This window comes from Chiloscyllium plagiosum, unplaced genomic scaffold (assembly GCF_037043375.1).
Source record: "Chiloscyllium plagiosum isolate Xiang-an unplaced genomic scaffold, Cpla_swu_hap1 HiC_scaffold_31, whole genome shotgun sequence".
Taxonomy (NCBI): domain Eukaryota; kingdom Metazoa; phylum Chordata; class Chondrichthyes; order Orectolobiformes; family Hemiscylliidae; genus Chiloscyllium; species Chiloscyllium plagiosum.
The window spans coordinates 71,107,463-71,251,641 of NW_028270169.1; the positions used below are offsets into that span (position 1 = coordinate 71,107,463).

The window sequence follows — 144,179 nt, forward strand, 5'->3', positions numbered from 1 at the left end:
GCCTGACCCTCACTGCGTCCCACACACCGTCCCCAGCCTGACCCTCACTGCGTCCCACACACCGTCCCCAGACTGACCCTCACTGCATCCCACACACCGTCCACAGCCTGACCCTCACTGCGTCCCACACACCGTCCCCAGCCTGACCCTCACTGCGTGCCACACACCGTCCCCAGCCTGACCCTCACTGCGTCTCACACACCGTCCCCAGCCTGACCCTCACTGCGTCCCACACACCGTCCCCAGCCTGACCCTCACTGCGTCCCACACACAGTCCCCAGCCTGACCCTCACTCCGTCCCACACACCGTCCCCAGCCTGACCCTCACTCCGTACCACACACCGCCCCCAGCCTGACCCTCACTGCGTCCCACAAACCGCCCCCAGCCTGACCCTCACTCCGTCCCACACACCGACCCCAGCCTGACCCTCACTCCGTTCCACACACCGTCCCCAGCCTGACCCTCACTCCGTCCCACACACTGTCCCCAGCCTGACCCTCACTGCGTCCCACACACCGCCCCCAGCTTGACCCTCACCGCGCCCCACACACCGCCCCAAGCCTGACCCTCACTCCGTCCCACACACCGTCCCCAGCCTGACCCTCACTCCGTCCCACACACCGACCTCAGCCTGACCCTCACTCCGTCCCACACACCGTCCTCAGCCTGACCCTCACTGCCTCCCACACACCGTCCCCAGGTGACCCTCACTGTGTCCCACACACCGCCCCAGCCTGACCCTTACTGCGTCCCACACACCGTCCCCAGCCTGACCCTCACTGCCTCCCACACACCGTCCCCAGCCTGACCCTCACTGCGTCCCACACACCATCCTCAGCCTGACCCTCACTGCCTCCCACACACCGTCCCCAGCCTGACCCTCACTGTGTCCCACACACCGCCCCCGCCTGACCCTTACTGCGTCTCACACACCGTCCCCAGCCTGACCCTCACTGCCTCCCACACAACGTCCCCAGCCTGACCCTCACTGCGTCCCACACACCGTCCTCAGCCTGACCCTCACTGCCTCCCAAACACCGTCCCCAGCCTGACCCTCACTGTGTCCCACACAACGCCCCCAGCCTGACCCTTACTGCGTCCCACACACCGTCCCCAGCCTGACCCTCACTGCCTCCCACACACCGTCCCCAGCCTGACCCTCACTGCGTCCCACACACCGTCCCCAGCCTGACCCTCACTGCGTCCCACACACCGTCCCCAGCCTGACCCTCACTGCGTCCCACATACCGTCCCCAGACTGACCCTCACTGCATCCCACACACCGTCCACAGCCTGACCCTCACTGCGTCCCACACACCGTCCCCAGCCTGACCCTCACTCCGTCCCACACTCCGCCCCCAGCCTGACCCTCACTGTGTCCCACAAACCGTCCCCAGCCTGACCTTCACTGCGTCCCACACACCGTCCCCAGCCTGACCCTCACTGCGTCCCACACACAGTCCCCAGCCTGACCCTCACTCCGTCCCACACACCGTCCCCAGCCTGACCCTCACTCCGTCCCACACACCGCCCCCAGCCTGACCCTCACTCCGTCCCACACTCCGCCCCCAGCCTGACCCTCACTGTGTCCCACACACCGTCCCCAGCCTGACCCTCACTCCGTCCCACACACCGTCCCCAGCGTGACCTTCACTCCGTCCCACACACCGACCCCAGCCTGACGCTCACTGCGTCCCACACAACGTCCCCAGCCTGACCCTCACTCCGTCCAACACACCGTCCCCAGCCTGACCCTCACTGTGTCGCACACACCGCCCCCAGCCTGACCCTTACTGCGTCCCACACACCGTCCCCAGCCTGACCCTCACTGCCTCCCACACACCGTCCCCAGCCTGACCCTCACTGCGTCCCACACACCGTCCCCAGCCTGACCCTCACTGCGTCCCACACACCGTCCCCAGCCTGACCCTCACTGCGTCCCACACACCGTCCCCAGACTGACCCTCACTGCTTCCCACACACCGTCCACAGCCTGACCCTCACTGCGTCCCACACACCGCCCCCAGCCTGACCCTCACTGCGTCCCACACACCGTCCCCAGCCTGACCCTCACTGCGTCCCACACACCGTCCCCAGCCTGACCCTCACTGCGTCCCACACACCATCCCCAGCCTGACCCTCACTGCGTCCCACACACAGTCCCCAGCCTGACCCTCACTCCGTCCTACACACCGTCCCCAGCCTGACCCTCACTCCGTCCCACACACCGCCCCCAGCCTGACCCTCACTGCGTCCCACAAACCGCCCCCAGCCTGACCCTCACTCCGTCCCACACACCGCCCCCAGCCTGACCCTCACTCCGTTCCACACACCGTCCCCAGCCTGACCCTCACTCCGTCCCACACACCGTCTCCAGCCTGACCCTCACTGCGTCCCACACACCGCCCCCAGCTTGACCCTCACCGCGCCCCACACACCGCCCCAAGCCTGACCCTCACTCCGTCCCACACACCGTCCCCAGCCTGACCCTCACTCCGTCCCACACACCGACCCCAGCCTGACCCTCACTCCGTCCCACACACCGTCCTCAGCCTGACCCTCACTGCCTCCCACACACCGTCCCCAGGTGACCCTCACTGTGTCCCACACACCGCCCCCAGCCTGACCCTTACTGTGTCCCACACACCGTCCCCAGCCTGACCCTCACTGCGTCCCACACACCGTCCTCAGCCTGACCCTCACTGCCTCCCACACACCGTCCCCAGCCTGATCCTCACTGTGTCCCACACACCGCCCCCAGCCTGACCCTTACTGCGTCCCACACACCGTCCCCAGCCTGAACCTCACTGCGTCCCACACAACATCCCCAGCCTGACCCTCACTGCGTCCCACAAACCGCCCTCAGCCTGACCCTCACTCCGTCCCACACACCGCCCCCAGCCTGACCCTCACTCCGTTCCACACACCGTCCCCAGCCTGACTCTCACTCCGTCCCACACACCGTCCCCAGCCTGACCCTCACTGCGTCCCACACACCGCCCCCAGCTTGACCCTCACAGCGCCCCACACACCGCCCCAAGCCTGACCCTCACTCCGTCCCACACACCGTCCCCAGCCTGACCCTCACTCCGTCCCACACACCGACCCCAGCCTGACCCTCACTCCGTCCCACACACCGTCCTCAGCCTGACCCTCACTGCCTCCCACACACCGTCCCCAGGTGACCCTCACTGTGTCCCACACACCGCCCCCAGCCTGACCCTTACTGTGTCCCACACACCGTCCCCAGCCTGACCCTCACTGCGTCCCACACACCGTCCTCAGCCTGACCCTCACTGCCTCCCACACACCGTCCCCAGCCTGACCCTCACTGTGTCCCACACACCGCCCCCAGCCTGACCCTTACTGCGTCCCACACACCGTCCCCAGCCTGACCCTCACTGCCTCCCACACACCGTCCCCAGCCTGACCCTCACTGCGTCCCACACACCGTCCCCAGCCTGACCCTCACTGCGTCCCACACACCGTCCCCAGCCTGACCCTCACTGCGTCCCACATACCGTCCCCAGACTGACCCTCACTGCATCCCACACACCGTCCACAGCCTGACCCTCACTGCGTCCCACACACCGTCCCCAGCCTGACCCTCACTGCGTCCCACACACCGTCCCCAGCCTGACCCTCACTGCGTCCCACACACCGTCCCCAGCCTGACGCTCACTGCGTCCCACACACCGTCCTCAGCCTGACCCTCACTGCGTCCCACACACAGTCCCCAGCCTGACCCTCACTCCGTCCCACACACCGTCCCCAGCCTGACCCTCACTCCGTCCCACACACCGCCCCCAGCCTGACCCTCACTGCGTCCCACAAACCGCCCCCAGCCTGACCCTCACTCCGTCCCACACACCGCCCCCAGCCTGACCCTCACTCCGTTCCACACACCGTCCCCAGCCTGACCCTCACTCCATCCCACACACCGTCCCCAGCCTGACCCTCACTGCGTCCCACACACCGCCCCCAGCTTGACCCTCACCGCGCCCCACACACCGCCCCAAGCCTGACCCTTACTCCGTCCCACACACCGTCCCCAGCCTGACCCTCACTCCGTCCCACACACCGACCCCAGCCTGACCCTCACTCCGTCCCACACACCGTCCTCAGCCTGACCCTCACTGCCTCCCACACACCGTCCCCAGGTGACCCTCACTGTGTCCCACACACCGCCCCCAGCCTGACCCTCACTGCGTCCCACACACCGTCACCAGCCTGACCCTCACTGTGTCCCACACACCGCCCCCAGCCTGACCCTCACTCCGTCCCACACACCGCCCCCAGCCTGACCCTCACTCCGTCCCACACACCGTCCCCAGCCTGACCCTCACTGCCTCCCACACACCGTCCCCAGGCTGACCCTCACTGCGTCCCACACACCGTCACCAGCCTGACCCTCACTGCGTCCCACACACCGTCCCCAGCCTGACCCTCACTGCGACCCACACACCGCCCCCAGCCTGACCCTCACTCCGTCCCACACACCGTCCCCAGCCTGACCCTCACTCTGTCCAACACACCGACCCCAGCCTGACCCTCACTGCCTTCCACACACCGTCCCCAGCCTGACCCTCACCGCGTCCCACACACCGACCCCAGCCTGACCCTCACTGCGTCCCACACACCGTCACCAGCCTGACCCTCACTGCGTCCCACACACCGTCCCCAGCCTGACCCTCACTGTGCCCCACACACCGTCCCCAGCCTGACCCTCACTGCCTCCCACACACCGTCCCCAGCCTGACCCTCACTGCCTCCCACACACCGCCCCCAGCCTGACCCTCACTCCGTCCCACACGCCGCCCCAGCCTGACCCTCACTCCGTCCCACACACCGTCCCCAGCCTGACCCTCACTCCGTCCCACACGCCGTCCCCAGCCTGACCCTCACTCCGTCCCACACACCGTCCCCAGCCTGACCCTCACTCCGTCCCACACACCGTCTCCAACCTGACCCTCACTTCCTCCCTCACACCGTCCCCAGCCTGACCCTCACAACGTCCCACACACCGTCCCCAGCCTGACCCTCACTGCGTCCCACACAACACCCCCAGCCTGACCCTCACTGCATCCCACACACCGTCCCCAGCCTGACCCTCACTCCGTCCCACACACCGCCCCCAGCCTGACCCTCACTCCGTCCCACACACCGTCCCGAGCCTGACCCTCACTCCGTCCCACACACCGAACCCAGCCTGACCCTCACTGCCTTCCACACACCGTCCCCAGCCTGACCCTCACTGCGTCCCACACACTGTCCCCAGCCTGACCCTCACTGTGTCCCACACACCGTCCCCAGCCTGACACACACTCCGTCCCACACACCGTCCCCAGCCTGACCCTCACTCCGTCCCACACACCGTCCCCAGCCTGACCCTCACTCCGTCCCACACACCGTCCCCAGCCTGACCCTCACTGTGTCCCACACACCGCCCCCAGCCTGACCCTCACTGCGTCCCACACACCGTCACCAGCCTGACCCTCACTGTGTCCCACACACCGCCCCCAGCCTGACCCTCACTCCGTCCCACACACCGTCCCCAGCCTGACCCTCACTGCCTCCCACACACCGTCCCCAGGCTGACCCTCACTGCGTCCCACACACCGTCACCAGCCTGACCCTCACTGCGTCCCACACACCGTCCCCAGCCTGACCCTCACTGCGACCCACACACCGCCCCCAGCCTGACCCTCACTCCGTCCCACACACCGTCCCCAGCCTGACCCTCACTCTGTCCAACACACCGACCCCAGCCTGACCCTCACTGCCTTCCACACACCGTCCCCAGCCTGACCCTCACCGCGTCCCACACACCGACCCCAGCCTGACCCTCACTGCGTCCCACACACCGTCCCCAGCCTGACCCTCACCGCGTCCCACACACCGTCCCCAGCCTGACCCTCACTGCCTCCCACACACCGTCCCCAGCCTGACCCTCACTGCCTCCCACACACCGCCCCCAGCCTGACCCTCACTCCGTCCCACACACCGCCCCAGCCTGACCCTCACTCCGTTCCACACACCGTCCCCAGCCTGACCCTCACTCCGTCCCACACGCCGTCCCCAGCCTGACCCTCACTCCGTCCCACACACCGTCCCCAGCCTGACCCTCACTCCGTCCCACACACCGTCCCCAACCTGACCCTCACTTCCTCCCTCACACCGTCCCCAGCCTGACCCTCACTCCGTCCCACACACCGTCCCCAGCCTGACCCTCACTGCGTCCCACACAACACCCCCAGCCTGACCCTCACTGCATCCCACACACCGTCCCCAGCCTGACCCTCACTGCGTCCCACACACCGCCCCCAGCCTGACCCTCACTCCGTCCCACACACCGTCCCGAGCCTGACCCTCACTCCGTCCCACACACCGAACCCAGCCTGACCCTCACTGCCTTCCACACACCGTCCCCAGCCTGACCCTCACTGCGTCCCACACACTGTCCCCAGCCTGACCCTCACTGTGTCCCACACACCGTCCCCAGCCTGACACTCACTCCGTCCCACACACCGTCCCCAGCCTGACCCTCACTCCGTCCCACACACCGTCCCCAGCCTGACCCTCACTCCGTCCCACACACCGTCCCCAGCCTGACCCTCACTGTGTCCCACACACCGCCCCCAGCCTGACCCTCACTCCGTCCCACACTCCGCCCCCAGCCTGACCCTCACTGTGTCCCACACACCGTCCCCAGCCTGACCCTCACTCCGTCCCACACACCGTCCCCAGCGTGACCTTCACTCCGTCCCACACACCGTCCCCAGCCTGACCCTCACTCCGTCCCACACACCGTCCCCAGCCTGCTCCTCACTCTGTCCCACACACCGTCCCCAGCTTAACCCTCACTTCGTCCCACACACCGTCCCCAGCCTGACCCTCACTGCATCCCACACACCGTCCCCAGCCTGACCCTCACTGCGTCCCACACACCGTCCCCAGGCTGACCCTCACTGCGTCCCACACACTGTCCCCAGCCTGACCCTCACTGCGTCCCACACACCGTCCCCAGCCTGACCCTCACTGCGTCCCACACACCGTCCCCAGCCTGACCCTCACTGCGTCCCACACACCGTCCCCAGCCTGACCCTCACTGCGTCCCACACACCGTCCCCAGCCTGACCCTCACTGCGTCCCACACATAGTCCCCAGCCTGACCCTCACTCCGTCCCACACACCGTCCCCAGCCTGACCCTCACTCCGTCCCACACACCGTTCCCAGCCTGACCCTCACTCCGTCCCACACACCGCCCCCAGCCTGACCCTCACTGCGTCCCACAAACCGCCCCCAGCCTGACCCTCACTCCGTCCCACACACCGCCCCCAGCCAGACCCTCACTCCGTCCCACACACCGTCCTCAGCCTGACCCTCACTCCGTCTCACATACCGCCCCCAGCTTGACCCTCACCGCGTCCCACACACCGCCCCCAGCCTGACCCTCACTCCGTCCCACACACCGTCCCCAGCCTGACCCTCACTCCGTCCCACACACCGACCCCAGCCTGACCCTCACTCCGTCCCACACACCGTCCTCAGCCTGACCCTCACTGCCTCCCACACACCGTCCCCAGCCTGACCCTCACTCCGTCCCACACACCGTCCTCAGCCTGACCCTCACTGCCTCCCACACACCGTCCCCAGCCTGACCCTCACTGTGTCCCACACACCGCCCCCAGCCTGACCCTCACTGCGTCCCACACACCGTCCCCAGCCTGACCCTCACTGTGTCCCACACACCCCCCCCCAGCCTGACCCTCACTCCGTCCCACACACCGTCCCCAGGCTGACCCTCACTGCCTCCCACACACCGTCCCCAGGCTGACCCTCACTGCGTCCCACACACCGTCACCAGCCTGACCCTCACTGCGTCCCACACACCGTCCCCAGCCTGACCCTCACTGCGACCCACACACCGCCCCCAGCCTGACCCTCACTCCGTCCCACACACCGTCCCCAGCCTGACCCTCACTCCGTCCCACACGCCGTCCCCAGCCTGACCCTCACTCCGTCCCCCACACCGTCCCCAGCCTGACCCTCACTCCGTCCCACACACCGTCCCCAACCTGACCCTCACTTCCTCCCTCACACCGTCCCCAGCCTGACCCTCACTCCGTCCCACACACCGTCCCCAGCCTGACCCTCACTCCGTCCCACACACCGTCACCAGCCTGACCCTCACTGCGTCCCACACAACACCCCCAGCCTGACCCTCACTGCGTCCCACACACCATCCCCAGCCTGACCCTCACTGCGTCCCACACAACACCCCCAGCCTGACCCTCAGGACACATTGAAGGTGTGGGGAGAACTATTGAGAGAATGGGATGATTGAAAGGAGAACTTTTATGCAGTAAATGGGATTGAGCTGGAACACAATGTGAATATCCGGGTCCTGATGAATTGTGTAAGAGTTTGGCGTTACAGTTACTGAGATTACCATCTGAATGTCCACCTGTAGTATCCTCTAATACAAGTTTATAAAATCCATCACTGTCAGTTCAGGTTAGAAACTCACACCATCCTGTTTACTGCAGGCCCCCCCCCCAACAGCAGCAGGGAGATTGAAGGAAGCATAGGTCGGCAGATTTTGGTTAAGAGTGAATGTCATAGGGTTGTTGTAATGGGTGACTTTAACTTTCTCAATATAGTCTGGAACCTGTTTCGAGCAGATGGTTTTGTAAGGTGTGTTCAGGAGGGTTTCCTAACTCAGCACATTGAAGCGGCCGACGAGGGGAGAGGCCATTTTGATTTTGGTGCTCGGCAATGAGCTGGGGCAGGTGTCAGATCTTGTGGTGGGAGAGCATTTTGGTGATAGTGACCACAACTGCCTCACATTCTATATAGCCATGGAGAAGGAGAGAAGCAGGCACAATGGGAGGACATTTAATTGGGGAAAAGGAAACTATGATGCTATCAGACGTGAGTTGGGAACCATGGACTGGGAGCAATTATTCCATGGAAAGGCCACGACAGACATGTGGAGACGGTTTAAAGAACAGTTGTTGCGAGTGATGCATAAATATGTCCCTCTGAGACAGGCAAGAAGGGGCAAGATAAAGGAATCTTGGATGACGAGAGCGGAGGAGCTTCTTTTCGAAAGAAAGAAGGCAGCTTACGTAAGGTGGAGGAAGGAAGGGTCTTGGTCAGCTCTAGAGGATTACAGGCAGGCGAGGAAGGAGCTCAAAAATGGCCTGAGGAGAGCCAGGAGGGGGCAGGAAAAAGGCTTGACAGGAAGGATTAGGGAGAATCCAAAGACATTTTACACGGATGTGAGGAGTAAGACAATGATCAAAGAAAGAGTAGGTCTGCTCAGGGATAGCATAGGGAACTTGTGTGTAGAGTCTGAGGAGGCAGGGGAACCCCCTAAATGAGTTTTTTGCTTCTGTCGTTACTAAAGAAAAGGACCTTGTCGTGAATGAAACCATTGAGGAGCAGGTAAGCATGCTGGAACAGATAGAGATTGAGGAAGCTGATGTGCTGAACATTTTGACAAACATTAAGATTGACAAGTCGCCAGGGCCAGACCAGATTTGTCCTCAGCTGCTTTGGGAAGTGAGAAATGTGATTGCTTCGCTGCTTGCGAAGATCCTTACATCCTCGCTCTCCACTGGAGTCGTACCTGAGGACTGGAGGGAGGCAAATATAATTCCTCTCTTCAAGAAAGGAAATAGGGAAATCCCCGGCAATTACAGACCAGACACTCTCACGTCTGTCGTCTGTAAGGTGTTAGAAAGGATTCTAAGGGACAGGATTTATGAGCATCTGGAAGAGCATGGCTTGATTTAATGCAATCAATACGGCTTTGTGAGGGGCAGGTCATGCCTCACAAACCTTACTGAGTTCTTTGAGGATGTTACTAGGCAAGTTGATGAGGGTCGAGCTGTGGATGTGGTGTATATGGACTTCAGCAAGGCAATTGATAAGGTTCCCCATGGTAGGTTCATTCAGAAGGTCAGGAGGAATGGGATACCGGGAAACTTAGCTGTCTGGATACAGAATTGGCTGGCCAACAGAAGACAGCGAGTGGTAGTAGAAGGAAAATATTCTGCCTGGAAGTCAGTGGTGAGTGGTGTTCCACAGGGCTCTGTCCTTGGGCCTCTACTGTTTGTAATTTTTATTAATGACTTGGATGAGGGGATTGAAGGAGGGGTCAGCAAATTTGCAGACAACACAAAGGTTGGAGTGTCGTTGACAGTGTGGAGGGCTGTTGTTGGCTGCAGCGGGACATTGACAGGATGCAGCGATGGGCTGAGAGGTGGCAGATGGAGTTCAACCTGGATAAATGGAGGTGATGCATTTTGGAAGGTCAAATTTGAAATCTGAGTACAGGATTAAAGACAGGATTCTTGGCAGTGTGACGGAACAGAGGGATTTTGGTGTGCAGGTACATAGATCCCTTAAAATGGCTACCCAAGTGGACAGGGTTGTTAAGAAAGCATATGGTGTTTTGGCTTTCATTAACAGGAGGATTGTGTTTAAGAGCCGTGAGATCTTGATACAGCTCTATAAAACCTTGGTTAGAACGCACTTGGAATACTGTGTCCAGTTCTAGTCGCTCTATTATAGGAAAGATTTGGATGCTTTGGAGAGGATTCAGAGGAGGTTTACCAGCATGCTGCCTGGACTGGAGGGCTTATCTAACAAAGAGAGCTTGACTGAGCTCGGACTTTTTTCAGTGGAAAAAAGAAGGAAGACAGGGGACCTAATTGAGGTATACAAGATAATGAGAGGCATAGATAGAGTTGATAGCCAGACACTTTTTTCCCAGGGCAGAAATTGCTAACACGAGAGGTCATAGTTTTAAGCTGTTTGGAGGAAAGTATAGAGGGGATGTCAGAGGCGGGTTCTTTACACAGAGTTGGGAAAGCATGGAATGCGTTGCCAGCAGCAGTTGTGGAAGCGAGGTCATTGGGGATATTTAAGTGACTGCTGGACATGCATATGGTCATAGAAATTTGAGGGTTCATACTTTAGGTTTCCCTTACATGAGGATCGATGGTCGGCACAGCATCAAGGGCTGAAGGGCCTGTTCTGTGCTGTACTGTTCGATGTCCTATGATCTATGTTCTATGAAGTGTATCTGTACCTTTCGACCATCTGCACCCTGTACTGACAGATAGTGCTCCCTCAATACCTTAGAAACCATCCCCTCAGTATGTTTATCCCCAAAGCACCTCGACAGAACATTCATGCCCTCAACACCTCCGAAAGCAAACCTGTTGCCCCCTTGGACCATGTTCATCCCCAAACCTGTTCTCACTGTGATGACCCACTGCCACCCCTAAGATTGGAGCCCAGGTCCCAGAACATCATTTGGGTCTCTGGATTGATCATACAATCCCTAAGATGTGGAAGCAGGTCATTCGGCCTATCAGGTTCACACTGACCCTCGGCAGAGCATCCCACCCTACCCCCTCTATCCCCGGATCCCTTCATTTCCTCTGGCTAACCCACCCAGCCTGCACATCTTTGGACAGTGGGTGGGAACTGGAGCACCCGGAGGCTGACACGGAGAGAATGTGCCAACTCCACACAGACAGTCGCCCGAGGCTGGAATCGAACCCGGGTGGGGTGAGGCAACACTGAGCCCCCTGTGACCATCCCACCATCTCCTCCCCGTTGATGACCGTTTGATGTCTGTTCCCGGGGAGTATCGAACTTGTCTAGCGTTTATTTAAGAAAGACTAGGGACAAGGGCAATGCCTCCACAAGCTCAAGATGCTTGGTCCCCCTCGAAAAAATATTTATATCAATTTCAAAAAGATACTTTATTCACAAAAAACTTTACGTACAAACATAGTCACTAAAGTTCGGTTCTGTACAGTCTTTACAAGAAGTCTTTGCAATGACATATATCCTCCCCTTGGCTGATTAACTGAAATGTTAGGTCTGAGCTGTTTCTTCTGAATTAACATCACAAAGTTACATTGAGAAGGATCTTTGTGAAGCGCCTGTGTTCAGTATCTGTTCTCCCATGTACCCCGCCCTCCGAATACAATACCTTACACAGCCTTAAACCTGTTTGTCAACTTTCAGCAGAAGCAGCCTCAGGGCATTGAACACAGACTGAATGACTCAGTGACGCTTGGATCAGGTCAAATTCTCAATCAGATTTTCTGCTCAATATTCAGCAGAATTCACCAGGTAGCAACGGTGAAGAGAGAGAGGAACAATTCGCATTTCAAGTGACCCTTCCTCAAAACGGACTGTTCTGATGGAACCTTCCCGCAGAAATCACTGGATTGAAAGGTGAACTCTCTCTCTGTCTCTTTCTCCCTCTCCCTTCAGAGATGCTGCCGGACATGCTAAGTTTCTTCAGCAATCTCTGTATTGATGGTTCAGGTCTCCAGCGCGTCCGTACAGATTGATTTTAGTGTTGAATTCTCAAGCTTGCTCTATTAAAGAGATTGAATCCCTCTGCTACAAAGGGGGGTCAGTTACCACAGCTAACAGGTTCGTGATGCCAACATTGTTGGCTCAATCTCTATCATGTCTGAAATTACCATGAAGCCCGCAGCTTCTCAACATCGCCCCTCACCTGAGGTGTGTGAACCACCAGGCCTCTCTCTCTGACAAGACAGCAGCTCTCGGGTCCACCTGGTCCATACTAACTTCCCAACTTTAAAAGGGCACTCAAGTAAGAGAGCTCTTTACGTGGTTCAGGTCAAAATCCTGGAGCTCTCTCCCTAACATCACTGTGGGACACCCAAGGACTGCAGCAGGAGAGTACAGCTCACCCCACCTTCCAGGCAACTATTAGAGGGTGTGGGAATCACATACAAGCCACATGTGAAAATAAGTTTTATAACAGGGTCACGGTGGATGGTCACTAACTCTGTTTCTTTCCCTGTGTTGACATCAGCGTAATGAAGGAGCTCAGGGTGGGTTGAAAATGACAATGATAGTCTTTCGCAAGTTGGTGTTTATTAGAGTTTGTATCGACAGTATGAATGTTTGAGCACTTATTCAAGGGCATGCAGGTAGCTGCCAGAGGAAGTGATGGGGGCTGGTACAATTGTAACATTTAAAAGGCATCAGGATGAGTGTGTGAATAGAAAGGGTTTAGAGGGGTATCAGCCAAGTGCTAGCTAATGGAATGAAATGCGATGAGAATATCTGGTTGGTATGGACGAGTTGGACAGAAGGGGCTGTTTCCAAGCTGTGCATCTCTGTGACTCTGTGCCTCTGAATAGGCTATTACAGAGAGTTTCAGACAGGGTTTGGTTTGTGTGTCTCTCTCAGGCTTCCTCAGAATCTGCAGACCCAATGTCTCCAAATTTCCACAAGACTCGATGAAATAGAAAAAAAGAGAGTCAATACTGAGGGAGTGCTGCACTGTCAGAGGGTCAATACTGAGGGAGTGCTGCACTGTCAAAGGGACAGTACTGAGGGAGTGCTGCACTGTCAGAGGGTCAGTACTGAGGGAGTGCTGCACTGTCAGAGGGTCAGTACTGAGGGAGTGCTGCACTGTCAGAGGGTCAGTACTGAGGGAGTGCTGCACTGTCAGAGGGTCAGTACTGAGGGAGTGCTGCACTGTCAGATGGTCAGTACTGAGGGAGTGCTGCACTGTCAGAGGGTCAGTACTGAGGGCGTGCTGCACTGTCAGAGGGTCAGTACTGAGGGCGTGCTGCACTGTCAGAGGGTCAGTACTGAGGGAGTGCTGCACTGTCAGAGGGTCAGTACTGAGGGAGTGCTGCACTGTCAGAGGGTCAGTACTGAGGGAGTGCTGGACTGTCAGAGGGTCAGTACTGAGGGCGTGCTGCACTGTCAGATGGTCAGTACTGAGGGAGTGCTGCACAGTCAGAGGGTCAGTACTGAGGGAGTGCTGCACTGTCAGAGGGTCAGTACTGAGGGAGTGCTGCACTGTCAGAGGATCAACACTGAGGGAGTGCTGCACTGTCGGAGGGTCAGTACTGAGGGAGTGCTGTATTGTCAGAGGGTCAGTACGGAGGGAGTACTGCACTGTCAGAGGATCAACACTGAGGGAGTGCTGCACTGTCGGAGGGTCAGTACTGAGGGAGTGCTGCACTGTCAGAGGGTCAGTACTGAGGGAGTGCTGCACTGTCAGAGGATCAACACTGAGGGAGTGCTGCACTGTCGGAGGGTCAGTACTGAGGGAGTGCTGCACTGTCAGAGGGTCAGTACTGAGGGAGTGCTGCACTGTCAGAGGGTCAGTACTGAGGGAGTGCTGCACTGTCAGAGGGTCAGTACTGAGGGAGTGCTGCACTGTCAGAGGGTCAGTACTGAGGGAGTGCTGCACTGTCAGAGGGTCAGTACTGAGGGAGTGCTGCACTGTCAGAGGATCAACACTGAGGGAGTGCTGCACTGTCGGAGGGTCAGTACTGAGGGAGTGCTGCACTGTCAGAGGGTCAGTACTGAGGGAGTGCTGCACTGTCAGAGGATCAACACTGAGGGAGTGCTGCACTGTCGGAGGGTCAGTACTGAGGGAGTGCTGTATTGTCAGAGGGTCAGTACGGAGGGAGTCCTGCACTGTCAGAGGATCAACACTGAGGGAGTGCTGCACTGTCGGAGGGTCAGTACTGAGGGAGTGCTGCACTGTCAGATGGTCAGTACTGAGGGAGTGCTGCACTGTCAGAGGGTCAGTACTGAGGGAGTGCTGCACTGTCAGAGGGTCAGTACTGAGGGAGTGCTGCACTGTCGGAGGATCAGTACTGAGGGAGTGCTGCACTGTCAGAGGGTCAGTACTGAGGGAGTGCTGCACTGTCAGAGGGTTAGTACTGAGGGAGTGTCACACTGTCAGAGGGTCAGTACTGAGGGAGTGCTGCACTGTCAGAGGGTCAGTGCTGAGGGAATCCTGCACTGTCAGAGGGTCAGTACTGAGGGAGTGCTGCACAGTCAGAGGGTCAGTACTGAGGGAGTGCAGCACTGTCAGAGGGTTAGTACTGAGGGAGTGTCACACTGTCAGAGGGTCAGTACTGAGGGAATGCTGTACTGTCAGAGGGTCAGTACTGAGGGAATGCTGCACTGTCAGAGGGTCAGTACTGAGGGAGTGTCACACTGTCAGAGGGTCAGTCATGAGGGAATGCTGCACTGTCAGAGGGTCAGTACTGAGGGAATGCTGCACTGTCAGAGGGTTAGTACTGAGGGAGTGTCACACTGTCAGAGGGTCAGTACTGAGGGAGTGCTGCACTGTCAGAGGGTCAGTACTGAGGGAATGCTGCACTGTCAGAGGGTCAGTACTGAGGGAGTGCTCCATTGTCAGAGGGTCAGAACTGAGGGAGTGCTGCACTGTCAGAGGGTCAGTGCTGAGGGAATCCTGCACTGTCAGAGGGTCAGGACTCACGGATTGCTGCACTGTCAGAGGGTCAGTACTGAGGGAGTGCTGCACTGTCAGAGGGTCAGAACTGAGGGAGTGCTGCACTGTCAAATGTTCAGTACTGAGGGAGTGCTGCACTGTCAGAGGGTCAGTACTGAGGGAGTGCTGCACTGTCGGAGGGTCAGTACTGAGGGAGTGCTGCACTGTCAGAGGGTCAGAACTGAGGGAGTGCTGCACTGTCAGAGGATTAGTACTGAGGGAGTGCTGCACTGTCAGAGGGAGTGCTGCACTGTCAGAGGGTCAGTACTGAGGGAGTGCTGCACTGTCAGAGGGTCAGTACTGAGGGAGTGCTGCACTGTCAGAGGGTCAGTCATGAGGGAATGCTGCACTGTCAGAGGGTCAGTACTGAGGGAGTGCTGCACTATCAGAGGGTCAGTGCTGAGGGCATCCTGCACTGTCAGAGGGTCAGTACTGAGGGAGTGCTGCAAAGTCAGAGGGTCAGTACTGAGGGAGTGCAGCACTCTCAGAGGGTCAGTACTCACGGATTGCTGCACTATCAGAGGGTCAGTACTGAGGGAGTGCTGCACTGTCAGAGGGTTAGTATTGAGGGAGTGTCACACTGTCAGAGGGTCAGTACTGAGGGAGTGCTGTACTGTCAGAGGGTCAGTACTGAGGGAGTGCTGCACTGTCCGAGGGTCAGTACTAAGGGAGTGCTGCACTGTCAGAGGGTCAGTACTGAGGGAGTGCTGCATTGTCAGAGGGTCAGTACGGAGGGAGTGCTGCACTGTCAGAGGGTCAGTACGGAGGGAGTGCTGCAGTGTCAGAGGGTCAGAACTGAGGGAGTGCTGCACTGTCAGAGGGTTAGTACTGAGGGAGTGCTGCACTGTCAGAGGGAGTGCTGCACTGTCAGAGGGTCAGTACTGAGGGAGTGCTGCACTGTCAGAGGGTCAGAACTGAGGGAGTGCTGCACTGTCAAAGGGTCAGTACTGAGGGAGTGCTGCACTGTCAGAGGGTCAGTACTGAGGGAGTGCTGCACTGTCGGAGGGTCAGTACTGAGGGAGTGCTGCACTGTCAGAGGGTCAGAACTGAGGGAGTGCTGCACTGTCAGAGGATTAGTACTGAGGGAGTGCTGCACTGTCAGAGGGAGTGCTGCACTGTCAGATGGTCAGTACTGAGGGAGTGCTGCACAGTCAGAGGGTCAGTACTGAGGGAGTGCTGCACTGTCAGAGGTTCAGTACTGACGGAATGCTGCACTGTCAGAGGTTCATTACTGAGGGAGTGCTGCACTGTCAGAGGGTCAGTACTGAGGGAGTGCTGCACTGTCAGAGGGTCAGTACTGAGGGAGTGCTGCACTGTCAGAGGGTCAGTACTGAGGGAATACTGGACTGTCAGAGGGTCAGTACTGAGGGCGTGCTGCACTGTCAGATGGTCAGTACTGAGGGAGTGCTGCACTGTCAGAGGGTCAGTACTGAGGAAGTGCTGCACTGTCAGAGGATCAACACTGAGGGAGTGCTGCACTGTCGGAGGGTCAGTACTGAGGGAGTGCTGCATTGTCAGAGGGTCAGTACGGAGGGAGTGCTGCACTGTCAGAGGATCAACACTGAGGGAGTGCTGCACTGTCGGAGGGTCAGTACTGAGGGAGTGCTGCACTGTCAGAGGGTCAGTACTGAGGGAGTGCTGCACTGTCAGAGGATCAACACTGAGGGAGTGCTGCACTGTCGGAGGGTCAGTACTGAGGGAGTGCTGCACTGTCAGAGGGTCAGTACTGAGGGAGTGCTGCACTGTCAGAGGGTCAACACTGAGGGAGTGCTGCACTGTCGGAGGATCAGTACTGAGGGAGTGCTTCACTGTCAGAGGGTTAGTACTGAGGGAGTGCTGCACTGTCAGAGGGTCAGAACTGAGGGAGTGCTGCACTGTCAGAGCATTAGTACTGAGGGAGTGCTGCACTGTCAGAGGGAGTGCTGCACTGTCAGAGGGTCAGTACTGAGGGAGTGCTGTACTGTCAGAGGGTCAGTACTGAGGGAGTGCTGCACTGTCAGAGGGTCAGTACTGAGGGAGTGCTGCATTGTCAGAGGGTCAGTACGGAGGGAGTGCTGCACTGTCAGAGGGTCAGTACGGAGGGAGTGCTGCAGTGTCAGAGGGTCAGTACTGAGGGAGTGCTGCACTGTCAGAGGGTCAGAACTGAGGGAGTGCTGCACTGTCAAAGGGTCAGTACTGAGGGAGTGCTGCACTGTCAGAGGGTCAGTACTGAGGGAGTGCTGCACTGTCGGAGGGTCAGTACTGAGGGAGTGCTGCACTGTCAGAGGGTCAGAACTGAGGGAGTGCTGCACTGTCAGAGGATTAGTACTGAGGGAGTGCTGCACTGTCAGAGGGAGTGCTGCACTGTCAGATGGTCAGTACTGAGGGAGTGCTGCACAGTCAGAGGGTCAGTACTGAGGGAGTGCTGCACTGTCAGAGGTTCAGTACTGACGGAATGCTGCACTGTCAGAGGTTCATTACTGAGGGAGTGCTGCACTGTCAGAGGGTCAGTACTGAGGGAGTGCTGCACTGTCAGAGGGTCAGTACTGAGGGAGTGCTGCACTGTCAGAGGGTCAGTACTGAGGGAATACTGGACTGTCAGAGGGTCAGTACTGAGGGCGTGCTGCACTGTCAGATGGTCAGTACTGAGGGAGTGCTGCACTGTCAGAGGGTCAGTACTGAGGAAGTGCTGCACTGTCAGAGGATCAACACTGAGGGAGTGCTGCACTGTCGGAGGGTCAGTACTGAGGGAGTGCTGCATTGTCAGAGGGTCAGTACGGAGGGAGTGCTGCACTGTCAGAGGATCAACACTGAGGGAGTGCTGCACTGTCGGAGGGTCAGTACTGAGGGAGTGCTGCACTGTCAGAGGGTCAGTACTGAGGGAGTGCTGCACTGTCAGAGGATCAACACTGAGGGAGTGCTGCACTGTCGGAGGGTCAGTACTGAGGGAGTGCTGCACTGTCAGAGGGTCAGTACTGAGGGAGTGCTGCACTGTCAGAGGGTCAACACTGAGGGAGTGCTGCACTGTCGGAGGATCAGTACTGAGGGAGTGCTTCACTGTCAGAGGGTTAGTACTGAGGGAGTGCTGCACTGTCAGAGGGTCAGAACTGAGGGAGTGCTGCACTGTCAGAGCATTAGTACTGAGGGAGTGCTGCACTGTCAGAGGGAGTGCTGCACTGTCAGAGGGTCAGTACTGAGGGAGTGCTGTACTGTCAGAGGGTCAGTACTGAGGGAGTGCTGCACTGTCAGAGGGTCAGTACTGAGGGAGTGCTGCATTGTCAGAGGGTCAGTACGGAGGGAGTGCTGCACTGTCAGAGGGTCAGTACGGAGGGAGTGCTGCAGTGTCAGAGGGTCAGAACTGAGGGAGAGCTGCACTGTCAGAGGGTTAGTATTGAGGGAGTGCTGCACTGTCAGAGGGAGTGCTGCACTGTCAGAGGGTCAGTACTGAGGGAGTGCTGCACTGTCAGAGGGTCAGAACTGAGGGAGTGCTGCACTGTCAAAGGGTCAGTACTGAGGGAGTGCTGCACTGTCAGAGGGTCAGAACTGAGGGAGTGCTGCACTGTCAAAGGGTCAGTACTGAGGGAGTGCTGCACTGTCAGAGGGTCAGTACTGAGGGAGTGCTGCACTGTCGGAGGGTCAGTACTGAGGGAGTGCTGCACTGTCAGAGGGTCAGAACTGAGGGAGTGCTGCACAGTCAGAGGGTCAGTACGGAGGGAGTGCTGCACTGTCAGAGGGTCAGTACTGAGGGAATGCTGCACTGTCAGAGGGTCAGTACTGAGGGAGCGCTGCACTATCAGAGGATCAGTCTGGGGGATACCTGCATTGTAAGAGAGTCAGTACTGAGTGCCACTCTATCAGATGAACTGAATGGCCTAATTTATGCTCCGATGTCTTGTTGTCTGAGAAGTACATGTGGAATTGTTCAGTCCATTTCTGCCTCTGCTTCCTACAGACCCTGCTCAGTAATGATTCCCACGTCCAGGTTCCAGAGACTGTGTTCTAACAGACCGTCTTCATTTGGTTACCACCCTCTTTTCCCAGGGATCAAGTTTTCGTTTCACGTGACTGACCTGCCAGCTCAAAGGGATATTTTCATGCTGCAGGGCTGAGGTTTATTCCTCAGCTTCTGTGTGCTCATCTGTTTTAAAAAAATTCTCAAGGTCAGGTTCGTAGGAGAGTAGTCTGACACAGAACAAACGACCAAGAGGCGAGTCTGCTAGAATATGGGCATTTTATTCCCCGCAGCGTCGCCACAACCAACGGGTCTGGCTTATACTCACTCTACATGTTACCGGAACTGGGAGCCGTCAGTTCTCGTAGAGCGGTTGCCAACAACCCACGCTCGGCGGTTAAACGTAACCCCGGAGCAGACTCCCGGGTCTGGCTTATACTCACTCTACATGTTACCGGAACTGGGAGCCGTCAGTTCTCGTAGAGCGGTTGCCAACAACCCACGCTCGGCGGTTAAACGTAACCCCGGAGCAGACTCACCGAACTGGAGACTTTTCCAGCTGATATACTCTTTTCCAGATATAAACATTCATGTGAACAGCAGAGCAAGGCTAAAAAACACATTCCATTCTGGTTACATACAGATAAGAAGATTCACACGGGGAGGTGTGTAATAAGATTCACACGGGACTAAGCAACACCTCCATTCCGGTTAGATTCACACATGTATTGGGACATAATTTTTAACCGTTTCACCACATCATCCCAAATGAATCTCACTGCCCCACACTCAGCACAGTCGTGTGTTCCTTATTTCTGAGCTTCCCAATGCTATTCCACATCCAGAATGACATCCCACACTCCTCCAAATCGTATTGCAGGCTATTTGCCTGGGAGCGAGGAGTGCTAAGAGAGGAAATAAAAATCTGACAGGACTTTACAGTGACATTAAGGGTGAATTGATAATGAGAGAAAGAGTTGGTTGTGGAACACAGTGAGAATGTGTGCATGGACCCAGAGGCTACAGTGAATGGATGCATTGTGTCAATGCTCATTGGGACAGGGTTGGTATGAAATCGTGGAGATGCTCTGCGATACAATTAAATGTATTAGCATATATATAGAGAGAGATGGTTCTGAGTGGTCTGGCCTTCTGAAAAACCAGTAAATCTCCAAAGACAGTGGAAATGTATCTCGGTTTACCGAATGAGGTGATGGAGGAAGTAGCAGGGACACTTGCAAACATTTTCAAATCCCCTCTGGCCACAGGAGAGGTGCCGTCGGACTGACCATGTGGTCCTGTTATTCAAGAAGGAACGTGGGATTTACCAGGCAGCCATAGGCCAGTCAGGCTAATATCGTGGGTGGGACGTCTGTTGGAAGCAATTTTGGGAGATAGAATTAATCAGCATTTACAGAGACTGGAGTTCATGATGAACAGTCAGAATGGTTGTGTTAAGGGGAGCTCAGGTCTGACCAATGGGAGTGCACTTTTTAAGGAGGTGACCAGCTGTGTAAATAAGGGCAATGCTTTCCTGTCGTCTGCTTGGAGGTCAGTAAGGCTTTTATCAGGATCCATACTGGAAACTGATAGTGAACATAAAAACTCAAGATCCAAGGAATTTGGCGCAGAATGCTGAGTGGCAGGAAGCAGAGAGTGATGGTCCAGTTAGAAATCTCTGTCTGTTCATGACTCACTGCTGGGGTCTTGCTGATGTGGTTGTTAGAAAAGATTTAGATTTGAATGGTGGATGGTTAATCATTGGGTTCATGAATGATATGAAGATTGGTGGGGTGATAAATACTGAGGAGGATAGCCTTAGGTTACAGAAGGATGGAGATAGCCTTGTCAGATGGTCCGATCAGTGACAACGGGTGAGGTGCCTGAAGGCTGGAGGGTGATTAATGATGGACCATTATTGAAGGAAGGCTGCAAGGAACAGCCATTGAACTATGGAGCTGTGAGCCTGGTGGCAGTGGTGGGTAAGCTGTTGGAGGGCATTCTGAGAGACAACTTACATGCATTTGGAAAAGCAAGAATTGATTAGGGATGGTCAGCTGGGCTTTGTTTGTGGAAATAATGTGTCCAACTTGATAGAGCTTTTGAAGGGATGACCAAGGAGACAGATGAGAAAGTTTCACATGGGAGATTGCTTAGTAAAAGGTTAGATGAGATAGCATCCAAGGAGAGAGGACAGCACGGTGCCTCAGTGGTTTGATTCTAACTCCCGGTGACTGTCTGTGTGGAGTTTACACATTCTCTCTGTATCTGTGCGGGTTCCCTCAGGGTGATCCAGTTCCCTCCCACTGCCCAAAGCTGCCATGGGAAATGCTGCATTACAGGGATAGAGTAGAGGATGTGTGTCTGGGTGGGATGCTGTACAGACAGTCAGTGTGGAGCCAATGGACGGAATGGCTTGCTTCTACACTGTAGGAATTCTAAACTTAATCCAGAGAGACAAGTCATGTTCTGGGGACATGAGGAATTGAGGGAGCATTATCTGAGGTACTGAGGGAGCACTTTCTGAGGTATTGAGGGAGCACTTTCTGACGTACTGAGGAAGCACTAGCTGAGGTTCTGCATGAGTACTATCTGAGGTACTGAGGGAGCAATTTCTGAGGTACTGAGGGAGCACTATCTGAGGTACGAAGGGAGCACTTTCTGAGGTACTGAGTGAGCACTTTCTGAGGTACTGAGGGAAAACTATCTGAGGTACTGAGGGAGAACTATCTGAGGTACTGAGGGAGCACTTGCTGAGGTATTGAGGGAGCACTTTTTGAGGTAATGCGGGAGCACTTTCAGAGGTATTGAGGGAGCACTATCCGAGGCATTGAGGGAGAAATATCTGAGGTATTGAGGGAGCAATTTGAGAGGCATTGAGGGAGCACTATCTGAGTTATTGAGGGAGAACTATCTGGGGTATTTAGGGAGCACTTTCGGAGGTATTAATAGAGCACTATCTGAGGTATTGATGGAGCACTTTCGGAGGTATTGAGGGAGCACTTTCAGAGGTATTGAGGGAGAACTATCTGACGCATTGAGGGAGCACTTTCTGAGGTATTGAGGTGAACACTTTCTGAGATATTGAGGGAGAACTATCTGAGGTTTTGAGAGAGCACTTTCTGAGGTACTGAGGAAGCACTTTCTGAGGTACTGAGGGAGCACTATCTGAGGTACTGAGGGACCATTTTTCTGAAGTATTGAGGGAACACTTTCTGCGGTACTGAGGGAGAACTATCTTAGGTACTGAGGAAGCACTTTCTGAGGTACTGAGGGAGTACTATCTGAGGAACTGAGGAAGAAAAATCTTAGGTACTGAGTGAGCACTTTCTGAGGTATTGAGGAAGCACTTTCTGAGGTATTGAGGGAGCACTTTGTGAGGTACTGAGGGAGAAGTATCTGAGGTACTGATGGAAAACTATCTGAGGTACTGAGGTAGCACTATCTGCGGTATTGAGGGAGCACTATCTGAGGCATTGAGGGAGCACTATCTGAGGTACAATGGGAGCACTTTCTGAGGTACTGAGGGAGCACTTTCTGAGGTACTGAGGGAGCACTTTTTGAGGTATTGAGGGAGCACTATCTGAGGCACTGATGGAGTACTTTCTGAGGTATTGAGGAAGAACATTCTGAGGTATTGAGGGAGCACTTTGTGAGGTACTGAGGGAGAAGTATCTGAGGTACTGATGGAAAACTATCTGAGGTACTGAGGTAGCACTATCTGCGGTATTGAGGGCGCACTGAGGCATTGAGGAAGCACTATCTGAGGTACTAAGGGAGCACTTTCTGAGGTACTGAGGGAGAACTATCTGAGGTACTGTGGGACCACTTTCTGAAGTATTCAGGGAGCACTTTCTGAGGTATTGAGGAAGCACTTTCTGAGGTACTGAGGGAGCACTATCTGAGGTATTGAGGAAGCACTTTCTGAGTATTGAGGGAGTACTTTCTGAGGTATTGAGAGAGCACTTTCTGAGGTATTGATGAAGCACTTTCTGAGGTATTGAGGAAGCACTCTCTGAGGTAATGAGGGAGAAGGATCTGAGGTATTGATGGAGCACATTCTGATGTATTGAGGAAGCACATTCTGAGGTACTGAGGGAGAAGTATTTGAGAAACTGAGGGGGAACAATCTGAGGTACTGAGGGACCACTTTCTGAGGTATTGAGGGAGCACTTTCTGACGTACTGAGGAAGCACTATCTGAGGTACTGAGGTAGTACTATCTGAGGTACTGTGGGAGCACTATCTGAGGTATTGAGAAAGCACTTTCAGAGGTATTAAGGGAGAACTATCTGAGGAATTGACGAGCACTTTCTGAGGTATTGAGGGAGCATTATCTGAGGTATTGAGGGAGCACTTTCTGAGGTACTGAGGGATCACCTTCTGAGGTATTGAGGAAGCACTTTCTGAGGTATTCAGGGAACACAATCTGATGTATAGAGGAAGCACTTTATGAGGTAATGAGGGAGCACTTTCTGAGGTATTGTGGGAGCACTATCTGAGGTATTGAAGGATCACTTTCTGAGGTATTGATGGAGCAATTTCTGAGGTATTGAGGGAGCACTATCTGAGGTACTGAGGGTGTACTTTCTGAGGTATTGAGGAAGCACTTTCTGAGGTATTGAGGAAACACTTTCTGAGGTATTCAGGGAACACAATCTGATGTATAGAGGAAGCACTTTATGAGGTAATGAGGGACCACTTTCTGAGGTATTGTGGGAGCACTATCTGAGGTATTGAGGGATCACTTTCTGAGGTATTGAGGGAGCACTTGCAGAGGTATTGAGGGAGAACTATCTGACGTATTGAGGGAGCACTTTCTGAGGTATTGAGGGAGCACTTTCTGGGGTATTGAGGGAGAACTATCTGTGGCTTTGAGGGAGCACTTTCTGAGGTACTGAGGAAGCACTATCTGAGGTACTGAGGGAGAACTATCTGAGGTACTGAGGGACCATTTTTCTGAAGTATTGAGGGAACACTTTCTGAGGTACTGAGGGAGAATTCTCTTAGGTCCTGAGGGAGCAATTTCTGAGGTACTGAGCGAGTACTATCTGAGGAACTGATGAAGAACTACCTGAGGTACTGAGTGAGCACTTTCTTAGGTATTGAGGGAGCACTACCTGAGGTACTGAGGGAGAATTATCTGAGGTACTGATGGAGCACATTCTGAGGTATTGAGGAAGCACTTTCTGAGGTATTAAGGGAGCACTTTCTGAGGTACTGAGGGAGCACTTTCTGAGGTATTGAGGGAACACAATCTGATGTATTGAGGACGCACTTTATGAGGTATTGAGGGTGCACTTTCTGAGGTATTAAGGGAGCACTATCTGAGGTATTGAGGAAGGACGTTCTGAGGTATTGAGGGAGCACTTTGTGAGGTACTGAGGGAGAAGTATCTGAGGTACTGATGGAAAACTATCTGAGGTACTGAGGTAGCACTATCTGCGGTATTGAGGGAGCACTATCTGAGGTTCTGAGGGAGCACTTTCTGAGGTACTGAGGGAGAACTATCTGAGGTACTGTGGGACCATTTTCTGAAGTATTGAGGGAGTACTTTCTGAGGTATTGAGGAAGCCCTTTCTGAGGTACTGAGGGAGCACTATCTGAGGTATTGAGGAAGCACTTTCTGAGTATTGAGGGAGTACTTTCTGAGGTATTTAGAGAGCACTTTCTGAGGTACTGAGTGAGAACTATTTGAGGTACTGAGGGAGAACTATCTGAGGTACTGAGGGAGCACTTTCTGAGGTATTAAGGGAGCAATATCTGAGGCATTGAGGGAGCAATATCTGAGGTACTGAGGGAGCAGTTTCTGAGGTATTGAGGGAGCACTTTCTGACCTACTGAGGAAGCACTAGCTGAGGTTCTGAGAGAGTACTATCTGAGGTACTGAGGGATCACTTTCTGAGGTATTGAGGGAGCACTTTCTGAGGTACTGCGAGAGCACTATCTGAGGCATTGAGGGAGAATTATCTGAGGTATTGAGGAAGCACTTTCAGAGGTATTGAGGGAGAATTATCTGAGGTACTGAGGGAGCACTATCTGAGGTATTGAGGCAGAACTGTCTGAGGTATTGAGGAGCACTATCTGAGGTAATGAGATAGAACTATCTGAGTTATTGAGCGAGCACCTTCAGAGGTTTTGAGGGAGAATTATCTGAGGTATTGAAGGAGAGCTTTCTTAGGTATTGAGGGAGCCCTCTCTGAGGTATTGATGGAGCACTTTCTGAGGTATTCAGGTAGCACTTTCTGAGGTACTGAGGGGACACTTTCAGAGGTATTGAGGGAGCACTATCTGACGTAGTGAGGAAGCACTATCAGAGGTACTGAGGGAGAACTATCTGAGGTATTGATGGAGCAATTTCTGAGGTATTGAGGGAGCACTATCTGAGGTCCTGAGGGAGTACTTTCTGAGGTATTCAGGGAGCACTTTCAGAGGTATTGAGGGTAAACTAACTGACGCATTGAGGGAGCACTTTCTGAGGTATTGAGGTGAACACTTTCTGAGATATTGAGGGAGAACTATCTGAGCTTTTGAGGGAGCACTTTCTGATGTACTGAGGAAGCACTATCTGAGGTACTGAGGGAGCACTATCTGAGGTACTGAGGGAGAACTATCTGAGGTACTGAGGGACCATTTTTCTGAAGTATTGAGGGAACACTTTCTGAGGTACTGAGGGAGAACTATCTTAGGTACTGAGGAAGCACTTTCTGAGGTACTGAGGGAGTACTATCTGAGGAACTGAGGAAGAAATATCTTAGGTACTGAGTGAGCTCTTTCTGAGGTATTGAGGAAGCACTTTCTGAGGTATTGAGGGAGCACTTTGTGAGGTACTGAGGGAGAAGTATCTGAGGTACTGATGGAAAACTATCTGAGGTACTGAGGTAGCACTATCTGAGGCATTGAGGGAGCACTATCTGAGGTACTAAGGGAGCACTTTCTGAGGTACTGAGGGAGCACTTTCTGAGGTACTGAGGGAGAATTATCTGGGGTACTGAGGGAGCACTTTTTGAGGTATTGAGGGAGCACTATCTGAGGCACTGATGGAGCACATTCTGAGGTATTGAGGAAGCACTTTCTGAGGTATTAAGGGAGCACTATCTGAGGTACTAAGGGAGCACTTTCTGAGGTACTGAGGGAGCACTATCTGAGGTACTGTGGGACCACTTTCTGAAGTATTCAGGGAGCACTTTCTGAGGTATTGAGGAAGCACTTTCTGAGGTACTGAGGGAGCACTATCTGAGGTATTGAGGAAGCACTTTCTGAGTATTGAGGGAGTACTTTCTGAGGTATTGAGAGAGCACTTTCTGAGGTATTGGTGAAGCACTTTCTGAGGTATTGAGGAAGCACTCTCTGAGGTAATGAGGGAGAACGATCTGAGGTATTGATGGAGCACATTCTGATGTATTGAGGGAGCACATTCTGAGGTACTGAGGGAGAAGTATTTGAGAAACTGAGGGAGAACTATCTGAGGTACTGAGGGACCACTTTCTGAGGTATTGAGGGAGCACTTTCTGACGTACTGAGGAAGCACTATCTGAGGTACTGAGGTAGTACTATCTGAGGTACTGTGGGAGCACTATCTGAGGTATTGAGAAAGCACTTTCAGAGGTATTAAGGGAGAACTATCTGAGGAATTGAGCGAGCACTTTCTGAGGTATTGAGGGAGCATTATCTGAGGTATTGAGGGAGCACTTTCTGAGGTACTGAGGGATCACCTTCTGAGGTATTGAGGTAGCACTTTCTGAGGTATTTAGGAAGCACTTTCTGAGGTATTCAGGAAGCACTTTCTGAGGTATTGATGGAGCAATGTCTGAGGTAATGAGGGAGCACTATCTGAGGTACTGAGGGAGTACTTTCTGAGGTACTGAGGGAGCACTTTCTGAGGTATTGATGGAGCAATTTCTGAGGTATTGAGGGAGAACTATCTGAGGTACTGAGGAAGCACACTCAGATGTATTGATGGTTTAATTTCTGAGGTATTGATGGAGCACTTTCTGAGGTAGTGGGGTAGCACTATCTGAGGTAATGAGGGAGCACTCTCTGAGGTATTGAGGAAGCACTTTCTGAGGTATTCAGGGAACACAATCTGATGTATAGAGGAAGCACTTTATGAGGTAATGAGGGAGCACTTTCTGAGGAATTGTGGGAGCACTATCTGAGGTATTGAGGGATCACTTTTTGAGGTATTGAGGGAGTACTTTCTGAGGTATTTAGAGAGCACTTTCTGAGGTACTGAGTGAGAACTATTTGAGGTACTGAGGGAGAACTATCTGAGGTACTGAGGGAGCACTTTCTGAGGTATTAAGGGAGCAATATCTGAGGCATTGAGGGAGCAATATCTGAGGTACTGAGGGAGCAGTTTCTGAGGTATTGAGGGAGCACTTTCTGACCTACTGAGGAAGCACTAGCTGAGGTTCTGAGAGAGTACTATCTGAGGTACTGAGGGATCACTTTCTGAGGTATTGAGGGAGCACTTTCTGAGGTACTGCGAGAGCACTATCTGAGGCATTGAGGGAGAATTATCTGAGGTATTGAGGAAGCACTTTCAGAGGTATTGAGGGAGAATTATCTGAGGTACTGAGGGAGCACTATCTGAGGTATTGAGGCAGAACTGTCTGAGGTATTGAGGAGCACTATCTGAGGTAATGAGATAGAACTATCTGAGTTATTGAGCGAGCACCTTCAGAGGTTTTGAGGGAGAATTATCTGAGGTATTGAAGGAGAGCTTTCTTAGGTATTGAGGGAGCCCTCTCTGAGGTATTGATGGAGCACTTTCTGAGGTATTCAGGTAGCACTTTCTGAGGTACTGAGGGGACACTTTCAGAGGTATTGAGGGAGCACTATCTGACGTAGTGAGGAAGCACTATCAGAGGTACTGAGGGAGAACTATCTGAGGTATTGATGGAGCAATTTCTGAGGTATTGAGGGAGCACTATCTGAGGTCCTGAGGGAGTACTTTCTGAGGTATTCAGGGAGCACTTTCAGAGGTATTGAGGGTAAACTAACTGACGCATTGAGGGAGCACTTTCTGAGGTATTGAGGTGAACACTTTCTGAGATATTGAGGGAGAACTATCTGAGCTTTTGAGGGAGCACTTTCTGATGTACTGAGGAAGCACTATCTGAGGTACTGAGGGAGCACTATCTGAGGTACTGAGGGAGAACTATCTGAGGTACTGAGGGACCATTTTTCTGAAGTATTGAGGGAACACTTTCTGAGGTACTGAGGGAGAACTATCTTAGGTACTGAGGAAGCACTTTCTGAGGTACTGAGGGAGTACTATCTGAGGAACTGAGGAAGAAATATCTTAGGTACTGAGTGAGCTCTTTCTGAGGTATTGAGGAAGCACTTTCTGAGGTATTGAGGGAGCACTTTGTGAGGTACTGAGGGAGAAGTATCTGAGGTACTGATGGAAAACTATCTGAGGTACTGAGGTAGCACTATCTGAGGCATTGAGGGAGCACTATCTGAGGTACTAAGGGAGCACTTTCTGAGGTACTGAGGGAGCACTTTCTGAGGTACTGAGGGAGAATTATCTGGGGTACTGAGGGAGCACTTTTTGAGGTATTGAGGGAGCACTATCTGAGGCACTGATGGAGCACATTCTGAGGTATTGAGGAAGCACTTTCTGAGGTATTAAGGGAGCACTATCTGAGGTACTAAGGGAGCACTTTCTGAGGTACTGAGGGAGCACTATCTGAGGTACTGTGGGACCACTTTCTGAAGTATTCAGGGAGCACTTTCTGAGGTATTGAGGAAGCACTTTCTGAGGTACTGAGGGAGCACTATCTGAGGTATTGAGGAAGCACTTTCTGAGTATTGAGGGAGTACTTTCTGAGGTATTGAGAGAGCACTTTCTGAGGTATTGGTGAAGCACTTTCTGAGGTATTGAGGAAGCACTCTCTGAGGTAATGAGGGAGAACGATCTGAGGTATTGATGGAGCACATTCTGATGTATTGAGGGAGCACATTCTGAGGTACTGAGGGAGAAGTATTTGAGAAACTGAGGGAGAACTATCTGAGGTACTGAGGGACCACTTTCTGAGGTATTGAGGGAGCACTTTCTGACGTACTGAGGAAGCACTATCTGAGGTACTGAGGTAGTACTATCTGAGGTACTGTGGGAGCACTATCTGAGGTATTGAGAAAGCACTTTCAGAGGTATTAAGGGAGAACTATCTGAGGAATTGAGCGAGCACTTTCTGAGGTATTGAGGGAGCATTATCTGAGGTATTGAGGGAGCACTTTCTGAGGTACTGAGGGATCACCTTCTGAGGTATTGAGGTAGCACTTTCTGAGGTATTTAGGAAGCACTTTCTGAGGTATTCAGGAAGCACTTTCTGAGGTATTGATGGAGCAATGTCTGAGGTAATGAGGGAGCACTATCTGAGGTACTGAGGGAGTACTTTCTGAGGTACTGAGGGAGCACTTTCTGAGGTATTGATGGAGCAATTTCTGAGGTATTGAGGGAGAACTATCTGAGGTACTGAGGAAGCACACTCAGATGTATTGATGGTTTAATTTCTGAGGTATTGATGGAGCACTTTCTGAGGTAGTGGGGTAGCACTATCTGAGGTAATGAGGGAGCACTCTCTGAGGTATTGAGGAAGCACTTTCTGAGGTATTCAGGGAACACAATCTGATGTATAGAGGAAGCACTTTATGAGGTAATGAGGGAGCACTTTCTGAGGAATTGTGGGAGCACTATCTGAGGTATTGAGGGATCACTTTTTGAGGTATTGAGGGAGCACTTGCAGAGATATTGAGGGAGAACTATCTGACGTATTGAGGGAGCACTTTCTGAGGTATTGAGGGAGCACTTTCTGGGGTATTGAGGGAGAACTATCTGAGGTTTTGAGGGAGCACTTTCTGAGGTACTGAGGAAGCGCTATCTGATGTACTGAGGGAGAGCTATCTGAGGTACTGAGGGACCATTTTTCTGAAGTATTGAGGGAACACTTGCTGAGGTACTGAGGGAGAACTATCTTAGGTCCAGAGGGAGCACTTTCTGAGGTACTGAGGGAGTACTATCTGAGGAACTGATGAAGAACTACCTGAGGTACTGAGTGAGCACTTTCTTAGGTATTGAGGGAGCACTACCTGAGGTACTGAGGGAGAATTATCTGAGGTACTGATGGAGCACATTCTGAGGTATTGAGGAAGCACTTTCTGAGGTATTAAGGGAGCACTTTCTGAGGTACTGAGGGAGCACTTTCTGAGGTATTGAGGGAACACAATCTGATGCATTGAGGATGCACTTTATGAGGTATTGAGGGTGCACTTTCTGAGGTATTAAGGGAGCACTATCTGAGGTATTGAGGAAGGACGTTCGGAGGTATTGAGGGAGCACTTTGTGAGGTACTGAGGGAAAAGTATCTGAGGTACTGATGGAAAACTATCTGAGGTACTGAGGTAGCACTATCTGCGGTATTTAGGGAGCACTATCTGAGGCATTGAGGGAGCACTATCTGAGGTACTGAGGGAGCAGTTTCTGAGGTATTGAGGGAGCACTTTCTGACGTACTGAGGAAGCACTATCTGAGGTACTGAGGTAGTACTATCTGGGGTACTGTGGGAGCACTATCTGAGGTATTGAGAAAGCACTTTCAGAGGTATTAAGGGAGAACTATCTGAGGTATTGAGGGAGCACTTTCTGAGGTACTGAGGGATCACCTTCTGAGGTATTGAGGTAGCACTTTCTGAGGTATTTAGGAAGCACTTTCTGAGGTATTGAGGAAGTAATTTCTGAGGTATTGAGGGAGCACCATCTGAGGTACTGAGGGAGTACTTTCTGAGGTATTGAGGAAGCACTTTCTGAGGTACTGAGGGAGCACTTTCTGAGGTATTGAGGGAGCACTATTTGAGTGACTGAGGGAGCAAGTTCTGAGGTATTGAGGGAGAACTATCTGAGGTACTGTGGAAGCACACTCTGAGGTATTGATGGTGCAATTTCTGAGGTATTGATGGAGCACTTTCTGAGGTAGTGGGGTAGCACTATCTGAGGTAATGAGGGAGCACTCTCTGAGGTATTGAGGAAGCACTTTCTGAGGTATTCAGGGAACACAATCTGATGTATAGAGGAAGCACTTTATGAGGTAATGAGGGAGCACTTTCTGAGGAATTGTGGGAGCACTATCTGAGGTATGAGGGATCACTTTCTGAGGTATTGAGGGAGCACTTGCAGAGGTATTGAGGGAGAACTATCTGAGGTTTTGAGGGAGCACTTTCTGAGGTACTGAGGAAGCACTATCTGAGGTACTGAGGGAGCACTATCTGAGGTACTGAGGGAGAACTATCTGAGGTACTGAGGGACCATTTTTCTGAAGTATTGAGGGAACACTTTCTGAGGTATTGAGGGAGCACTTTGTGAGGTACTGAGGGAGAAGTATCTGAGGTACTGATGGAAAACTATCTGAGGTACTGAGGTAGCACTATCTGCGGTATTGAGGGAGCACTATCTGAGGCATTGAGGGAGCACTATCTGAGGTATTGAGGGAGCACTATCTGAGGTACTGAGGGAGTACTTTCTGAGGTATTGAGGAAGCACTTTCTGAGGTACTGAGGGAGCACTTTCTGAGGTATTGAGGGAGCACTATTTGAGTGACTGAGGGAGCAAGTTCTGAGGTATTGAGGGAGAACTATCTGAGGTACTGTGGAAGCACACTCTGAGGTATTGATGGTGCAATTTCTGAGGTATTGATGGAGCACTTTCTGAGGTAGTGGGGTAGCACTATCTGAGGTAATGAGGGATCACTTTCTGAGGTATTGAGGGAGCACTTGCAGAGGTATTGAGGGAGAACTATCTGAGGTTTTGAGGGAGCACTTTCTGAGGTACTGAGGAAGCACTATCTGAGGTACTGAGGGAGCACTATCTGAGGTACTGAGGGAGAACTATCTGAGGTACTGAGGGACCATTTTTCTGAAGTATTGAGGGAACACTTTCTGAGGTATTGAGGGAGCACGTTGTGAGGTACTGAGGGAGAAGTATCTGAGGTACTGATGGAAAACTATCTGAGGTACTGAGGTAGCACTATCTGCGGTATTGAGGGAGCACTATCTGAGGCATTGAGGGAGCACTATCTGAGGTATTGAGGGAGCACTATCTGAGGTACTGAGGGAGTACTTTCTGAGGTATTGAGGAAGCACTTTCTGAGGTACTGAGGGAGCACTTTCTGAGGTATTGAGGGAGCACTATTTGAGTGACTGAGGGAGCAAGTTCTGAGGTATTGAGGGAGAACTATCTGAGGTACTGTGGAAGCACACTCTGAGGTATTGATGGTGCAATTTCTGAGGTATTGATGGAGCACTTTCTGAGGTAGTGGGGTAGCACTATCTGAGGTAATGAGGGAGCACTCTCTGAGGTATTGAGGAAGCACTTTCTGAGGTATTCAGGGAACACAATCTGATGTATAGAGGAAGCACTTTATGAGGTAATGAGGGAGCACTTTCTGAGGAATTGTGGGAGCACTATCTGAGGTATGAGGGATCACTTTCTGAGGTATTGAGGGAGCACTTGCAGAGGTATTGAGGGAGAACTATCTGACGTATTGAGGAAGCACTTTCTGAGGTATTGAGGGAGCACTTTCTGGGGTATTGAGGGAGAACTATCTGAGGTTTTGAGGGAGCACTTTCTGAGGTACTGAGGAAGCACTATCTGAGGTACTGAGGGAGAACTATCTGAGGTACTGAGGGACCATTTTTCTGAAGTATTGAGGGAACACTTTCTGAGGTACTGAGGGAGAATTCTCTTAGATTCTGAGGGAGCAATTTCTGAGGTACTGAGCGAGTACTATCTGAGGAACTGATGAAGAACTACCTGAGGTACTGAGTGAGCAATTTCTTAGGTATTGAGGGAGCACTACCTGAGGTACTGAGGGAGAATTATCTGAGGTACTGATGGAGCACATTCTGAGGTATTGAGGAAGCACTTTCTGAGGTATTAAGCGAGCACTTTCTGAGGTACTGAGGGAGCACTTTCTGAGGTATTGAGGGAACACAATCTGATGTATTGAGGACGCACTTTATGAGGTATTGAGGAAGCACTCTCTGAGGTAATGTGGGAGAACGATCTGAGGTATTGATGGAGCACATTCTGATGTATTGAGGGAGCACATTCTGAGGTACTGAGGGAGAAGTATTTGAGAAACTGAGGGAGAAATATCTGTGGTACTGAGGGACCACTTTCTGAGGTATTGAGGGAGCACTTTCTGACGTACTGAGGAAGCACCATCTGAGGTACTGAGGTAGTACTATCTGAGGTACTGAGGGAGAACTATCTGAGGTACTGAGGGACCATTTTTCTGAAGTATTGAGGGAACACTTTCTGAGGTACTGAGGGAGAACTATCTTAGGTACTGAGGAAGCACTTTCTGAGGTACTGAGGGAGTACTATCTGAGGAACTGAGGAAGAAATATCTGAGGTACTGAGTGAGCACTTTCTGAGGTATTGAGGAAGCACTTTCTGAGGTATTGAGGGAGCACTTTGTGAGGTACTGAGGGAGAAGTATCTGAGGTACTGATGGAAAACTATCTGAGGTACTGAGGTAGCACTATCTGCAGTATTGAGGGAGCACTATCTGAGGCATTGAGGGAGCACTATCTGAGGTACTAAGGGAGCACTTTCTGAGGTACTGAGGGAGCAGTTTCTGAGGTACTGAGGGAGAATTATCTGAGGTACTGAGGGAGCACATTCTGAGGTATTGAGGAAACACTTTCTGAAGTATTAAGGGAGCACTTTCTGAGGTACTGAGGGAGCACTTTCTGAGGTACTGAGGAAGGACATTCTGAGTATTGAGGGAGTACTTTCTGAGGTATTGAGAGAGCACTTTCTGAGGTATTGATGAAGCACTTTCTGAGGTATTGAGGAAGCACTCTCTGAGGTAATGAGGGAGAACGATCTGAGGTATTGATGGAGCACATTCTGATGTATTGAGGGAGCACATTCTGAGGTACTGAGGGAGAAGTATTTGAGAAACTGAGGGAGAAATATCTGTGGTACTGAAGAACCACTTTCTGAGGTATTGAGGGAGCACTTTCTGACGTACTGAGGAAGCACTATCTGAGGTACTGACGTAGTACTATCTGAGGTACTGTGGGAGCACTATCTGAGGTATTGAGAAAGCACGTTCAGAGGTATTAAGGGAGAACTATCTGAGGAATTGAGCGAGCACTTTCTGAGGTATTGAGGGAGCATTATCTGAGGTATTGAGGGAGCACTTTCTGAGGTACTGAGGGATCACCTTCTGAGGTATTGAGGTAGCACTTTCTGAGGTATTTAGGAAGCACTTTCTGAGGTATTGAGGAAGCACTTTCTGAGGTACTGAGGGAGCACTTTCTGAGGTATTGAGGGAGTACTATTTGAGTGACTGAGGGAGCAAGTTCTGAGGTATTGAGGAAGCACACTCTGAGGTATTGATGGTGCAATTTCTGAGGTATTCAGGGAACACAATCTGATGTATAGAGGAAGCACTTTATGAGGTAATGAGGGAGCACTTTCTGAGGTATTGTGGGAGCACTATCTGAGGTATTGAGGGATCACTTTCTGAGGCATTGAGGGAGCACTTGCAGAGGTATTGAGGGAGAACTATCTGAGGTTTTGAGGGAGCACTTTCTGAGGTACTGAGGAAGCACTATCTGAGGTACTGAGGGAGAACTATCTGAGGTACTGAGGGACCATTTTTCTGAAGTATTGAGGGAACACTTTCTGAGGTACTGAGGGAGAACTTTCTTAGGTCCTGAGGGAGCACTTTCTGAGGTACTGAGGGTGTACTATCTGAGGAACTGATGAAGAACTACCTGAGGTACTGAGTGAGCACTTTCTTAGGTATTGAGGGAGCACTACCTGAGGTACTGAGGGAGAATTATCTGAGGTACTGATGGGGCACATTCTGAGGTATTGAGGAAGCACTTTCTGAGGTATTAAGGGAGCACTTTCTGAGGTACTGAGGGAGCACTTTCTGAGGTATTGAGGGAACACAATCTGATGTATTGAGGACGCACTTTATGAGGTATTGAGGGTGCACTTTCTGAGGTATTAAGGGAGCACTATCTGAGGTACTGAGGGAGAACTATCTGATGTACTGTGGGACCACTTTCTGAAGTATTGAGGGAGTACTTTCTGAGGTATTGAGGAAGCCCTTTCTGAGGTACTGAGGGAGCACTATCTGAGGTATTGAGGAAGCACTTTCTGAGTATTGAGGGAGTACTTTCTGAGGTATTTAGAGAGCATTTCTGAGGTACTGAGTGAGAACTATTTGAGGTACTGTGGAAGAACTATCTGAGGTACTGAGGGAGCACATTCTGAGGTATTAAGGGAGCAAATCTGAGGCATTGAGGGAGCAATATCTGAGGTACTGAGGGAGCAGTTTCTGAGGAATTGAGGGAGCACTTTCTGACGTACTGAGGAAGCACGAGCTGAGGTTCTGAGAGAGTACTATCTGAGGTACTGAGGGATCACTTTCTGAGGTATTGAGGGATCACTTTCTGAGGTATTGAGGGAGCACTTTCTGAGGTACTGCGAGAGCACTATCTGAGGCATTGAGGGAGAATTATCTGTGGTATTCAGGGAGCACTTTCAGAGGTATTGAGGGAGAATTATCTGAGGTACTGAGGGAGCACTATCTGAGGTATTGAGGCAGAACTATCTGAGGTATTGAGGAGCACTATCTGAGGTATTGAGATAGAACTATTTGAGTTATTGAGCGAGCACTTTCAGAGGTTTTGAGGGAGAGTTATCTGAGGTATTGAAGGAGAGCTATCTTAGGTATTGAGGGAGCCCTCTCTGAGGTATTGATGGAGCACTTTCTGAGGTATTCAGGTAGCACTTTCTGAGGTACTGAGGGGACACTTTCAGAGGTATTGAGGGAGCACTATCTGAAGTACTGAGGAAGCACTATCAGAGGTACTGAGGGAGAACTGTCTGAGGTATTGATGGAGCACTTTCTGAGGTATTGAGGGAGCACTATCTGAGATCCTGAGGGAGCACTTTCTGAGGTGTTGAGGAAGCACTTTGTGAGGTATTGAGAGAACACATTCTGAGGTACTGAGGGAGCACTTTCTGATGTATTGAGGGAGCACTTTCTGAGGTATTGAGGTAGCACTTCATGAGGTACTGAGGGAGCACTTTCTGAGGTATTGAGAGAGCACTTTCTGAGGTACTGAGGGAACAGGTTCTGAGGTATTGAGGAAGCACTCTCTGAGGTACTGAGGGAGCACTTTCTGAGGTATTGAGGGAGAACTATCTGAGGTACTGAGGGAACAAGTTCTGAGGTATTGAGGAAGCACTCTCTGAGGTACTGAGGGAGCACCTTCTGAGGTATTGAGGGAGCACTTTCTGAGGTACTGAGGGAACAGGTTCTGAGGTATTGAGGAAGCACTGTCTGAAGTACTGAGGGAGCACTTTCTCAGGTATTGAGGGAGAACTATCTGAGGTACTGAGGGAACAAGTTCTGAGGTATTGATGAAGCACTCTCTGAGGTACTGAGGGAGAGCTATCTGAGGTACTGAGGGAGGACTATCTGAGGTACTGAGGGAGCACTTTCTGAGGTATTGAGGGAGCACTATCTGAGGCATTGAGGGAGCAATATCTGAGGTACTGAGGGAGCACTTTCTGAGGTATTTAGAGAGCACTTTCTGAGGTACTGAGTGAGAACTATTTGAGGTACTGAGGGAGAACTATCTGAGGTACTGAGGGAGCACTTTCTGAGGTATTAAGGGAGCACTATCTGAGGCATTGAGGGTGCAATATCTGAGGTACTGAGGGAGCAGTTTCTGAGGTATTGAGGGAGCACTTTCTGACGTACTGAGGAAGCAGTAGCTGAGGTTCTGAGTGAGTACTATCTGAGGTACTGAGGGATCACTTTCTGAGGTATTGTGGGAGCACTTTCTGAGGTACTGCGAGAGCACTATCTGAGGTATTGAGGGAGAACTATCTGAGGTATTGTGGGGGCACTATCTGAGGCATTGAGGGAGAATTATCTGAGGTTTTGAGGGAGCACTTTCAGATGTATTGAGGGAGAACTATCTGAGTTATTGAGCGAGCACTTTCAGAGGTTTTGAGGAAGAACTATCTGAGGTATTGAAGGAGAGCTATCTTAGGTATTGAGGGAGCCCTCTCTGAGGTATTGATGGAGCACTTTCTGAGGTATTCAGGTAGCACTTTCTGAGGTAGTGATGGAACACTCTCTGAGGTATTGAGGGAGCACTTTCGTGGTATTGAGGGAGAACTACCTGAGGTATTGAGGGAGCACCTTCTGAGATACTGAGGAAGCACTATCTGAGGTACTGAGGGACCACTTTCTGAAGTATTGAGGGAGCACTTTCTGAGGTATTGTGGGACCACTATCTGAGGTATTGCGGAAGCACATTCTGACGTATTGAGGGAGCACATTCTGAGGTATTGAGGGAGCACTATCTGAGGTACTGAGGGAGCATTTTCTGAGGTATTGAGGGAGCCCTATCTGAGGTACTGAGGGAGCAAGTTCTGAGGTATTGAGGAAGCACACTCTGAGGTACTGAGGGAGCACTTTCTGACGTATTGATGGAGCACGTTCTGAGGTATTGAGGGAACACTATCTGAGGTACTGAGGTAGCACATTCTGAGGTATTGAGGGAGCACTTTCTGAGGTATTGAGGGAGCACTATCTGAGTTACTGAGGGTGCACTTTCTGAGATATTGAGGGAGCACTTTCTGAGGTATTGAAGGTGCACTTTCTGAGGTATTAAGGGAGCACTTTCTGAGGTATTTAGGGAGAACTATCTGAGGTACTGAGGTAGAAATACCTGAGGTACTGAGAGAGCACTTTCTGAGGTATTAAGGGAGCACTATCTGAGGCATTGAGGGAGCAATATCTGAGGTACTGAGGGAGCACTTTCTGAGGTATTTAGAGAGCACCTTCTGAGGTACTGAGTGAGAACTATCTGAGGTACTGAGGGATAGTATCTGAGGTACTGAGGGAGCAGTTTCTGAGGTATTGAGGGAGCACTTTCTGACGTACTGAGGAAGCACTAGCTGAGGTTCTGAGTGAGTACTATCTGAGGTACTGATGGAGCACTCTCTGAGGTACTGAGGGAGCACTTTCTGAGATATTAAGGGAGCACTGTCTGAGGTATTGAGAGAGCACTTTCTGAGCTTTTTAAAGGAGCACTGTCTGAGGTACTGAGCGAACACTTTCTGAGGTACTGAGGAAGCATTATCAGAGGAACTGATGGAGAACTATCTGAGGTACTGAGGGATCACTTTCTGAGGTATTGAGGGAGCACTTTCTGAGGTACTGCGAGAGCACTACCTGAGGTATTGAGGGAGAATTATCTGAGGTATTGATGGAGCACTTTCTGAGGTATTGAGGAAGCACTTTCTGAGCTATTGAGTAAGCACTTTCTGAGGTACTGAGGGAGCAAGTTCTGAGGTATTGAGGAAGCACTTTCTGAGGTACTGAGGGAGCAAGTTCTGAGGTATTGAGGAAGCACACTCTGAGGTACTGAGGGAGAACTATCTGAGGTATTGATGGAGCAATTTCTGAGTTATTGAGGGAGCACTAGCTGAGGTACTGAGGGAGCACTTTCTGAGCTATTGTGGAAGCACTGTCTGAGGTATTGAGGGAACACAATCTGATGTATTGAGGAAGCACTTTATGACGTCTTGAGGGAGCACTTACTGAGGTATTGAGGGAGCACTATCTGAGGTACTGAGGGTGCACTTTCCGAGGTGTTGAGGAAGCACTTTCTGAGGTACTGAGGAGCACTTTCTGAGGTATTGAGGGAACACTTTCTGAGGTACTGCGGGAGCACTTTCAGAGGTATTGAGGGAGAACTATCTGAGGTATTAAGGGAGCACTATCTGAGGCATTGAGGGAGCAATATCTGAGGTACTGAGGGAGCACTTTCTGAGGTATTTAGGGAGCACTTTCTGAGGTACTGAGTGAGAACTATCTGAGGTACTGAGGGATAGTCTCTGAGGTACTGAGGGAGCAGTTTCTGAGGTATTGAGGGAGCATTTTCTGACGTACTGAGGAAGCACTAGCTGAGGTTCTGCGTGAGTACTATCTGAGGTACTGATGGAGCACTCTCTGAGGTACTGAGGGAGCACTTTCTGAGATATTAAGGGAGCACTGTCTGAGGTATTGAGAGAGCACTTTCTGAGCTTTTTAAAGGAGCACTGTCTGAGGTTCTGAGCGAACACTTTCTGAGGTACTGAGGAAGCATTATCAGAGGAACTGATGGAGAACTATCTGAGGTACTGAGGGATCACTTTCTGAGGTATTCAGGGAGCACTTTCTGAGGTACTGCGAGAGCACTATCTGAGGTATTGGGGAGAATTATCTGAGGTATTGATGGAGCACTTTCTGAGGTATTCAGGGAGCACTTTCTGAGGTATTGTGGAAGCACATTCTGAGGTATTGAGGGAGTACAATCTGAGGTATTGAGGAAGCACTTTCTGAGGTACTGAGGAAGCACTATCTGTGGTATTGAGGGAGCACCTTCTGAGGTACTGAGGAAGCACTTTCTGAGGTACTGAGGGAGCAAGTTCTGAGGTATTGAGGAAGCACACTCTGAGGTACTGAGGGAGAACTATCTGAGGTATTGATGGAGCAATTTCTGAGTTATTGAGGGAGCACTAGCTGAGGTACTGAGGGAGCACTTTCTGAGCTATTGTGGAAGCACTGTCTGAGGTATTGAGGGAACACAATCTGATGTATTGAGGAAGCACTTTATGAGGTCTTGAGGAAGCACTTACTGAGGTATTGAGGGAGCACTATCTGAGGTACTGAGGGTGCACTTTCCGAGGTGTTGAGGAAGCACTTTCTGAGGTATTGAGGGAGCACTTTCTGAGGTATTAAGGGAGCACTATCTGAGGCATTGAGGGAGCAATGTCTGAGGTACTGAGGGAGCACTTTCTGAGGTACTGAGCGAGAACTATCTGAGGTTCTGAGGGAGTACTATCTGAGGTATTGAGGGAGAACTATCTGAGGTATTGATCGAGCACTTTCAGAGGTTTTGAGGGAGAACTATCTGAGGTATTGAAGGAGAACTATCTTAGGTATTGAGGGAGCCCTCTCTGTAGTATTGATGGAGCACTTTCTGAGGTATTGTGGTCGCACTTTCTGAGGTACTGAGGGGACACTTTCTGAGGTATTGAGGGAGCACTATCTGACGTACTGAGGAAGCACTATCAGAGGTACTGATGGAGAACTATCTGAGGTATTGGTGGAGCACTTTCTGAGATATTGAGGGAGCACTTTCGAGGTCTTGAGGGAGAACTACCTGAGGTATTGAGGGAGCAATTTCTGAGGTACTGAGGAAGCACTATCTGATGTATTGAGGGGGCACCTTCTAAGGTACTGCGGAAGCACGATCTGAGGTACTGGAGTAGCACATTTTGAGGTACTTAGGGAGAACTATCTGAGGTACTGAGGGACCACTTTATGAAGTATTGAGGGAGCACTTTCTGAGGTATTGAGGGACCACTATCTGAAGTATTGCGGAAGCATCTTCTGACGTATTGAGGTAGCACTTTCTGAGGTACTGAGGGAGCACTTTCTGAGGTATTCAGGGAGCACTTTCTGAGGTATTGTGGAAGCACTTTCTGAGGTATTGAGGGAGTACCATCTGAGGTATTGAGGAAGCACTTTCTGAGGTACTGAGGAAGCACTATCTGTGGTATTGAGGGAGCACTATCTGAGATATTGAGGAAGCACTTTCTGAGTTATTGAGGAAGCTCTTTCTGAGGTACTGAGGGAGCACTTTCTGAGGAATTGAGGGAGCACTATCTGAGGTACTAAGGGAGGAAGTTCTGAAGTATTGAGGAAGCACACTCTGAGGTACTGAGGGAGAACTATCTGAGGTATTGATGGAGCACTTTCTGAGGTATTGAGGGAGCACTATCTGAGGTACTGAGGGAGCACTTTCTGAGGTATTGAGGAAGCACTTTGTGAGGTATTGAGGGAACACAATCTGATGTATTGAGGAAGCACTTTATGAGGTATTGAGGGAGCACTTTCTGAGGAATTGAGGGAGCACAATCTGAGGTACTGAGGGAGCACTATCTGAGGTACTGAGGGAGCACTTTCTGAGGTATTGAGGGAGCACTTTCTGAGGTACTGAGGGAGCACTTTCTGAGGTATTGAGGAGCACATTCTGAGGTACTGAGGGAGCACTTTCTGAGGTATTGAGGGAGCCCTATCTGAGGTACTGAGGGAGCAAGTTCTGAGGTATTGAGGAAGCACACTCTGAGGTACTGAGGGAGCACTTTCTGAGGTATTGAGGAAGCACTCACTGAGGGACTGATGGAGCACTTTCTGAGGTACTGAGGGAACAAGTTCTGAGGTATTGAGGAAGCACTCTCTGAAGTACTGAGGGAGCACTTTCTGAGGTATTGAGGGAGAACTATCTGAGGTACTGAGGGAACAATTTCTGAGGTATTGAGGAAGCACTCTCTGAGGTACTGAGGGAGCACTTTCTGAGGTATTGAGGGAGGACTATCTGAGGTACTGAGGCAACAATTTCCGAGGTATTGAGGAAGCACTCTCTGAGGTACTGAGGGAGCACTTTCTGAGGTATTGAGGGAGCACCTTCTGAGGTACTGAGGGAACAAGTTCTGAGGTATTGAGGTAGCACTCTCTGAGGTACTGAGGGAGAACTATCTGATGTACTAAGGGAGGACTATCTGAGGTACTGAGGGAGCACTTTCTGAGGTATTAATGGACCACTATCTGAGGCATTGTGGTAGCAATATCTGAGGTACTGAGGGAGCACTTTCTGAGGTATTTAGAGAGCACTTTCTGAGGTACTGAGTGAGAACTATTTGAGGTACTGACGGAGAATTATCTGAGGTACTGAGGGAGCACTTTCTGAGGTATTAAGGGAGCAATATCTGAGGCATTGAGGGATCAATATCTGAGGTACTAAGGGAGCAGTTTCTGAGGTATTGAGGGAGCACTTTCTGACGTACTGAGGAAGCACTAGCTGAGGTTCTGAGAGAGTACTATCTGAGGTGCTGAGGGATCACTTTCTGAGGTATTGAGAGAGCACTTTCTGAGGTACTGAGGGAACAGGTTCTGAGGTATTGAGGAAGCACTCTCTGAGGTACTGAGGGAGCACTTTCTGAGGTATTGAGGGAGAACTATCTGAGGTACTGAGGGAACAAGTTCTGAGGTATTGAGGAAGCACTCTCTGAGGTACTGAGGGAGCACTTTCTGAGGTATTGAGGGAGCACTTTCTGAGGTACTGAGGGAACAGGTTCTGAGGTATTGAGGAAGCACTGTCTGAAGTACTGAGGGAGCACTTTCTCAGGTATTGAGGGAGAACTATCTGAGGTACTGAGGGAACAAGTTCTGAGGTATTGATGAAGCACTCTCTGAGGTACTGAGGGAGAGCTATCTGAGGTACTGAGGGAGGACTATCTGAGGTACTGAGGGAGCACTTTCTGAGGTATTGAGGGAGCACTATCTGAGGCATTGAGGGAGCAATATCTGAGGTACTGAGGGAGCACTTTCTGAGGTATTTAGAGAGCACTTTCTGAGGTACTGAGTGAGAACTATTTGAGGTACTGAGGGAGAACTATCTGAGGTACTGAGGGAGCACTTTCTGAGGTATTAAGGGAGCACTATCTGAGGCATTGAGGGTGCAATATCTGAGGTACTGAGGGAGCAGTTTCTGAGGTATTGAGGGAGCACTTTCTGACGTACTGAGGAAGCAGTAGCTGAGGTTCTGAGTGAGTACTATCTGAGGTACTGAGGGATCACTTTCTGAGGTATTGTGGGAGCACTTTCTGAGGTACTGCGAGAGCACTATCTGAGGTATTGAGGGAGAACTATCTGAGGTATTGTGGGGGCACTATCTGAGGCATTGAGGGAGAATTATCTGAGGTTTTGAGGGAGCACTTTCAGATGTATTGAGGGAGAACTATCTGAGTTATTGAGCGAGCACTTTCAGAGGTTTTGAGGAAGAACTATCTGAGGTATTGAAGGAGAGCTATCTTAGGTATTGAGGGAGCCCTCTCTGAGGTATTGATGGAGCACTTTCTGAGGTATTCAGGTAGCACTTTCTGAGGTAGTGATGGAACACTCTCTGAGGTATTGAGGGAGCACTTTCGTGGTATTGAGGGAGAACTACCTGAGGTATTGAGGGAGCACCTTCTGAGATACTGAGGAAGCACTATCTGAGGTACTGAGGGACCACTTTCTGAAGTATTGAGGGAGCACTTTCTGAGGTATTGTGGGACCACTATCTGAGGTATTGCGGAAGCACATTCTGACGTATTGAGGGAGCACATTCTGAGGTATTGAGGGAGCACTATCTGAGGTACTGAGGGAGCATTTTCTGAGGTATTGAGGGAGCCCTATCTGAGGTACTGAGGGAGCAAGTTCTGAGGTATTGAGGAAGCACACTCTGAGGTACTGAGGGAGCACTTTCTGACGTATTGATGGAGCACGTTCTGAGGTATTGAGGGAACACTATCTGAGGTACTGAGGTAGCACATTCTGAGGTATTGAGGGAGCACTTTCTGAGGTATTGAGGGAGCACTATCTGAGTTACTGAGGGTGCACTTTCTGAGATATTGAGGGAGCACTTTCTGAGGTATTGAAGGTGCACTTTCTGAGGTATTAAGGGAGCACTTTCTGAGGTATTTAGGGAGAACTATCTGAGGTACTGAGGTAGAAATACCTGAGGTACTGAGAGAGCACTTTCTGAGGTATTAAGGGAGCACTATCTGAGGCATTGAGGGAGCAATATCTGAGGTACTGAGGGAGCACTTTCTGAGGTATTTAGAGAGCACCTTCTGAGGTACTGAGTGAGAACTATCTGAGGTACTGAGGGATAGTATCTGAGGTACTGAGGGAGCAGTTTCTGAGGTATTGAGGGAGCACTTTCTGACGTACTGAGGAAGCACTAGCTGAGGTTCTGAGTGAGTACTATCTGAGGTACTGATGGAGCACTCTCTGAGGTACTGAGGGAGCACTTTCTGAGATATTAAGGGAGCACTGTCTGAGGTATTGAGAGAGCACTTTCTGAGCTTTTTAAAGGAGCACTGTCTGAGGTACTGAGCGAACACTTTCTGAGGTACTGAGGAAGCATTATCAGAGGAACTGATGGAGAACTATCTGAGGTACTGAGGGATCACTTTCTGAGGTATTGAGGGAGCACTTTCTGAGGTACTGCGAGAGCACTACCTGAGGTATTGAGGGAGAATTATCTGAGGTATTGATGGAGCACTTTCTGAGGTATTGAGGAAGCACTTTCTGAGCTATTGAGTAAGCACTTTCTGAGGTACTGAGGGAGCAAGTTCTGAGGTATTGAGGAAGCACTTTCTGAGGTACTGAGGGAGCAAGTTCTGAGGTATTGAGGAAGCACACTCTGAGGTACTGAGGGAGAACTATCTGAGGTATTGATGGAGCAATTTCTGAGTTATTGAGGGAGCACTAGCTGAGGTACTGAGGGAGCACTTTCTGAGCTATTGTGGAAGCACTGTCTGAGGTATTGAGGGAACACAATCTGATGTATTGAGGAAGCACTTTATGACGTCTTGAGGGAGCACTTACTGAGGTATTGAGGGAGCACTATCTGAGGTACTGAGGGTGCACTTTCTGAGGTATTGAGGGAGCACTTTCTGAGGTACTGAGGGAGCACTTTCTGAGGTATTGAGGAGCACATTCTGAGGTACTGAGGGAGCACTTTCTGAGGTATTGAGGGAGCCCTATCTGAGGTACTGAGGGAGCAAGTTCTGAGGTATTGAGGAAGCACACTCTGAGGTACTGAGGGAGCACTTTCTGAGGTATTGAGGAAGCACTCACTGAGGGACTGATGGAGCACTTTCTGAGGTACTGAGGGAACAAGTTCTGAGGTATTGAGGAAGCACTCTCTGAAGTACTGAGGGAGCACTTTCTGAGGTATTGAGGGAGAACTATCTGAGGTACTGAGGGAACAATTTCTGAGGTATTGAGGAAGCACTCTCTGAGGTACTGAGGGAGCACTTTCTGAGGTATTGAGGGAGGACTATCTGAGGTACTGAGGCAACAATTTCCGAGGTATTGAGGAAGCACTCTCTGAGGTACTGAGGGAGCACTTTCTGAGGTATTGAGGGAGCACCTTCTGAGGTACTGAGGGAACAAGTTCTGAGGTATTGAGGTAGCACTCTCTGAGGTACTGAGGGAGAACTATCTGATGTACTAAGGGAGGACTATCTGAGGTACTGAGGGAGCACTTTCTGAGGTATTAATGGACCACTATCTGAGGCATTGTGGTAGCAATATCTGAGGTACTGAGGGAGCACTTTCTGAGGTATTTAGAGAGCACTTTCTGAGGTACTGAGTGAGAACTATTTGAGGTACTGACGGAGAATTATCTGAGGTACTGAGGGAGCACTTTCTGAGGTATTAAGGGAGCAATATCTGAGGCATTGAGGGATCAATATCTGAGGTACTAAGGGAGCAGTTTCTGAGGTATTGAGGGAGCACTTTCTGACGTACTGAGGAAGCACTAGCTGAGGTTCTGAGAGAGTACTATCTGAGGTGCTGAGGGATCACTTTCTGAGGTATTGAGAGAGCACTTTCTGAGGTACTGAGGGAACAGGTTCTGAGGTATTGAGGAAGCACTCTCTGAGGTACTGAGGGAGCACTTTCTGAGGTATTGAGGGAGAACTATCTGAGGTACTGAGGGAACAAGTTCTGAGGTATTGAGGAAGCACTCTCTGAGGTACTGAGGGAGCACTTTCTGAGGTATTGAGGGAGCACTTTCTGAGGTACTGAGGGAACAGGTTCTGAGGTATTGAGGAAGCACTGTCTGAAGTACTGAGGGAGCACTTTCTCAGGTATTGAGGGAGAACTATCTGAGGTACTGAGGGAACAAGTTCTGAGGTATTGATGAAGCACTCTCTGAGGTACTGAGGGAGAGCTATCTGAGGTACTGAGGGAGGACTATCTGAGGTACTGAGGGAGCACTTTCTGAGGTATTGAGGGAGCACTATCTGAGGCATTGAGGGAGCAATATCTGAGGTACTGAGGGAGCACTTTCTGAGGTATTTAGAGAGCACTTTCTGAGGTACTGAGTGAGAACTATTTGAGGTACTGAGGGAGAACTATCTGAGGTACTGAGGGAGCACTTTCTGAGGTATTAAGGGAGCACTATCTGAGGCATTGAGGGTGCAATATCTGAGGTACTGAGGGAGCAGTTTCTGAGGTATTGAGGGAGCACTTTCTGACGTACTGAGGAAGCAGTAGCTGAGGTTCTGAGTGAGTACTATCTGAGGTACTGAGGGATCACTTTCTGAGGTATTGTGGGAGCACTTTCTGAGGTACTGCGAGAGCACTATCTGAGGTATTGAGGGAGAACTATCTGAGGTATTGTGGGGGCACTATCTGAGGCATTGAGGGAGAATTATCTGAGGTTTTGAGGGAGCACTTTCAGATGTATTGAGGGAGAACTATCTGAGTTATTGAGCGAGCACTTTCAGAGGTTTTGAGGAAGAACTATCTGAGGTATTGAAGGAGAGCTATCTTAGGTATTGAGGGAGCCCTCTCTGAGGTATTGATGGAGCACTTTCTGAGGTATTCAGGTAGCACTTTCTGAGGTAGTGATGGAACACTCTCTGAGGTATTGAGGGAGCACTTTCGTGGTATTGAGGGAGAACTACCTGAGGTATTGAGGGAGCACCTTCTGAGATACTGAGGAAGCACTATCTGAGGTACTGAGGGACCACTTTCTGAAGTATTGAGGGAGCACTTTCTGAGGTATTGTGGGACCACTATCTGAGGTATTGCGGAAGCACATTCTGACGTATTGAGGGAGCACATTCTGAGGTATTGAGGGAGCACTATCTGAGGTACTGAGGGAGCATTTTCTGAGGTATTGAGGGAGCCCTATCTGAGGTACTGAGGGAGCAAGTTCTGAGGTATTGAGGAAGCACACTCTGAGGTACTGAGGGAGCACTTTCTGACGTATTGATGGAGCACGTTCTGAGGTATTGAGGGAACACTATCTGAGGTACTGAGGTAGCACATTCTGAGGTATTGAGGGAGCACTTTCTGAGGTATTGAGGGAGCACTATCTGAGTTACTGAGGGTGCACTTTCTGAGATATTGAGGGAGCACTTTCTGAGGTATTGAAGGTGCACTTTCTGAGGTATTAAGGGAGCACTTTCTGAGGTATTTAGGGAGAACTATCTGAGGTACTGAGGTAGAAATACCTGAGGTACTGAGAGAGCACTTTCTGAGGTATTAAGGGAGCACTATCTGAGGCATTGAGGGAGCAATATCTGAGGTACTGAGGGAGCACTTTCTGAGGTATTTAGAGAGCACCTTCTGAGGTACTGAGTGAGAACTATCTGAGGTACTGAGGGATAGTATCTGAGGTACTGAGGGAGCAGTTTCTGAGGTATTGAGGGAGCACTTTCTGACGTACTGAGGAAGCACTAGCTGAGGTTCTGAGTGAGTACTATCTGAGGTACTGATGGAGCACTCTCTGAGGTACTGAGGGAGCACTTTCTGAGATATTAAGGGAGCACTGTCTGAGGTATTGAGAGAGCACTTTCTGAGCTTTTTAAAGGAGCACTGTCTGAGGTACTGAGCGAACACTTTCTGAGGTACTGAGGAAGCATTATCAGAGGAACTGATGGAGAACTATCTGAGGTACTGAGGGATCACTTTCTGAGGTATTGAGGGAGCACTTTCTGAGGTACTGCGAGAGCACTACCTGAGGTATTGAGGGAGAATTATCTGAGGTATTGATGGAGCACTTTCTGAGGTATTGAGGAAGCACTTTCTGAGCTATTGAGTAAGCACTTTCTGAGGTACTGAGGGAGCAAGTTCTGAGGTATTGAGGAAGCACTTTCTGAGGTACTGAGGGAGCAAGTTCTGAGGTATTGAGGAAGCACACTCTGAGGTACTGAGGGAGAACTATCTGAGGTATTGATGGAGCAATTTCTGAGTTATTGAGGGAGCACTAGCTGAGGTACTGAGGGAGCACTTTCTGAGCTATTGTGGAAGCACTGTCTGAGGTATTGAGGGAACACAATCTGATGTATTGAGGAAGCACTTTATGACGTCTTGAGGGAGCACTTACTGAGGTATTGAGGGAGCACTATCTGAGGTACTGAGGGTGCACTTTCCGAGGTGTTGAGGAAGCACTTTCTGAGGTACTGAGGAGCACTTTCTGAGGTATTGAGGGAACACTTTCTGAGGTACTGCGGGAGCACTTTCAGAGGTATTGAGGGAGAACTATCTGAGGTATTAAGGGAGCACTATCTGAGGCATTGAGGGAGCAATATCTGAGGTACTGAGGGAGCACTTTCTGAGGTATTTAGGGAGCACTTTCTGAGGTACTGAGTGAGAACTATCTGAGGTACTGAGGGATAGTATCTGAGGTACTGAGGGAGCAGTTTCTGAGGTATTGAGGGAGCATTTTCTGACGTACTGAGGAAGCACTAGCTGAGGTTCTGCGTGAGTACTATCTGAGGTACTGATGGAGCACTCTCTGAGGTACTGAGGGAGCACTTTCTGAGATATTAAGGGAGCACTGTCTGAGGTATTGAGAGAGCACTTTCTGAGCTTTTTAAAGGAGCACTGTCTGAGGTTCTGAGCGAACACTTTCTGAGGTACTGAGGAAGCATTATCAGAGGAACTGATGGAGAACTATCTGAGGTACTGAGGGATCACTTTCTGAGGTATTCAGGGAGCACTTTCTGAGGTACTGCGAGAGCACTATCTGAGGTATTGAGGGAGAATTATCTGAGGTATTGATGGAGCACTTTCTGAGGTATTCAGGGAGCACTTTCTGAGGTATTGTGGAAGCACATTCTGAGGTATTGAGGGAGTACAATCTGAGGTATTGAGGAAGCACTTTCTGAGGTACTGAGGAAGCACTATCTGTGGTATTGAGGGAGCACCTTCTGAGGTACTGAGGAAGCACTTTCTGAGGTACTGAGGGAGCAAGTTCTGAGGTATTGAGGAAGCACACTCTGAGGTACTGAGGGAGAACTATCTGAGGTATTGATGGAGCAATTTCTGAGTTATTGAGGGAGCACTAGCTGAGGTACTGAGGGAGCACTTTCTGAGCTATTGTGGAAGCACTGTCTGAGGTATTGAGGGAACACAATCTGATGTATTGAGGAAGCACTTTATGAGGTCTTGAGGAAGCACTTACTGAGGTATTGAGGGAGCACTATCTGAGGTACTGAGGGTGCACTTTCCGAGGTGTTGAGGAAGCACTTTCTGAGGTATTGAGGGAGCACTTTCTGAGGTATTAAGGGAGCACTATCTGAGGCATTGAGGGAGCAATGTCTGAGGTACTGAGGGAGCACTTTCTGAGGTACTGAGCGAGAACTATCTGAGGTTCTGAGGGAGTACTATCTGAGGTATTGAGGGAGCACTATCTGAGGTATTGAGGGAGCACTATCTGAGGTATTGAGGGAGAACTATCTGAGGTATTGATCGAGCACTTTCAGAGGTTTTGAGGGAGAACTATCTGAGGTATTGAAGGAGAACTATCTTAGGTATTGAGGGAGCCCTCTCTGTGGTATTGATGGAGCACTTTCTGAGGTATTGTGGTCGCACTTTCTGAGGTACTGAGGGGACACTTTCTGAGGTATTGAGGGAGCACTATCTGACGTACTGAGGAAGCACTATCAGAGGTACTGATGGAGAACTATCTGAGGTATTGGTGGAGCACTTTCTGAGATATTGAGGGAGCACTTTCGAGGTCTTGAGGGAGAACTACCTGAGGTATTGAGGGAGCAATTTCTGAGGTACTGAGGAAGCACTATCTGATGTATTGAGGGGGTACCTTCTAAGGTACTGCGGAAGCACGATCTGAGGTACTGGAGTAGCACATTTTGAGGTACTTAGGGAGAACTATCTGAGGTACTGAGGGACCACTTTATGAAGTATTGAGGGAGCACTTTCTGAGGTATTGAGGGACCACTATCTGAAGTATTGCGGAAGCATCTTCTGACGTATTGAGGTAGCACTTTCTGAGGTACTGAGGGAGCACTTTCTGAGGTATTCAGGGAGCACTTTCTGAGGTATTGTGGAAGCACTTTCTGAGGTATTGAGGGAGTACCATCTGAGGTATTGAGGAAGCACTTTCTGAGGTACTGAGGAAGCACTATCTGTGGTATTGAGGGAGCACTATCTGAGATATTGAGGAAGCACTTTCTGAGTTATTGAGGAAGCTCTTTCTGAGGTACTGAGGGAGCACTTTCTGAGGAATTGAGGGAGCACTATCTGAGGTACTAAGGGAGGAAGTTCTGAAGTATTGAGGAAGCACACTCTGAGGTACTGAGGGAGAACTATCTGAGGTATTGATGGAGCACTTTCTGAGGTATTGAGGGAGCACTATCTGAGGTACTGAGGGAGCACTTTCTGAGGTATTGAGGAAGCACTTTGTGAGGTATTGAGGGAACACAATCTGATGTATTGAGGAAGCACTTTATGAGGTATTGAGGGAGCACTTTCTGAGGAATTGAGGGAGCACAATCTGAGGTACTGAGGGAGCACTATCTGAGGTACTGAGGGAGCACTTTCTGAGGTATTGAGGGAGCACTTTCTGAGGTACTGAGGGAGCACTTTCTGAGGTATTGAGGAGCACATTCTGAGGTACTGAGGGAGCACTTTCTGAGGTATTGAGGGAGCCCTATCTGAGGTACTGAGGGAGCAAGTTCTGAGGTATTGAGGAAGCACACTCTGAGGTACTGAGGGAGCACTTTCTGAGGTATTGAGGAAGCACTCTCTGAGGGACTGATGGAGCACTTTCTGAGGTACTGAGGGAACAAGTTCTGAGGTATTGAGGAAGCACTCTCTGAAGTACTGAGGGAGCACTTTCTGAGGTATTGAGGGAGAACTATCTGAGGTACTGAGGGAACAATTTCTGAGGTATTGAGGAAGCACTCTCTGAGGTACTGAGGGAGCACTTTCTGAGGTATTGAGGGAGGACTATCTGAGGTACTGAGGCAACAATTTCCGAGGTATTGAGGAAGCACTCTCTGAGGTACTGAGGGAGCACTTTCTGAGGTATTGAGGGAGCACCTTCTGAGGTACTGAGGGAACAAGTTCTGAGGTATTGAGGAAGCACTCTCTGAGGTACTGAGGGAGAACTATCTGATGTACTAAGGGAGGACTATCTGAGGTACTGAGGGAGCACTTTCTGAGGTATTAATGGACCACTATCTGAGGCATTGTGGTAGCAATATCTGAGGTACTGAGGGAGCACTTTCTGAGGTATTTAGAGAGCACTTTCTGAGGTACTGAGTGAGAACTATTTGAGGTACTGACGGAGAATTATCTGAGGTACTGAGGGAGCACTTTCTGAGGTATTAAGGGAGCAATATCTGAGGCATTGAGGGATCAATATCTGAGGTACTAAGGGAGCAGTTTCTGAGGTATTGAGGGAGCACTTTCTGACGTACTGAGGAAGCACTAGCTGAGGTTCTGAGAGAGTACTATCTGAGGTGCTGAGGGATCACTTTCTGAGGTATTGAGGGAGCACTTTCTGAGGTACTGCGAGAGTACTATCTGAGGTATTGAGGGAGAACTATCTGAGGTATTGTGGGAGCACTATCTGAGGCATTGAGGGAGAATTATCTGAGGTATTGAGGGAGCACTTTCAGAGGTATTGAGGGAGAATTATCTGAGGTACTGAGGGAGCACTATCTGAGGTATTGAGGCAGAACTATCTGAGGTATTGAGGAGCACTATCTGAGGTATTGAGATAGAACTATCTGAGTTATTGAGCGAGCACTTTCAGAGGTTTTGAGGGAGAATTATCTGAGGTATTGAAGGAGAGCTATCTTAGGTATTGAGGGAGCCCTCTCTGAGGTATTGATGGAGCACCTTCTGAGGTATTCAGGTAGCACTTTCTGAGGTACTGAGGGGACACTTTCCGAGGTATTGAGGGTGCACTATCTGACGTACTGAGGAAGCACTATCAGAGGTACTGAGGGAGAACTATCTGAGGTATTGATGGAGCACTTTCTGAGGTATTGAGGGAGCACTATCTGATGTATTGAGGGGGTACCTTCTGAGGTACTGCGGGAGCACGATCTGAGGTACTGGGGGAGCAAATTTTGAGGTACTTCGGGAGAACTATCTGAGGTACTGAGGGACCACTTTATGAAGTATTGCGGAAGCACCTTCTGACGTACTGAGGGAGCACTTTCTGAGGTATTGAGGGAGCACTTTCTGAGGTACTGAGGGAACAGGTTCTGAGGTATTGAGGAAGCACTGTCTGAAGTACTGAGGGAGCACTTTCTGAGGTATTGAGGGAGCACTTTCTGAGGTACTGAGGGAACAGGTTCTGAGGTATTGAGGAAGCACTGTCTGAGGTACGGAGGGAGCACTTTCTGAGGTATTGAGGGAGCACTTTCTGAGATACTGAGGGAACAGGTTCTGAAGTATTCAGGGAGCACTTTCTGAGGTATTGTGGAAGCACTTTCTGAGGTATTGAGGGAGTACAATCTGAGGTATTGAGGAAGCACTTTCTGAGGTACTGAGGAATTGAGGGAGCACCTTCTGAGGTACTGAGGAAGCACTTTCTGAGGTATTGAGGAAGCACTTTCTGAGGTATTGAGGGAGCACTATCTGAGATATTGAGGAAGCACTTTCTGAGTTATTGAGGAAGCTCTTTCTGAGGTATTGAGGGAGCACTTTCTGAGGAATTGAGGGAGCACTATCTGAGGTACTAAGGGAGGAAGTTCTGAAGTATTGAGGAAGCACACTCTGTGGTACTGAGGGAGAACTATCTGAGGTATTGATGGAGCACTTTCTGAGGTATTGAGGGAGCACTATCTGAGGTACTGAGGGAGCACTTTCTGAGGTATTGAGGAAGCACTTTGTGAGGTATTGAGGGAACACAATCTGATGTATTGAGGAAGCATTTTATGAGGTATTGAGGGAGCACTTTCTGAGGAATTGAGGGAGCACTATCTGAGGTACTGAGGGAGCACTATCTGAGGTACTGAGGGAGCACGTTCTGAGGTATTGAGGGAGCACTTTCTGAGGTACTGAGGGATCACTTTCTGAGGTATTGAGGAGCACATTCTGAGGTACTGAGGGAGCACTTTCTGAGGTATTCAGGGAGCCCTATCTGAGGTCCTGAGGGAGCAAGTACTGAGGTATTGAGGAAGCACACTCTGAGGTACTGAGGGAGCACTTTCTGAGGTATTGAGGAAGCACTCTCTGAGGTACTGAGGGAGCACTTTCTGAGGTACTGAGGGAACAAGTTCTGAGGTATTGAGGAAGAACTCTTTGAAGTACTGAGGGAGCACTTTCTGAGGTATTGAGGGAGAACTATCTGAGGTACTGAGGGAACAAGTTCTGAGATATTGAGGAAGCACTCTCTGAGGTACTGAGGGAGAACTATCTGAGGTATTGATGGAGCACTTTCTGAGGTATTGAGGAAGCACTTTCTGAGCTATTGAGGAAGCACTTTCTGAGGTACTGAGGGAACAAGTTCTGAGGTATTGAGGAAGCACTCTCTGAGGTACTGAGGGAGCACTTTCTGAGTTATTGAGGGAGCACTTTCTGAGGTACTGAGGGAACAGGTTCTGAGGTACTGAGGGAGCACTTTCTGAGGTACTGAGGGAGCACTTTCTGAGGTATTGAGAGAGCACTTTCTGAGGTACTGAGGGAACAGGTTCTGAGGTATTGAGGAAGCACTCTCTGAGGTACTGAGGGAGCACTTTCTGAGGTATTGAGGGAGAACTATCTGAGGTACTGAGGGAACAAGTTCTGAGGTATTGAGGAAGCACTCTCTGAGGTCCTGAGGGAGCACTTTCTGAGGTATTGAGGGAGAACTATCTGAGGTACTGACGGAACAAGTTCTGAGGTATTGAGGGAGCACTATCTGAGGCATTGAGGTAGCAATATTTGAGGTACTGAGGGAGCACTTTCTGAGGTCTTTAGAGAGCACTTTGAGGTACTGAGGGAGAACTATCTGAGGTACTGAGGGAGCACTTTCTGAGGTATTATGGGAGCAATATCTGAGGCATTGAGGGAGCAATATCTGAGGTACTGAGGGAGCAGTTTCTGAGGTATTGAGGGAGCACTTTCTGACGTACTGAGGAAGCACTAGCTGAGGTTCTGAGAGAGTACTATCTGAGGTACTGAGGGATCACTTTCTGAGGTATTGAGGGAGCACTTTCTGAGGTACTGCGAGAGCACTATCTGAGGTATTGAGGGAGAACTATCTGAGGTATTAAGGGAGCAATATCTGAGGCATTGAGGGAGCAATATCTGAGGTACTGAGCGAGCAGTTTCTGAGGTATTGAGGGAGCACTTTCTGACGTACTGAGGAAGCACTAGCTCAGGTTCTGAGAGAGTACTATCTGAGGTACTGAGGGATCACTTTCTGAGGTACTGAGGGGACACTTTCTGAGGTATTGAGGGAGCACTATCTGACGTACTGAGGAAGCACTATCAGAGGTACTGAGGGAGAACTATCTGAGGTATTGATGGAGCACTTTCTGAGGTATTGAGTGAGCACTTCATGAGGTAATGATGGAACAATCTCTGAGGTATTGAGGGAGCACTTTCTGAGGTACTGCGAGAGTACTATCTGAGGTATTGAGGGAGAACTATTTGAGGTATTGTGGGAGCACTATCTGAGGCATTGAGGGAGAATTATCTGAGGTATTGAGGGAGCACTTTCAGAGGTATTGAGGGAGAATTATCTGAGGTACTGAGGGAGCACTATCTGAGGTATTGAGGCAGAACTATCTGAGGTATTGAGGAGCACTATCTGAGGTATTGAGATAGAACTATCTGAGTTATTGAGCGAGCACTTTCAGAGGTTTTGAGGGAGATTTATCTGAAGTATTGAAGGAGAGCTATCTTAGGTATTGAGGGAGCCCTCTCTGAGGTATTGATGGAGCACTTTCTGAGGTATTCAGGTAGCACTTTCTGAGGTATTGAGAGAGCACTTTCTGAGGTACTGAGGGAACAGGTTCTGAGGTATTGAGGAAGCACTCTCTGAGGTACTGAGGGAGCACTTTCTGAGGTATTGAGGGAGAACTATCTGAGGTACTGAGGGAACACGTTCTGTGGTATTGAGGAAGCACTCTCTGAGGTACTGAGGGAGAACTATCTGATGTACTAAGGGAGGACTATCTGAGGTACTGAGGGAGCACTTTCTGAGGTATTAATGGACCACTATCTGAGGCATTGTGGTAGCAATATCTGAGGTACTGAGGGAGCACTTTCTGAGGTATTTAGAGAGCACTTTCTGAGGTACTGAGTGAGAACTATTTGAGGTACTGAGGGAGAACTATCTGAGGTACTGAGGGAGCACTTTCTGAGGTATTAAGGGTGCAATATCTGAGGCATTGAGGGAGCAATATCTGAGGTACTGAGGGAGCAGTTTCTGAGGTATTGAGGGAGCACTTTCTGACGTACTGAGGAAGCACTAGCTGAGGTTCTGAGAGAGTACAATCTGACGTACTGAGGGATCACTTTCTGAGGTATTGAGGGAGCACTTTCTGAGGTACTGCGAGAGTACTATCTGAGGTATTGAGGGAGAACTATTTGAGGTATTGTGGGAGCACTATCTGAGGCATTGAGGGAGAATTATCTGAGGTATTGAGGGAGCACTTTCAGAGGTATTGAGGGAGAATTATCTGAGGTACTGAGGGAGCACTATCTGAGGTATTGAGGCAGAACTATCTGAGGTATTGAGGAGCACTATCTGAGGTATTGAGATAGAACTATCTGAGTTATTGAGAGAGCACTTTCAGAGGTTTTGAGGGAGATTTATCTGAAGTATTGAAGGAGAGCTATCTTAGGTATTGAGGGAGCCCTCTCTGAGGTATTGATGGAGCACTTTCTGAGGTATTCAGGTAGCACTTTCTGAGGTACTGAGGGAGCACTTTCTGAGGTATTGAGGAAGCACTTTGTGAGGTATTGAGGGAACACAATCTGAGGTACTGAGGGAGCACTTTCTGAGGTACTGAGGGAGCACTTTCTGAGGTATTGAGAGAGCACTTTCTGAGGTACTGAGGGAACAGGTTCTGAGGTATTGAGGAAGCACTCTCTGAGGTACTGAGGGAGCACTTTCTGAGGTATTGAGGGAGAACTATCTGAGGTACTGAGGGAACAAGTTCTGAGGTATTGAGGAAGCACTCTCTGATGTACTGAGGGAGCACTTTCTGAGGTATTGAGGGAGTACTTTCTGAGATACTGAGGGAACAGGTTCTGAGGTATTGAGGAAGCACTGTCTGAGGTACTGAGGGAGCACTTTCTGAGGTATTCAGGTAGCACTTTCTGAGGTACTGAGGGAGCACTTTCTGAGGTATTGAGGAAGCACTTTGTGAGGTATTGAGGGAACACAATCTGAGGTACTGAGGGAGCACTTTCTGAGGTACTGAGGGAGCACTTTCTGAGGTATTGAGAGAGCACTTTCTGAGGTACTGAGGGAACAGGTTCTGAGGTATTGAGGAAGCACTCTCTGAGGTACTGAGGGAGCACTTTCTGAGGTATTGAGGGAGAACTATCTGAGGTACTGAGGGAACAAGTTCTGAGGTATTGAGGAAGCACTCTCTGATGTACTGAGGGAGCACTTTCTGAGGTATTGAGGGAGTACTTTCTGAGATACTGAGGGAACAGGTTCTGAGGTATTGAGGAAGCACTGTCTGAGGTACTGAGGGAGCACTTTCTGAGGTATTGAGGGAGCACTTTCTGAGATACTGAGGGAACAGGTTCTGAGGTATTGAGGAAGCACTGTCTGAGGTCCTGAGCGAGCACTTTCTGAGGTATTGAGGGAGAACTATCTGAGGTACTGAGGGAACAAGTTCTGAGGTATTGAGGAAGCACTCTCTGAGGTCCTGAGGGAGCACTTTCTGAGGTATTGAGGGAGAACTATCTGAGGTACTGACGGAACAAGTTCTGAGGTATTGAGGGAGCACTATCTGAGGCATTGAGGTAGCAATATCTGAGGTACTGAGGGAGCACTTTCTGAGGTCTTTAGAGAGCACTTTGAGGTACTGAGTGAGAACTATTTGAGGTACTGAGGGAGAACTATCTGAGGTACTGAGGGAGCACTTTCTGAGGTATTATGGGAGCAATATCTTAGGCATTGAGGGAGCAATATCTGAGGTACTGAGGGAGCAGTTTCTGAGGTATTGAGGGAGCACTTTCTGACGTACTGAGGAAGCACTAGCTGAGGTTCTGAGAGAGTACTATCTGAGGTACTGAGGGATCACTTTCTGAGGTACTGAGGGGACACTTTCTGAGGTATTGAGGGAGCACTATCTGACGTACTGAGGAAGCACTATCAGAGGTACTGAGGGAGAACTATCTGAGGTATTGATGGAGCACTTTCTGAGGTATTGAGTGAGCACTTCATGAGGTAATGATGGAACAATCTCTGAGGTATTGAGGGAGCACTTTCTGAGGTACTGCGAGAGTACTATCTGAGGTATTGAGGGAGAACTATTTGAGGTATTGTGGGAGCACTATCTGAGGCATTGAGGGAGAATTATCTGAGGTATTGAGGGAGCACTTTCAGAGGTATTGAGGGAGAATTATCTGAGGTACTGAGGGAGCACTATCTGAGGTATTGAGGCAGAACTATCTGAGGTATTGAGGAGCACTATCTGAGGTATTGAGATAGAACTATCTGGGTTATTGAGCGAGCACTTTCAGAGGTTTTGAGGGAGATTTATCTGAAGTATTGAAGGAGAGCTATCTTAGGTATTGAGGGAGCCCTCTCTGAGATATTGATGGAGCACTTTCTGAGGTATTCAGGTAGCACTTTCTGAGGTACTGAGGGAGCACTTTCTGAGGTATTGAGGAAGCACTTTGTGAGGTATTGAGGGAACACAATCTGAGGTACTGAGGGAGCACTTTCTGAGGTACTGCGAGAGCACTATCTGAGGTATTGAGGGAGAACTATCTGAGGTATTAAGGGAGCAATATCTGAGGCATTGAGGGAGCAATATCTGAGGTACTGAGCGAGCAGTTTCTGAGGTATTGAGGGAGCACTTTCTGACGTACTGAGGAAGCACTAGCTCAGGTTCTGAGAGAGTACTATCTGAGGTACTGAGGGATCACTTTCTCAGGTACTGAGGGGACACTTTCTGAGGTATTGAGGGAGCACTATCTGATGTACTGAGGAAGCACTATCAGAGGTACTGAGGGAGAACTATCTGAGGTATTGATGGAGCACTTTCTGAGGTATTGAGTGAGCACTTCATGAGGTAATGATGGAACAATCTCTGAGGTATTGAGGGAGCACTTTCTGAGGTACTGCGAGAGTACTATCTGAGGTATTGAGGGAGAACTATTTGAGGTATTGTGGGAGCACTATCTGAGGCATTGAGGGAGAATTATCTGAGGTATTGAGGGAGCACTTTCAGAGGTATTGAGGGAGAATTATCTGAGGTACTGAGGGAGCACTATCTGAGGTATTGAGGCAGAACTATCTGAGGTATTGAGGAGCACTATCTGAGGTATTGAGATAGAACTATCTGAGTTATTGAGCGAGCACTTTCAGAGGTTTTGAGGGAGATTTATCTGAAGTATTGAAGGAGAGCTATCTTAGGTATTGAGGGAGCCCTCTCTGAGATATTGATGGAGCACTTTCTGAGGTATTCAGGTAGCACTTTCTGAGGTATTGAGAGAGCACTTTCTGAGGTACTGAGGGAACAGGTTCTGAGGTATTGAGGAAGCACTCTCTGAGGTACTGAGGGAGCACTTTCTGAGGTATTGAGGGAGAACTATCTGAGGTACTGAGGGAACACGTTCTGTGGTATTGAGGAAGCACTCTCTGAGGTACTGAGGGAGAACTATCTGATGTACTAAGGGAGGACTATCTGAGGTACTGAGGGAGCACTTTCTGAGGTATTAATGGACCACTATCTGAGGCATTGTGGTAGCAATATCTGAGGTACTGAGGGAGCACTTTCTGAGGTACTGAGGGAGCACTTTCTGAGGTATTGAGAGAGCACTTTCTGAGGTACTGAGGGAACAGGTTCTGAGGTATTGAGGAAGCACTCTCTGAGGTACTGAGGGAGCACTTTCTGAGGTATTGAGGGAGAACTATCTGAGGTACTGAGGGAACAAGTTCTGAGGTATTGAGGAAGCACTCTCTGATGTACTGAGGGAGCACTTTCAAAGGTATTGAGGGAGTACTTTCTGAGATACTGAGGGAACAGGTTCTGAGGTATTGAGGAAGCACTGTCTGAGGTACTGAGGGAGCACTTTCTGAGGTATTCAGGTAGCACTTTCTGAAGTACTGAGGGAGCACTTTCTGAGGTATTGAGGAAGCACTTTGTGAGGTATTGAGGGAACACAATCTGAGGTACTGAGGGAGCACTTTCTGAGGTACTGAGGGAGCACTTTCTGAGGTATTGAGAGAGCACTTTCTGAGGTACTGAGGGAACAGGTTCTGAGGTATTGAGGAAGCACTCTCTGAGGTACTGAGGGAGCACTTTCTGAGGTATTGAGGGAGAACTATCTGAGGTACTGAGGGAACAAGTTCTGAGGTATTGAGGAAGCACTCTCTGATGTACTGAGGGAGCACTTTCTGAGGTATTGAGGGAGTACTTTCTGAGATACTGAGGGAACAGGTTCTGAGGTATTGAGGAAGCACTGTCTGAGGTACTGAGGGAGCACTTTCTGAGGTATTGAGGGAGCACTTTCTGAGATACTGAGGGAACAGGTTCTGAGGTATTGAGGAAGCACTGTCTGAGGTCCTGAGCGAGCACTTTCTGAGGTATTGAGGGAGAACTATCTGAGGTACTGAGGGAACAAGTTCTGAGGTATTGAGGAAGCACTCTCTGAGGTCCTGAGGGAGCACTTTCTGAGGTATTGAGGGAGAACTATCTGAGGTACTGACGGAACAATTTCTGAGGTATTGAGGGAGCACTATCTGAGGCATTGAGGTAGCAATATCTGAGGTACTGAGGGAGCACTTTCTGAGGTCTTTAGAGAGCACTTTGAGGTACTGAGTGAGAACTATTTGAGGTACTGAGGGAGAACTATCTGAGGTACTGAGGGAGCACTTTCTGAGGTATTATGGGAGCAATATCTTAGGCATTGAGGGAGCAATATCTGAGGTACTGAGGGAGCAGTTTCTGAGGTATTGAGGGAGCACTTTCTGACGTACTGAGGAAGCACTAGCTGAGGTTCTGAGAGAGTACTATCTGAGGTACTGAGGGATCACTTTCTGAGGTACTGAGGGGACACTTTCTGAGGTATTGAGGGAGCACTATCTGACGTACTGAGGAAGCACTATCAGAGGTACTGAGGGAGAACTATCTGAGGTATTGATGGAGCACTTTCTGAGGTATTGAGTGAGCACTTCATGAGGTAATGATGGAACAATCTCTGAGGTATTGAGGGAGCACTTTCTGAGGTACTGCGAGAGTACTATCTGAGGTATTGAGGGAGAACTATTTGAGGTATTGTGGGAGCACTATCTGAGGCATTGAGGGAGAATTATCTGAGGTATTGAGGGAGCACTTTCAGAGGTATTGAGGGAGAATTATCTGAGGTACTGAGGGAGCACTATCTGAGGTATTGAGGCAGAACTATCTGAGGTATTGAGGAGCACTATCTGAGGTATTGAGATAGAACTATCTGAGTTATTGAGCGAGCACTTTCAGAGGTTTTGAGGGAGATTTATCTGAAGTATTGAAGGAGAGCTATCTTAGGTATTGAGGGAGCCCTCTCTGAGATATTGATGGAGCACTTTCTGAGGTATTCAGGTAGCACTTTCTGAGGTATTGAGAGAGCACTTTCTGAGGTACTGAGGGAACAGGTTCTGAGGTATTGAGGAAGCACTCTCTGAGGTACTGAGGGAGCACTTTCTGAGGTATTGAGGGAGAACTATCTGAGGTACTGAGGGAACACGTTCTGTGGTATTGAGGAAGCACTCTCTGAGGTACTGAGGGAGAACTATCTGATGTACTAAGGGAGGACTATCTGAGGTACTGAGGGAGCACTTTCTGAGGTATTAATGGACCACTATCTGAGGCATTGTGGTAGCAATATCTGAGGTACTGAGGGAGCACTTTCTGAGGTATTTAGAGAGCACTTTCTGAGGTACTGAGTGAGAACTATTTGAGGTACTGAGGGAGAACTATCTGAGGTACTGAGGGAGCACTTTCTGAGGTATTAAGGGAGCAATATCTGAGGCATTGAGGGAGCAATATCTGAGGTACTGAGGGAGCAGTTTCTGAGGTATTGAGGGAGCACTTTCTGACGTACTGAGGAAGCACTAGCTGAGGTTCTGAGAGAGTACAATCTGACGTACTGAGGGATCACTTTCTGAGGTATTGAGGGAGCACTTTCTGAGGTACTGCGAGAGTACTATCTGAGGTATTGAGGGAGAACTATTTGAGGTATTGTGGGAGCACTATCTGAGGCATTGAGGGAGAATTATCTGAGGTATTGAGGGAGCACTTTCAGAGGTATTGAGGGAGAATTATCTGAGGTACTGAGGGAGCACTATCTGAGGTATTGAGGCAGAACTATCTGAGTTATTGAGCGAGCACTTTCAGAGGTTTTGAGGGAGATTTATCTGAAGTATTGAAGGAGAGCTATCTTAGGTATTGAGGGAGCCCTCTCTGAGGTATTGACGGAGCACTTTCTGAGGTATTCAGGTAGCACTTTCTGAGGTACTGAGGGAGCACTTTCTGAGGTATTGAGGAAGCACTTTGTGAGGTATTGAGGGAACACAATCTGAGGTACTGAGGGAGCACTTTCTGAGGTACTGAGGGAGCACTTTCTGAGGTATTGAGAGAGCACTTTCTGAGGTACTGAGGGAACAGGTTCTGAGGTATTGAGGAAGCACTCTCTGAGGTACTGAGGGAGCACTTTCTGAGGTATTGAGGGAGAACTATCTGAGGTACTGAGGGAACAAGTTCTGAGGTATTGAGGAAGCACTCTCTGATGTACTGAGGGAGCACTTTCTGAGGTATTGAGGGAGTACTTTCTGAGATACTGAGGGAACAGGTTCTGAGGTATTGAGGAAGCACTGTCTGAGGTACTGAGGGAGCACTTTCTGAGGTATTGAAGGAGCACTTTCTGAGATACTGAGGGAACAGGTTCTGAGGTATTGAGGAAGCACTGTCTGAGGTACTGAGGGAGCACTTTCTGAGGTATTGAGGGAGAACTATCTGAGGTACTGAGGGAACAAGTTCTGAGGTATTGAGGAAGCACTCTCTGAGGTCCTGAGGGAGCACTTTCTGAGGTATTGAGGGAGAACTATCTGAGGTACTGACGGAACAAGTTCTGAGGTATTGAGGGAGCACTATCTGAGGCATTGAGGTAGCAATATCTGAGGTACTGAGGGAGCACTTTCTGAGGTCTTTAGAGAGCACTTTGAGGTACTGAGTGAGAACTATTTGAGGTACTGAGGGAGAACTATCTGAGGTACTGAGGGAGCACTTTCTGAGGTATTATGGGAGCAATATCTTAGGCATTGAGGGAGCAATATCTGAGGTACTGAGGGAGCAGTTTCTGAGGTATTGAGGGAGCACTTTCTGACGTACTGAGGAAGCACTAGCTGAGGTTCTGAGAGAGTACTATCTGAGGTACTGAGGGATCACTTTCTGAGGTACTGAGGGGACACTTTCTGAGGTATTGAGGGAGCACTATATACGTACTGAGGAAGCACTATCAGAGGTACTGAGGGAGAACTATCTGAGGTATTGATGGAGCACTTTCTGAGGTATTGAGTGAGCACTTCATGAGGTAATGATGGAACAATCTCTGAGGTATTGAGGGAGCACTTTCTGAGGTACTGCGAGAGTACTATCTGAGGTATTGAGGGAGAACTATTTGAGATATTGTGGGAGCACTATCTGAGGCATTGAGGGAGAATTATCTGAGGTATTGAGGGAGCACTTTCAGAGGTATTGAGGGAGAATTATCTGAGGTACTGAGGGAGCACTATCTGAGGTATTGAGGCAGAACTATCTGAGGTATTGAGGAGCACTATCTGAGGTATTGAGATAGAACTATCTGAGTTATTGAGCGAGCACTTTCAGAGGTTTTGAGGGAGATTTATCTGAAGTATTGAAGGAGAGCTATCTTAGGTATTGAGGGAGCCCTCTCTGAGATATTGATGGAGCACTTTCTGAGGTATTCAGGTAGCACTTTCTGAGGTATTGAGAGAGCACTTTCTGAGGTACTGAGGGAACAGGTTCTGAGGTATTGAGGAAGCACTCTCTGAGGTACTGAGAAGCACTTTCTGAGGTATTGAGGGAGAACTATCTGAGGTACTGAGGGAACACGTTCTGTGGTATTGAGGAAGCACTCTCTGAGGTACTGAGGGAGAACTATCTGATGTACTAAGGGAGGACTATCTGAGGTACTGAGGGAGCACTTTCTGAGGTATTAATGGACCACTATCTGAGGCATTGTGGTAGCAATATCTGAGGTACTGAGGGAGCACTTTCTGAGGTATTTAGAGAGCACTTTCTGAGGTACTGAGTGAGAACTATTTGAGGTACTGAGGGAGAACTATCTGAGGTACTGAGGGAGCACTTTCTGAGGTATTAAGGGAGCAATATCTGAGGCATTGAGGGAGCAATATCTGAGGTACTGAGGGAGCAGTTTCTGAGGTATTGAGGGAGCACTTTCTGACGTACTGAGGAAGCACTAGCTGAGGTTCTGAGAGAGTACAATCTGACGTACTGAGGGATCACTTTCTGAGGTATTGAGGGAGCACTTTCTGAGGTACTGCGAGAGCACTATCTGAGGTATTGAGGGAGAACTATTTGAGGTATTGTGGGAGCACTATCTGAGGCATTGAGGGAGAATTATCTGAGGTATTGAGGGAGCACTTTCAGAGGTATTGAGGGAGAATTATCTGAGGTACTGAGGGAGCACTATCTGAGGTATTGAGGCAGAACTATCTGAGGTATTGAGGAGCACTATCTGAGGTATTGAGATAGAACTATCTGAGTTATTGAGCGAGCACTTTCAGAGGTTTTGAGGGAGATTTATCTGAAGTATTGAAGGAGAGCTATCTTAGGTATTGAGGGAGCCCTCTCTGAGGTATTGATGGAGCACTTTCTGAGGTATTCAGGTAGCACTTTCTGAGGTACTGAGGGAGCACTTTCTGAGGTATTGAGGAAGCACTTTGTGAGGTATTGAGGGAACACAATCTGAGGTACTGAGGGAGCACTTTCTGAGGTACTGAGGGAGCACTTTCTGAGGTATTGAGAGAGCACTTTCTGAGGTACTGAGGGAACAGGTTCTGAGGTATTGAGGAAGCACTCTCTGAGGTACTGAGGGAGCACTTTCAGAGGTATTGAGGGAGAATTATCTGAGGTACTGAGGGAGCACTATCTGAGGTATTGAGGCAGAACTATCTGAGTTATTGAGCGAGCACTTTCAGAGGTTTTTAGGGAGATTTATCTGAAGTATTGAAGGAGAGCTATCTTAGGTATTGAGGGAGCCCTCTCTGAGGTATTGATGGAGCACTTTCTGAGGTATTCAGGTAGCACTTTCTGAGGTACTGAGGGAGCACTTTCTGAGGTATTGAGGAAGCACTTTGTGAGGTATTGAGGGAACACAATCTGAGGTACTGAGGGAGCACTTTCTGAGGTACTGAGGGAGCACTTTCTGAGGTATTGAGAGAGCACTTTCTGAGGTACTGAGGGAACAGGTTCTGAGGTATTGAGGAAGCACTCTCTGAGGTACTGAGGGAGCACTTTCTGAGGTATTGAGGGAGAACTATCTGAGGTACTGAGGGAACAAGTTCTGAGGTATTGAGGAAGCACTCTCTGATGTACTGAGGGAGCACTTTCTGAGGTATTGAGGGAGTACTTTCTGAGATACTGAGGGAACAGGTTCTGAGGTATTGAGGAAGCACTGTCTGAGGTACTGAGGGAGCACTTTCTGAGGTATTGAAGGAGCACTTTCTGATACTGAGGGAACAGGTTCTGAGGTATTGAGGAAGCACTGTCTGAGGTACTGAGGGAGCACTTTCTGAGGTATTGAGGGAGAACTATCTGAGGTACTGAGGGAACAAGTTCTGAGGTATTGAGGAAGCACTCTCTGAGGTCCTGAGGGAGCACTTTCTGAGGTATTGAGGGAGAACTATCTGAGGTACTGACGGAACAAGTTCTGAGGTATTGAGGGAGCACTATCTGAGGCATTGAGGTAGCAATATCTGAGGTACTGAGGGAGCACTTTCTGAGGTCTTTAGAGAGCACTTTGAGGTACTGAGTGAGAACTATTTGAGGTACTGAGGGAGAACTATCTGAGGTACTGAGGGAGCACTTTCTGAGGTATTATGGGAGCAATATCTTAGGCATTGAGGGAGCAATATCTGAGGTACTGAGGGAGCAGTTTCTGAGGTATTGAGGGAGCACTTTCTGACGTACTGAGGAAGCACTAGCTGAGGTTCTGAGAGAGTACTATCTGAGGTACTGAGGGATCACTTTCTGAGGTACTGAGGGGACACTTTCTGAGGTATTGAGGGAGCACTATCTGACGTACTGAGGAAGCACTATCAGAGGTACTGAGGGAGAACTATCTGAGGTATTGATGGAGCACTTTCTGAGGTATTGAGTGAGCACTTCATGAGGTAATGATGGAACAATCTCTGAGGTATTGAGGGAGCACTTTCTGAGGTACTGCGAGAGTACTATCTGAGGTATTGAGGGAGAACTATTTGAGATATTGTGGGAGCACTATCTGAGGCATTGAGGGAGAATTATCTGAGGTATTGAGGGAGCACTTTCAGAGGTATTGAGGGAGAATTATCTGAGGTACTGAGGGAGCACTATCTGAGGTATTGAGGCAGAACTATCTGAGGTATTGAGGAGCACTATCTGAGGTATTGAGATAGAACTATCTGAGTTATTGAGCGAGCACTTTCAGAGGTTTTGAGGGAGATTTATCTGAAGTATTGAAGGAGAGCTATCTTAGGTATTGAGGGAGCCCTCTCTGAGATATTGATGGAGCACTTTCTGAGGTATTCAGGTAGCACTTTCTGAGGTATTGAGAGAGCACTTTCTGAGGTACTGAGGGAACAGGTTCTGAGGTATTGAGGAAGCACTCTCTGAGGTACTGAGGGAGCACTTTCTGAGGTATTGAGGGAGAACTATCTGAGGTACTGAGGGAACACGTTCTGTGGTATTGAGGAAGCACTCTCTGAGGTACTGAGGGAGAACTATCTGATGTACTAAGGGAGGACTATCTGAGGTACTGAGGGAGCACTTTCTGAGGTATTAATGGACCACTATCTGAGGCATTGTGGTAGCAATATCTGAGGTACTGAGGGAGCACTTTCTGAGGTATTTAGAGAGCACTTTCTGAGGTACTGAGTGAGAACTATTTGAGGTACTGAGGGAGAACTATCTGAGGTACTGAGGGAGCACTTTCTGAGGTATTAAGGGAGCAATATCTGAGGCATTGAGGGAGCAATATCTGAGGTACTGAGGGAGCAGTTTCTGAGGTATTGAGGGAGCACTTTCTGACGTACTGAGGAAGCACTAGCTGAGGTTCTAAGAGAGTACAATCTGACGTACTGAGGGATCACTTTCTGAGGTATTGAGGGAGCACTTTCTGAGGTACTGCGAGAGCACTATCTGAGGTATTGAGGGAGAACTATTTGAGGTATTGTGGGAGCACTATCTGAGGCATTGAGGGAGAATTATCTGAGGTATTGAGGGAGCACTTTCAGAGGTATTGAGGGAGAATTATCTGAGGTACTGAGGGAGCACTATCTGAGGTATTGAGGCAGAACTATCTGAGGTATTGAGGAGCACTATCTGAGGTATTGAGATAGAACTATCTGAGTTATTGAGAGAGCACTTTCAGAGGTTTTGAGGGAGATTTATCTGAAGTATTGAAGGAGAGCTATCTTAGGTATTGAGGGAGCCCTCTCTGAGGTATTGATGGAGCACTTTCTGAGGTATTCAGGTAGCACTTTCTGAGGTACTGAGGGAGCACTTTCTGAGGTATTGAGGAAGCACTTTGTGAGGTATTGAGGGAACACAATCTGAGGTACTGAGGGAGCACTTTCTGAGGTACTGAGGGAGCACTTTCTGAGGTATTGAGAGAGCACTTTCTGAGGTACTGAGGGAACAGGTTCTGAGGTATTGAGGAAGCACTCTCTGAGGTACTGAGGGAGCACTTTCTGAGGTATTGAGGGAGAACTATCTGACGTACTGAGGGAACAAGTTCTGAGGTATTGAGGAAGCACTCTCTGATGTACTGAGGGAGCACTTTCTGAGGTATTGAGGGAGTACTTTCTGAGATACTGAGGGAACAGGTTCTGAGGTATTGAGGAAGCACTGTCTGAGGTACTGAGGGAGCACTTTCTGAGGTATTGAGGGAGCACTTTCTGAGATACTGAGGGAACAGGTTCTGAGGTATTGAGGAAGCACTGTCTGAGGTATTGAGGGAGAACTATCTGAGGTACTGAGGGAACAAGTTCTGAGGTATTGAGGAAGCACTCTCTGAGGTCCTGAGGGAGCACTTTCTGAGGTATTGAGGGAGAACTATCTGAGGTACTGACGGAACAAGTTCTGAGGTATTGAGGGAGCACTATCTGAGGCATTGAGGTAGCAATATCTGAGGTACTGAGGGAGCAATTTCTGAGGTCTTTAGAGAGCACTTTGAGGTACTGAGTGAGAACTATTTGAGGTACTGAGGGAGAACTATCTGAGGTACTGAGGGAGCACTTTCTGAGGTATTATGGGAGCAATATCTTAGGCATTGAGGGAGCAATATCTGAGGTACTGAGGGAGCAGTTTCTGAGGTATTGAGGGAGCACTTTCTGACGTACTGAGGAAGCACTAGCTCAGTTTCTGAGAGAGTACAATCTGAGGTACTGAGGGATCACTTTCTGAGGTATTGAGGGAGCACTTTCTGAGGTACTGCGAGAGCACTTTCTGAGGTACTGCGAGAGCACTATCTGAGGTATTGAGGGAGAACTATCTGAGGTATTAAGGGAGCAATATCTGAGGCATTGAGGGAGCAATATCTGAGGTACTGAGGGAGCAGTTTCTGAGGTATTGAGGGAGCACTTTCTGACGTACTGAGGAAGCACTAGCTCAGGTTCTGAGAGAGTACTATCTGAGGTACTGAGGGATCACTTTCTGAGGTACTGAGGGGACACTTTCTGAGGTATTGAGGGAGCACTATATACGTACTGAGGAAGCACTATCAGAGGTACTGAGGGAGAACTATCTGAGGTATTGATGGAGCACTTTCTGAGGTATTGAGTGAGCACTTCATGAGGTAATGATGGAACAATCTCTGAGGTATTGAGGGAGCACTTTCTGAGGTACTGCGAGAGTACTATCTGAGGTATTGAGGGAGAACTATTTGAGGTATTGTGGGAGCACTATCTGAGGCATTGAGGGAGAATTATCTGAGGTATTGAGGGAGCACTTTCAGAGGTATTGAGGGAGAATTATCTGAGGTACTGAGGGAGCACTATCTGAGGTATTGAGGCAGAACTATCTGAGGTATTGAGGAGCACTATCTGAGGTATTGAGATAGAACTATCTGAGTTATTGAGCGAGCACTTTCAGAGGTTTTGAGGGAGATTTATCTGAAGTATTGAAGGAGAGCTATCTTAGGTATTGAGGGAGCCCTCTCTGAGATATTGATGGAGCACTTTCTGAGGTATTCAGGTAGCACTTTCTGAGGTATTGAGAGAGCACTTTCTGAGGTACTGAGGGAACAGGTTCTGAGGTATTGAGGAAGCACTCTCTGAGGTACTGAGGGAGCACTTTCTGAGGTATTGAGGGAGAACTATCTGAGGTACTGAGGGAACACGTTCTGTGGTATTGAGGAAGCACTCTCTGAGGTACTGAGGGAGAACTATCTGATGTACTAAGGGAGGACTATCTGAGGTACTGATGGAGCACTTTCTGAGGTATTAATGGACCACTATCTGAGGCATTGTGGTAGCAATATCTGAGGTACTGAGGAAGCACTTTCTGAGGTATTTAGAGAGCACTTTCTGAGGTACTGAGTGAGAACTATTTGAGGTACTGAGGGAGAACTATCTGAGGTACTGAGGGAGCACTTTCTGAGGTATTAAGGGAGCAATATCTGAGGCATTGAGGGAGCAATATCTGAGGTACTGAGGGAGCAGTTTCTGAGGTATTGAGGGAGCACTTTCTGACGTACTGAGGAAGCACTAGCTGAGGTTCTGAGAGAGTACAATCTGACGTACTGAGGGATCACTTTCTGAGGTATTGAGGGAGCACTTTCTGAGGTACTGCGAGAGCACTATCTGAGGTATTGAGGGAGAACTATTTGAGGTATTGTGGGAGCACTATCTGAGGCATTGAGGGAGAATTATCTGAGGTATTGAGGGAGCACTTTCAGAGGTATTGAGGGAGAATTATCTGAGTTACTGAGGGAGCACTATCTGAGGTATTGAGGCAGAACTATCTGAGGTATTGAGGAGCACTATCTGAGGTATTGAGATAGAACTATCAGATTTGTTGAGCGAGCACTTTCAGAGGTTTTGAGGGAGATTTATCTGAAGTATTGAAGGAGAGCTATCTTAGGTATTGAGGGAGCCCTCTCTGAGGTATTGATGGAGCACTTTCTGAGGTATTCAGGTAGCACTTTCTGAGGTACTGAGGGAGCACTTTCTGAGGTATTGAGGAAGCACTTTGTGAGGTATTGAGGGAACACAATCTGAGGTACTGAGGGAGCACTTTCTGAGGTACTGAGGGAGCACTTTCTGAGGTATTGAGAGAGCACTTTCTGAGGTACTGAGGGAACAGGTTCTGAGGTATTGAGGAAGCACTCTCTGAGGTACTGAGGGAGCACTTTCTGAGGTATTGAGGGAGAACTATCTGAGGTACTGAGGGAACAAGTTCTGAGGTATTGAGGAAACACTCTCTGATGTACTGAGGGAGCACTTTCTGAGGTATTGAGGGAGCACTTTCTGAGATACTGAGGGAACAGGTTCTGAGGTATTGAGGAAGCACTGTCTGAGGTACTGAGGGAGCACTTTCTGAGGTATTGAGGGAGAACTATCTGAGGTACTGAGGGAACAAGTTCTGAGGTATTGAGGAAGCACTCTCTGAGGTCCTGAGGGAGCACTTTCTGAGGTATTGAGGGAGAACTATCTGAGGTACTGACGGAACAAGTTCTGAGGTATTGAGGGAGCACTATCTGAGGCATTGAGGTAGCAATATCTGAGGTACTGAGGGAGCACTTTCTGAGGTCTTTAGAGAGCATTTTCTGAGGTACTGAGTGAGAACGATTTGAGGTACTGAGGGAGAACTATCTGAGGTACTGAGGGAGCACTTTCTGAGGTATTATGGGAGCAATATCTGAGGCATTGAGGGAGCAATATCTGAGGTACTGAGGGAGCAGTTTCTGAGGTATTGAGGGAGCACTTTCTGACGTACTGAGGAAGCACTAGCTGAGGTTCTGAGAGAGTACTATCTGAGGTACTGAGGGATCACTTTCTGAGGTATTGAGGGAGCACTTTCTGAGGTACTGCGAGAGCACTTTCTGAGGTACTGCGAGAGCACTATCTGAGGTATTGAGGGAGAACTATCTGAGGTATTAAGGGAGCAATATCTGAGGCATTGAGGGAGCAATATCTGAGGTACTGAGGGAGCAGTTTCTGAGGTATTGAGGGAGCACTTTCTGACGTACTGAGGAAGCACTAGCTGAGGTTCTGAGAGAGTACTATCTGAGGTACTGAGGGATCACTTTCTGAGGTACTGAGGGGACACTTTCTGAGGTATTGAGGGAGCACTATCTGACGTACTGAGGAAGCACTATCAGAGGTACTGAGGGAGAACTATCTGAGGTATTGATGGAGCACTTTCTGAGGTATTGAGTGAGCACTTCATGAGGTAATGATGGAACAATCTCTGAGGTATTGGGGGAGCACTTTCTGAGGTATTGATGAAGCACTATCTGAGGTATTGAGGGAGCACCTTCTGAGGTACTGAGGAATCACTATCTGAGGTACTGAGGGAGCACTTTTCAAGGTACTGAGGGAGAGCTATCTGAGGTACTGAGGGACCACTTTCTGAAGTATTGAGGGAGCACTTTCTGAGGTATTGTGGGACCACTATCTGAGGTATTGCGGAAGCACTTTCTGACGTATTGAGGGAGCACATTCTGAGGTATTGAGGGAGCACTATCTGAGGTACTGAGGGAGCAATTTCTGAGGTATTGAGGGAGCCCTATCTGAGGTACTGAGGGAGCAAGTTCTGAGGAATTGAGGAAGCACACTCTGAGGTACTGAGGGAGCACTTTCTGAGGTATTGATGGAGCACGTTCTGAGGTATTGAGGGTGCACTATCTGAGGTACTGAGGGAGCACCTTCTGAGGTATTGAGGGAGCACTTTCTGTGGTATTGAGGGAGCACTATCTGAGGTACTGAGGGTGCACTTTCTGAGCTATTGAGGGAGCAATTTCTGAGGTATTTAGGGAGAACTATCTGAGGTACTGAGGCAGATCTATCTGAGGTACTGAGAGAGCACTTTCTGAGGTATTAAGGGAGCACTATCTGAGGCATTGAGGGAGCACTTTCTGAGGTACTGAGGGAGCACTTGCTGAGGTATTGAGGGAGCACTTTCTGAGGTACTGAGCGAGAACTATCTGAGGATCTGAGGGAGTACTATCTGACGTACTGAGGGAGCACTATCTGAGGTACTGAGGGAGGACTATCTGAGGTACTGAGGAGCACTTTCTGACGTATTGAGGGAGCACTATCTGAGGCATTGAGGTAGCAATATCTGAGGTACTGAGGGAGCACTTTCTGAGGTATTTAGAGAGCACTTTCTGAGGTACTGAGTGAGAACTATTTGAGGTACTGAGGGAGAACTATCTGAGGTACTGAGGGAGCACTTTCTGAGGTATTAAGGGAGCACTATCTGAGGCATTGAGGGAGCAATATCTGAGGTACTGAGGGAACAGTTTCTGAGGTATTGAGGGAGCACTTTCTGACGTACTGAGGAAGCACTAGCTGAGGTTCTGAGTGAGTACTATCTGAGGTACTGAGGGATCATTTTCTGAGATATTGAGGGAGCACTTTGAGGTACTTCGAGAGCACTATCTGAGGTATTGAGGGAGAACTATCTGAGGTATTGTGGGAGCACTATCTGAGGCATTGAGGGAGAATTATCTGAGGTTTTGAGGGAGTACTTTCAGATGTATTGAGGGAGAATTATCTGAGGTACTGAGGAGCACTATCTGAGGTATTGAGATAGAACTATCTGAGTTATTCAGCGAGCACTTTCAGAGGATTTGAGGAAGAACTATCTGAGGTATTGAAGGAGAGCTATCTTAGGTATTGAGGGAGCACTCTCTGAGGTATTGATGGAGCACTTTCTGAGGTATTCAGGTAGCACTTTCTGAGGTACTGAGGGGACACTTTCTGAGGTATTGAGGGAGCACTATCTGACGTACTGAGGAAGCACTATCAGAGGTACTGAGGGAGAACAATCTGAGGTATTGATGGAGCAATTTCTGAGGTATTGAGTGAGCACTTTCTGAGGTAGTGATGGAACACTTTCTGAGGTATTGAGGGAGCACTTTCGTGGTATTGAGGGAGAACTACCTGAGGTATTGAGGGAGCACTTTCTGAGGTACTGAGGAAGCACTATATTAGGTATTGAGGGAGCACCTTCTGAGGTACTGAGGAAGCACTATCTGAGGTACTGGGGGAGCACTTTTCGAGGTACTGAGGGAACTCTATCTGAGGTACTGAGGGACCACTTTCTGACGTATTGAGGGAGCACATTCTGAGGTATTGAGTGAGCACAATCTGATGTACTGAGGGAGCACTTTCTGAGGTATTGTGTGATCACTATCTGAGGTATTGCGGAAGCACTTTCTGACGTATTGAGGGAGCACATTCTGAGGTATTGAGGGAGCACTATCTGAGGTACTGAGGGAGCACTTTCTGAGGTATTGAGGGAGCCCTATCTGAGGTACTGAGGTAGCAAGTTCTGAGGTATTGAGGAAGCACACTCTGAGGTACTGAGGGAGCACTCTCTGAGGTATTGAGGAAGCACACTCTGAGGTACTGAGGGAGCACTCTCTGAGGTATTGATGGAGCACGTTCTGAGGTATTGAGGGAGCACTATCTGAGGTACTGAGGGAGCAATATCTGAGGTATTGAGGGAGCACTTTCTATGGTATTGAGGGAGCACTATCTGAGGTACTGAGGGTGCACTTTCTGAGCTATTGAGGGAGCACTTTCTGAGGTATTTAGGGAGAACTATCTGAGGTACTGAGGCAGAACTATCTGAGGTACTGAGAGAGCATTTTCTGAGGTATTAAGGGAGCACTATCTGAGGCATTGAGGGAGCACTTTCTGAGGTACTGAGGGAGCACCTGCTGAGGTATTGAGGGAGCACTTTCTGAGGTACTCAGCGAGAACTATCTGAGGTTCTGAGGGAGCACTATCTGAGGTACTGAGGGAGCACTATCTGAGGTACTGATGGAGAACTACCTGAGGTTGTGAGGGAGCACTTTGTGAGGTATTGATGAAGCACTTTCTGAGTTATTGAGGGAGCACTTTCTGAGGTTCTGCGGGAGCACTTCCTGAGGTATTGAGGGAACACTATCTGAGGTATTGAGTAAGCAATTTCTGAGGTATTGAGAGATCACTTTCTGAGGTACTGAGGGAGCACTTTCTCAGGTATTGAGGGAGCACTTTCTGAGGTATTGAGTGAGTACTATCTGAGGTACTGAGGGAGCACTTTGAGTTATTGAGGAAGCACTTTCTGAGGTATTGAGGAAGCACTTTCTGAGGTACTGAGGGAGCACTTTCTGTGGTATTGAGGGAGCACTCTCTGAGGTACTGAGGGAGCATTTTCTGAGATATTGAGGAAGCACTCTCTGAGGTACTGAGCGAGAACTATCTGAGGTAGAGAAACAGTCAGAGAGAGAGACAGTCTGTCCGTGTTTGTGTGTGTGAAAGAGTGGATGCATGTGTATCTCTGTGTGTCTGTATATGTGTGCGTGAGAGAGGAAGTGCTTGTTCATGTGAGAGTTTGTGGCTGTGTGTGTGTTTGACGGTGTGTGTCTCTGTGTGCATGTGTGTGAGTGAGGGTGTGTGTGAGAGAGTGTGTATGTGTGTGTATGTGTGTGAGAGAGTGTGTCTGTGTGTGAGAGAATATATCTGTGTGTCTATGTGTGTGTATGACAGTTTGTCTTGTGTGCTAGAGAGTGTGTATGTGTGTGTGAGAGAGTGTGTGTTTGTGTGCATGTGTGTGAGAGTGTGTTTTCGTGTATTTGATGGAGTGTCTGTCTGCGTGTGTATGTGTGTGTGAGAGAGAGTGTAACTGCGTGTTTTTGTGTGTGTGCGACAGAGTGTCTGTGTGTGTTTGTGGGATCGTGTGTCTGTCTGTGTGCATGTGTGTGAGAGAGAGTGTGTGTGTGAGAGACAGAGAGTGTGTGAGAGAGAGAGAGTGTGTCTATGTGTGTTTCAGGGAGCGTGTGTCAGCGTGTGTATGTGTGAGAGAGAGAGTAACTGGTGTTTATGTTTGTGTGTGAGAGAATGTGTCTGTGTGTGTTTGAGGGATCGTGTGTCTGTCTGTGTGTATGTGTGTGAGAGAGAGTGTGTGTGAGAGACAGAGAGTGTGTGTGTGAGAGAGAGTGTGTCTATGTGCGTGAGAGTGAGTAGGTGTGTGAGAGAATAAGAATGTGTGTGTGAGTGTAAATGAGAGAGTGTGTGTGTGTATGTGTGTGTGTGAGAGAGAGTGCGTGTCTGTGTGAGAGAGAGTGTGTGTCTGTGTGTGCATGAGAGAGAGTGTCTGTGTGTGTGAGAGTGTTTCTGTGAGAGAGAGAGAGTGTGTCTGCATGTATGTGTGAGAGAGCGTGTCCATGTGTGTATTTGAGGGAGCGTATGTCTGTGCGTGTATGTGTGTGAGAGAGAAAGTGTGTGCTTGTGTGTGTATGTGTGTGTGAGAGAGTTGTGCCTGTGTGTATGTGTTTGTGAGAGTGTGTCTGTGTTTGTGTTTGAGGGAGTGTGTGTGTGTGTGTATGTATGTATGTAAACGAGCCAATCTTATTGGGTGCCCGTGAATATAAAATCCAGCTGCTGTTTCAGATGAATTGGTCCTTGTGTCTTCAAAGACACAAAAGCTGTAAGAGTGACTTAACTGGGGGAAAGAGAGTGTCGTTCATTCCAGTGGGGATTCATCCAGTAAACCTTCCCCACACACTAACATCCCTCTGGCAATGCAGTGACTAGTCCTGCACACAGTGCCCCAGGTACAAACCAATGTAATGTCACCATAGCCTTACCAGAGCATGGGACAGCTCCTCATTACAGAGCGGTGTCTGGTGGGGATGTAAACAGAGGGTCACCATGGCCCAGCTGAGGGGAGAGGTTGGGAAGGAGAGTCCTTCAGAGTAACTCTAGCTAGTGTGTTAAGCTAACTGCCCAGCCAACTGAGCTAACCAACCTCACTCCAGGGGCATGCCCTGTATAACCCACTCATAGCCAGCCTGCACCTCAATAGGAGCAGGAGCATGGAGCAAGGCCATTCGGCCCCACTCTAACCCAGAAGGGAGAGCACGGGAAGCTGATGAAGGAAACAAGCCCCTCCCATCTGGCCGTCTGAAATGGAGCTGGAGGACAGAGCACATCTGGCCTGCTGTTTGCTTCCCCGAGACTGGCCTTCTCCACCTTACAGTGAGAGACTGAGGGGAACCTCAAGGAGATTTCACTTCTCACTGAGAGGCTGCAACTCCAATCCAAATCAGGCTGGTTCTCTCCGAGACTCACGGAAGAGGGCAGCACTCTACAGATCAGGCCCTTGTGTCGTCCTAACCTCCAGTGTGGGGGCCAAGAGCTGGGAGGTCGTGTTAACAACATAAGACCATCCGAAATAGGAACAGCAGACCATCCAGCCCCTCGAGCCTGCTCTGGTATTCAATAGGATCGTGGATGATTTAACATTTGATTTGGGAACTGAAACTAGGACAATACAGAGACAGAGAATCAAATTATTCTGCCATGAGGAATCATCAGACGAAATCACAAACACATACGGACACACCCACACACACACAGACACACAGACACAGACACACCCACACAGACACACACACACACACACACACACACAGACACACACACACACACGGACGGACGGACGCACACACACACACACAGACACACACACGGACACGGACACACACACACAGACACAGACACAGACACACACACAGGCACACCCACACACACACACACACACACACACAGACACACACACACACACACAGACAGACACACACACACACACGGACACACACACACAGACACAGGCACACCCACACACACACAGACACACAGACACAGACACAGACACACACACACACGGACGGACGGACGCACACACACACACACACACACACACGGACGCGCACACACACCCACACACCCACACACACAGACACAGGCACACACACACACACACACAGACACAGACACACACACACACACACACAGACACACACACACAGACACACACACAGACACACACACAGACACAGACGCACACAGACACACACACAGACACACACACACAGACACACTGACACAAAGACAGGCACACACACTCACTTACACACACACTGACACACACCCACACATACCACGCACGCACGCACACACACACAGACACACAGACATACACGCACACAGACACACATATACACACACACACACAGTGGGATTCAGGCTGTCTGTGGGAACGGGGAGAGACAAAGGAGCAAAATGCTAGGGAGGGATCTGATCCCACAGATTTCACTGCTTCCCTCTCTCTCTGCAGCTCTCATGTCTATTTCTGTGTTCCCAGTTCTCTCTCCCACATCTTTCCTTCAATCCCTATCTCTCAACATCCTTCACATCTCTGTCCAATGTACATTTCCCAGTGTTCTGCAAATCTCTCTCTGCATCTGTCTGACAGCTCTGTGGGATCTTGCTATTCCTGTCTGTAGATCACTCTAGCCACATCACAGCCCCCACCACCACCCCACTCTCTCAGCTCTATCTCTCTGCTGCTGCAGCTCCTCTCTCTCTCTCTCTCTCTCTCTGTCCTATCTCTCTCCCTGGGATTTCCGTCTTGCTGTCTGCCTGAACTTCTCTCCCTGCCTTTCTCTCCCCATTTTCGCCTTGTATCTGTCTGACATTGTATTTCTCTTCTTGGAGTTTCACTCTCTCTCTCTCTGTCTGTCTCTGTCCTGCTCTCTCTCAGTTCTTCTCACTTCCTCTCCCCTTTCCCCCCCCCGCGCCTGTCTTTGTCTTGTTCTCTCCCTCCCTCACGCTGTCTGTCCGTCCATCTCTCTTTCTCCCGTAGTTTCTCTCCCTCTTTCTCCCTGGACCCCTCTGCTCTGTCCCAGTGACTGGGGAAGGGGCATTGGGAAGAGTTTGCCTCAGTGCCTGATCTCTCCCAGGATTTAACCCGACTGTGGGGAGGGGGTGAATGGAAGGAACATGAAGTACTTTTCTGAGTGCGTCTGAAAAAGAGAAAAAGAGAAAGAGAAAGGGAGAGTGACAAAAAGAGAGAGACATGGAGAGAGTGGAGATGGAGAAAGTGGAGAGAGAAATGGGCAGTGAGAGTCAGGGAGGTGGAGTGAGAAAAGGACAGAGTGAGAGAGACAGGGAGAGAGAGAGAGAGTGAGAAGGACATATATGGAGGGAGAAGGACAGTGTGTGTACTTGGCGATGGTTTTAGAGTGGGACCTTACTGTGCATTACAGCAGTCAATGTCAAAAGGCGAGTTAGTCTCTGCACTATGTCCTCCAGCCCAGGGGCTGTAAGTCTGCATGGGAAGGGGGAGAGTGGGAGACACGGAGGGAATGGGACAGCCAGAAACAGGAGGAGGGTTTGATGGGGTTTTGTGGTTGGTGGAGAAAGGAGGGGCTGTTGCCATAGAGAGATGGAGGGAGGGATAGCATGTGATGCAAAGTCTGAGACAGGGTAGAGAAGAGGTCTTCACACGAAGGATAGTCAATGAGGCCATTCAGGGGCCAATCCTGAGGATCCTGAAGAGGACCAGGATCATTTAATGGGGCAGGGGGATGATGGGCAGAAAGGACTCCATCTGTGATGCAAACCTTCTGTAATTCTCGGGCTGGGATCTTGCTGTACATTAAAATAAGTCACAGACCAGTCAGTCAACCCAGACTCATTTACCGGTGTGAGAAAGTGAGGACTGCAGATGTTGGAGAGTCAGAGTTACAAAGTGAGGAGCTGGAGAAGCACAGCAGGTCAGCCAGGAGAGTCAATGGTTCAGGCCTGACCTGCTGGGCTTTTCCAGCTCCACACTTTTCCACTCAACTCCCTCTGCCCCAGGGAGTGGGGCTCACAGCAATGTTGGGGGGGCAGCAAAATATTTGAGGGGGGCACAGTTGGTGAGGTAGGTATTTGGGAGGGAAGGTATTTGGGGAAGGGAATAAATTTGGGAGGAGAGTGAAAATGATGGGCAATTGTTTTTAGGGGGTTCAAAATTAGGTGAGCACTTTCAGGTCTGAAATAAAGAAAAAGAGAAAGGGAGGGTGAGAAAAAGGGAGAGAGGGAGAGAGAGTGGGGATGGAGAAGGGGATGAGAGAAAGATGGGGCAGAGACAGACAGTGAGAGGGAGGGTGTGAGAGAAAGGCAGATTGAGAGAAAGAGACAGACAGGGAGAGAGAAGGACAAAGAGAGAAGGGGAAGTCAGACTGAGAGAAACAGGCGTTGACGCATGGACAGACTGAAGGGGTAACACTCAGTATTCCAGGTGGTTCCAGCTCCCTCTCTCTCAATGGTTTTTCACACTCCCTCTCTCCCATGCTCCTGGGGTTTCCTTCAGCTTGTCTCTCTCCCTCTCTCGCTCTCTCTCTCTGGATGGTGAGCTGGTCTCTGTCCCTTGCCATGTTGGTCACCTTAGAAAACCTCCAGAAAATTCAAGAGATCAGTCTGCAGGTGATCCCTGGTTTTGTTCATTTCTGGATGGTTTCCCAGAACCTTCTCTCCTTCTGGCCAATTCGGAGAATCAGTTAATAGTTTGAAGCGTTGCTAATCATTTGGATGTTAGTTTCTTTGTGTAGCAGGACCCGGTGCCTTCCTATCTGGGCCCTCCTTTGTTTGGTGGAGACGTTGTTAGGGATATGTCTGCCCAGGGGAACTGTTGCCTTTGACATTATGCTGATGGGATAACCATCTGGCTGCTGTCTGGCTTTTGTGGTTTGGGAGTATAACTTGTCCAATATACCCAGCATCTCTTGGCTGTCTATCTGTGTTTTAGCAAGGAGGCCGCAACATTTCACCCATTCCCCCTCCCCCCACCCAGTCTTTAGAATGGAAAGAAGCTTATACAATGAATTACAAACCTAATTTTAAAAGCCGGTTTTTTTTGTTGTCAGAGTAGCCTACTGTTTGAGCGAAAGCCATTTTGTACATTGGTCAAACCGATTGTCATAGGGCTGATAAGTGATATCATAGAATCCCTACAGAGCAGAAACAGGCCCTTCAGCCCATCGAGTCCACAATGACCCTCTGAAGAGAATGCAACTCAGATCCATCCACTGATGAAATCCCTGAAACCCTGCATTTCCCATGGCTATTCCAGCTAACCTGAATATCCCTCGACACTATGGGCAATCTGTCAAAAATGTGCAGATGCAGGGAGAATGTACAAACACCACACAGACAGTCGCTCAGGAGTGGAATCAAACCCAGGTCTCTGGCGCTGTGAGGTAACAGTGCTAACCACTGAGCGACTGTGGCTCTCCCAACTGTTTCGACAAAACATATTCCGTTCTGAGAATCCATACAGAATTATAATGCATAGCCAACATCCAGTGAGCAGAATAAATGCAAGGGAATGAGACCTACTGACTCAAACTCCTGGAATTCCCTCCCTAAGGACATTGTGGGTCCACCACCTGCAACAGTTCAAGGAGGCAGCTCACCACCAAAACCAGCTCCCGAGCAGCTACGGACAGGCAATCAATACTGGGCCCAGTCAGGAATACTCAAACGCTGCAAATGAATGAAACTAAGGTGATCACCTGGGAAGTTCCATCTACCTTCCAGCCCCTGGGGGTGTATCCAGGTATTATTCACCATGATCGTACCCATCTGTTGTAGCCTGCAATCCTAACGACCGGTATCCCGAGATATATCAAGGTGAGTACAGTTCAGACCACAGCTTGATGTGAGAGGAACCGAATTCGTTAATGACAGGCGGTGGGAATGACGTGGTATGGCCTGTTCCTTCACATTTACGTGCGTGTGGTCCCTATCAATGTCCCCTTTATCTCCACAGCATGTGGGATGGAACCATGATAACCGATCCAAATACTTTTTAAAATATAATTCCGATACTTTCGACTTCAAAGATCCCCAGCCTAACTTTCTCACTTGGGATAATTGGAATTCCTCGTACCAAGCCCAGTGTCCCACCGAAAGTGTCCTTCCAGCTGTTACTAACCCAGCCCTTAGTGAGCTGCTGCAACTGACAGTGAGACATGTTAGTGTGGGTGTTCTCCTGGAACAAATATTTCCGCTGTTTGTCACTAATCCGGGATGGGACTTTTCTCGAGCAGTGAGGACCGCTGCCTTCATTTCATCATGGTTGCCCCTCCCTCACTGTTGTCCCTCAGGGAGGGCTGAATGGCCTGGTGGACAAAGTCACATAGTGATTAATTTAGCTTGTTTGTCAGCATCCAGTCCGTGTATGACAGACTGTCGGTCTATCTCATCCGAAAATGTATCTGGGTTTGAGACAGGACCAAACAGAGTGGCCTTTTTGGTGCTGCCCACCTGCTGGGTGGCTGGAATGGCTGTTGTGTCCGGAGTGAGACCATCAGCTGTCTGACACTGGGTAACCAGAGGATTATTGGAATCTGAGTTCGGCTGTGGGTCAGCGCTGGGGGCAAAAGGTGCAGTTACCTGGGAGAAAGGCAGTGGGAGTTTCCATCTGTGCGCGGGTGTGGATGTGTCAGTGTGGAGCCTGTCATTACCTCCCTGGGGAGGTAGAACACCAAAGGCACACATTATCCCACTCTGGAAGGAGCCCTGGTTCCCTTGGAATTGCATTTGCTCCTGGTACCTCCTGCTGGGGCCTGATGTGGGTTGCTCAGTATTGCAGGTGTACAGGACCCATGCAGCTGCTTGGTGCTCATACACTGTCCTTCCAGATTGTCCATGTAACCTGAGGCTGCCTCCCCATCCCCAGAGAACCCCCTTTCACTGCAATGGGCTCTTCCCAATTGTAACTGGAGTAGTCCCCATGTGGGTGAGATTTTCCTGCAACCTTCTGTCCTGCTCATTGTGTCGGAGAACTAGCTCTGTCACAGCCTGTAGGTTTCCCTGGGGTGACTGGATCCCAGCTGCCTTATCCCAGCCGGGGATCCTCCAGGCTAATGGCAGTGGAGTGAGCTTTCCAGCTTCCTTCCCGAGCTCTCTATGGGCTTCTCACTACAGCTCCTGTGCCAGTAATCCTTCGCTGCACGCCCAGGCTGGCGTCCTGCCCAATGCTGCCGGACTGTTTCACATTTGTACCGGCTCGTGCTCCTATTGTTTTGGCTGCTTCTGTATTATGGGCCACCTGGGTCTACTCATAGAGTCATAGAGTTCTACAGCATGGAGACAGGCTCTTTGGCACAAACTGGTTCATCCACACTAACCCCATTTCCCTGCACTTGACCCATATCCTTCCAATACATTCCTCTCCATGTATTTGTCCAAGTGCCTTTTAAATGTTATTAAATGTATACTCCTTGACCACTTCTGTTGGAAGTTCATTCCATATGTGTATACATTTTGGGTAAAAGCGTTGTCCCCGAGGTTCCCTTTTAATCTTTCCCCTTTCACCTTAAACTGATGCCCTTTCGTCCTCGATTCCCCAAGCCTTGGATAAAGACTGAGTGCATTCACCCTATCCATGACTCCCATGATCTTATACACTCTATAAGGACACCCGTCAGTCTCCTACACGCTAAAGAAAATGTCCTAGCTTGTCCAACCTCGCTCTAAAACCGTCTAGTTGAGTTCTGGTAATATCTTTGTAAGTTTCTTCTTCACTCTTTCAGGACAATAGCATCCTTTGAATAGGAACGTGGGCAAAACTGAACACAATATTCCAAGTGCGGCCTCACCAACATCCTGCACAACGACAACAGCACTTCCCAACTTCGATATTCCATGCCCTGACTGATGAAGGGCTCATTGTGCCAAAAGCCTTCTTCACTGCCCAATCTACCTGTGACTCCACTCTCAGAGAACCGTGCACCTGGAATCCACCACACTCCTTCAGGTCCTACCATTTACCACGAAACCCCTGTCTTGATTTGTCTTTCCAAAATGCTCGATCTCGCCCTTGTCTGTATTAAACTCAATTTGCAATTTCTCAGCCCAATTCCCCAGCTGATCAAGGCCCTGTGGCAATTGCTGAGATCCTCCCTCACTTACTTTAGTGTAATCTGAAAACTTACTAATCATGCCTTAAACATTCTCATCCAAATCATTGATATCGATAACAAACAGCAATGGGCCTGGCACTGACCAGCTCAGCGGCTCAGTGGTTAGCACTGCTGCCTTACAGTACCTTGGATCTGGGTTCAATTCCACCCTCACAGGATGCTCTGTGTTGGATAGATCCTGTTAGGGTTAGATTTCCTACAGTATGGAAACAGGCCATTCGGCCCAACAAGTCCACACCAACCTGCCGAAGAGTAACCCACCCAGAGCTATTATCCCTGCCCAATATTTACCCTGGACGAATGCACCTAGCAATATGGGCAATTCAGCCTGGCCAATTTGTCTGACCTGTACATTTTTGGATTGCGGGAGGAAACCGGAGCACCCGGAGGAAACCCACACAGACACAGGGAGAATGTGTAAACTTCACACAGACAGTCACCCGAGGCTGGGGTCGAACCCGGGTCCCTGGCACTGTGATGCAGCAGTACCAACCACTGAGCCACCATTAAACACCAACTGAGTTTGTATGTTCTCCCCGTGTCTGCGTGTGTTTCCTCCGGGTGCTCCGGTTTCCTCCCACAATCCAAAGATGTGCAGGTCAGGTAAATTGGCCATGCTCAATTGACTATGGTGTTCATAGATGTGTAAGTAAGTTGCATTAGTCAGGGGTAAATGTAGAGTAACAGGGTACGGGAATGGGTTTGGGTGGAATAATCTTCAGAGGGCCAGTAGACTTGTTGGGCCGAAGGGCCTGTTTCCACAGAGGATGGATTCTATGATTCTATGACCGCTGAGGCATACCACTAGTCACAGGCCTCCAGTCTGACTGTTACGCTCTGCTTTCTACCATGAAGCCAATTGTGTACTCAGTTTGCTCACGCACCCTGGATTTCGTGCGATCGAATCTTCCGGGGTGGGGGCGGGGGGGGGGGGGGGGGGGAGTGTGGAGTGGTGAGGGCAGTGTGCAGTGTTGGGTAGGGATCAATAAGGAAGGGGGAGATTGCAGTGTTGGGTAGGGATCAGTCAGGGAGGGGGTGAGTGCAGTGTTGTGAAGGGATCAGTCAGGGAGGGGGGTGAGTGCAGTGTTGGGTGGGGGTCAGTCAGGGAGGGGGGTGAGTGCAGTGTTGGGTTGGGATCAGTCAGGGAGGGGGAGATTGCAGTGTTGGGTAGGGATCAGTCAGGGAGGGGGTGAGTGCAGTGTTGTGAAGGGATCAGTCAGGGAGGGGGGTGAGTGCAGTGTTGGGTGGGGGTCAGTCAGGGAGGGGGGTGAGTGCAGTGTTGGGTTGGGATCAGTCAGGGAGGGGGAGATTGCAGTGTTGGGTAGGGATCAGTCAGGGAGGGGGTGAGTGCAGTGTTGTGAAGGGATCAGTCAGGGAGGGGGTGAGTGCAGTGTTGGGTGGGGGTCAGTCAGGGAGGGGGGTGAGTGCAGTGTTGGGTAGGGGTCAGTCAGGGAGGGGGTGAGTGCAGTGTTGGGTAGGGGTCAGTCCGGGAGGGGGTGAGTGCAGTGTTGGGTAGGGGTCAGTCCGGGAGGGGGTGAGTGCAGTGTTGGGTAGGGATCAGTCCGGGAGGGGGTGAGTGCAGTGTTGGGTAGGGGTCAGTCCGGGAGGGGGTGAGTGCAGTGTTGGGTAGGGGTCAGTCAGGGAGGGGGTGAGTGCAGTGTGAGGTAGGGGTCAGTCCGGTAGGGGGTGAGTGCAGTGTTGGGTAGGGGTCAGTCAGGGAGGGGGTGAGTGCAGTGTTGTGTAGGGTTAGAGGGAAATAAGAAGGCCAAAAATGGGACATGAGGTTGCTTTACCAATTACAGTTAAGGAGAATCCAAAGATCTTTTACAAATGTATAAATGCCAAAGGGTCACCGGGGAGTGAATCGTGCCCCTCAAAGTTCAAGACACGTGGAACTGCAGGAGATTGGGGAAACACTGAACAAGTCTTTCCTGTAGAGAACGGCATGGATGATATAGAACAGGATGACGGTTTGGGAAATAACATTGGGAAATATATGATGTCATCTTGCAAAATGTCCACCTTACAGAGGTGGAGGTGCTGGATGTCTTGAAATGGTTAAAGCTGGATAAATCCCCAGGACCTTATCAGGTATACTCTCGATCTCTGTGGGAAGCTAGTGAAGTGATTGTTGTGCCCCATGCTGAAATATTTGTATCATCGATAGACACAGGTGAGGTGCCAGATGATGGAGGTTGGGCGAACGTGGTGCCACTGTTTAAGACGGGTGGTCAGGACAAGCCAGGGAACTACAGACTGGTACGCCTGACGTCAGTCGTGCGCATATTGAAAGACGGATATATGAGGGTCAGGAATTACATGTGTTTCGAAAGGCAATGTCTAATTGGGTATAGTCCGTGGGAAATCATGTCTCAAGGTATTGCGTTTTTTGAAGAAGTAACAAAAGGATTGATGAGGGCAGAGCGGTGGGTGTGAGTGATATGGACTTCAGTAAGGTATTCGAAATGTTTCCACATGGGAGATTGGAGAGCAAGGATAGGTCTCATGGAATACAGGGAAAACCAGCCATTTGGATGAACAGTCAGGGGAGAATAGCACGAGGCCATCACCTGTCCTACTCATAGCTCAATCGTCAGTGAGTACTCATCCCAGTGCATCATGAATCACAACCCTTTCATCATGACCATTGTGTGATCCTGATACCGTCCTGCACTCTGGTGATATCACTCAGTCTCTCTCCATGTGGTATCCCTCACTGTGTGGGTCTAATTGCTGCCTCTGTCAACTTCTCTCGCTCTTGCAGCTACTCCAGATCCTGAGCCAACAGAATTCTCCACTCCAGAGAGACGCAGCAGCACAGGCCAGGGATGGTGACTGGGATTTTCCAGATCTCTGTGGGATTCAATGCCATTCTCCATGTGTAACCCTCACTGCATCAGTCTAATTTCCCATTCTGTTTGTTTCTCTATCTCCTGCAGGTAATCAGGATGTCCCTGTCTCAGCTGAATTCCTAACTCCTGTCTCGTCCATAACCACAACAAAGACGGTTGGTCAGTCAGAGAGAAATGGAGAGGGAGGTCTGGAACCTTCAGTAAATCCTGCAGCCGGTAAGAGCACTCACAGCAAACAGCACAGGGCCTTCTGTATTCAGACCTGGAAGACAGGCTATAGATACAGAGAGGAGGGTGACAGAGAGAAGGGGGACAGATACACAGCAAACATTCTAGGCTACATTCCAACCATCCTGTGAGGGTCCTGCTCTCACCTCTGCTGTACTGGTCCTCACTGAGACATCTCTCTCTGTCTCTCTCTGACTCTGTCTCTTTTTCTCGATCCCCTCTCTCACACCCTCACTCCCTCACTCTCTATCTCTCACCCTCTCACTCCCATTCTCTCTCAACCCCTCTCTCACCTTCTCTCTCTATCTCTCTTCCTCTCACTCTCTCTCACCCACTCACTCACTCTCCACCTCATCCCTCTCGCTCACCTGACTCTCTCTCTCTCTCTCTCTCCCCCGAGTGCCTCTCACTCATGTCCCTCTCTCTCTAGCTCGCCCTGTATCTCTCCATATCTCGCTCTCCCCCTCTGTCTATCTTTCTCTCTCTCTCACTTTCTCTCCCTTGTCCACTCATCGCACTCTCTCTTGATCTCTCAGACTCTCTCTCATTTCCGTCCCTTCACTACTCACTCACACTTGCACCTCTCTCTCTCTCGCTCAACCCTCTCTCGCCCGTCTCTCTTGCTCGCACCTCGCTCTCCCCATCTCTCACCCCTGACTCTCTCTATCCGCTTTCTCTCATTTTCACCCCCATCTCTGCCTCCTCTCTCCCCCACTCTCTCTCTCCCCACTCTCTCTCCCCACTCTCTCCCTCCTCTCTCTCCCCCCTCTCTCTCCCCCCTCTCTCTCACCCCGCTCTCTCACCCCGCTCTCTCACCCCCCTCTCACCGCGCTCTCACCGTCTCTCTCTCACACCCTCTCTCTACCCGTCACTCTCTCTCTCACCACTCTGTCACCGAACCTTCTCCTCTCTCTCTCACTCTCCCCCACTCTCTATCCCCTCTCTCCCCTTCCTTCTCCCTTACCCCCTCACTCAACCCCACACTCTCCCCATCTGTCTTCCCCCACTTTCTCCCCCCTCTCTCGCCCCCTCTCTCACCCACTGATCTAACCCCCCCACTTTCACCCTCACTCTCTCGTCCGCTCTCACTGTCCCCCTCTCTCTCCCCCTCTCCCCTCTCTCCCCCCACCACACTCTCTCTCCCTCTATCTCTCCCCCTCACTCTCCCGCTCTCTCTTCCCCCTTTCTCTCCACACTCTTTCTTTCTGCCACCTCTCCAACTCTCTCTCCCCCCTCTCTTGCCCGCTTTCTCACACCCCCGTCTCGCCCCCCTCACTCGCCACCCTCTCTCGCCCCCTCTCTCACCCGCTTTCTCACCCTCGCCCGACTTAGTCGCCACCGTCTCTCGCCCCCTCTCTCGCCCCATCTCTCTCCACCCTTCTCTCTCTACCCCCCTCTCTACTCTCTCTGTCTCGCACCCTCTCTCTCTCCCCCTCTCTCACCCCCTCTAGCCCACTCTCGCATTCCTCTCGCGCCCCCACTCTCCCCCCTCTCTCCCCTCTCTCTCCCCTCTCTCTCCCCGTGCTCTCTCCCCCTCTCTCATCCCCTTTCTGTCCCCTCTCTAACCCCCTCCCTCGCCCCCTTCATCTCCCTCCCCCTCTCTCCTTCCATCTCTCCCCCCTCCCCATCGCTCTGCCTGTCTCTCCCCACTCTCTCTCCCCCTCTCTCTCCCCTCCCTCTCCCCTCACTCTCCCTCTCTCTCCCCACTCTCTTCCCCTCTCTCTCTCCCTCACTGTCTTCCCCCTCAATCTCACCCCCCGCTCTCTCACCCCCGCTTTCTCACCCCCACTCTCTCACCAACCTCTCTCACTTTCTCTTCCCCCTTTCTCTACACACTCTCTGTCTCTGACCCCTCTTTCTCCCCCTCTCTCCCCCTCTCTTGCCCCCCTCTCTCATCCCCCCTCTCTCACCAAACTCTCTCATGGGCGGCACGGTGGCACAGTGGTTAGCACTGCTGCCTCACAGCGCCAGAGACCCGGGTTCAATTCCCGCCTAGGCGACTCTCTGTGAGGAGTTTGCACATTCTCCCCGTGTCTGCGTGGGTTTCCTCCGGGTGCTCCGGTTTCCTCCCACAATCCAAAAATGTGCAGGTTAGGTGAATTGAACATGCTAAATTGTCCGTAGTGTTAGGTACAGGGGTAAATGTAAGGGAATGGGTCTGGATGGTATACGCTTCGGCGGGTCGGTGTGGACTTGTTGGGCCGAAGGGCCTGTTTCCACACTGTAAGTAATCTAATCTAATCTAAGTAATCTAAAAAAAAACCTCTCTCCCGCTCTCTCTCCCTCTCTATCTCTCTCGCTTTCTCTTCCCACTTTCTCTACACACTCTCTGTCTCTGACCCCTCTTTCTCCCCCTCTCCCCCTCTTGCCCCCCTCACCAAACTCTCTCCCCTCTCACTCCCCCTCTCTCTCCCTCTCACTCTTCCCCCTTTCTCTCCACACTCTCTCTCTCTGCCCGCTCTCTCGCGCCTCTCTCTCTCGCCCCGTCTCTCCCCCCTCCTCGTCAATCTACCCGTCTCTGCCCCTCTATCGCCCCCCCCACCCTCTCCCCATTCTCTGCCCCCGCTCTCTCACCATCCCTCTCTCACCTCCCTCTCTCCACTCTCTCACCCTCTCTTTGTCTCTCTCGCCCTGTCTCTCCCCCTCTATCTCTCCCCCTCTATCTCTCCACCTCTCTCTCCCCTTCCCTCTCCCCTCTCTCTCCCCACCACTCCCTCCACTCTCTCTCCCTCTCTCTCTCACCCCCCTCACTCACATCCACACTCTCCCCATCTCTCTTTCCCCACTTTCTCACCATGCTTCTGCCCCGTCTCTCCCGCCCTCTCTCCCCTTTCTACCCCCTCTCTCCCCTTCCTTCTCCCTCCCCCTCTCTCTCACCCCCTCACTCACCCCCACACTCTCCCCATCTCTCTTCCCCCACTTTCTCCCCCCGCTTTCTGCCCCTCTCCCGTCCTCTCTCCCCCTCTCTCCCCCCTCCCTCTCTCTCCCCCCACTCCCTCCCCTCTCTCTCCCTCTCTCTCTCCCCCCCACTCACCCCCACGCTCTCCCCCACACTCTGCCCATCTCTCTTCCCCCACTTTCTCACCACGCTTCTGCCCCCTCTCTCCCCCTCCCTCTCTCTCCCCGTCTCTCTTGCCTCTCTCTCACCATCTCTCTCCTCCTCACTACCCCTCTCCCTTGCCCCTTCTCCCTTGCCTCCTCTCCTTCCTCCTTTCGCCCTCCCTCTCTCGCCCGTATCACTCTGCCCCTCTCTCTGCCCCTTTGTCTCCACTCACTCTGTCGCCTCACTCTCCCTCCCTCTTTCACTTCCTCCCTCTCTCACCCCCTTCTCTCTCCCCTCTCTCCCCCCCCCCCGTCTCTCTTCCCCCTCTCTATCTCTCTCTACCACCTCTCTCTCTTCCCTCTCTCTCCCCCGTCCACTCTCCCCGCCTCTCTCCCCTCCTCTCTCCCCTTCTCTCTACCGTCTCTCTCAGCGCCTCTCTTGGCATCTCTCTCTCGCACCCCCTACCCCTCACTCTCTCTCTCTCCCCCTCTCTCTCTTCACTAAATCTCCCCCACTCTGTCATCTAGTTCTCTCCCACTCTCTCTCACTCCCTTCCTCCCTAACCCTCTCCCTCCACCACTCTCTACCCCACTCTCTCTCCCTCCACTCTCTCTTCCTCTCTCTCCCCCTCTCTCTCCCCTCTCTCTCCCCCTCTCTCTCCCTCGATTCTCTGTCCCCCTCCTTCTGGCACCCGACTCTCCCCTCTCTCTCCCCCACGCTCCCCCTCTCTCTCCCCCCTCTGTCTCCCCTCTCTCTCTCTCTCTGTCGATTCTCTGTCCCCCTTCCTCTGTTCCCCTCCCTCTGTCCCCCTACCTCTGGCCGCCTCCCTCTCTCCTCTCTCTCCTCTCTCTCTCCCCCCCGACTCTCCCCTCTCTCACCCCCACTCTGCCCCTCTAACCCCTCTCTCCTTTCCCCTTCTCTCCCCTTCTCTCTCCACTCTTTCTACCCCATCTCTCATCCACTCTCTCTATCCCCGTCTCTCTCTACCCCGCTCACCTTCTCTCTCTACCCCTCAAACTCTCTCTTCCCCCCTCACTCTTCACCAAGTCTGTCGCCTAAATCTCTCCCCCTCTCTCTCTCCGTCTCTCACTCCCTAACTCTCTCACCCTCTCACTCTCCCCTCTCTCTGCCCCTCTCTCTCCCCCCACTCTCACCCTCTTTCAGTCCACCTCACTCCACCTCCCTCGCCCCCTTCCTCTCCTTCCCACACTCTCTCCCCGCCTCTCCCCCTCTCCCCGTCGCTCTCCCCGTCTCTCTACCCTTCTATCTCCCCTCCCTCGCCCCCTCTCTCTCCCCCTCACTCCCCACTCTCTTTCCCCACTCTCACCCCCATCTCTCTCCCTTTTCTCTCCCCCCGCTCTCACCCCCTCTCTGTCCGCCTCTCTCCCCCTCCCTCGCACCTTCCTCTCCATCCCCCTCTCTCGCCCCGTCTCTACCCCCCTCTCTCCCCCTCACTCTTCCCTCTCTCTCCCCCACTCTCTTCCCCTACTCTCTCCCCATCTCTCTCCCCTCTCTCTCACCCCACTCTCACCCCCTTTCTGTCCCCCTCTCTCACCATCCCTCGCACCTTCCTCTCCCTTCCCCTCTCTCTCTCCCTGTCTCTCCTCCTCCCTCTCCCCATTCTCTCCCCCTCTCTCTCCCCATCTCTCTCCCCCCACTATCTCTCCCTCTCTCTCCAGCCCACTGTCTGCCCTCCCTCTCACACCCCGCTCTCACCCCCGCTCTCTCATCCCCCTCCCTCCCCCTCTCTCCCTCTCACTCTCCTGGTCTCTCTTCCCCCATTTTTCTCCACACTCTCTCTCTCTGCCCCCCTCTCCCCCCTCTCTCACCCCCCACTCTCGCCTCCTATCTCGCCCCCTCTCTCCCCCCCACTCCCTCTGTCTCTCTCCCACCTCTCCCCGTCACTCTACCCGTCTCTCTCCCCCTCCCCCTCCTCCTCTCTCTCCTCCTCTTTCACTCCACCACTCTCTCCCCTCTTGCTCCCCCACTCTCTGCCCCCTCTCTCTAACACCCCGCTCTCTTAACACCGCTCTCTCACCCCGTCTCTCTCACCTCCCTCTCTCACCTCTCTCTCACCCTCTCTTTCTCTCTCTCACCCTGTCTCTCCCCCTCTATCGCTCCCCCTCTCTCTCCCTCACACTCTCCCGCTCTCTCTTCCGCCTTTCTCTCCAAACTCTCTCTCTCCCCCATCTCTCCCCTCTCTCTCCCCTCTCTCTTCCTGCTCTCTCTACTCCACCTCCCCCCTCTCCCCCTCTCACCCCCTGTCTCGCCCCCTCTCACCCCCTGCCTCGCCCCCTCTCTTGCCACCCTCTCTCACTCCCCTCTTTCTCTACCCATCTCTCTCGGATCCTCTCTCACCCCCTCTCGCCCCCCCCCTTGCCCGCCTCTCTCGCCCCTCTCGTGCTCCCCTGTCTCCTTTCTCTCCCGCTCACTCTCGCCGTCTCTTTCCCCATCACTCTCCCCATCTCTCTCCCTTCTCACTCCCTGAGCTCTCTCACCGCTCTCTCACCCCCTTTCTGTCCCCCCTACACCTCCCTCGCCCCCTTCGTCTCCCTTTTCATCTCTCTCCCCGTCTCTCTCCCCCTCTCCCTGTCGCTCTCCCCGGCTCTCCCCCCTCTCCCCCCTCTCTCACCCCCCTCTCTCTCCCCCTCTCTCTCCCTCTCCCTCTCCCCCTCCCTCTCTCCTCTCCTCTCTCTCCCCCTCTACCCCCTCTCTCCCCCTCTCTCTCTCATTCCCTGCACTCTCACCCCCGCTCTCTCGCCCCTGCTCTCTTACCACCGCGCTCTCACCCCTCTATCTCACCTCCCTCTCTCCCCTCTCTCACCCTCTCTTTCTCTCACTCGCCCTGTCTCTCCCCCTCTATCACTCCCCGTCTCTCTCCCTCTCACTCTCCCGCGCTCTCTTCTGCCTTTCTCTCCACTGTCTCTCTCTCTCTCCGCCCCTGCCTCACCCCTCTCTCTACCCTCTCTCTCCCTGCTCTCTCTACACCCCCTCTCCCCTGTCCCGCCACCCTCTCACGCCCCCTCTCTCTACCCCTCTCTCGACCCCTCTCTCCCCCTCTCTCTACCCTGCTCTCTCGCATCCTCACTCCCCCTCTCTCTCCCCTCTCTCTCGCCCCCTCTCCACCCTCTCTCTCCCTCTCTCTCCCCCACTCTCTGCCCCCCTCTCTCATTTCCCGCTCTCTCGCCCCCGCTCTCTCACCCCTGCTCTCTCGCCCCGTCTCTCCACTCTCTCTCCCCCTCTCTCTCTTACCCTCTCTCTCCCCCTCTATCTCTCCCCCACTTTCTCACTCTCACTCTCCCGCTCTCTTTTCCACCTCCCCACACTCTCTCTCTCTCTGCCCCCTGTCTCTCCACATTTCTTTCACCCATCTCCCTCTTTCTCGCACCCCTCTCTCACCCTCCTGTCTCGCCCCACTCTCTCGCCACCCACTCTCATCCCCTCTTTTGTCCCTTCTATCGCCCCCCCAACTCTCCCCTGTCTCTCCCCAATCTCTCCCCGTGTCTCCCGCCTCTCCCCCTCTCTCCCGCCTCTCTCTCCCCTCCCTCTCTCCCTCTCTCTCCCACCCTCTCTCTCGCACCCTCTCTCTCCCTCTCTCTCTCCCCCTCTCTCTCACCCCATCTCGCCCCCTTGCCCGCCTCTCTCGTCCACTCTCGTGCGCTCTCTCTCCCCTCTCTCACCCCCTTTCTGTCCCCCTCTCTCCCCTTCCCTTGCCCCCTTCCTCTCCCTCCCCCTCTCTCCCCCTGTCTCTCCCCCCTCTCCCCGTCGCTCTCCCCCGTCTCTCATCCCTCTCCTCCTGTCTCCCATTCTCTCTGCCCCTTCCCTCTCCCCTCTCTCTCCCTCTCTCTCTCAACCCCCTCACTCACCCCTACCCTCTCCCCATCTCTCTTCCCCCACTTTCCCTCCCCGCTCTCTTCCCCTCTCTCCTCTCTCCCCCTCTCTCTCCACGCTCACTCTCTCTCCCCCTCTCTCTTGCCTCTCTCTCTCCCCGTCTCTCTCCTTCTCTCTCCTCCTCTCCCTTGCCCCTTCTCCCTTGCTTCCTTCCCACTTTCACCCTCCCTCTCTCGCCCATTCTCTCTGCCCCTCTCTCTGCCCCTCTCTCTCCCCTCACTCTGTCACCTCGCTCTTTCTCCCTCTCTCACTCCCTCCCTCTCTCACCCCCTCTCTCTCCCTTCTCTCTCCCCCTCTCTCCCCCATCTCTCTTCCCCCTCTCTATCTCTCTCTACCGCGTCTCTCTCTTCCCCCTCTCTCCCCCCTCTCCCCCTCTTTCCCCTCTCTCTTCCCTCCTCTCTCCCCTTCTCTCTACCGTCTCTCTCAGCCCCTCTCTCGGCACCTCTGTCTCGCACCCCCTCTCTCTACCCCTCACTCTCTCTCCCCTCTCTCTTCACTAACTCTCTCCCCCACACTGTCACCTAACTCTCACCCCTCTCTCTCACTCCCTCCCTCTCTCCCTCCCTAACCCTCTCCCTCCACCATTCTCTCCCCCACTCTCTCCCCCCACTCTCTCCCCCACTCTCTCCCCACTCTCTCTGCCCACTCTCTCCCCCACTCTCTCTCCCCACTCTCTCCCCCACTCTCTCTCCCCCACTCTCTCTCCACTCTTTCTCACTCCCTCCCTCCCTAACCCTCTCTCTCCTCCATTCTCTCTCCCCCACTCTCTCTCCCACTCTCTCTTCCCCACTCTCTCCCCCCACTCTCTCCCCCTCTCTCTCTCCTATCTATCTCCCCCTCTCTCTCTCCCTCGATTCTCTGTCTTTCTCCCTCTGTCCCCCTTCCTCCGCCCCCCTCCCTCTGGCTCCCACTCTCTCCTCTCTCTCTCTCCACCCCGACTCTCCCCTCTCTCTCTCCCCCACTCTCCCCTTCTCTCTCCCCTCTCTCTCCCCCCCTCTCTCCCTCCATTCTCTGTCCCCCTCCCTATGTCCCCCTCTCTCTGTCCCCCTCCCTTTGTTCCCCTGCCTCTGGCCCCCTCGCTTTGTCCCCCTCTCTCTCCTCCTCTCTCTCCCCCACTGTCTCCCCTCTCTCTCTCCCCTCTCTATCTCCCCCCTCTCTCTCACTCCATTCTCTGGCCCCCTCCCTCTGTCCCCCTCCCTCTAGCCCCCTCTCTCTGTCCCCCTCTCTCTCCTCCTCTCACCCTTCCCCACTCTCACCCCACTCTCACCCCCACTCTCTCTCTCCACTCTCTCACACACTCTCTCTCCCCTCCCTCTCTCCCCCTCTCTCTCCCTCCATTCTCTGTCCCCTCCCTCTGCCCCCCTCCCTCTGTCCCCCTCCCTCTCCCCCACTCTCTTTCCCCACTCTCTTTCCCCACTCTTTTTCCCCACTCTCTCCACCACGCTCTACCCCCACTCTCACCCCCATCTCTCTCCCCTCTCTCTCCTCCGCTCTCACCCCCTTTCTGTCTCCCTCTCTCCCCCTTCCTCGCACCTTTCTCTCCCTCCCCCTCTCTCGCCCTGTCTCTCCCCTCTCCCCCCGTCGTTCTCCCTGTCTCTCTCCCCCTCTCACTCTCCCCTCTCTCTCCCCCACTCTCTTCCCCCACTCTCTGCCCCATCTCTCTCACCGCTCTCCCCCCGCTCTCACCCTCTTTCTGTCCCCCCTCTCTCACCCTCCCTCGCACCTTCCTCTCCCTCCCCCTCTCTCCCCCCTCTCCCTGTCACTCTCCCCATCTCTCTCCCCCTCTCTCTCGCCCTCTCCGTCTCTCTTCCCCCTCCCTATCTCTCTCTCTGCTGCCACTCTCTCTTCCCCCTCTCTCCATACCCCTCTCCCCCCCTTTAACTCCTCTCTCCCCCTCTCCCCTCCTCTCTCCCCTTCTCTCTACCCTCTCTCTCTTACCTTCTCTCTCTGCACCTCTCTCTCTCACCCACTCTCTCTCTCTGCACCTCCTTCTCCCTCCCCTCTCTCTTCACTAACTCTCCCCCAACTCTGTCACCTAAATCTCTCCCCTCTCTCTCCAACCCTCTTCCTCCCTCACTCTCTCCCTCACTCTCTCCCCCACTCTCTCCCCACACTCTCTCCCCGTCTCTCTCTCCCCCTCTCTCTCCTCCTCTCTCTTTCCCTCCACTCTCCGTTCCCCTTCCTCTGTCCCCCTCTCTCTGTCCGCCTCTCTCTCCTCTCTGTCCCCCACTCTCCCCCTCTCCCCGCCTCCCCTTCTCTCCCCCTCCTTTCCCCCTCTCTCTCTCTACCCCACTGTCTCACCACCTCTCTCTATGTCTCTCTCTCTACCCCGCTCACCCCCTCTCTCGACCCCCAATCTCTCTCTCCTATCTCTCTTCACTAACTCTCTCTCCCACTCTGTCGCCTCAATCTCTCCCTCTATTTCCCTCTCTCACTCGCTGCCTCCCTCATGCTCTCACTCTCTCCTCTCTTTCACCACTCTCTTTCCCCACACTCTCCCCTACTCTCTTCACCCACTCTCACACCATCTCTCTCCCCTCTCTCTCTCTCCCTCTCTCTCTCGTCCCCCTCTTTATCTCTCCACTCTCTCTCCCCTTCCTCTCTCAACATCTCACTCTCCCCCCCTCTCTCTTTCCCACTCTCTCTGCACTGTCTCTCCCAATCTCACTCCCCCTCTTCCTCTCCCCCTTTCTCTGTCCCCGTCTCTTCCCACACCCCCCTGTCTTTCCCCTTTTCTCAACACCGACTCACACCCTCTCTCTCACCCCCTCTCCCACACCCTCTCTCACACCCTCTCTCTCCCCATTCTCACTCGCCCCCTGTCACCCCCTCTATCAAACCCCGTCTCACCCCACTCTCACACTCTATTTCTCCCCCTCCCTCCCACCTCACGCCAACCGCTCTCTCCCTAAACTCTCTCCCCTTTCTCTCCCCATCTCTCTGCCCCTTTCTTTCGCCCCCTCTCTCATCCCAGTCTCTCTACCTTCTCTCCCCTCTCTCACTCCCTCTCTCTCCCCACTCTCTCTCTCTCCCCACTTTCTTTCAACCCCTCTCTCTCGCCCCACTCTCTCTCGCACCCGTTCTCTCCCACTCTCTCTCTCCCCACTCTCTCTTGCCCCACTTTCTTTCAACCCCTCTCTCTCGCCCCACTCTCTCTCGCCCCCTCTCTTTCAACCGCTCTCTCTCGCCCCCTCTCTCTCACCCCCCTCTCCCGCCCCCTCTCTCTCGCTCCCTCTCTCTCGCCTCACTCTCTCTCGCCCCACTCTCTCTCGCCCCCTCTCTTTCAATCCTTCTCTCTCGCCCCACTCTCTCTCACCCCCTCTTTCAACTCCTCTCTCGCCCCACTCTCTCTCGCCCCCTCTCTTTCAACCCCTCTCTCTCTCGCTCACACTCTCTCACCCCCTCTCTTTCAACCACTCTCTCTCGCCCCCTCTCACTCAGCCTTTCTCTCCACCCATTTCTCACCACCCATCTCTCTTCGCACATCTCTCTCCCCTCTCTCTGCCCCTCTGTCTCCCACCCCTCTCTCCCCTCACTCTCTACCCCATCTCTCCCCCTCACTCTCTCCTCCCACTCTCTCCCCTCTCTCCCCCTCTCTCTCTGCACCTCTCTTGCCCCTCTCTCTCGCCTTTCTCTCTCACCCCCTCTCTCTCCTCCCACTCTCTCTCCCACTCTCTCTCCCCCTCTCTCTCCCACTCTCTCTCCCCCCTCTCATAGCTTCTCTCAACCCCTCTCTCACCACCTCTCTCACACCATCTATCTCCCCCCCCCTCTCTCTCTCCTCTCTCTCTTCCACTCTCTCTACCCCCCTCTGTCTCTCTCTCCCTCGGTCTATACCCCTGTTTCTCTACCCTCTCTCTCTCCCCTCTCTTCCCACCCCTCTCTCTTCCCCCTCTCTCCATCTCCCCTTTTTCTCGCCCCACTCTCTCTCCTCTCTCTCCTTCCCCTTTCTTTCTCCCTCCCCTCTCTCCTTCACCTCTCTCTCCGTTCTCTTACCCTGCTCTCTTACCCCGCTCTCTTACCCCAGTCTCTCTCCCCTCTCACCCAACGCACTCTCACCCCCACTCTCCCCACCCACTCTCCACCCCCACTCTACCCACCCACTTTCCCTCCCCCACTATTTCACCCCAGTCTCTCCCCATCAGTCTCTCCCCATCAGTCTCTCCCTCACTCTCTGCACCCTCTCTCCCCTCTCAATCTCCCCCTCTCTCCCTCTCTCTCAACGCCTCTCTCTCTCCCTCACTCTTTCCCATCTCTCTTTCCCCCCTCTCTCCCCTCTCTCTCTTCCCCACTCTTGCCCCCTCTCCCCTCTCTCTCCCCGCTCTCTCCCCTACTCTCTCCCCACTCTTTATCCCCCCTCTAACCCCCCTCCCCCTCTCTCTCCACCTCTCTCCCCTCTCTCACCGTCTCTCCCCACCGCCCTTGCCCCTGTCTCTCACCCTACTCACCCCCCTCTCTTCCCCCTCTCTCTCCCCACTCTCTCCCCTACTCTCTCTCCCCCACTCTCTCCTCCTCTCTCGCGCCCTCTCTCTCCCTCTCCCCTCTCTCCCGCCTGTCTCTCCCCCTCTCTCTTCCCTCTCTCTCTCCCCTCTCCCCCCTCTGTCTCGCCCAGCTCTCGCATCCTCTCTTTCGCCTATCTCTCGCCCATCTCTCGCCCGTCTCTCGCCCCCTGTCTTGCCCTCCTGTCTCGCCCCTCCTCTCTCGGTCCCTCTTTCACCCTACCCTCGCCCCTCTCTCTCGCTCCCCACTCTTGTCCCCCACTCTCACCCCACCATTGTCTCCACTCTCGCCCCTCTCTCTCCCCCTCTCTCTCACCCCCTTCTCTCTCCCCTCTCTGCAGATCTCCCTCTCCCCTTCTCTCTCCCCTCTGTCTCTCCACCTCTCTCTCCACCGTCTCTCTACTCTCCTCTCTCTTCCCCTCTCTTTACCTCCCTCTGTCTCTCTCCCCACTCTCTACTCTCTCTTCCGATCCCACTTCCCTCTCCAATTCCCCTCTCTATCTCCCCGCTCTCAATCTCCCCTTTCTCCACTTCTCCCCTCCCCCTGCATCCCCCCTCTCTCCCCACTTTCTCCCCCACTCTCTCCCCGCGCTGACTCCCCTCCCTCTCACCCCTCTCTCCCCCCTCCACTCACCCCCTCCCCTTTCCCGACCCCTCTGTCGACCCCACTCTCGCCCCCCTCTCCCTCTGCCCTCTCCCTCTTCCCCTCGCTCTGCTCCCCTCTCCCAGTCCCTCTCCCTGCCGCTCTCTCTCCCCCTCTCTCTCTCCCCCTCACTCTGTCCAGCTCACTCTCTCCCCTCTCTCTCTGTCTACTCCCCTCCCGCCTCTCTCCTCTCCCCTACTTCTCCCCGCTCTCCCACACGCTCTCTACCCCCCTCTCTCTCTTCCCCTTCTCTCTGCGCCCTCTCTCTCCACGCCTCTCTATATCCCATCTCTCCTCCTCCCCCTCCCTTTCCCCCTCACTCCCTCTCTCTCTCCTCCTCACTATCTCTCTCCCCCTCATTCTCTCTTCACTAACTCTCTCCCCAACTCTGTCACTGAACTCTCTCCTCTCTCTCTTCCTCTCTCCACCCCTTCCCTCTCTCAATCCCTCCCTCACTCACCCTCTCACTCTCCCCATCTCTCCCTCCTCTCCCGTCTCCCCCTCCCGTCTCACCCCGCTCTCTCTCCTCTCTCTCTCCCCTCTCTCTCCCCTCCTCTCTCTTCCCTCCTCTCTCTCCCCTCCTCTCTATCCCCTCTCCCCCTCTTTCTCCCCCTCTCTCTCCCCTCTCTCTCCCCTCCTCTCTCTCCCATCTCTCCACCATCTGTCTCCCCTCTCTCTCCCCCTCTCTCTTGACCTCCTCTCTCTGTCCCCCTCTCTCTCTGTGCCCCACTTTCATTGTCCCCACTCTGTCCCCCTCGCAATGTCCACGCGCTCTCTGTCCTAACCTGTCTCTCTGTCACCCCTCTCTCTGTCCCCACCCTCTCCGTTCTCCTCTCTCTGTGCCCCCACTCTCTGTCCACCCTCTCTGTCCCCCCTCTCTGACCCCGTCTCTCTGTCCATGCTCTCTCTCCATTCCTCCCTCTGTCCCCGTCTCTCTGTCCCCCCTCTCACTCCATTGCATTCTCTCTGTCCCCCCTCTCTCTGCCCCCCCTCCCTGCCCCCTCTCTCTGGCCCCCTCTCTCTCCGTTCCCCTCTCTCTGTCCACCTCCTCTCTGTCCCCCTCCTCTCTGTGCACCCTCCTCTCTATCCCGCCTCTCTCTGACCCCTCTCTCTGCCCACTCTCTCTGGCCCCCCATTCACTGTCCCCCTCTCTGTCCATCCTCTCTCTCTCCCCATCTCTCCCCTCCCTCTCTCCCCCCACTCTCTTGCCTCCCTCTCTCTCTGCCCCCTCTCTCTCTGACTGCCCCTCTCTCTGTCTCCCACTCTCTCTCCCCACTCTCTGTCCCTTCATTTCTCTGTACCCCTCTCTCAATGCCCCCGTCTCCCTCCGTTGCCCTTTCTCTGTCCTCCTCTCTGGCCCCCTCCTCTCTGTCACCCTCTCTCTGTCCCCCTCTCTCTGTCCCCCCTTGCTCAATTCCCCCCTCTCTGACCCCCTCTCTCTGTCCCCCCTCTCTCTGCCCCCCCCCCGACCCTCCTCTCTGTCCCCACTCTCTGTCCCCATCTCTCTGGCCCCCACTCTCTCCGTTCCCCCTCTCTTGCCCCCGCTCTCTCTCTGCCCCTTATCTCTCTGACCGCCCCTCTCTCTCTCTGCCCCTCTCTCTCCGTTCACCTCTCTTTGTCCTCTCTCTCTCTGTCCTCCATTCTCTGTCCCCCTCTCTCTGTCCCCCTCTCTCTGTCCCCCTCTCTCCGTTCCCCTCTCTCTGTCCCCCACTCTCTCTATCCCCCTCTCTCTGTCCCCCCTCAGTCCGCTTCTCTCTGCCCCCGTCTCTGTGTCCACCCTCTTTCTATCCCCCTCTCTCTGTCACCCTCTCTCCCTGTCACACATCTCTCTGTCCCCCCTCTCTCTGTCCCCCCTCTCTCTGTCCCCCTCTCTCGCTGTCACCCACTCTCTGTCCCCCTTCTCTCTGACCCCCTCCTCTCTGTCCCCTCCTCTCTGTCCCCTACTCTCTGTCCCCACCTCTTCTCTGTCCCCCTCTCTCTCTGCCCCTCTCTCTGTCTGCCAATCACTGTCCCCCTCTCTGTCCACCCTCTCTCTCTCTTCCCCCTCTTTTTACCCCCCTTTCTCTCCCCATCTCTTCCCTCACTCTCTCCCACCACTCTCTTGCCCCCCTCTCTCTGCCCCTTCTCTCTCTGACCGTCCCTCTCTCTCTGTCCCCCTCTCTCTGTCCCCCCACTCTGTTCCCATCTCTCTACGCCCCTCTCTCTCCCCTCTCACTCCATCCTCTCTTTTCCCCATTCTCTTGTCCCCCTCTCTGTCTGTCCCCCCTCTCTCTCTGATTCCCTCTCTCTATCCCCCTCTCTCTTTGATCCCCTCTCTCTCTGACCAAGCCCTCTCTGGCCCCCTCCTCTCTGCCCCCTCTCTCTGTCCCTCTCTTTCTCTGTCCCTCCATCTTTCTGTCACCACTCTCTCTGGCCGCCCGCTCTGTCCCCCTCTCTCTTTCCCCCCTCTTTCTTTCCACCCTCTCTCTGCCCCCCTCTTTCTGTCCACCCCTCTCTCTGTACCCTCCTCTCCCTCTGTCCCCATCTCTCTGTCCACCCCGTCTCTCTGTCCTCCATCTCTCTCTTTCTCCTCTCTCTCTGGCACCCCCTCACTCTGTCCCCTCTCTCTGTCCCCACTCTCCCTGCCCCCCTCTCTCTCTGTCCCCCTCTCTCTCTGCCCCCCTCTCTCTGTCCCCCTGTCTCTCTGTCCCCCTCTCTCTGTACAGCTCTCTCTGCCCCCTCTGCCGCCCCTCTCTCTGTGACCCTCAATCTCTCTGCACCGCCCCCACCCCACCGTCTCTCCCGCTCTCTGTTCCCCTCTCTCGGTCCCCCTCTCTCTCTGCCCCTCTTTCTCTCTGTCCCCCCGCTCTCAGTACGCCCCATCTGTCACCCTCTCTCAATCCTTCTCTCTGTGCCCCCTCTCCGTCCCCCTGCCCCCTGCTACGCCCCCGTCTCTCTGTCTCCCCTCTCACACTGTCCCGACTCTCTCTGTCCCCCCTCTCTCTATCCCCCTCCTCTCTGTACCACCTCTCTCTGTCCTCCCTCTCTCTCTGTCCGCCTCTCTCTCTCCCCCTCTTCTCTGTCCCCCTCTCTCTGTCCCCTCACTCTGTCCCCCTCTTCCTCTGTCCCCCTCTCTCTCTGTCCTCCTCTCTCTCTGTCACCCCTCTCTCTTCCCCCTCTGCCCCCTCTCTCTGACTCCCTCTCCCTGTGTTCCCTACTCTCTCAGTCCCCCTCTCTCTCTGTCCCCACTCTCTCTGTCCGCCCACTCTTTCCCCCTCTCTCTTCCCCCCTTTTTCTTTCCACCCTCTCTCTGTCCCCCTCTTTCTGTCAACCCCTCTCTATGTACCCTCCTCTCCCTCTGTCCCCACTCTCTCTCCACCCCCTCTCTCTGTCCCCACTCTCTCACTTTCTCTCCTCTCTCTTTCCCCCCGCTCTGTCCCCCTCTGTCTGTCCCCACTCTCTCTATCACCCTCAGTCTGTCCCCATCTCTCTGTCCACCCCCCTCTCTCTCCTTCCCCACTCTCTGTCTGTCCCCTATCTCTGTCCCCCACTCTCTGTCCCCCATCTCTGTACCCCCTGCTCTGTCACCCACCTCTCTGTCCCCACTCTCTCTGTCACCTTCTCACTCTGTCCCTTCCTCTCCCTCTGTTCCCATCTCTCTGTCCACCCTCTCTCTCTGTCCGCCTCTCTCTGTCCCCCTCTTTCTCTGTCCCTCCCTCTCTCTGTCCCCACTCTCTGTCCTCCCCCTCTGTCCCGTTTCTGTTTCTCCCTTCTTTCTTTCCACCCTCTCTCTGTCCCCTCTTTCTGTCCACCCCTCTCTGTGTCCCCCTCTCTCTGTACCCCCTCTCTGTCCGTTCCCCTCTTTCTGTCCCCTCTTCTCTATCCCTCCTCTCTGGCCCCCCCTCTCTCCGTTCCCCACTCTCTGCCCCCCCTCTCTCTATCCTCTTCTCTCTATCCCCCTCTCTCTATCCACCTCTCTGTCTCCCCTCTCTCTGCCCCCCCTCTCTCTATCCCCCTCTCTCTGTACCACCTCTCTCTGTCACCCCTCTCTCTTCCCCCTCTGCCCCACTGACCCCCTCTCCCTCTGTTCTCTCCTCTCTCCGTCCCACTCTCTCTGTCCCCCACTCTCTGCACCCCCTCTCTCTCTGTCCCCCCCCCTCTGTCCCTAGCTCTCTCTCTGTCCACCTCTCTGTGTACACCTCTCTCTGCCCCCTCTGCCGCCCTCTCTCTGTGAACCCCACTCTCTCTGCCTCCCACCCCTGTCTCTCCCCTCTCTGTCCCCCTCTCTCGGTCCCCCTCTCTCTGCCCCTCCTTCTCTCTGTCACCACGCTCTCAGGTCCGCCCACTCTGAACCCCCTCTCTCATTCCCTTCTCTCTGTCCCCCATCTCTGTCCCCCTGCCCCCTCTACTGCGCCCAGTCTCTCTGTCTCCCCTCTCTCACTGCCCCCACTCTCTCTGTCCCCTTTCTCTCTGTCCCACCTTCTCCCTGTACGCCCCTCTGTCACCCCTCTCTCTCCCCCCTCCCTCTGTCCCCCTCTCTCTATCCCCCTCTCTCTGTCCCCCCTCTGTCCCCCCCTCTCTCCGTTCCCCTCTCTCTCTGTCCCCCTCTTTCTATCCCCCTTCTCTCTGTCGCCCCATCCACCTCTCTCTGACCCCTCACGCCTCTTTCTGTCCCTCTCTCGCTGTCCTCCCCTCTCAATCCCCCTGTCTCCACTGTCCCCCCTCGTTTTACCCAACTCTCTGTCCTCCTCTCTCTGTCCCTCTCTCTCGGTACCCCTCTCTCCCTGTCACCCCTCTGTCTGTCCCCCTCTTTCTGTACCCTCCTCTCCCTCTGTCTCCATCTCTCTGTCCACCTCTCTCTCTGTCCCCCCACTCACTATCACCCTCTCTCTGTCCACACTCTCTCTCTATCCCCTCTCTTTACCCCCTCTCTCCCCATCTCTCCCCTACCTCTCTCTCGCCACTCTCTTGTCACCCTCTCCATCTCTGTCCCCCTCCCTCTCTGACCGCCCCTCTCTGCCCCCCTCTCTCTGTCCCACCCTCTCTCTGTCACCACTTTCTCTGTTCACCCCCCTCTCCCTGTCCCCACTCTCTCTGTCCCCCTATCTCTGCCCCCCCTCTGTCCCCCCGTCCCCCCTTCTCTGTACGCCCTCCTCTGTCATGCTCCTCTCTCTCCCACTCTCTCTGTCACCTCCTCACTCTGTCCTCCCTCTCCCTCTGTACCCCTCTCTCTGTCCCCCCACTCTCTTCCCCATCTCTCTATGCCCTCTCTCTCTCCTATCACTCCATCCTCTCTCTTCCCCATTCTCTTGTCCCCCTCTCTGTCTGTCCCCCTCTCTCTCTTACCCCTCTCTCTGACCAAGCCCTCTCTCTCCTCCTCTCTCTGACCCCTCTCTCTCTATCCCCCTCTCTCTTTGACCCCCTCTCTCTCTGTCACCCCTCTCTCTTCCCCCTCTGACCCCCCTCTGACCAGCTCTCCCTCTGTTCCCTCCTCTCTCTGTCCTTCTTTCTCTGTCCCCCCTCTCTCTCTCGGTTCCCCCGCTCTGTCCCCCTCTCTCGGTCCCCACTCTCTCTGTCCCTCTCTTTCTCTGTCCCTCCATCTTTCTGTCACCACTCTCACTGTCCGCCCGCTCTGTCCCCATCTCTCTTTCCCCCTCCTTCTTTCCACCCTCTCACTGTCCCCCTCTTTCTGTCCACCCCTATCTCTGTACCCTCCTCTCCTTCTGTCCCCATCTCTCTGTCCACCCCGTCTCTCCATCCCCCATCTCTCTCTTTCTCTCCCTCTCTCTGGCACCCCCTCTCTCGGTCCCCACTCTCTCTCTGTCACCCTGTCTCTGACCCCTCTCTCTCTGTCACCCCTCTCTCTTCCCCCTCTGACCCCCCTCTGACCAGCTCTCCCTCTGTTCCCTCCTCTCTCTGTCCTTCTTTCTCTGTCCCCCCTCTCTCTCTCGGTTCCCCCGCTCTGTCCCCCTCTCTCGGTCCCCACTCTCTCTGCCCCTCTCTCTCTGTCCCCCTCTCTCTTTCCTCTCTCTCTCTCTGTATCCCCCTCTCTCGCTGTCTTCCTCTCACTGTCCCCCCCACTCTCTGTCCCCCCCCCTCTCTGTCCCCCCTCTCTCTCTGTCCCCCCTGTCTCTCTGTACCCCTCTCTCAGTACAGCTCTCTCTGCCCCCTCTGCCGCCCCTCTCTCTGTGACCCCCAAACTCTCTGCACCCCCCCCCCCCCACCCCACCATCTCTCCCGCTCTCTGTCCCCCTCTCTCGGTCCCCCTCTCTCTCTGCCTCTCCTTCTCTCTTTTTCCCCGCTCTCAGTACGCCCCATCTGTCACCCTCTCTCATTCCCCCTCTATGTGCCCCTCTCCGTCCCCCTGCCCCCCTACTACGCCCCCGTCTCTCTGTCTCCCTCTCTCACTGTCCCGACTCGCTCTGTTCCCCCTCTCTCCATCCCCCTCTCTCTGTACCACCTCTCTCTGTCCTCCCCTCTCTCTCTGTCCGCCTCTCTCTCTCCCTCCTCTTCCACTGTCCCCTCACTCTGTCCCCCCGTCTTCCTCTGTCCCCTCTCTCTCTGTCCTCCTCTCTCTCTGTCACCCCTCTCTCTGACCCCCTCTCCCTCTGTTCCCTCCTCTCTCAGTCCCCCTCTCTCTCTGTCCCCACTCTCTCTGTCCGCCCGCTCTGTCCCCCTCTCTCTTCCCCCCCTCTTTCTTTCCACTCTCTCTCTGTCCCCATTCTCTCTGTCCACCCCTCTCTCTGTACCCTCCTCTCCCTCTGTCACCACCTTTCGGTCCACCCCCCTCTCTGTCCCCACTCTCTCACTTTCTCCCCTCTCTCTGTCCCCCCCCTCTCTGTCCCCCCGCTCTGTCCCCCTCTGTCTGTCACCCTCCTCCCTGTCCCCATTCTCTCTGTCCACCCCTCTCTCTGTACATTCCTCTCAGTCTGTCCCCATCTCTCTGTCCACCCCCCTCTCTCTGTCCCCACTCTCTCTCTGTCCCCTATCTCTGCCTCCCCTCTCTCTGTCCCCCTCTCTGTACCCCCTGCTCTGTCACCCTCCTCTCTGTCCTCCCTCTCTCTGTCCACCCTTTCTCTGTCCCTCCCTCTCTCTGTCCCCACTCTCTGTCCGCCCCCTCTGTCCCCCTCTCTCTTTCTCCCTTCTTTCTTTCCACCCTCTCTCTGTCCCCTCTTTCTGTCCACCCCTCTTTGTGCCCCCCTCTCTCTGTACCCCCTCTCTGTCCGTTCCCCTCTTTCTGTCCCCACTTCTCTATCCCTCCTCTCTGTTCCCCCTCTCTCTCCGTTCCCCTCTCTCTGTCCCCCCTCTCTATCCCCCTCTCTCTATCCCCCTCTCTCTATCCCCCTCTCTGTCCCCCCTCTCTCTGTCCCCCCCTCTCTATAACCCCCTCTCTGTCCCCCCATCTCTGTCCCCTTGCCCACTCTACTGCGCCCCCGTCTCTCTGTCTCCCCTCTCTCACTGTCCCCACTCTCTCTGTCCCATCTCTCTTGTCCCTCCTTCTCCCTGTACCCCCCTCTGTCACCCCTCTCTCTGTCCCCCTCTCTCTGCCCCCCTCTCTCTGTCCCCCCTCTCTGTCCCACCCTCTTTCTGTCCCCACTCTCTCTGCCCGTCCACTCTGTCCCCCTCTGTCTTTCCTCCTCTTTCTTTCCCACGCTCTCTCTGCCCTCTTCTTTCTGTCCCCCTCTCTCTGCCACCCTCTCTCTGTCCCCCTCTCTCTGTCCTCCGTTCTCTGTGCCCCCTCTTTCCACCCCCCAGTCCCCCCTCTCTCCGTTCCACTCTCTCTGTCCCCCCTCTTTCTATTCCCCTTCTCTCTGTACCCCATCCCTCACTCTCTGACCCCCACGCCTCTCTCTGTCCCTCTCTCACTTCCCCCCTCTCTCAATCCCCCCTGTCTCCCCTGTCCCCCTCGTTTTACCCCTCTCTCTGTCCCCCTCTCTCTGTCCCTCTCTCTCTGTACCCCTCTATCCCTGTCACCCCTCTGTCTGTCCCCCCTCTCTCTGTACCCTCCTCTCCCTCTGTCTCCATCTCTCTGTTCACCTCTCTCTCTCTGCCCCCCCACTCACTATCCCCCTCTCTCTGTCCACACTCTCTCTCTTCCTCCTCTCTTTACCCCCCTCTCTCCCCATCTCTCCCCTACCTCACTCCCGCCACTCTCTTGTACCCCCCTCTCTCTCTGTCCCCTCCCTCTCTGAACGCACCCCTCTCTGTCCCCTCCCACTCTGACCGCCCCCCTCTCTGTCCCCCCTCTCTCTGTCCCACCTTCTTTCTGTCCCCACTCTCTCTGTCCGTCCACTCTGTCCCCCTGTCTTTCCACCTCTTTCTTTCCCACGCTCTCTCTGCCCTCTTCTTTCTGTCCCCCTCTCCCTGCCACCCTCTCTCTATCCCCCTCTCTCTGTCCTCCGTTCTCTGTCCCCTCCCTCCCTCTCTGCCCCCCTCTCTCTCTGCCCCTCTCTCTCTGCCCTTTCTCTCCGCCCCCCTCTCTGTCCCCCTCTCTCTGTCCCCCTCTCTCTGACCCCCTCTCTTTGTCCCCTCTCTCTGCGTCCCCCCTTCTCTCTCTGTCCCCTCCCTCTCTCTCTTTCCCCCTCTCTCTGTCCCCCTATACTCCTCTCTCTGCCCCCCCTCTGTACCCCACTTTTTCTGTCCCCACTGTCTCTTTCCCTCCTCTCCCCGCTCTGTGTTCCTGTCTGTCCCCCTTCTCTGTTCCGTCACTCTCTCTCCACCCCTCTCTCTCTGTCCCCCGTCTCTCTCTGCCCCTCTTTCTCTGTCACTCTCTCTCTCTGTCACCTCCTTCTCTCTGTCCCACTCTCTCTGTACCCCCTCTCCCCACTCTGTCCTGCATCTCTCTGTCCCCCTCTGTCTCTGTCCCCCTCTCTCTGTCCCCCTCTCTCTCTGTCCCCTCTCTCTGCCCCCTCTCTCTGTCCCCCTCTCTCTGTGCCCCCTCTCTCGGTGTCCCCCTCTCACTCCCTCCTCTCTCTGTCACCTCCCTGTCTGTCCCCCCGTCCCCCTCTGTCCCCCACTCTCTCCATCCCCCACTATCTGTCGCCTCTCTCTGTCCCCAACTCTCTGTCCCCCTCTCTCTCTGTTCCCCACTCTCTGCCTCCCCCTCTCAGTCCCCCTCTCTCTGTCCCCCTCTCTCTCCCGTTCTCTTTGTCCGCATCTCTCTGTCATCCCTTTCTCTCTGTCCCTCTCTCCCTGTCCCCCTCTCTCTGCCCCCATCTCTCCGACCCCTCTCTCTGTCCCCCTTTCTCTGTCCCCCTCTCTCAGTCCCCCTCTCTCTCATCCCCCTCTCTCTCCCGTTCTTTCTGTCCCCATCTCTCTGCCCCCCCTTCTCTCTGTCCCTCTCTCTCTGTCCCCCTCTCTCTGTGCCCCTCTCTCTCTGTCCCCCTCTCTCAGTCCCCCTCTCTCTGACCCCTCTCTCTTTCCCTCTTTCTCTGTCCCTCTCTCTCTGTCCCCCTCTCTCTGTTCCCCTCTCTCCCGTTCTCTCTGTCCCCATCTCTCTGTCCCCATCTTTCTGTCCCCATCTCTCTGAACCCCTCTCTCTGTCCCCCATTTCTCTCTGTACCTCTCTCTCTGTCCCCCTCTCTCTGTCCCCATCTCTCTCTGTCCCCCTCTCTCTCTCTGTCCCCCACTCTCTGTCCCCCTCTCTCTCTGTCCCCCCCTCTCTATGTCCCCCTCCCTCTCTGTCCCTCTCTCTCTGTCTCCCCTCTCTCTGTCCCCTACTCTCTGACCCCTCTCTCGTTATGTCTTCCACTATTTCTCTCTCTCTCTCCCTCACCTTTTCTCTCCCTTGCACCCCCCCCCCCCCCTCTCTCTCCCTCTCTCCCTGCTCCTTCACTCTCTCTCTACCTTCTCTCACTCTCGATCCACCTACCTCGGTCTCTCTTTCTCCCCACCTCCCTCAGTTTCTCTCTGACTAAATATCTCTTCCGCCTGCCCCTCCCTCCCTCTCTGACGCAGCCTGTCTCCCTGACGCGTCCACCTCCCTCTGATCCAGAAACTGGGAAGGCGGGTAGTGGGTGGTGCTGTGGCTGCATGTGGTTGGAGGGGTGGTTGTGAGATGATAGAGAGATGTGGGAGGTGACAGGAGGGGGAAAAATGGAGTAGAGACGGAATTGCGGGAGGGAGACAGCCGGCAGGACAGAGAGAGAGTGCAGGGGAGGGGGAGAGGAAAGAGTGGAAGCAGGTGGAGAGAGTGGGGGAGAGGAAATGGGGAGGACAGGTTGGAATGGGAGGGACAGAGGGAGTTAAACCCAGCTCCTGAGCTCAGGGCGCGGTGCCCTCCCCTTCCCTGAGGATCAGGACTTGGGGCTGAGTCTGTCTCTCTCCAGCTCAGCTTCTCCAACACAAAGACACACAACAACATCGGTCACTCTGCTGCTCGGCACGCTTTAATCAACATTTTTATTGGTTACAAATGGAAGTGATGGATACAGTCAGTGGGATGGTGCCTTTTCTCACTGGCCCCTGAGTTGTGAGAAACATTGAAATGTTTCCCTGTAACCTCCCTGTGGGATAAAGATGGACAAACCAGCGCTACCCTCAGTCTGTTACCATAGCGACAGGCTGCTCCATCGCTGAAACACTGAACTGAAATGAGAAAATCCCGGATGGGATTAATGAAGGAATTTGATGGATGGATGGATTTGGGTGAAGGGATATTTCAGCACATTCTTCAGCTGCTGCCTGAACTTAGTCTGAGTCACGGCATAAATCGCGGTGTTTGTGCAGCAACTGAGGAGCTGCAGCATGAAGCCCAATTCCCGCACAGAGTAATGGAGATTCACAGACCGATACCCAAACTCATACAACCGTCTCCATATAGAATACAGCATTAACGTTGACCATAACAGGATGAAATTGGCCGAGATCACAAACAGTAAAATGATGGATTTTTTTCGGTTTCTCATTTCAGTGTCAGACTGAGCGTCCCCATTGGTGTGAGCGCGGAGTCTCCTGCGGGCTCTGCTGGTCACTACAATGTGTCTGACGGTGAGAACATTGAGCAGCAGAATCAGGAGAAATGGGACACACGGGGTTAGAATGTGGTGGAGGGACTCGATTGTGACCCAGACAATGGAGAATAGAACAGCGTCTGTTACATCACAAAACCAGGGGGCGTTCCACAGCCGATACCGAGCCGTGAGCATAAAATACCAGGAAATGTCCTTTAAACAGCTCAGCACAGTCACTGCTCCCAGAACCACAGCCGCCGTCTTCTCACTGCAATATTTACTTTTCAGCTTCTGGCAACAAATGGCCACAAACCGATCAAAGGTGAAAGTGACGGTGAACCAGACAGAGCAGTCAGTGGCTGCATAAAGCAGGACGGCGTGGATATTACACACGGGAACGGAGTACAGGAAATAAAACTGTTCCCAATAAACAATGGGAATGTGTCTCAGGATCAGGTCGAGGATAATGACCAGGAGATCCGCCGCTGCCATGGCCCCCAGGTAACGTCTGACACATGGAGACAATCCACAATCTTTATAAAGCAGGACGTAGATGGTCACTACGTTAACTGTGTGGAAGGAAAACAAACCCATTATCCATCAGCCTGGAGGCAAAAGGGACCCGTTTGATCGGGGACCCAGTGAGATTTTCAAATGTGTCCCTGCATTCAGGGATTTATTAAAATTATTGGAGCTGGAATAACAAATGGGAAGGTCGGAATTACTGACAAAAATATGACATTAAACCACAAGAAACCCTGCCTCCCCAAACACACCGAGACACATCCATAAGGACAGATGGTTTCTAGAACATTCCCACACACTCGAACATTCGAGAGCAGACACAGGTCACTCCTTCCCAGTTCCTAATACGGAGGGTGGGAACGTTGCTGTCCTGAAGGATTCTCGCCCAGTTTCCTGAAGACAAACGGAGTTTGGGAATTCCTGTGTTTTGGTCTAAATTGTGGTCGATCCTGTGACGTGGAGAAATGTAAACGCAGGGAAAATGTATTCACCCCTTTAACTGCCTGAGGGGCCTTCGGAACAGTGTCTCCTTCTCCCTGGAACGGGATCTCTTCCCTCGGGATCTTATCGTTTGTTCAATTCACTGTCGTCCGGCCTTTCACAAACAATGCCATGGACAGAACGTTTCGGGGAATGGCAGTTATAGAATGTTGGGGACAGAACGTTCCGGGGAATGTCAGTTATAGAATGTCAGGGACTGAGCGTTCCGGGGAATGTCAGTTATAGAATGTTGGGGACAGAACGTTCCGGGGAATGTCAGTTATAGAATGTTGGGGACAGAACGCTCCGGGGAATGTCAGTTACAGAATGTTGGGGACAGAACGTTCCGGGGAATGGCAGTTATGGAATGTCGGGGACAGAACATGCCGGGGAACTCTTTGACCTGTCCATCACCTTTCCCCCTACCCACCCCACCAACATGATGTACTGTCCCTGGGAACACTGTAACATTAATGGGGTGAGAGACAGAGGGTCCAATCACAGGAATGGGCATTAAAGGCATTGCCAGATCAGCTTAAAGGGTTAGATATACCACATTCTCAATCCAACGCACAGAACCAGCCCAGAAACTATCGACCCAGAGGAGATAGCTGTTCATCGTGGAACACTGTGTCGACCAGGCCAGTGTACTGCTCAGTACAACCCAGCAATCTGTCCAGATTCATCCATTACACTGGTCAATGCAATCCAGCGATCTGTCCAGAGTGGAGTACTGCAGACTACAGCAGTGCATTGATCTATAAACCCGGACTAGATATCTGTCCAGCACTGGGAGCTGTGCTGACCACAATAGGGCACTCATGTGTGAACCTGAAACAAATATCCATCCAGCATGGGGAGCTGCACAGACCACATCATTGCATTATCTATAAACCTCAACCAGAATGACTGACCAGCACAGCGATCTGTGCAGTGATCACCCGTGAATTAATCTGCATCCCAGGAGCAGTTACCCTCCAAGTGAGTAGGACTGTGTACACCATCCCAGTTCATTGATCTGTGACCCAGAAGCAGTTACCCTCCCAGCATGTAGGATGTTGTACTCAACCCCAGTGCATTGATCTGTAAACCAGGACCAGTTACCCTTGCAGCATGTATGATTGTGTACCTTACCCCAGTGCATTGATCTGTAACCCAGGAGCAGTTACCCTCGCAGCATGTAGGACTGTGTAACCCATCCCAGTGCATTGATCTGTAACCCAGGAGCAGTTACCCTCGCAGCATGTAGGACTGTGTACACCACTCGAGTGCATTGATCTGCAACCCAGGAGCACTTACACTCCCAGCATGTAAGACTGTGTACATCACCCAGTGCATTGATCTGAAACCCAGGAGCAGTTACCCTCCCAGCATGTAGGACTGTGTACACCATCCCAGTGCATTGATCTGTAAACCAGGAGCAGTTACCCTCCCAGCATGTAGGACAGTGTACACCACCCCAGTGCAGTGATCTGCAACCCAGGAGCAGTTACCCTCCCAGCATGTAGGACTGTGTACACCATCCCAGTGCATTGATCTGTAAACCAGGAGCAGTTACCCTCCCAGCATGTAGGACAGTGTACACCACCCCAGTGCAGTGATCTGCAACCCAGGAGCAGTTACCCTCCCAGCATGTAGGACTGTGTACACCATCCCAGTGCATTGATCTATAACCCAGGAGCAGTTACCCTCCCAGCATGTAGGACTGTGTACACCATCCCAGTGCATTGATCTATAACCCAGGAGCAGTTACCCTCCCAGCATGTAGGACTGTGTACACCACCCCAGTGCATTGCTCAGTAACACTGTGTTAGATCCCTGTCCAGCGTGGGGAAACCTGCAGCCCGGGCTGGAAGTGACAGGATGTGCAGCTCCTATCCATTTACAGCTCCATCTCTCCATTGTTGCCCTGACAAGGGGGTGTTCTGGGTGTGAACATCACTGCCAGAGAGAGATGGCGGGCGAATCACTTTAAATCTCACCACATGGGAGGGGTTTGGGAAATAGACAGAGAGGGGGAGACTGAGAGACAGTGTTATGGAAGGTTGTGTTCCCAGGTTTCAGAATGCTGAAAAGTAGACACTTCGATAACATCCTGTAACAGGAGCCTGTCTTCCTAGGAAAGATGGGTAAAAGTGATATTGGTGTGAGGTCAGATGATGGGGAGTTTTGGATGAGCATTTGTTCTACAACTTTGTAAATGGAGTCCTTCATGGCTGGAGGTAAACACCAGCACCAGATGCCCCTGGATATTCCGTGATCCCTGACACTGATGTCATCTTTAAAAGCCCAATGGGCAACGATTGAGCTTTCTCTGTTTGGAGCTACCCTGCACAGTTTACCCCGAGCATGGCAGATTACACCACAGTTTGTCAACAATTACACCACGGTTTGTCGACAGGGGCACGGAGGTCCTGGTGGATGGGCTAGTACAGAGGGGGACCATTCTCTTCCCAGAGGCAGCGACACCACCAGACCCACCGAGCATGGTCTGAGCTCACCACCCAGCTCAGTGCAGTATCTGCAGTATGAAGAAATGTCCAGCAATACAGGACAAGCATCTTTAACCTTCCCAGCTCTGTCAGGATAAGGGTCACCGTATTCTCTTTGCTCCCTCACAGTCACTGTAAATCTGTTACAGCACCGACCCCCGAACAAGGCTCATGGTCCACCACTCTCACTGCCGCATGCTGCACCTTCTCTCTCTGTCTCTGTCTTTCTGTCTCTCTGTCTCTCTTTCTCCCTCTCTCTCCCCCTCCCTCCACTTCACCCCCACACTAATAACACTGCATGGATACAACACTGTGGACTGACTCCCTCCGGACACTTCACCATGACTCCCTCCCCACCTACACTAACACTAACAGCAGGACACCCACTCCCACCCTCACTCCCTCCCCCCACTTCTCCCATTTCAGGAGAAACAGCCTGGAATAGGACAGGAAGGGCCTATCCGGGTGGTGGGGTGCCCGATATCCATTACCTCACCCGCTCCCTTCGCCATGTGTGGAGGACCCTGGTATGAGCCGGAGAGGACCAGTACACCTCGTGTGGAGATTCTGAAACATCCACGTTCCACCGACCGAGTAAGGAGCAATGTTCAGTGAAGGGCAATTCTCACTTTAAACCCACTGGCAGCTCCGTTTCCCCCCCGGCACAACTTAGAAGCCGTGGCCCTGATGCCATCTCCCTTTTGTGTCGAGCTGGTACACATGGAATTCCCCGGTCTCGGTGGGCAGGAGGGTGGGCTCACATCACATCGTCACCACCACGTCCCAGGAAGGGAGCACGGAGGCTCCATCCTACACCTCCCCCTGTAAACAGCTCAGATACTGAAACTAATCTGTGATAGTTCCTGCCCTCCCCACTTGTCCTGACATCTTCAACAATCTGTGCTCATATACACGCAGCGCTCTCTGTTCCTGCAGCCCCCTTATAATGTCACAGCCTGGTTTAAACTGCCGTTCATTGTCTTTCCTACCAAAGTGTATGATCTCACACTGCTCTGCACTGATCCCCATCTGCCATAATCCCGAACACTATATCAACGTGTGATTGTCCTGTTAGAGTTCCACACTCTCCTCCATAGACTTCAGACTTCTTCCAAGTTTGGTGCCATCTCCAAACATTGAGATTGTTATAGCGTCACAGTCCCCATGAAACAACTGAAATCCTGCCCCACATACACGAGTGTGAGCAAGTGAAATACTGATATATTCCGATGGACAAAGTAGAATAATGACATGCTGTCAATGGAGCAACAAAAGTCCTGACACACACCAGACGGAGCAAATGAAATATTGACAAACCACAGAGCAAAAGAAATCCGGATAGGTCCCACTTCTCGATATTCATCAGGGTATAATGTGATGAAGTTGAAAGTAGGTACTGTACCTTTAAGAGAGATGGAATGCTGTTCTGAACTGAGAGCGTACAAGCTCCTGTGGTATGAGAGGATGGCAGACCCAGACACAGTATATTGCTATCGAGCTGGAGTTGGGTAATAAGCAGTTAAAAGAAAAAGGGTCCCAGATTTGTGCATAGTTGATGTAAAATGTTCACTTTCAGAGTGAAAAAATAAATTGATGTTTTTATTTCAACAGTGGAATTTGGCAGATCTGTCCATCATATTTTAACAGTTTACAAGGCGAATTAAGCATTTCTTTATGTTACATTTAAGTTACCAGATGAGCTTCACACGGTGTCCTCACCATTCCCTTGTGTGTATCTGTGTGTCTCTGTGTGGGGCAGGTCTGGCAGTCTCTGTGGGGCTTAAAGTGATGCAATGCCACCCTCTGCTGGCCTCCACACGCCACTGCACAGGCATTGGCAGAGGATGAAAATCAGCAGGGATTCATTCAGAGATGGGGAGGGCGAGGGCAGCTGCTCACAGCACCATCCAAACTGATGTCTTATCCATGTACTGATCTAAATGTCCTTTAAACGTTGCAACTGTCCCTGCTTTCACCACTTCCTCAGGAAGTTCATTCCAAACATAAGCCAGCTTCTGTAACATAATTATCTCTCATGTCTTTCGTAAATCTTTTTTCCTCGCACCTTAACAATCCCTCAGTTTTGAATCCCCAGCTCTAGAGAAAAGACATCAGCCCTTCAGCTTATCTGTACCCCTCATTATTTTATAAACCTGTGTAAAGTTACCGCAGAATCTCATATTCTTCAGTGAAAAAAGATCCAGCCTCTCCTTATAGCTCACTCCCTGCTTTCCCAGCAACATCCAGGTTCATCTCTTCTGAACCCTCTCCAGTTTAATAATATCAACGTCAGTAATATCAAAGTGAATAGTCAAGTTATTTTCTAAGGGTATGGGGAGTGCAAAACTAGAGGACATAGGCTTAAGGTGAGAGGGGAAGCATTTAAAAGTGACCTAAGGGGCAGCGTTTTTACCCAGAGGGTGGTGTGCCTATGGAATGAGCAGGGTGACCAGACTGGACACAGTATTCCAGAAGAGATCTCACCAATGTCCTGTACAACCTCAACATAACGTCCCAATTCCGATACTCAAAGGTCTGTCCTATGAAGACATGTGTGTTAAACACCTTCTTAACCACACTATCTATGAGATGCAAATTTTAAAGAATTATACCCGACGGCCTAGGTTTCTGTACTACAGCACTGTCAAAGGCTCTACTTTTAATTGTATAGGTCCTGCTGTTGTTTGATTTACCAAACCCAATACCTCCCATTAATCCAAATTAAACTCCATCAGCCGCCCCTCAGCCCAGTGAGTGATATTACTGTCACCTCCCCCTCCCCCTTCAATTTTAAAACGCCCATCCGTCTCCAGGATGCCAACACACTCCGGCCTGGATTTCCACAAAGACCCTGAGCTTGGGTTGCCTTGTATGATTAGGGGGAGGAGGGACAGATTGCAGACACAGTCAGTGGGGAGGAGAGGCTGGGCAGTAATCAGCGGTCTGGTGTTATTTCATGGTTTTAGGAAATGGGGAGTTGCACATGAGAGTTGGGTAAGAGTGATCGGTGTTTTGGGGTCAGAAATTAAGGTCTTCCTTCATCTCTGGTGTTCAGTAATAAATATCTATTTGAGACCCTTCATTGGGCAGAGTGTGTCTGCAGGATTTCTTTCCTTAATATTGCAGACTACAGATAATAGCAATTAAAGATATTTATAGTTAATTTCGATGGCACAGCACGTACACTCAATATCTTACATTTGAGACAAATATCTTGCATTTGTTTAATAATACAAAGTGTTGTTCTAATTCAGTAATGGTAACTTGATTATAATAAATCCACACCAAGCTGAAAATGTGCACTAAAATATGACCCAAAATCTGGGGATGGTAGTGTGGTGGGTAGTGTCCCTGTCTCTGAGCCAGAGCTCTGGATTTGATTCCAATTCCTGAACTTGTATGGTAGTGTTCCTAGCTCTGGGCTAGAAGGCCTGGATTCAAGTCCTGCATGTTGCAGAGGTATGTCCCAGCATGTCAGGACAGTCTGATGAACAAACACACAGGAGAATAATGTTACAGCTTTATGGGTATTGCTGAGTGATGCTAGTATCCCTACCTCCGGGCACAAAGGTCCAGGCGCAAAGGCCATAGAAGTGTCTCAGGATACATCTGAACAAACTGATTAAAATGGATTTAGAATTGTGACCTGATGGAAAAGGAAGAGGTGTCAGTATTGCATTTCAGAATTTAGGCCCAGGATGACTGAAAGTACAGCCATTCGTGTTGATTGGGGTCACATTTCGCAGCAGAAAAGGTTTATAAAATCAAAATGGTCATGGATAAGGTGAGTAGTCAGGGGTTTTTCCCCAGGTTAGGGGCGTCCACAACTAGAGGCCATTGGTGGAAAGTGAGACGGGAAAGGTTTTGAGGAGGCGTAGAGGGCACCATTTCACACAGAGGGTGGTATGCGTATGGAATGAGTTGCCAGAGGAAGTGATGGAGGCTGGTACACCTACAGCATCTGGGTACTGAGAGACCTGGCGAGCTTTTCTACCAATTTCTGTATTTGTTTAAAAAATGCATTCAGTTTAACACAGGTATTCTGAATAAATTAAACATTTTTATCTTTTTACTGACGCAGGGACATATAAACATATTTCAAATTGACCGAGACCATTTTCTGCGAAGTGTATGGCTCTGTGTATGACAGCAGCAATGATGCACCGACATGGAACAGAGAATGTGATGGAGACATAGTTTGGACAATGTACAAGGAGACCTCACATGGTCCAGTTTGGGAGAGGATGACATTACCGTGTGATTCAATTCAGAGAGGGAGAAAATGTAAATGCCTGAAAAGGAACGGCCTATTGCACTCTCTCTCCTTCATTGTTCCTCATCACAGCAATGTGTGCGAGCTAAAAAAAAACCTCTACAGTCATCGTTACCATTCTTATTTTTATGGAATCCGTGCAGTGTAGAAACATGCCCTTCGACCCAACAAGTCCATACCAACCTTCCCAACCCATTTCCCTATATTTACCCCTGACTATTGCAAATAACCTAGAAATCCATGAACACTATGGACAATTTAGCATGACCAATATACCGAACCTACACAGTTTGTGGTAGGAAACTGGATCACCCATTAGAAGCTCACACAGACAAGGGGAGAATGTGCAAACTCCACACAGACAGTAACCCAAGGCTGGAATCGACCCCAAGTCCCTGGTGCTGTGAGGCAGCAGCGGTAACCACCGTGCTACCCTTTGGATGATCCCTAACCAGAATTCACTGGAATCTACTCAATGCCGAAAGCAAAGGGAATTCAGCCAAATCCAAACTCTCCCAGGATGAAATCCCATTGCTAGCAGCTTGTATGAGTACAATATCTTCAGAAGCAGAATAACATTTTGGACAATCACACAATTTTTCCTTTGTCATGAGTTCCAATAATATTTGGACCCAAGTTCATTAAAGTTAAAATTGCAGAGATTGTGTGTGTGTGTGTGTGTGTGTGTGTGTGTGTGTGTGTGTGTGTGTGTGTGTGTGTGTGTGTGTGTGTGTGTGTGTGTGTGTGTGTGTGTGTGTGTGTGTGTCAGTGTTTTTAGAAAGGCAAATATTGATTGTATATTTGCAATACCCAAACAGTTTGCCATTCATCTTTCCATCACAGTTTTGAGTAACATTGCTCCGGATCCTAAACGTGTTGTTTTAGCAGATTAAAGAAACTAGCCTGACTTGTTCCTAAAACTGACCCTGACCCAATCTGAGACCAATATCATCGGCCATCTCACCAACCTGGTTACATTTAACATTTATTGTGAGCAATGGAGGAGTGGGACGAGAAAAGGAAACAGTGACCCAAAAAGCCGTGGAACTATAGACCGGTGAGCCTGATGTCAGTTGTGGGTAAGTTGCTGGAGGGGATTCTGAGGGACACGATTTACATACATTTGGGAAGGCAAGGGTTGATTGAAGTAGACAACGTAGCTTTCTGCATGGGAAATCATGTCTCATTAATTTGGTTGAGTTTTTTGAAGAGGTGACAAAGAAGATTGATGAAGGCAGTTTGGTAGACATTGTCTGTATGGACCTCAGCAAGGTGTTCATTTAAAGAACAAAGACCAAAGAAAATGTACAGCCCAGGAACAGGCCCTTCGCCCTCCAAGCCTGAGCCGATCCAAATGTACTGTCTAAATCTGTCGGTCAATTCCTAAGTATCTGTATCCCTCTGCTCCCCACCTACTCATGCATCTGTCCAGAGGCATCTTAAATTAATCTACCGTGCCTGCCTCCACCACATCTGCTGGAAAAGCGTTCCAAACGCCCACCACCTTCTACGTGAAGTACTTACCGCGTGTATCCCCCTTAAACCTTCCACTCTCACTTTGAAAGCACGACCTCTCGTTATTGAATCCTTCACCCTGGGAAAAAGCTTGTCTCTAACCACCCTGTCTATACACTTCGTGATTTTGCAAACCTCAACCAGGACCCCCTCAATCTCCTTTTTTCTAGGGAAAATAAACCTAATCTACTCAGCCTCTCTTCATAGCTAGTATTTCATTCTGATTGGTAGACAGATTAGTAAGTTTTAGTCACGTGGGATACAGAGGAAGCTAGTCACATTTGGCCTGAAGGAAAAGTGGTAGTGTTCAGACTGGAGGCTTGTGAGCAGCAGTGTGCTGCAAGAATCAGTACTGAGTTCACTGCATTTCATTAATTATATAAAGGATATGGATGTGAATATTGGGGCCAGAGTTAGTAAGTTCACAGATTTAATTTAGATAAATACGAGGTTTTGTATTGTGTGAAGGCAAATCAGGGCAGAAATTATACACTTAATGATAAGGTCCTGAAGCATGCTGTGAAATAAAGGGACCGAGCAATGCAGGTATTTTGTTCCTTGAAAGTGGAGTCGCAGGTCGACAGTGTGGTGCAGAACACATTTGGCACATTTGCCTTAATCAGTCAGAGCATTGAGTACAGGAGTTGTGGTGGTATGTTGTATCTGTACAGGATGTTGGTGAGGCCACTTTAACAGTACTGCATACAACTCGGGTTTCTGCAGAAAAGATTTACACAGATGTTCCAGGACTGGAGGTTTTAGCTTTAGGGAGAGGGTGATTAGGTTGAAGTGTTTCCCCCTGGAGTGTCAGAGGTTGAGGGGTGACAATATAGAGTTTTATAAAACCAGCAGGGGCATGGATATTCTGAACAGCCACGTTCTGCTCCCCAGGATAGGGGAGTCCAGAACAAGAGGGCTTAGGCTGAAGGCAGGAGGGCGAATGATTTAGAATGGACCTGAAGATAAATGTTTCACACAGAGAGTGGTGTGTGCATAGAAAGTGCTGTCAGAGGAAGTAGTGAAGGCGGTTACAGTCGCTCATTTAAAAGTATCTGAGAGGAGGAATATTGGCCAAATGCTGGCAAATGGGACTGGATCTGATTTGATATCTGATCGGAGTGAACAGATTGGACTAACGGGTCTGTTTCCGTTCTGCATGACTCTCTGATGCTATAAGAGGGATGACAAAAAATTCTGAAAGGACCTTTCAAGTCGGAATTCTCTTCACTGGAAGTTTATTGTGCCTTATGCTCATATTGATTGAAAGCTGCGTTAGGTAAATATTTGACAGAGAAGTGAGTCATGCATAATGGGACACAGATAGGAAAGTGGGGCTGAGACCCCAACTTGATCAGCCACAATCTTAATGCCTGGGGGAGAAGGCTCAAAGTGTCTAATGACCCATTCCTGCTCCTTCGTCCCATGTTCCTGTGTTCAATTCAGCCGCTCAAACATGCTAGACAGGAGCAGTTGGAGGCTACTTATTCCTATAACCTGGTGCACATAAATAAAGGAGACCATTCAGCCCTCCAAGACTGTCCCACACGGTTTGAGGTGATTTGGGAAATGTAATTGGAAAATCCAGGCTGGATATGAAAGAGGCCCTTCATCTCTCTTTGCAGAGCTCCCCCTCTCTGCAACTTGTGCTTCATTTGTTGGTCATTTTGTAGACCCAGATTCACTGTGAATACAGCCCACATACCTCACCAAGCAATGGCTCACAAAAACCTCTGGTCCCCCTGACTGAAACATTCAAGAAAAGAACTTTCATGAAAATAACACCCACTAACTTTCAAATAACAGAATGGGAGAACATCAGAATCAGGGGAAGGTCGTTCACTCCCCAAGCCTGCCTTGCCCTTCACTAAGATCATGACTGATCTGCTCTTGGTCTCAAATCCTTTTTCATACCCATTTATTCATCAACCTCATCTCTCTGACAGGTCAACATCTATCTACCTCCTCTTCAAATACTTTCAGTCATCTTGCTCCCCAACACTCGTGAGAAGAGAAATCCTGACATTCAATCCCACCTGTTTGAAGAAAACACTTGCTGCTCCTATATCATGTCTTATTGATATGAACAAAATAGGTTGACACAAGGGTTCAGATAAAAATGACTGGCCCTGATGTCAAGGCAGTGGTTGACTTCTGTTTACACCAAGGAGCTGGACTTAATGGGAATCAAAGTAAACTGTCCAGTGTTTGGTGTCAAACATGGCACAAAGGAAGGTTTTCATCATCTCAGTTCTGGGTCACCTCTGTGGGAGCTCCTTAGGGTAGCTTCCTCTTCACAAACATCTTCAGCTGCTTCATCAATGTCTCCCCGACCCACCCTCCCCACCATAAGATCAGAAGTGGGGATGGTCGCTGAAGATTCCACAATGTTTGGAACATTTTGTCCCCCCTCAGCTCCTGAACTGGTCTGTGTCCATTTGCCGCAAGACCCAGACTCCATTGAGACTTGTGCTGATAAAGTGTGAGTAGCATTCATGTAACAGCACATTGCCACAGTAGAACAAGAGTTCATTCAGCACCTAACGCCGGTTTCACAGGAATATGAGGAAGCCATTCAGCCCATTGACACTATTGGAGAAGAACAGGGATAGCCCATTCAGTGCCTCCAGCCTATTACTCAGGAAGGGAAGGGAAAGTTTCTGTTTCAGATGCAATGTGACTGGTCAAACTACTCGGTGGTAAGCCAAACACTATTTACTTAAACACGAAAGATGAAACAAAACCAAAGAAAGAGGAATTTAGAATAACGTAATTATATAGGACAGCTTAACAGAATAATAGATCTAGGAGCTATTACTAATGAACTATTACAATATTGGAAACTCCCATAAACACAGCCCTTGGCAAAAAGAAATATTCAGACACAGAATGTCACAAACATCTCTCCAATCCAGGAATTAAAAACAGCAGCAAGAGAAAATTCAGAGAGAGTAGCAACCAGGAGACATCCACTGAAGCTTCCAACTCTGTGGAGACCCCAATAGTTTCTGATGTTGCCAAGAAACCAAAACCCAGTGATCCTAACCTGTGAGAGCTGGCCACACCCATTCAGGCTGCATTATAACAAACCCAAGGCGTCCCTCGCTGTTTACTCGAGTGGTCTTAACTAGCCAGCTTGGTAACAATCGTTGAATCTCTCTCTTAAATTAAACAAGGACAAAATAACCTCTTAAAGCTGCAGCATTGTCACACTTGTCAGCACATCGAGCTGTCAAACAGGAACCCAGTCAGGCACTTGGCCCTGTCCAATCGGACGAGGAAGTAGCTAGTCAGTCTCTTGAGCCACTTACACAGGGACAGTAGGAGGCCATTCCCACCATAATGCACTTACACGGGGGCAGAATGAGGTAATTTATGCTGATTCCTGATGAATATCTTATGCCCGAAACGTCGATTCTCCTGGTTCTCGGACGCTGCCTGACCTGCTGTGTTTTTCCAGCAATCCACCTCTCTACTCTGATCTCCAGCATCGGCAGTCCTCACTGTCTCCAAATTGATGCTCTAACATGATGAACAAGTGGAGAGAGGCTGCACAGACAGACTACTCCACTTTGTCCCTCTTGGCTCCATTGCTTATAGGACTTTAACATGGTTCTCTTGCGGTGAGCAGAGAAACCATATGTCTTGTGTGAAGTCTCAATAAGGCATTTTTCATCTCCGAGAAGCCAGCCTGGTGTTCTCTATGTAGGGCGGAAGTGGGTGGGAATGGCAACCTGTTTCAGATGGAAGGTATTGTGGCTGCTGTTGTGGATACTGAGCAACCTGACGTTCAGTATGGGTTCACACGCCGACTGCACAATAACGTGGGAGGGTTAGTAAAGGCATATAAACTATTAGGAAAATCACATTAGACTGATGAATGGACTCTCTAAGTTCAAATAATGCTGATCTTGTTCATGTTGATCTTGTCTAGTGCACGTCCTGTGCAGTGTAACCTGTATGCCTTACTCTGTCCAAATCTATTTCCACCCGATGATCTGTCTGGCCATGCTGACTATGATCTGCCTCCACTGCTCATACATAAAGTGTTTCCCTGTACTGAGGTACACTTGGCAATAAATCAAACCAATCAATCCTGGTTAAAGTATGGAATTTCTCTCCCTGTCAATGTCTCTTTTGGAAATAAATGATCGCTGCCACTCCTCGTGATTCAGTATCACCATTTCTTTGTCTCTCACAGCTCTACAGATTAAACACTCAGCTTCTTCACTTTATTCTCATGTTACCATCATCGGTGTCTGTGGAAAGGAGATAATTCCTTACAAAGGTGATCAAATCTGTACAGAGTGCCGCAAATGCTCTCTCAGCAAAGCTCTGCAACAGCAGGAAGATGGCTTTACTTATGTACTCGAAGCATCTTACAATGAAGGACAGCACACCATTGAATGCACCCATTACTTACACAGGGTTTGATTCGGAGCATTCAGCATAGACTTGTGAGTAGGAGATCATGCTTCCCAACTTTCTTCGAGTCCTTTGGTGAAGTGACCAAGAAGTTTGATGAGGGCAGAGCGGTAAACGTAGTCTCTACGGATTTCAGTCAGACCTTTGATAAGGTTCCACATGGCAGGCTGATCTGGAAGGTTCCATCACGTAGAATGTTGGGGGATTTGGCCAATTAGATACACTGTTGGCTTGTTGGTAGGAAGCAGAGGATTTAGTGGAAGGATGCTTGTCAGACCGGAGGCTGGGTACATAGCTGTTTGTTATCTATGATTTGGTTGAGACTGTACAAGGCATGATTAGTAAGTTCGCAGATGACACTAAAATAAGTGGTATTGTGATTAGTGAGAAAGAGTATCAGAAATTGTAACAGGCCCTTAATCAAGTGGGCAAGTGGGCCGAGAAATGGCAAATGGAAGTAAATATAGAAGTGTGAGGTCTTGCATTTTGGATTCTCAAATCAAGATAGGAGTTCCATGGTGCATGGGAGAGCCTTAAGGGGTGTAGGGTGCAGAGAGACCTTGGCGTTCAGGTGCATGATTCCCTGAGAGTGGAGTCACAGGTCGACAGGGCAAGGAAAAGGGCATTTGCGACACTGGCCTTCATCAGGCAAGACATTGAGTATAGAAGTTGGGACCTTATGTTGCAGTTACACAGGACTTTGGTAAGGCCGCACTTGGAGTATTGCGTTCAGTTTTGTCACCTTTGTTATAGGGAGGATGTTATGAAATTAGAAAAAGTGCAGAAGAAATTTACAAGGACGTTGGCAGGACGCAACGGTCTGAGTTATAGGGAGAGGTTGGACAAACTAGGACCTTTTCTTTAGAGTGGAGGAGACTGAGGGGGGAACCTTATAGAGCTGTAGAAGATCATGAGGGATATGGATAGGTTCTCAGTCTTTTACAAGGTTTAGAAAATTGAGGACGAGAGGGGATCAGTTTAAGGTTAAAGGGGAAGGAGTAAAAGGGAACCCGAGGGGCCACTTCTTTACACAGAGGGCTGGTACGTGGATGAGCTGCCAGTAGATGTGGCTGAGGGGGCACATTAACAGCATTTCAAAAGCATTTGGATAAATATGTGGATCGGAAAGGACTGGAAGTATATGGGCCAACTGCAGGGCAATGGGGTTAGCGCGGATGGACATTTACAAAGTGGAGTCAAACCCTTCTGTTAATTAAAACCAAAGCCCCAGAAAAGCTCGCCTCACCTCATAATCTGTTAAAATATGAGTGGCACAGATCTCCTAAATTCAACTATTTAAACAAAAATTAGCAAGTTAATTTCTTAACTTTAATAGTGAACACTAAACAACAACTATTCACGATTCCAAGCCCCTCTTGTCTTAGCTACTTACTATCTGACTCCGACTCTGTAAAAATATGCTATTCCAACAACCCACATATGAAAACATTACAATCTCAAGACCACACATTCTCTATCTTCCCCGCTGTGTTCACTCTTTCAGCTGCTGATCTCCTGGATCATTTTTTTTTACTTAAGTAGGTTTGACATGAACATGTGTCTTTGAAAGAGAGTGTTTGAGATGGCCAGTTAGCACGCCTGCTCTACAGCAGTTACACTGCTGTTAGATGGCAGTGGCTCTCCCACTAGTGTTCAAAATGCTGGGTTTATTTACTTCTCATGAGACAATAATTCTCATAATTTGATTGCTTTCCAGGTGTCCAAACAATAATATTCACATTCTGTTGGGTTCTGGTATCCTGAGCACTATTTAAACTCTTTGGTTGTCTTTGAATTATTGTCAAAACAGCAACCAAAACTCAGGTTTCCATTTCCCAGCTAATTGATACATGTGGAAGAGTGTGACTTTTAGCTGGCATCTGTGGCTGTACTTTCTATTCAGAAAAAACCCGTTCTGTCTTAAAATGACCGGACATGCTTTCGGCTTCATAACACCGCCCCACTTCAAAAAAAAACATGAAATGGCAGAATGAAAAAATGGTTTCATTTCTTTTCCTCTAATTCTTAATCCCATTATTATGAATTACAAACGTATTAATCTAAGCTATACCATACATATTAATTCTGCACACATATATATAACACTGCAATAAGTCAGATTTTATCTAAATTTTTTTCTTTAAATCCGCGATAACGCATCTGCTATCACATTTTAGGACTCACAGCATGTACATTTTGTAAAGTTAAAGTCGGTAAGATAAGACTCAAATGAAATAGTCTCATAATCTGGTCTTTAAATATTCCAAAAAATGCGAGAGGTATGTCGTTCTGCACAACCATCTCCGACAATTCCTTTGTCATATAAACATTAAAATGTTGTCAGTCCAGTGCTAAACTTAATCATTCTTTTTCAATAATGGAGATGTTGTATTTTTCTTTCTGGTGGATATTGAGTTTTTTCGGCAAGTAGCCAATTGGTCATTCAATTACATCATCATTTTTCTGTATCAATCCATCTTCGACCATCCCGAGCATCAAACACAATTTTCAAAGGGTTTCAGAATATTTGGTTCAGCTAAAACTGGTGCGGTGATTAATCCTGCTTTAAAATTCTCAAATGCCTCCTGGCATTGTTCTGTCCACCACAATACTGTGTTCTTCTTTAATAAATCCATTAGTAGTGCCAATACACTGCTGAAGTTTGCAACAAACTTCCGATAGAATCCACTCAGTTCCAAAAATCGAAGCACCTCTTTCTTCGAGGATGGTCGTGGAAATTCCTCAAAACCCTTCGTCTTTGTGTTCCATGGGGGCAACCTTCCATGTCCAATGTAATGTCCCAAGAACGTCACCTCTGCCTTCGCGAATTCTGTTTTCTTTAAGTTTATTACCAAGTTTGTTTCTTGTAATCGTTCAACATGCTCTGCCAACTGTAACATGTGAGCTTTAAATCACTTGCTAAAGATCACCACATCATACAGATAAACTGCACAATTTGTTCATCTGGCCGCAACTCTGTTCCTGAGTCTTAAATGTGGTGGTGCATTATTCATTCACATGACGTACTCTAACTTTTTTTGTCATATCTGGTATCTTTACCAGATAGCTGAACTGACTCATTTTTTTTTAATTTGAAAGGGGACACTAAATTTGGCTTTAAAGGGATTTCCTACCACTGGTGGCAATGCTAACACGTCATCCTCATGGGAAATCATCAATATTTCAGAGTTTTTATCTGCCACCTGCTTCATTCCATGCTGTGTCCTCTTCAGGTACTGTTTAGCTAACTCACCTACTCCATCTAATTTCTCCCTCACGTCAGATATATATTTCCAAGTGTGAGATCTCCGACTTCGGTCCTGTCAATTTATATTTAATAAATTTCAAAGGACCTCTCACTTCATAAACGAATATTAACTCAAAGGAAGTAAAGTGAGTAGATTTATTTGGGGCATCTCTAATGGCAAACAATATAATGTGACACCTTTATTCCAATCATTCGGGTAATTCTGACAGTACACTGTTAATATTGTCTTCAGCATCTGATGCCAACTTTCCAAGGCTCCTTGGGATTCGGGATGGAACGCACTTGATTTAAACTGCTGTATGCAGAAGCTATCCATGACGCCCTTAAACAGCTGCGCGGTAAAATGAGACCCTTGGTCTGACTGAATCACACTGCGTAGCCCACAGTGAGTAAAGAAAGCTACTAACTCCTCTACCTCCCTTTTTGCCTTAATACCCCATATGGAATTGCTTCTGGAAATCTGGTGGACACATCCATTATGATCAGCAGATATTAGTTTCCACTTTAATTTGGAAAGGGGAGCTCCACAATTAATCATAACTCACGTGAAAAGTTCTTCGAATACACGAATTGACAACAATGGTGCTGGTTTTAATACTGCCTGTGACTTACCTACCATTTGGAATGTATGACATGTACAACAAAAATTAACCACGTCCTTGTTCATTCCAGCCACTAGAAATGCTTTAGCCTGAGTCTTCCGTGCATCAACTCCTTTGGCTTTTTCTTTCAGTTTTCCTTCCTGCTGTAACTTACGACAGTGGGACCTTGTTACTACAAAGTCTGGAAAAATCCCTGGGTATTTTTATTGTAATTCCCCTGTTCCCTGGCCTTACGTTGTCTTCCCCACCACAAGGGCTGCCTTTCCCACCTTGGATCCTGCTAAATCATTCCCAAGAACAAACTGTATTACTGGAACTGACCCTCTATCATTCAATCTCACTGTTACTTCCGCAACCTTGATGTGGCACTCCAACCTGGTGTTACACAAGAGAATGCTTAATTTCTGACCCCATTCCACAAATTATCATGCTGTTGAGTGACATGTCAGAAAGAGTGAAAATACTTCCATCTCTTACTATTGGAGGCAGAGGGAAAGTGAGGACTACACATGCTGGAGATCAGAGTTGAAAAGTGAGGGACTGGAAAAGCACAGCAGGTCGGCAGCATCCGAGGGGCAGGAAAGTTGACATTATAGACAATAGACAATAGATGCAGGAGTAGACCATTCTGCCCTTCAAGTCTGCGCCACCATTCAATATAATCATGGCTGATCATCCTTAATCAGTATCCTGTTCCTGCCTTATCTCCATAACCCTTGATTCCACTATCTTTGAGTTCTGTATCCAACACTTTCTTAAATGAATCCAGGGACTGGTCCTCCACTGCCCTCTGGGGCAGAGCATTCCACACAGCCACCACTCTCTGGGTGAAGAAGTTTCCCCTCATCTCTGTCCTAAATGGTCTACCCCGTATTTTTAAGCTGTGTCCTCTGGTACGGCACTCGCCCATCAGCGGAAACATGTTTTCTGCCTCCAGAGTGTCCAATCCTTTAATAATCTTATATGTCTCAATCAGATCCCCTTTCAGTCTTCTAAACTCAAGGGTATACAAGCCCAATTGCTACAGTCTTTCAGCGTAAGATAGTCCTGCCATTCCAGGAATTGACCTCGAGAAATTATGCTGCACTCCCTCAATAGCAGAATGTCTTTCCTCAAATTTGGAGACCAGAACTGCACACAGTACTCCAAGTGTGGTCTCACCAGGGCCCTGTACAGCTGCAGAAAAACCTCTGTGCTTCTATACTCAATCCCCCTTGTTATGAAGGCCAGCATGCTATTAGCCTTCTTCACTACCTGCTGTACCTGCATGCTCACCTTCATTGACTGGTGTACAAGAACACCCAGATCTCTTTGTACTGCCCCTTTACCTAAATTGATTCCATTTAGGTAGCAATCTGCCTTCCTGTTCTTGCCACCAAAGTGCATAACCATACATTTATCCACATTAAACTGCATTTGCCATGCATCTGACCACACAACTAACCTGTCCAGGTCACGCTGCAACCTCCTAACATCCTCCTCACATTTCATAGAACATAGAACATAGACAAGTACAGCGCAGTACAGGCCCTTTGGCCCTCGATGTTGCGCCGATCCAAGCCCACCTAACCTACACTAGCCCACTATCCTCCATATGCCGATCCAATGCCCGTTTAAATGCCCATAAAGAGGGAGAGTCCACCACTGCTACTGGCAGGGCATTCCATGAACTCACGACTCGCTGTGTAAAGAATCTACCCCTAACATCTGTCTTATACCTACGACCCTTAATTTAAACATATGCCTCCTTGTAATAGCTGACTCCACATGTGGAAAAAGGTTCTCATGGTCAACCCTATCTAAACCCCTAATCATCTTGTACACCTCTATCAAGTCACCCCTAAACCTTCTTTTCTCCAATGAAAACAGCCCCAAGTACCTCAGACTTTCCTCATACGATCTTCCTACCGTACCAGGCAACATCCTGGTAAACCTCCTCTGCACCCGTTCCGGTGCCTTCACATCCTTCCTATAGTATGGCGACCAAAACTGCACACAATACTCCAGATGCGGCCGCACCAGTGTCTTATACAACTGCAACATGACCTCAGGACTCAATTCCTCTACCAATAAAAGCCAGTACGCCATATGCCTTCTTCCCCGCACTATTTACCTGGGTGGCAACTTTCAGAGATCTGTGTACATGGACACCAAGATCCCTTTGCTCATCTACACTACCAAGTATCCGACCATTAGCCCAGTACCCCATCTTTTTGTTGGTCTTACCAAAGTGACTCACCTCACACTTACCTACATTGAACTCCATTTGCCACCTTTCTGCCCAGCTCTGCAGTTTATCTATAACCCGCTGTAACCTGACACATCCTTCCTCATTGTCCTCATTATCACCCGCAAACTTGCTCACCCAACCTTCTGGTCCCTCCTCCAGGTCATTGATAAAAATGACAAACAGCAATGGTCCCAAAACAGATCCTTGCGGAACACCGCTTGTCACTGCACTCCAAGACGAACCTTTACCATCAATTACTACCCTCTGTCTTCTTCCAGCCAGCCAATTCCTAATCAAAACCTCCAACTCACCCTCAATGCCATACATCCGTATTTTTTGCAGTAGCCTACCATGGGGAACCTTATCAAACGCCTTATTAAAATCCATATACACCACATCTACCGCTTTCCCCTCGTCCACCTCCTTAGTCACCTTCTCAAGGAATTCAGTATGGTTTGTGAGTCACGACCTGCCCTTCACAAAACCATGCTGACTATCCTTGATCACATTATTCCTATCCAGGTGATCATAAATCCTATCCCTTACAATTCTCTCTAAGACTTTGCCCACAACAGAAGTGAGACTCACCGGCCTTTGATTACTAGGGTTATCCCTACTCCCCTTCTTGAACAAGGGAACCACAATTGCTATCCTCCAGTCTTCTGGCACTATTCCTTTAGACAACGAGGACATAAAAATCAAGGCCAATGGCTCTGCAATCTCCTCCCTTGCTACCCAGAGATTTCATTCTGCCATCCAGCTTAGTATCATCTGCAAATTTGCTAATGTTATTACTAATATCATCTTCTATATCATTAACATATATTGTAAAAAGCTGCAGTCCATCACTGATCCCTGCGTTGCCCCACTGTTCACTGCCTGACATTCCAAAATCGAGCCGTTTATCACTACTCTTTGTTTCCTATCAGTCAACCAATTTTCAATCCCAGTCAATACTTTGTCCCCAATACCATGCGCCCTAATTTTGCTCACTAACCTCCTATGTGGGATTTTATCAAAAGCTATATGAAAGTCCGGGTACACTACAGCTACTGGATCTCCCTCGTCCATCTTCAGAGTTACATCTTCAAAGAATTCCAGATGATTTGTCAAGCATGATTTCCCCTTCATAAATCCATGCTGACACTGACCTATCCTGTTACTACTATCCAGATGTGTCGTAATTTCATCCTTTATAATAGACTCCATCTTTCCCACCACTGAGGTCAGACGAACTTGTCTATAATTTCCTGTTTTCTCTCTCCCACCTTTCTTAAAAAGTGGTACAATATTAGCCACCCTCCAATCCGCAGGAACCGACCCCGAATCTATCGAACTCTGAAAAATAATCACCAGCGCATCCACGATTTCTCGAGCCACCTCCTTCAGTACCCTGGGATGTAGACCACCAGGCCCCGGGGACTTATCAAACTTCAGACATAACAGTCTCTCCAACACCAATTTCTGGCAAATATAAATTCACGTAAGTTCAGGTCCTTCAGCCGCTGTTACCTCAGGAAGATTGCTTGTGTCTTCCCCAATGAACACAGATCTGAAGTACCAATTCAATTCTTCTGCCATTTCTTTGTTCCCTGTAATATATCCCCCTGTTTCTCTCTTCAAGGGCCCAATTTTAGTCTGAACATTTTTTTTCCCTTTCACATACCTGAAAAAGCTTTTACTAACCTCCTTTATATTTTTGGCCAGTTTTCCTTCGACCTCATTTTTTCTCTGCGTATTTCCTTCTTAGTAATCCTCTGTTGTTCTTTAAAAGCTTCCCAGTCCTCCGTTTTCCCATTTATCTTTGCTATGTTATACTTTTTCTCTTTTAACTTTATATGTTTCTTAACTTCCCTCGTCAGCCACGGTCACCCATGCTTCGTCCTAGGATCTTTCTTCCTTTTTGGAATGAACTGATCCAGCATCTTCTGCATTATACACAGAAATATCCGCCATTGTTCCTCCACTGTCATCCCTGCTAAGGTATTAAACCATTGAACTTTGGCCAGCTCCTCCCTCATAGCTCCATATTTCCCTTCATTCAATAGAAATATTGTCAATTCCGATTGTACCCTCTCCCTCTCAAATTGCAGATTAAAGCTAATTGTATTATGGTCACTACTACCCAATGGCTCCTTCACTTCGAGGTCCCTGATCAATTCTGGTTCGTTGCACAATACCAGATCCAAAATTGCCTTCTCCCTGGTAGGCTCCAGCACAGCTTATCTAAGGATCCATCTCGGAAGCACAAAGTCTCTTTCTTGAGGTCCAATACCATCCTGATTCTCGCAGTCTACCTGCATGTTGAAATCCCCCATTACAACTGTAGTAACATCTTTGCGACCGGCCAATTTCGGCTCCTGATTCAACTTACATCCGACATCCAGACTACTGTTTGGAGGCCTGTAGATAACTCCCAAGAGGATCTTTTTATCCTTAGAATTTCTCAGCTCTATCCGCATTGACTCTACATCCCCTGAATCTAAGTCCCCCCACGCAAGGGACTGAATATCATCCCTTATCAACATGGCCACCCGAGCCCTCTACCCGTCAGTCTGTCCTTACGATATCACGTGTAACCTTGAATATTCATTTCCCAGGCCCTGTCCACTTGAAGCCATGTCTCAGTTATCCCCACAATATCGCATTTGCCAATTTCCAAAAGAGCCTCAAGCTCATGAATCTTATTTCTAATGCTTCGTGCATTTATGTATAGTATTTTTAATTTGTTACTGCCCTCATCCTTCCCATCAACTCGTATGTCACTCAACCTTCCAGCATGATCCCTTTTTGAGTTTTCTGCCTAATTGATACAATTATCTTTCTTGACTTCCCTTGTTCTAATTTTCCCTTCAATTTCCTTCTTAATCATCCAGTTTGTCCCCTCCCCCCGCTACTTAGTTTAAACATCGCTGTGTTGCCAGAATGCTGGTCCCTCACCTGTTAAGGTGCAAACCGTCTCTCTTGTATAATTTCTGCTTACCACAAAACATACCCCAATGATCCAAGAATTTAAATCCTTGCTTCCTGCACCAATTTCCCAGCCACACGTTCAAATCCATTATCTCCCTGTTTCTGGCATCTCCAGCCCGAGGAACTGGAAGCAAACCGAAGATAACCACCCTGGATGTCCTGCTTTTCAGCCTTCTTCCGAGTTCTCCGAAGTCCCGCTGTGGTATGTTCCTCCTCTTCTTCCCAACATCATTTGTGCCGACATGTACCACCACCTCTGGCTCTTCATCTTCGTCCTTGAGGATTTCCTGCACTCTGTCTGTGATGTCTTTAACCCTGGCACCAGGAAGGCAACACGCCATCCTTAAGTCCCGTCTGCTGTCACAAAAATCCTGGTCAGTTCCTCTCACTATGGAGTCCCCTCTTACCACGGCTCTGTGTGATGTCCGACTCTTCCGCTGTGCCTCCACGCCAACTTTTGATTGACAGACATGGCCGCCTCACGGACTGGCAGTGTCATCTGTCTCTACTGTTTCCAAAAGATTCAACTTGTTCCCGACAGGTACTTCCCCCAGGGTCTCTTGCACCCCGGGGTCTCCTCTCCGCCTTCCTCATCGTCTGCTCTCTTCTGCTGTTTTCTGGTATGGTCGGTGTAATAATCTCGCTGAAGGTCTTGTCCAGAAAGATCTCGTTCTCTCGTGTCAGCCTAAGGTCCTCGAGATCTTTCATCAGTGCTGCAATATGCTCTGTCAGTGAACGTGAACACATCTTTCCACACTTAAATGAGCCAGACAGACCAGAGTCGTTGACCTCCCACATCAAGCACGTAGCAGACTGAACTTGGCAGTCATGTCTTCATCCTCTTCAACTGTGGCGTAATCACTTCACTCAAACTCCTTGTCAAAGACTCGTTCCAGGCATAAGTCCTTCATCTGGAAAGCGTGAGGTAAGGAAGGCGGACGGGGCTGAGAATTAAATAGGAGGGTGGGGGTGGAGCTGGGTGGAAGGTAGCTTGGAAGGCGATAGGTAGATGTAGGCAGGAGCTGATGGTGATAGGTCAGAGGGGAGGGTGAAGTGGATAGTTGGTAGGACAGCTGAAACCGTCAAACTATACAGCATCAACGTTGACTTCACCAATTTCCAAAGTGCCCCTCCCCCAACCTCATCCCAGATCCAACCATTCAAATTAGCACTGCCCTCTTGAACTTCCCTAACTGTCCATCTTCCTTCCCACCTATCCACTCCACGCTCCCCTCTGACATTTCACTTATACTCCCACCTGCATCTTCCCATCGCCCTCCCAGTGACCCTCCTGCCAGTCCAGCTTCTACCCTCGTATTTATCTGTCAGCCCCCTTGTTCCCTCGCCACATTCCTGACGATGGGTTTATGCCTGATACGTCGATTGTCCTGCTCTTCGGATGCTGCCTGATCTGTTGTGCCTTTCCGGCTCCTCACTTCTCAAGTATTAGAAACTGAACAGATCCCGCATCTTGCAAAATTATAACTTCTTGTCCTCCCCCCACGCCCCATTTTTTTTTAGTAAGCTTTATCTACAGAGGCGAATTCTTCATCGGGATCAGCCCCTGTCTAGGCTGTGCACCCTCCTGCAACTCCTCGGTTCTACTTGGGGTCTCCTTTACCTGGTTCACTAATACCACTGGCTTAAACTCTTTTACCACATCTTTTCCCAAAATGCCTTCCTTCAATGCCTAGCACTATGTGTCCAAGCTTACTGCAGTGAAAACACCTTTTCCCAGTGCCCTTCTTAAACCATCAGCACTGTAATTTTATGTGTTCCGCTCCGTCATAGTGAGAACACCTGAGGCCTTTCACCACCTTTCAACCCCCTTGGGCTTCTTTTCCACCGGTGGTAAACTATTGCCAGTGTGCTTTACTCTATGTTTTGTAGTATAGGATCTCCCCTTCTCCCAATTTCTATCCCACACAGGATGAAAATCCTCCCAGAAGCTAAATTTCATCTCATGCACCAATGCATATTTACCTGCCATTTCTGCTGCCCTTCTCACTTCTTGAACTTCCTGTTCATTCACATGAAATCTTACCATCTCTGGAAGTGAGTCTCCGGCAGAATAATCTCCCTTCGAGCCTCACAGGTCTTATCCATTTTTAAGGCCTGCACCTATCTATCAAAATGACTGTGTTTAATTCTTTCAAACTCAATATAAATCTGACCTGGTTCCGTCTCTATATTTCTGAACCGCTGTCTATATTCTTCTAGTACCAATTCATAAGCACTTAACATTTACATAATCTCTTGCTCCCTCATGTGACAGCACTGCACATACCTCTCAAGCTGTACCCACCAGCTTAGTCTGAATTAGCATTACCCACAGGTTCACTGGACATGCCATCTGCCGAGCCAATTTCGCAAATGAAATAAAACGGTTTTGCCATTTTTCGCACCGAAATATGGCAATGTATTAACATAGTTGTATACATTCCTACATTCTCGCTTATCTTCATCCTGCTAATTTAACTTTCTTATCTAATTCCAAACGTCTGAATTTCAAATTCTCCCTCTCTTCCTTTTTCCTCTCTTTCTCTTTCTCTATCTTCTCTCTCTTTCAGTCTCTCTCTTTATCTTCTAACTGCAGTTGTCATATTTGCAATTTAAGTTTTTTCGAACTCGACTGCAGTTACCTGCTTCTCTGATACACCAAGTGCTTGACCATTATGGTGACAGCTTTCCTTTTGTCTCTGGTAAAACCCAATTCAAATCTACATGTTAATTCTAAAAGTATGCCCTTCCTTTGTCTTTCTACACTTTCTTGGCAAATTTGGGTACCATCTTCAAACCTCAGAACCATTTTATTAATATTAAAAGCCATTTCTTTTAAATTAACAAACCACAAGTAAACAAAATTAAATGAATTTTCTCACCTGTTTTACTTGAAGATCTAGGTCACTAACTGCCAAGTGATGGAAATCTGCTGGGACCTTTTGTACCCAAAATCTGTTCAAGTCTGTCTAAATCCCATACGACAAGCCCTCAAACTGTTATGATGTCGATGTTGAACCACTCTGTTAATTAAAACCACACACCCAGAAAAGCTCAGCTCACCTCGTTATCTCTTAAAACATGAGTGACAAAGTAGTCGCAAATTCCACGATTCAGAGTAAAATAACAATTAATAAGTATGTATGTTAACTCGCTGAGCTTGAAGGTTTGTTTTCAGATGTTTCGTCACCATGACTGGGTAACATCATCAGTGAGTGTCTCTGGTGACGCACTGGTGGTTTATCGTATCTTTCTATTTCTAGGTCTTGGTTTCTTAAGTTGCGTGATGTCATTTCCAGTTTTTTGTTCAAGGGAGAGTAGATAGGATCTAAATTGATATGTTTATTGATCTACGTCTGGCTAGAATGTCATTCTTCTAAGAACTTTCGTGCGTGGCTTTGTCCTAGGAAGTGTGTGTTGTCACAGTCAACGTGGTGTCCTTCTTTTTCTGTATGTATGGAAACTAGTGAGAGTGGGTCATGTCTTTTGGTAGCCAGTTGGTGTTCATAAAACGGTTTTGCCATTTTTCGCACCGAAATATGGCAATGTATTAACATAGTTGTATACATTCCTACATTCTCGCTTATCTTCATCCTGCTAATTTAACTTTCTTATCTAATTCCAAACGTCTGAATTTCAAATTCTCCCTCTCTTCCTTTTTCCTCTCTTTCTCTTTCTCTATCTTCTCTCTCTTTCAGTCTCTCTCTTTATCTTCTAACTGCAGTTGTCATATTTGCAATTTAAGTTTTTTCGAACTCGACTGCAGTTACCTGCTTCTCTGATACACCAAGTGCTTGACCATTATGGTGACAGCTTTCCTTTTGTCTCTGGTAAAACCCAATTCAAATCTACATGTTAATTCTAAAAGTATGCCCTTCCTTTGTCTTTCTACACTTTCTTGGCAAATTTGGGTACCATCTTCAAACCTCAGAACCATTTTATTAATATTAAAAGCCATTTCTTTTAAATTAACAAACCACAAGTAAACAAAATTAAATGAATTTTCTCACCTGTTTTACTTGAAGATCTAGGTCACTAACTGCCAAGTGATGGAAATCTGCTGGGACCTTTTGTACCCAAAATCTGTTCAAGTCTGTCTAAATCCCATACGACAAGCCCTCAAACTGTTATGATGTCGATGTTGAACCACTCTGTTAATTAAAACCACACACCCAGAAAAGCTCAGCTCACCTCGTTATCTCTTAAAACATGAGTGACAAAGTAGTCGCAAATTCCACGATTCAGAGTAAAATAACAATTAATAAGTATGTATGTTAACTCGCTGAGCTTGAAGGTTTGTTTTCAGATGTTTCGTCACCATGACTGGGTAACATCATCAGTGAGTGTCTCTGGTGACGCACTGGTGGTTTATCGTATCTTTCTATTTCTAGGTCTTGGTTTCTTAAGTTGCGTGATGTCATTTCCAGTTTTTTGTTCAAGGGAGAGTAGATAGGATCTAAATTGATATGTTTATTGATCTACGTCTGGCTAGAATGTCATTCTTCTAAGAACTTTCGTGCGTGGCTTTGTCCTAGGAAGTGTGTGTTGTCACAGTCAACGTGGTGTCCTTCTTTTTCTGTATGTATGGAAACTAGTGAGAGTGGGTCATGTCTTTTGGTAGCCAGTTGGTGTTCATATATCCTGCTAGCACGACAACAGGACAGTCTGAAAGGGAGAAAAATGTTTTTTTATACACTGTTTAATCAGTGTGTGTTGAGATAAGGAAGATTGTTCATATGTGTACAACACATTCTGAATGAACAACGGAGACACAGTTAACGAAAAATGATAGACACGATGTATAAAATTTATAAAGCATTAAAACATTATTTGATCCTCATCTGAAGTGATACCTTCCCTTTCTCTCAACGTTCCCCCTTTTCTGGGATTCCCAACTCTAGTCTCTCATTCTTATCAGGATGTGTGTCATAAATTCTTGTTTCTGGTTTCCGAACTTATTTCAGTTAATCCCCTTTCTTCCAGGAATTAAATATGTTGGCCTGCTGGGTTCTTTCCAAAGCTAGTGTCTGTCATATTGTTGGAGAGGAAAGTTATGGCATCAGACCCAGCATTTGAACATATTGCTCTGTTGTACGTGCACTGTACAAAGGACCACAGCACAAAGGAATTGCCAAAATGGTGATGAAAGTATATCTACTTCTTTCGATAATGTAGTTTTCTCATTTTCCACATCTCCATTTCTATATCCTCTCTCTCTCTCATTCTCCTTTTGTATCTAGTTAAGAAATCCACCAGTCATTCTTCGTGGCCCATCTCTCAAAACGCCTTCTTTCAGTTTATATGCAATGCTTTCATCAAGATGTGATGTGGTTATAATTAAGCAATGTAACTACAAAGACATGCGGGAGGAGCTGGCCAGAGTTAATTGAAAGGGGAGCTGAGCAGGAAAGACCATGGAGCAGCAATATCAGAAGTTTGTGGGGATAATTCCGAAGATAATACCAAAAATGCAACCCCAAGAAGATGAAACATACGCATGCGAGAACAAGGCAACCATGATTTACAAGGCATCAAACCAAAAGAGAAAACAGACATGTGGTGAAGATGATTGGGAATCCAGAGGATTCATTGGCTCTGAAACGACATAAGGCATCACTGACACTACAGAGCTCTTAATCATCGTCAGGGAGAGAAACAGAGGAAACACATTCACTTTAAACACAGAAGATGGTATTTCTCAAGGAAAAAGATTCAGATGAATTAAACATTTGAATTAAGATCAGTTAAATGTTTTTGCGGAATGTTTCAGATTGGAAGCAAGACCCAGGGAGACAGACCCTCAGCAGAATGAGAGTTTGAAAATGGAAGCATTTCCACATCAGAAACCAGGTTAGGTCACTGAATGCAAGGCGGATGGGTGAATGGGTCTCAGTGAGAATTGGGGAACAGACAGCAGAATTGCATTGCAGATATTGCAGCTCGAAACTGCGTATTCATGTAGTGCTGTAGACCACAGCAGCAGGAGAAGCAGAACAGCATTCAACCACAACCTGTAACTTTTTGCCAGGATGACACCTCAGTCTGTCATTACCATCAACACCATCTATGGCTCAGTGACGAGTGTGGGTGAACATATCAGAGTCAGAATCACATGAACCTTAACCTGATGCTAACTCATTAACGCTACCGGACTTGACCAACAGATCTGAACGAAGCCCTGCAGTCCTGCCACATTCAGTCATAAATGGTGGTGGACGATTAAACAAATGACTGGAGGAGAGGGTTCCACAAACATCCTCATCCGAAATAATGAAACATACCTGCACATCAGTGAAAAAGAGAAGGATGTTTTATCTGCACCATCCTCTGCTAGAGGTGTTGAGTCGATGATACACCTCACCCTCATCATGATGCCCACAAAATCACAGATGCCAGTCTTCAACCAATTTGATTCGCTGCACGTGACATGAAGAAACAGCTGAACGCAATAGATACGACAAAGGCAATGGGTCCTGACCCTATTCCTGCAACAGGACTGAAGCCTTGTGCTTCACAACAAGCCGTGTCCCTGGGGAAGCCGTTTCAGTCTAACTCCAACTCTAACATCTCCCTGGCAATGTGGATAATTACTCAGCTATGTCCAGCCCCCTAAGAGGCGAATAATTACAACTTGACCAATTATCACCCCCTCAGTCCCATCACGACAGTCAAATTGGTGGGAGTTCTTTTTGACAGAGATGTCAAGCAGCACAGAAATACCTTGCGCAGTGTAGTTTCCGAGAGGTCCCCATGTGGAGATAGTGTTGTGGAAATGTCACTGGATGACTAATCTAGACCAGGCGAATGCTCTGGCAGTGGGTGCAAGTTAAAAACAATTAATAAAATATCGAGATCTAAAATCTGGTGTCAGTAACAGTGACCTTGAAGCCAATTTGGATTGGAAACAGAATTTCCTTCTCCAATGTACTTTTAGGAAGTGAATCTCCGGTGATTTCATGAGCTGGCCTAAAAGTGACTCCAAAGACCCTGACATGTGACAAACATTTCAAATGTCTCTGAAACGGCCAATCAAGGCACTCATTTGTATCTAACTACTCTGAGTTCTGAAAGGATGAAACCGGACAGAACACCCGGCCTCGGCATCAGTGTCGGTAAAGGGAATGGGAACACAGTCCTGTCGACCCCGCATAAACCTCCTTCCTAACATCTGAGAGCTTGTGACAACATTTACAGAGCTTTCACACAGACTGCACAGAAACAGTGGGAAAGGATTGGATCATACAACACATTGAGCCTCCCCCATTCTAGTTCATGAAAAAAAATCTTCTCAGTGCACACGATATGCATATCCGTTAATGTGGGTAACCTTGGGAATCTATAAAATAGGCGGTGCAGTAGTATGTTTGGTCCATCGAGTTTGCTCACCAATTCAATATAATGATGGTTGGCCGTCATTTCCACACAGTTCTCCTGCTCTCGCACCATCCCTTTACTATCTCTAAATCCTTATTTATAATCAGTGTCTTGGTTTCCAGGTGCGAGCGAATTCCCCAGGTTCCCCAGTCAGTGAGAGCAGACATTAATTCTCATCTCAATGCAGAGTGAGCTGCTTGTACCTAATACTGTGGCCCTTTGTTTTAAATGTCCCAGCCAGGGGGATTATCATCTCTGCTTTCAATCTGTCTCACCCTGTCAGAGTTTTGTATATTTCACGGAGATCTCCACCCATTTTCCTAAACTCAATGGAATACTGGCCCAGTCTCCGAAAGTCTGCTCCCAAAACAAGCCTGTCATCCCAGAGACCAGTCTGGTCATCCTTCACTGCTCTCCCTCAATGAAAGGTTTGTCCTTTATAAGGTAAGGAGACCAAACCTGCACACAATACTGCACAATGTTCAAGATGGGATCTCTCCAAAGGTCTGCACAGCTGCAGTAAGACACGCTTTCTCCTGGACTCACTTCCCCTGAAATGAAGATCAACACACCAATTATCTTCCTCACTGCTTTCTGTTTCTGCAATATTGCTTTCGGTGACCGGTGTACAAGGATATCCAGATCTTTTTCAATGTTACAGCTACCCAATTGGCGGGTCTATGTAAACTGGGCAGCGTGCCAATGCCATGCCCAGTATTGACTTCTGGTTGCAGAACTCACTGCGCTGCAGGAAGCTCAGATGTTTATGCAGAAGGAAACAACAAAAAGGAGCATACGCCCCTTTGTAGATCAACATGTTTCCACCAATCCTTTTCAAATGGTAGGCAGCCAATTTATCGTTTCCCACCAAAGGGCACACCATCACCTCAATCCACGTTGTTCTCCATCTGTCACGTATTTACCCATTCACTACACTTGTCTTAGTCTTCTCGGTGCTTTTTTTTTACATCCTCCTCACCCACTCACAATCCCACATCCGTTAGTGCTGTCAGCAGGCTGGGATATATTGTATCTGATTCCAGCAACCCAATGTTAAAAGGGCATTGTGAACAGCTGGGTCCCAAGCACCGATCCCTGCGACACCTCAGCAACCTTCCTCTGTTAATTTCTATTTATTAATTTCGTGAATCTGGGTGTCACTGGCTGGGCCAGCATTTATTGCCTGACCCTAGATGCCCTTGAGAAAGTGGTGGTGAGCTGCCTTGTTGAACGCTGCAGTCCACCTGCTGTGGTTGACCTCCAATGCCATTATGGAGGCAATTCCAGGATTCTGACCCAGCGACTGTGAAAGAGCGTTGATATATTTACAAATCAGGATAGTGAATGGCTTGGAGGGGAACCTAAAGATGATGGTATTTCCATACAGCGGCAGCCCTTGTCCTTCTAGATAGACATGGTCGTGAGTTGGGAAGATTTTCTCTGAGGATCTTTGGTGAATCATTTCATTGCAGCATGTAGATAGTAAAACACTGCTGCTGCTACTGAGCGTTGATGGTGGAGCATTGTGGATATAGGGACAGTCAAACTGGTTGCTTTGTCATGGATGGTATAAAGCTTCTTGAGTGTTGTTGAGGCTGCACTCATCTAGGCAAATTGGGAGTCTCCTATTACACTTCTAACTAATGCATTGTAGATGATGGACAGACGTTTGGAAGTCAGGATGTGAGTTACTCGCCGCAGTATTCCTAGCTTCTGACCTGCTCTTGTAGTTACTGTGTTTATGTGGCGAGACCAGTGAGTTTCTCAGCAATGATAACCCACCAGGACTTTGATACTGGGGGATTCACTGATTGTAACACCATTGAATGCAAAGGGGAAGGTTAGATTGTATTTTAACTGGTGATGGTCACGGTCTGTCATTTGTGTGGCCTGAATATTCCTTGCCACTTGTTAGCCTGGATACTGTCCAGATCTTGTCGCATTTGAACATGGACTGCTTCAGTATCTGAGGAGCCACAAATGTTGCAGAATTTTGTACAATCATTGGCGAACATCCCCACTTCTGACCTTAAAATGGAGGGAAGGTCATTGATGAAGCAGCCCTGAAGAAGTTTTCGGCCACTGCTTGAGGGACTCCTACAGACTTGGAGCTGAGTTGACTGACCTTTATCAACCATGACCATCTTCCTACGTGTCAGGTATGATTCTAACCAGCGGGGAGTTTACCCCTGATACCCATTGATTGCAGTTTTGCTAAGGCCCCTTGATGCCATACTTGTTAGAAGACAGCATCGTTTTAAAGGACTGTCACTCTCACCCCACTTCTGGAATTCAGCTCTTTTGTCCATGTTTAAACCACGGTAATGAGATCAGGATCTGAGTGGCGCTGGTGGAGCCCAAACTGGGCGTCATTGACCAGGGTATTGCTGAGCAAGTGTTGCTGCTGATAAGCACTGAGTCCTTCCACCACTTTCCTGATGATCGAGAGTAGACTGACAGAGTGGGAATACCATCATCTTTAGGTTCCCCTCCAAGCCATTCACCATCCTGACTTGGACATATATTTGCTTTTTATAAACAGGAGATGCTTGGGGTAATTTTCCACATAATCGGGGAAAGCCATTGTTGTAACTGTCTTGAAACAGTTTGGCTTGGGTAGTGGCAAGTTATGGAACACAAGTTTTCAGTGCTATTGCCAGAATGTTGTCAGAGTATGGACTCTTTGGAGTATCCAGTATCTCCAACCATTTCTGGATATGACGTGGACTGAATCGAGGTGGTTGATGACTGGTAACTGAATCGCTGAGGACCACTGGAGGAGGCTGAAATGGATCATCCACTTAGCACTTCTGAATGAAGATTGTTGCGAATGCATCAGCCTTATCTTATACACTGAAGTGCTGGGCTCTTCCATCATGGAGGAAGGGGTTATTTGTGGAATCTCTTTCTCCAGTGAATTGTGTAATTGTTTAATTGTCCCCAATGTTTCTCGACTAGATGTGGAAGGACTGCAGAGCTTAGATCTGATCCTTTGCTTGTGGGATGACTTAGCTCTGTCTATCACTGACTGCTTATGCTGTTTGGCACACACGTTGTCCTGTTTGGTGGCTTCACCAGGCTGACACCACATTTGCAGGTATGTCCAGTGCTGCTCCTGCCATCCTGCACACTCCGTTGAACCAAGGTTGATCCTCTGGATTGATAGTAATTGTTGTGAGGGGGATATACCAGGCCATGAGGTTGTGTGGGTGTACAATTCTGCTCCTATAGATGGACCACAGCACCTTATGGACACCCAGACTTGAGCTGCTAGATCTGTTCGAAGTCTGTCCTATTTAGCACCGTGATAGTACCACCCACAATGGTCGAGGTTATTCTCAATGTGCAAGTGTGACTTTGTCTCCACAATGACTATGCGGTGGTCACTCTTACCGATACTGTCATGGACAGATACTTCTGCAACTGGCAGATTAGTAAGGCTGTGGTCAGTATGTATTTTCCTCTTGTTGGTTCCTTCACCATCTGCCGCAAAACCAGTCTAGCAGTTATGTCCTTTAGGACCCGGTCAGTTCGATCAGTAATGCTGTAGCTGAGATACTCTTGGAGGTGGGCATTGAAATCCCCCACTCAGATTTCATCTTGCGTCCGTGCTACCCTCAGTGCTTCCTCCAATTGTTGGTCAGCATGGAGGAGTACTGATTCATCAGTTGAGAGTGGCTGGTACAATGTAATCAGCAGGAGGTTTCCTTTCCCATGTGTAAACGCATGCCATGAGACTTCATGAGATGCGGATTCAAGAGCATTTCCCTTCCTACTGTATCCCAATGTGCCGCCACTTCTGCTGTGTCCGTCCTGCTGATGAGACAGGAGATATCCGGGGAATCTAGGACATAGGCTGAAATGGATCACCCACTCAGCACTTCTGACTGAAGATTGTTGCGAATGAATCAGCCTTACCTTATACACTGATTTGATGGGCTCTTCCATCATGGAGGAAGGGGTTATTTGTGGAATCTCTTTCTCCAGTGAATTGTTTAATTGTTTCCAAAGTTTCTTGACTAGATGTGGAAGGACTTATACCTTACAGAATCATACCTTACAGACAATGTCAGGCTGTTGTTTGATGAGTATGTTTATTTCTATTCACTGTTTTCTGCCAGCTCTCCCATTCTAGAAACATATCCATATATTAGCCACAATCCACTCAGATTTGATTTTGCAAACTGGGCTTTGAGCTTTACCAAAACTTTTCTAAAAATCAAAATATTTGACATCCATTAATTCTCAATTCATTTGTCTCCCAGTCTGTTTCGCAAACATAATTCCCATTTCATAAATCTATGTTAGTGTTGTCTATGACCATTACTTTCAACCCCAATAATTTCTCCGAAACCATTTACTTACTATGTTCTCTGTGCTATGTACTCTATCATTTTCCTACACCAGACTTGGTTTTCCTTGTATTGTTTGAAAGTTCTGTGAAGACAAAACTGAAGTAGTGGCTTCATAGTTCTGCCATTTCCGTGTTCCCCATTCTATATTCTCTGGTTTCAAACTGTAAGGCAACTGCACTTGTTACTCATATTTTTCACATTGATATAATTTATCAAGTTATTACGGTTCACTCTTATAACCCTTGCGAATATACTCTTCAGAAATTCATCAATTCCTGCCACAAACTGCTCAATAATTGAACATCCACATCAAACACTCACAGGAGCATAACCTCTGTGCCAAAAGAAGTACAGCACGATCTATATTAGTCCCACTTCCCAACAGCAGGGCCATAGCCTGGAATGTTATGACAATTCCAAGTGCTTGTCCAAGTACTTTTTAATGATTGTGAGGTTACCCGTGATAATTCCCCTCTCAGGAAGTAATCCCAGAACACAATAACCTCCAGGTGAAAAAAAGTTTAAATCCTCTCTGAACCTCAAACGTTTCACTTTAAAAGTGTGCTCTTTTGTTCTTGACCCTCTGACTAAAAGGAACAGCTGCTGTCTATCCACCTTGTCCGTGTCGCTTATAATTTTATCCGTCTGAATCATGGACCTCTCAGCTTTCTCTGTTCTTTATACTGTTCGACTTGTCCGTGTAGAAATTCGTGGAATTCTTCCTGATTTCGCCTACTTGTACTTCTCCATGTCCTTCTGTTATTCAGTCCGCTCTATGTTTCTAAGTTTTACTGCAATCACCTCTCATGTTTTGAAACTCGAGATCACAGGCTGATTTTCCACATCAGACAATCTTGCCATTTTAGGGATTAATCTGGATAATACCTTTTGCAGTTCCTCTGTAGTCAATATATTCTTTCTTAGATTGGGACTCCGAACGGTACACAATACTCTAAGTG

The 144,179-nt window shown here is 50.1% G+C and overlaps 1 long non-coding RNA gene across 2 annotated transcripts; it reads left to right on the plus strand.

Annotated features, from left to right (window-relative positions):
* Nucleotides 1-12,138: 12,138 nt before the first annotated feature.
* LOC148141991 (uncharacterized) lies at nucleotides 12,139-116,974 on the plus strand. Of its 2 annotated transcripts, none has more exons than XR_015752279.1 (3): nucleotides 12,139-12,266; nucleotides 85,564-85,692; nucleotides 116,290-116,974. It is a non-coding gene; the product is annotated as an uncharacterized LOC148141991 (long non-coding RNA). The 2 variants fall into 2 exon arrangements; XR_015752278.1 differs by lacking the exon at nucleotides 116,290-116,974 and adding an exon at nucleotides 109,000-109,161.
* Nucleotides 116,975-144,179: the final 27,205 nt, after the last annotated feature.